This window comes from Polyodon spathula, chromosome 19 (genome assembly GCF_017654505.1).
Source record: "Polyodon spathula isolate WHYD16114869_AA chromosome 19, ASM1765450v1, whole genome shotgun sequence".
NCBI lineage: Eukaryota > Metazoa > Chordata > Actinopteri > Acipenseriformes > Polyodontidae > Polyodon > Polyodon spathula.
The window spans coordinates 12,328,999-12,434,568 of NC_054552.1; the positions used below are offsets into that span (position 1 = coordinate 12,328,999).

The 105,570-nt window shown below is 38.7% G+C and overlaps 1 protein-coding gene across 2 annotated transcripts; it reads right to left on the reverse strand.

The window, feature by feature from the left end:
• Positions 1 to 11,168: 11,168 nt before the first annotated feature.
• On the reverse strand, positions 11,169 to 67,777 carry LOC121294956 (inactive serine protease PAMR1-like). 2 transcript variants are annotated; one of them, XM_041219208.1, is made up of 13 exons: positions 67,494 to 67,777; positions 51,575 to 51,751; positions 50,603 to 50,728; positions 49,305 to 49,419; positions 42,073 to 42,290; positions 38,058 to 38,165; positions 24,350 to 24,520; positions 21,965 to 22,156; positions 19,767 to 19,958; positions 19,487 to 19,553; positions 18,241 to 18,476; positions 17,200 to 17,495; positions 11,169 to 12,959 (listed from the first exon to the last, which is right to left on the reverse strand). In XM_041219208.1, the coding sequence occupies exons 1-13, from the start codon at positions 67,600 to 67,602 to the stop codon at positions 12,429 to 12,431; spliced, it is 2,538 nt and encodes an 845-aa protein (XP_041075142.1). In that variant the 5' UTR covers positions 67,603 to 67,777; the 3' UTR covers positions 11,169 to 12,428. The 2 variants fall into 2 exon arrangements, with proteins under 2 accessions (XP_041075142.1, XP_041075143.1); XM_041219209.1 differs by lacking the exon at positions 38,058 to 38,165 and having other exon boundaries at positions 67,494 to 67,776.
• Positions 67,778 to 105,570: the final 37,793 nt, after the last annotated feature.

The window sequence follows — 105,570 nt, forward strand, 5'->3', positions numbered from 1 at the left end:
ATTTCGCTTGTCTTTAGACCAGCATCAGAAAGTATGTTTAAGTAGCTTTTTATGTTATTAGATTAGTTGTAGATTAGAATGTTAAGGGAAAAAAAAAACAGTATTTATGCGTGGATTGATTTTAAAATATAGTTCACAGTTAAGCACTTTTCCAGCTGAGATCTATGTAAAATAGAAGCCTGCTTGATCTGGAAGCTGATTGGCTGTTCTCACTCAATCGTTTATATATATATATATATATATATATATATATATATATATATATATATATATATTTTCTGTATAGAAAATTAATTGGTTTTCTTTTATTTTGCATAAAGGTAAATTTCTCTGTCATTTTGTTTTCTTTTTATTTCTTTTACTAATAATTTCCCATAATATTGTATGTATATACGTATACTAATTAATACCACAATTATGAGTTAGGTATGTATTGTTAGATTCCACTTGTTATATTTCATTTTTTTTAATCACCTTCGGCCCAGTTTCTGATTTACTTGGTGTAAGTGCGGTATTAGAGGAGGTCAATTTCAGTCATCTTTTTCTTTTCTTTTGCGTGTGATACAGTGTGTGAGGTACTGTACCTGCAATAAAGGAATGTTGGTGAACGATTGGTCCAGGACTGATTCCTTAAGAAAAAAAATTATTACACAATGCAAAATAAGGCTTGCTATACATGCATAAAGCATCATAATCAACACTATATTTTTTACAAAACAAATTTAAAAAAGGCAACATTCCCACTCGCGGATCATTTTAATTAGCAGTTTTTAAATTATAAATAGCCTGGTTAAACGGCAGTCGGGAGTTCAGTTCAAAGCGACAAGCAAACCAAGTGCGAGAAGGAGAGCGGGGTTGGGCAAGGGGAAGAGGAAATGGGCTCGGCACAGGTTCAGCTGCCAGAGCGTGGCTTAAGTGAAGCAAAAGCATCTTGTCTCCCGTAGAAAGCTGCAGCTCCTCTCGCAGCAAAAAACAAAGTACATTAGGAAAGATAACCAAGTAATAGGCTTAATATTTATTTAGTTATAAAACAAATGCTGAATAAGATGTCTGTATTATAAAGTGCCAGTGCAGCTTTTCTTCAGTTCAGATACTGTATCAAAAGGGAGAGGCAGAAACAGAAGTTAGGCTGAGAAGTTGTTTACAGTTTGAACTACACAGGCACTGTATTTACCGTAGAATTATTGCATGAACTACCAGTATAGAATTGGGGTACATGCTGTAGGAGCGCTATATCCGAGGTGCATTATAACCAATAGCCTTATAGCGAGGGAGCACTGTATATATTTTATAAGGACGTAATATAATTTTAGCAAGTTTTAATTGTTTTATGTTATTCTTTCATAAACCCAGCGCACGCGTAGGCTGTCTCCCTGTATTAGAGTCTGCCTCTGTACACACACGGTATACTGCACTAGCTGTATGCTGTAAAGGCTTTTTAGCTACACTGCACTATCGAATTGGTAGGAGTCTTTTTGACCAGAGAATATTCAGTGTCTTTTTGCTGTTGCTGTGACTGCTTTTTGCTTAACTGACAACAAAGGCTACTAGATTTGTTCAAGTTATCAGGCAACTGCAGCCCCTGTCTGTTTAACAGTGTATGCTTGCAGTTGTCAGTGTTTTTTTCAGGTCTTCACCTGCACGCCACTTGTCTTGGTATGAGAGCGGGAACCTGTGATCTGGTCAATCAGAACCAGAGCCAGTAACAGAGCCTGTATCAGTGACCTGGTCGGTACCAAGGTAGGAACCAGTCACTTTATTGGTAAGTTTGGTAACAGTCATCTGGTTCATACCAGAATCTGTACCAATGACTTCATTTTTCAAAATCAGTCAGCTTACTGTCTGTTAGGAGCAGGACTAAAAATCTGCACTCCACTAAATCAGGCAGGCATTCTGGTAATATTGACCGGGTTTCGGGGCAAACGGAGAAGCATTTTGAAGCTATGAACCAGCAGCAGTCCCTTTTGAAGGAGCTGTTGCAAGCACCCCCCCCCCCCCCCCCCCGTTGTCTCAGTTCCTCAAAGGCTTGTCTGTCTCGGAATAAGCCTCAATTCCATAAATACAATCACCACTCTGTTGGACAACAGGATCTACAGGCTAACTGTCTGCTTGGAGCTGTTCAGCCCAATGCAGCAGTGATGGTAATGACTTTCCAGAGATTCTGGTCCTGATGGCAGCAGCATCTCACGTTCTCCTTATAGGGCTCCTACACGTGCGCCTTCTCCAAGCCTGGTTCAACCAGAGGGTCCTTCGGATATTCAGACAGACTCTGCTTGAAAGGCATTCATTTCACAGAATAAAAAATAATAAAAAATACTGTATATATTCATGCAAAGGAAACCAAAGCATGAATGAGGTCTGAAATAATAACACTACTGTGCCATATAGAGGGGTGTTTCTCTCCTTTCTTTAATATTTGCAGGAATTATTTTACTCCTGAGAAATTAGTTTTTACTGCAATACTGTTCAAATAGTTTTCCAACTAATTCAAATTGAAAGAATATTTGAATATTCATTTACATTTTGAAAGAAAATTCCAACATGAAAAACCCATGCTCATCTCAGCTCTAGTATGTTGATTGAAATGAGCAAGCTAATACAGAGTTGGGAATTTAATAGTCCTGATAGGTTCTAAATCTAGCCGAGAACAAAGAAAAATTAGGGGGGACTTGATTGAAGTATTTTAAGTCTTGAAAAGAATTGACATAGGATGGGTTTCCACACAGTTTAGGAACTCCAAGTTCTCTCTCCACTGTCATGAATTATGTGACATAGCACAAACATACCACACACAATTCTCACACTATAGGAAGTGCACGTCTAAAACATTGTATGACTTTAAAGGGGATGTAAATCTTCTTCTCAAGCTAAGAAGCCGTACAATTGACCAAATACTCTTTTTTTTTTTTTTTTTTTGCATGGAAACCGTAACTTATGTTTACGAGACTTCAGAAGTGAAAATCCCGCTTGTGACGTAACCTCATGCAACTTTCTACTAATTGAAGGCCGTAGCAAGCAATCCTTGGCCAGGTTTCCGTAGCCGTACCTTTCTGGTTGTGTGGGTTTCCATGTAATTTTTCTTTTAGAAATTCTCCTTCCAAATCCAAATAACCTAATTAATATTAAAATATGTGAGGTTCTATTTAAATGTGAATGTCTGAGTCCAATTTGGCCTTATGTGAGAAATGATTTCATAGAGCTTTCTTAGAGATTAAGTAGCGATGTTCCGAAAAATATATTGTTACACATCCCCACGTGTTGGTACAACTGTTTAAGTAATGTGTCTGTAATTTCTCTTTTCATCGTTAACATCCTGACAACTTTTTACACCTATAAAGTCTGTTTCAAAACTCTTTTCAAAATGGCCTCTCAAGTTCACTGGGGTTTGATATCTGTCCTGTAAATCAGCAGGACAAGCAATTAAAAAAAAAAAAAAAAAAAAAAAAACATAACAAGTGCTCTGGCTTTTCTGTTACATACCATATTATGGATCATTATTGCTGTTACCTGTTTGACAATGAGGGCAATAATCCTTACACTATCAATGCACTAGAGCAGACATTTTGAAAAGAGCTTTGAAACAGACTTTAAAGTTATAAGTGTAAGAAGTTGTCAGGATGTTAACTATTAAAAGAAAAATTTCAGGTACATTATTTAACAACACGTGGGGATGTCTAAGGCTATATTTAAACAGTTGTATTAACACATGGGGATGTGTAAGGCTATATTTAAACAGTTATAGTAACACATGGGGATGTGTAAGGCTATATTTAAACAGTTGTAGTAATGCATGGGAATGTGTAACTCTATATTTAAACAGTTGTAGTAACGCATGGGGATATGTAACTCTATATTTAACAGTTGTAGCAACACGTGGGGACGTGTAAACCTGATACTTACTCTTTATACTGGGTTTCCACCTAGTGCTTAGGTTGTGTTGAAGCACAACAAGTGCACCTTCCTCATTTGGCCACCCAAAAAGTGTAATAAAAAAAGCATGGGAAAGAAAACAAAAACCCAGACATAGCGTTACACAAAAAACAAAAGCATTCCATAAGAAAGTGCTGTGTACTATCCTTGTATTGTTTGCTAAATATTTATTATAAACCTATTATACACGTACATATATAATATGTACAGGTTTTCCTACAGAATCATAGCTTTAGCAAATCTAATCCCTATAGTCTATGAACAGAGCTAAAATAACAGCACTTTAGGTTAATGGTGTAAAAATGATCTAGTCAAAATGTTTACTGCAGTATATTGTTTTAAATATTGGTAATACATCTACAATAGGCTACCCTACTCACCCACATTTCCCACTACATATTAGAAGAAGAAGAAGAAGAAGAAGAAGAAGAAGAAGAAGAAGAAGAAGAAGAAGAAGAAGAAGAACGGTACTATACCAGTAGTCCTTATCAATTCAACACACATTTCTCAGTAGATGCTAATCCACCCAGGACTTTTTGGAGCTTTGTTCTGTAAGTCTTGCAGCAACCTGATGTTAAACCCATATATGTCTTTTTGAAAAAATTTGTGGGAGCAACAGCTTTTTTTTATGTTTTTGTTCTTTTAATACAAATCTTGTTTAGTGAATTAGGTTTAAGAGACTTTACTTTAACTCCATATTCGCACAAGCCTGGTGCTGTTGATACAGAAACATTTAAATATAACGTCCCATATTTTAATATTCATTACGTTATTTCCCTTTGGAAGGAGAATTTCTCTGGCTAAAAGAAAACTACATGGAAACCCACGCTACCAGAAATTACTACCAAAATAGAGTGAGAAAAAGGTGAGACTTATTTTTCTTTTTCCATGGAAACCTGGCCATAGTTAACCCTAACTTATTAAAAAAGCATATTAAAATAAAGTTGTAATATGGAAATGTCTGGGACATTTCAAGAGACTTTCAACAGATCCTCTCCAACTGTCTTGCAAGCTGTCAATCAAACGTGGCTTGCACATGATTCATTGTGTGAGTGGATGATCCCACCCAAATGTTGCATCACAATGACTATTTTGTTTTGATTGGCTAAAGGCTGCGGCATTTAAAAAAAAAATAGCCTATTTGACCTAAACTTAAACACCTGCCTTTGGATGCACAGTTGACGTTTATTATTATTTTGTTTATAAATGTACTTAAACTTGGCATTAACATAGGCGCAGATTTGGGTGGGTATGTGTGTGAAGTGGGTGGCCCACCCGTGGTTACACCACTGGTTCCAAAACCATGTTTGGTTGTTCACACTTGTGTAGCGTAGGTGGGGCTGGCAGAGTTGAAAGGTCACATTGTCTAATGGATTATGATTCTCCAGACAAGCTAAAAGTAGGTAAAAGCATATTTAGAGAAAAAATAGAATCACTTAATACTGGAGCAACAGTTAAAGTCTCTCGCTATCCTGGCCTGTCCAGTGCTCACCCAGCTATGATGGATGGCTGAGTGCACAGCTTGCTCGAGTTCTATAATAAAAGCAGTAGTGTGTTCCAGTGCACTTTCAGCACAGTAACCACTCAGTGAGCTTCAAGGCTGGGGTAGAAAAAGAGCTCCTGTAAGATGGCATATTGTTCCTCTGAAAAGGAGCCTTTCCAAAAGAAAATCTCAGGTTGGATAGGCACTGCAGAAATCTGCTCATAGCTCACATCAATGACAGAATTTCAATGTGAGGAATGTAGAGGGGAGACAGGACCAGCATTTGTTTAAACTGTTAAGAAAACACCAGATAGAAAATGGCAGAAGAATATAAGAACATTTATAAACAAGAGGTGGCCATTCAGGCCCATCTAAGCTTGTCCGGTTCCGAGTAGGTGATTGCTCTAAAAGAATGTCAAGTGATTCTGTCTCAACATCATCACTAGGTAACCCATTCCATACCATTTTCTATGCAAAGAAGTGTCTCCTTCGCGTCGTCCTATGTCTCCATTTAATTTTCAGTTGTGCCCTCTGGTCCTGCTTTCTGTACTGTACCTAACTATGGTTAGTAGTAGTGCGGTGGCCAACATGGCAAAACAAATATGCACACACTTTTAAAAGCTTAGTTTAGTAGAAAGGCTCGTGAACAAGATTAAGACAGCTGACTGACAGAAATAGCTTAAAGCTGCTGTCGTTTAAAGAGATATGTGTGATTTTTGGGAGTGTCATGACTATATAACTGCAAGCCCTGACGCTTTATTCTGTGTAAGGTGGAACAGAGATGAGAGGATACTAACTAGGCAATGGTAAGTAATTGACTGACTTTCATTGTATTTAATAATTGCTTAAAATGTAATACTACTGTGTTCTCGCCAGTTTGGTGAAGCTTCCTGTTTGACTTTTTAAAGTTCATTCACTGTGAATGTATGCAAGTACATTTATTTATTGTATACTTAAAACATTGTAAATGGTTACATGGGAGATATATTGCTTGGGAGTGTTCCGTCTATAGACAGTTTTCCGTCTTAAAAATATGATTTGAAGGCAACAGGAGCTTAGCCTGATTTTTAATTTTTGCTTGACAGACGCCCTTATGCAGGGTAACCAGTTATTACAATATAACTAAGAGATTACAATACAGGTAAGAAAAAAAAAAATACAGCTTTTTTTGTTTGGGAATTTTTTTTGTTTCTGTTTGTCAAATGAAACGTTTTTTGTGTGCACAGTGTGTTTGTTTCTGTAGGTTGTATGTGTATCTTTGTATTTGTAGTGTATACGTGCAACAACTGTTAAAAACTGAAAAAAATGTTCACCTTGCTTCACTCGGCACCATACATTTTTTCTCTTGGCTACTTTGCCCTGCTCAAACCCTGGGAAGATATTTGATGAATTCAGAGCTTTAATTGATTTAAATCATGTTTGTAATGTAAACTATTTCATGTGATGTCAGACCTTTGGTACTTGCCCGTCCACCCGAAGTTCTGTTCCTAGCTACACCATTTGGAACACTACTGTATTTGTACCAGGAGGATAATATTTTGGTTTCTTTTTTTCTCATCCTCTCTGCTCTGTCAACCCAAAAGAATGCATTGTGATTTCATTTGTAGCTTGTCTGTGAGATATTGGAGTCAAAATGGGCCGATGTGAAGTGGAAAGCAGATTGGGTAACAACCAATAATGACTGTAATCTTTTGCATGTGACCATTTTACCTCTGTGTTGTGAGGTGCCCAGTTGTTTATTTTTTCATGACATGTGCCACTGGCCTAATAGAAAATGAACAAACATTTCCAGCTTTCCACACTCACTAATCTGAGTCAAAACTTCGCAGTTCGCTTGAAAAGCCCTGAAGGGAGACTCTAACAAATGGCATGCTGATAGCCCCTGCTGGGGAGTTCTGTACACATCAGTGTTGGCACTGAGGAAAAAATCTAGACCTTTTATGGATTTATTGAGTTTGAATCATGTGATACATGCTGCACTGTGTTTTCAATTATCTACCACGCTTTTACTGTGACGTTATCTTCACCATGCCATATTCAGCTTGTTAAAATAGAAAGAAGTGCAGTATCACGATATAGTACAAATTACAAAATAACAACACATAATTATAATAATAACAATATCAATAAATAATAATTAAAAAAGGTTACAAAAATAAAAACAGGTGGCGAACACAGTAAATGAATAAGAATGGTAGATAAAACACAAAATTAAAAAAATGAGCAAGTCAAATAGATAAAAACAGTTATATTTGTAAGTCAGGTTAAAATGAACTAATATATTCACGTCACCATTTTCTGTTTCTGTCTTCAACATAGAGTGCAGTCTGTGCCATGATGAGGTAATATGATGTGTACATGACCGAGTGCTCCAATAGACTCAAGAAACTAGCAACCAAACTCCACAACTGAATCCCTCCAGCAAACAGGCTCTCACACATCCCTGCCACCAGCGCTGGATTTTTACTGCCAGGTTCAGTTTGTTAAAAAATTGGACAGTTTATCTTCTGTGGCTCTGCAAAATTACAAAATCAGGAAAAACAATTGTTCTTAATTTTGCTGCAGCAATACAAAGGATGATTAGCTCATAAAACTGTGCTATTTGTTAAATCCACTAGGGGCAGAGTGTTTCAGGGGGCAGGTAGTGGTATTCTCTGATGTACCGTGTATACTTAATGCAAAATAAAATAATGCAAAGTGAATTGAAACAATAAGTAAAGCCTTAGTTAAGATAACTCAGATATTTAATTTCCATTCTCAGATTCTCTTAAGCCAGTACTAAATCTAGAATATATGTGCAGTTTTCTACATCCAAATCTTTAGATTTCAAACTACACCAACCACTTGATATATTGCGGGTGTCGGGGTCCAATATAAATCCGCTATATATTGAGGGCCACGATATAGCGAGAGACCAATAGAAAAACAACAGGCTAACAAATACTGTACAACCACTCCCTCGTTTTATTGGGTGGTCAGGGTCCAGTAAAAATCCTCTACACAACCTGCTTTTTCTCATTTTTCGTATATAAAGCAGCACACCGTTTTAATTTGTATAGCAGAAGGTAATTACTTCTCATTAACTTAAGTCTCCAACTAATTTCGCGAGTCTTCTTTTCTCAAATGCACAAACAAATGCAGTGAAAGAATACATTCCTCAACAACAACATAGGAGGCTTGTTGCTAAGGAGCTGACATCACTGCCTTGTGGCTTTTGCTAGTGCATCGCTGCCACACGTGAACACCTTGTTGGCTAAAATAAAAACCGCTTCAAGCAAGTAGCTATTTAATTTGCTTTGTGTTATTGTGCAATACGTGTGTATATGATAACAGTACGATATAAATGTTATGTTTTTAATTGTTTTGTATATTGTTTGTGATGTGCAGTACGAGATAAAGAGCAGTAATTCTAAGTGCCTATGTATATTGCAGCAAAGGCTTACAGAGTTAACAGTAAAAATGGGGAGCCAACTCCAGGACCGCAATATATATCCGAATCCGAAGTATAGCGAGGGGCGATATGTACATTCAGTGTTCTTGCCTGATTTGCTTTCACTACAGTGTTGGCCTACACAATTATCTGTCTTAGTGTGGAGCAAACTCTAGTGGTACATGACATGCATATCCATTTTATAATACCGTGCTCATAAACCTGTCCTTGAGTGTTACTATAGAAGCAAACAGACATGTACACTTGTACATACATGTGTAAATGTTTTATTAGAGTAACACAATACAATTTATTTACAGGCCCAAAATTCAGTCAATTACAATTAGAAAAACTGAACAGTTTACAAGAAGGTTCACACAGAAAGATCTACATAGTTTGATCTAAAGTTCAGTTACATCAACAACATTTGGTTAAAGTTAGTATAAGCTATTGCACCTAAATACATACCTGATCATTGTTTTGTGAACTGCATAATATAGTAAAATACATCTTCTAAACCTGCTCCTCATAATTGCATATTCTGGTTTATTGTTGGTAGACAAATCCAATTAATAATACAATGAATCTATGGGACTTAGGTCTGGTTGAACCTCCCTCTGTATACTATTTCAGACATTAATTCAGGTCATTAATTCAGGTGAGGTTTTTCCTGTGTGGTGTAGTACTGGAAATCTACAGCAGATGGCAATACCGGGGACTAATGTCCAAACTGATAATCATAAAGACACTATAAAAACTTGAGTTTAAACAGCTGGAACCATGTGGAGGGAGACAGTAGAAGAAGTTGTACACAGTTGGGTTTCTAAATCAAAGAAATACATGGCAGTTCTTCAAAGAGTTTAAGTCCGTGACACTGATTATTGTTGCCTTCAAAGAGTAAGTAGCAGGGTTCGGAAAAAGATACCGTTACACGTCCCCATGTGTTGCTATAACTGTTTAAATAACATACCTGTAACTTGTATTTTCATTGTTAACATCCTTAAACTGTAAAGTCTGCTTCAAAGCTCCTTTCAAAATGTCTGCTCTAGTGCATTGATAGTGTAAGGATTATTACACTTTTTTTTGTTTTCCTGCAGTTATTTAGTCCACTAGAGTGGACATTTTGAAAAGAGCTTTGAAACAGACTTTAAACTTAAAAGTATAAAAAGTTGTCAGGATCTAAACAATAACAAAAAATTACAGGTATGTTATTTAAACAGTTGTAGCAACATGTGGAGATGTATAACACTATATTCTTCAGAACCACATTATATACTCTTTAAGTTAACTTCTCTTTTAAAAAACATCAGTGTGAAGTAATTATTCAGCATGATTTAAAGAGGTGAGAAAATCACAGAAGCCACAGGAGACTTTATTAAAAGTCTCCCGTGTGTATTGTATAACAGGGCTTGAATTTCATTTTTATGTGCTGGGGGGATTTCCCCTTTTGCTTTTGCCATTGCCTGACGTGAAGTTTTAGCATGCAGCAGAAGAAAAAGGTGCTTTTCTTTTAAACCAGCACTCGATTTTTTTTTTTCTGCCTGTTTGTTGCTGTTTTCATGTATGTTTAACTACTGGATAGTTTGTACTGCATGCATGTAACATATCAAATGAAAGGCCACAACATTCCCATTCATATTCTGTAAGTTGTAGCAGGATCAGGCATACTATATGTCGCAGAGATGAGAATATATGTTTAAAAAAAAAAAACTTTTTCCAAAATGATCATGTTTGATCAGTGCTACATATATTGTAAACATAGATGGCTCAGAAAACAAAAAACAAACAAAAAAAAAACAAATAAACACTGGACCATTGAACCTCAATATGAAATGAACGTGGAGGGAGAGCTGAGTTTCTAAGCTTTCCAACGATACTGCCCCTTCAGTCTAGCTGCTACAATGATGGAGCGATAGACTCAAAACGAAACCTAAGCTGTGAACTCTGTCACATGAGAGGCTTAACTTCAAGCGATCTTACTTCTGGCTAGGTGGTCTTTATGGTGCCTGAGTAATATGTGCGTAAGCTGTGGTGCGCTGGTGCCCCAAAATTAAGTTAAAGAGAAAGTCACCACTTGCAAAACAACACCTAGATAGATTTAATATTATCTTTTTTTTTTTCTTCAAAATTGTTTACTTACTACAGTGTACTGAGTTTCTATAATCTTTAAAGACTTACAGATAGCGGCCGAGAATCACGTACGACAGAATAAAGTCTTGCAGCTCTTAAAATATCCAGCACTACTTTTATTTATTTATTTATTTTAACAAGAACTACTCAGAATGCGTCTCATAGTGCTTTCATCACTGAACACCACTTCCTTAGAGATTGTTGTAGTGTTTCAGGCATTCTAAATTGTGTGAAAAATACAGTAGCTTGGTGTCTTAAAATATCAATGCTGGATTTTCCCACACTAAAGATTGTAGATATGCGGGAGCAACTTGGAAAATGCTTGATTCCCGCAATCCCACACTGAAATTGAAGCCCTGGTATAATATAATCAACGTATCTTAAAGTTTCAGGCATACTGTATGACACACACCCTTTAGTAAAGACTATATTGAAAGGCACATTTCACTCATGATGTTTGAACCAGAACGCCACTTCAGTATCAAAAGTGAGGTAGCTTTTTATTTTTTATTTTTTTGCAATAAAATAGCCAGGGCAGGATCATTTTTACCTTTCAGTCTATTAACAAGTTTAACCACCAGAATATGTATTAACTGGTACAGATTTTTTTTTTTACTGTGCTAGATTTAATAAACTAAAGTGAGATGTAACATTTGCATTATAAAGCATTGATTACAAAAATTTGAAAACACCCACAAAATTGTTCCAAACCAGTTCAATGGACAACAGCATTTTTAAACATTGTTACTTATTACCAGCTTAAGCAAGATTATCGCCACCACCACCCTCCTCCTCTCCCAGATCCAGGTGGTTTGACTAAAGAACTAGAAGGGAATAGGAAACTGGAAGCAGCAGAAACTTTAGTTCATCAGAAATTAAATATATGCATATCCTCAATTACAAACGTAAAAACTAAAAATTAATCAAAGGGTCTACAACATAAGAGACAAGTGATACTGTTGCTTGTACTAATGGTATGCTAAAGTCTTCATTAGACTCATTTCAGTACTACTCAATGTTTATTTTATCTGGGACCCACCATGTCACTTGGAAAGTATGTACTGAATGGCCTCCTCTTTGTAACTATCTTGGTATTTTGCACTATTGAATATTCCTAAAACAAAATGCAGGGTCATAATAGCATAGCCCTCAGAATCTGTAGATTATTTGCCCTGTAGCTATACCTTAAATAATGTTTAGGTGATAAAACACCAATTGTAAAAAATGGCTGAATTTAAGGTGGTGCAAAAATCATGGTCACCACTGTGGTCAATGTGCAGGCTTCTAGAACTTATCTCTAAGCATCTTTTTTGTTGTAAACAGAAGCAGGTCTGTTGGTACTAAAGCTAGAGTCATACCTGATCTCCTCTGTGGTTGTATCATGCCTCCTTGTAGTCTGTGGACAGGAATAAACACCAGTCCACGCAGACATATTATAGGAGAAAGAAGGTCTTATTATTTCATGTTCTTCTCTATCCAGTCCTTGAAACTGGCGACTCTTGTGTATGCTGTGTAAAGCCCGGGGGTGCAGGCTTGTTCATATCCCCAGCTCACAAGTCCTAACAGACGCCAGACCACCCCGGATTGCTGCTGCCCGCCTGGAGAGGAGGATGAGGTGGCTCTCACCACAGCAATGCCCCCAGTGTCGGAGGGGCAGATGTTGGAGAAGCCATGAGGGTGTTCCTTGGCGCAGAACATGTTGTCGGAGACACTCACTGAGATTCCATTCTGTGCATACTGACTCTCGCATGCCACGGCGTCACCCAGCTCAATGGCGCCCACACGCACAGTCTCATTCTCGTGACTCAGGATGGACCATCCAGTGACAAAGCCCTGAGGCTCAGTGCCCTCCCCATTGTGGGACCCAGGAAGGCAGGCAGGCTGCACTTTCTCGCTAAGCCGGGCCTTGTCCAGCAGCTTGAGCAACGCCAGGTCCGAGTCCAGTACCAAGGGGTCATAGTTAGGGTGGACCAGGATGGCAGAGATCTACAGGGAAGGAAGTGTGGGAGTTATTGTTTATAATGGACTGGTGGTATTACAGAAAGCAAACTTGACATAAAAGTTACATTTATTAATTTATTTAAGCAGCTGTTGGTGGCAATTTGAAAATAACAGATTTAGCTTTTGAAATAACAACTTAAACAAAATCAGATATTCTTAAAAACAGGAAATGTCCTTCAACTTGTCTTTATAGGTTGCGTACTGGAGACACCACTATCCTTGTGGTGGGAAAATTTCAATGTTGCTACTGCTGTGATTGTTTAAGGTTTCCATGCTCAGGTTTAAATGCTATTACGGGTTATAAGATTTAGATATAATATAATAATAATGTATTATGTACTGGTAGTTGTCTTTGAACATACTTCCTCTTTCTTGCTGCAGGGCAAGCGGCCCCTATAAGGAATGGAAAAATACTGACTACCAGCTAGAAAGTTCTGTTTATTTAGCAACCGCAAGCTGCATCCGTGACAGTTCACAGAAATGTCACCGGCTTAGTCAGAATAGGTATTGTTGCATATGATTGGTCTCATCTTAATCTTCCAAGCTGTTGCTAGCTGCAAATATTGAGTTAAGCTTCTGTGATTGGCTCGCAATAACTGTAGGTTACAAGGTATATATTATGCTTACTGGCTCTGTGTAGTCAGAGTATAGCTTGGTATTCCTAACACCTGCGTATATTAAGTGTGCTCTCGGGTTTGCAAACTATTAAACTTGTTTACTCAATCTTGTTTGTTCTACTGAGTCTCTGTCTTATAAGAGTTTGAGGTGTAAACTTCCACGACATCCTCCAGAGCCTTTTTCTATTTTATTCAGCCTTTTATACCCATTACCCTTGTTAGTTCCACCCTTTGGTTTAACCAAAATAATATTAATATTATTAATAGAAAACATAACTAATTACAAACACATAACTACAGTTTTGCCAAGGAATTTCCTCAATATGCATGCATTGTCCCATGTTTTTTTTTTTCCTTATACTGTTTCACAATTGAAATGCATTATTTAAAGTGTCCATGCAAGTCAATGGAATGTTTTCCGCCCATTATTAAAACATAGCATCATGTGAAAGAAAAAGTGCTCCTTCTAGAGTCCTGCATCGGGTTGGGTACCTGCGAGTCCTGCAGGTAACCCACAAAGCGGGCCGGGTTCGGGTCGGAATGTTAACTTTTTCCCGGTTTATGGTTCGGGTCAAAAAAAAAAAAAAATTCGGGTCAGGCTCAGGTCTAAATTTGAATCCCCAAAAATGTTTTCTGTCCTTTCAGCATACTTGTCTGTAACCCTTCCCCAAATAACATATTAGAAGGTATGTATTTCCTGTAAGAAAGCAATAAGTGATTGAAGAGTAGGTGAATAACAGTTCGAGAAGTAAATTGAAAGTGTGGAATTCATTTAGAATCATAGTGAATGCAAATAATGAACATGTGACTGGATTTGTTGTTTGAAAAACCTGTCATTATGTTTTTGTGTACGACAGCCACAAAACTGGGACATACAGTATCTGTGTGTCAATGTGAGAGCGTGACAGAGTCAGTCGATGTCGGCATTAAGTAAAGCACAAACATGCAGGTTTGGGTCGGGTTGCAGGTCTTATTAAAGCGGGTTGGGTCGTGGTTAAGAAGACAGTGCTGCAGCGGGTTGTGGGTTGGGGTCAGATCCTGTAATAGCGGGTTCGGGTTGGAAGCGGGTCGTAGAAATCAGACTCTGGCTCCTTTCCGCAGAAATGGATCCATTGTATGAATGGATTGCGAGTGATGGACTATTCCTCTATCACGGTGTCACTCAGACATCATATTACATTGTGTTTCATTTTAAGAAACCTTGTAGAAGTTAAACTGCATGTAGAAATGAACTGGAGCATAGCAAATTCTATTCAGTATTAATACATGTGATACAAACAAGTCACAGAAATGTACGATTCAAATACCACACGGGTAGTACTAGAAGATGCCTGCCATGGTAAAGAGCAAGTCATTACAAACGTCTTGCATAGTAAAGTATAATAAAGCATAGTTAAAGCATGCAGTAGGTAAGCACTTAAAGCCCAGAGAACCATGGCAAAGCAAATAAAAAATGATAAAAAATGATTGTCCAGCCCAATCTCCAGACCTGAACCCCATTGAAAACCTCTGGAATGTAATCAAGAGGAAGAAGGATGGTCACAAGCCATCAAACAAAGCCGAGCTGCTTGAATTTTTGCGCCAGGAGTGGCATTAAGTCACCCAACATCAATGTGAAAGACTGGTGGAGAGGATGCCAAGACCCATGAAAGCTGTGCTTGAAAATCAGGGTTATTCCAGCAAATATTGATTTCTGAACTCTTCCTAAGTTAAAACATTAGTATTTTGTTGTTTAAAAATGAATCTGAACTTATTTTCTTTGCATTATTCGAGGTCTGACAACATTGCATCTTTTTTGTTATTTTGACCAGTTGTCATTTTCTGCAAATAAATGCTCTAAATGACAATATTTTTATTTGGAATTTGGGAGAAATGTTGTCAGTAGTTTATAGAATAAAACAAAAATGTTCATTTTACCCAAACACACACCTATAAATAGTAAAACCAGAGAAACTGATAATTTTGCAGTGGTCTCTTAATTTTTTCCAGAGCTGTATATATATATATATATATATATATATATATATATATATATATATATATATATATAATATATATATATATATAGCATGTGTCACAGAGACGGCCGAAGTGGGCGGTGTCTGAACCAGGAAGGAATGAAATACACAAAGACAGAACGGATGATGTGAAATGATGAAGACGCTTGCTTGCGCTGGTTTATTGTAAATAAAAGGTTTAAACAAACAGAAGACAGGACACGGCACTTCACACCAAAATAAATAGACACACAAAATGGACAATACTAGACAAACACGGTGAGCAGATAGATAAACAAGTATCGTGCTGGTCCCACCAGCACACAATAGCAATTGATATTTTAACTCTCCTACTCTCTCTCCCGTTCTCCACTCACCAAACACCCAACCGCGAGTGAATAAAACGTGCATCTATATATACTGTTGTTCTGGGATTCAATTACTAATTAATTATGCACTTGAATCCCAGCACGTGAATTAATTATGTGCAGCCTCGTGCTCACATATTAACTACTTTAAATGTACGTGAAGTGATGTACAATCCCGTGCCTAAATACAAATGTACATTTTAAACACTCGTGTTACAGACCCGTTTATGTCCCGTGTACCAATGACTATACACCAACATTTAACAAACCACACGCAACATAACAGATAATATACACAGGGGCGGGCACTTTGTCACAAGCAGTGACCAAAAACTTTTTCATATATTCTCATTTATATCACATATAGTATGTCTGATCCTGTTGCAACTTACATAATATGAAAGGAGATTTTGTGGCCTTTCGTTTGATATGTTACATGTAGTACAAACATTCCAGCAGTTAAACAAGCATAAATGAAAACAGTGAAAAACAGGCGGGAGATAGTCCTGAGTGTAAAGAATTAAAAAGAAAGAAATGGAGCGCTGGTTAAAAAGAAAAGCACCTTTTTCATCTGCTGCAGCAAAAACTTCATGCCAGGCAATGGCAAAAGCAATGGAGAGTGCTTTGTCTCAGTGATGAACACCTGTTAGGTCTCCTGAAAGCAGCTTTTATATATATATATATATATATATATATATATATATATATATATAGATAGATAGATAGATAGATAGATATAGATAGATAGATTATAGTTTTTTTATATGCAAAACCGCCTTTTCTTTTGCCACCCCTCGCCCGCCTAATATTTTGGAATCACCCCCCCCCCCCCCCCCCACTGGCTGCAGCAGAAATGATTAAACAAAGGGCTACAATCCCAGGGACACAGTGTTAGTTAGATCTTATACAGAAACTTTGTTTTTGTTTCTCAGATCAATTTATATTTCTAGATGACCAACGTTTAATTTTCTGAGGTTGCAAAATCATTGGTGGCACGCATGCTCCTAGAAAAAATGGTTGGTTGTACAAACAACTTTTTTTGTACATATGTGACCAAATTGTTTGCATCATAGAGCCCTGAGACTTAAGCGCATGCACAGTAGAGATAAACATCTTTCAAACAATCAGGGCTTTTACTTTCTTTAAAAAAAATAAGTAGAAACAGCCCTGGGTGTGCAGTTATGTCAGCTATTGTTTATTTTTTTTGTTTATTGCTGTGTTCCCCTCAACCCTGGTCTCTTACCTGCAGTTGCTGCTGGCTCTTGAGCTCCTTGGTGTCACTTTGGTGGTGTTTGCCCACAAGCACACGGATATCAGCTGCCTTGATGACGTTAAGTTTGCCAAGTTCTGTGACACAGTGGGCTGCCACCAGGACACTGCGCTGGTTAATGAGAGCCCCGCTACAGATCAGCTGCCAAGTGTCCTGCTTGATACTCTCGTCCTTGAAGCCCGTGGCGGAGCGCCGATACACGGCTGCCAGCCAGGGCCACTGGGTGTCAGCCAGCTTCTGGAGGTTGAAGTTTGGGAGTTTACCACAAACTAGCGAAGAGGGAAAAAAAAAGAGCTCTCAATTGGAAGACATCAAATACAACTAGCTTGCCAAATACACACAGATCCACAAAATGAAGACATTAACACAAATGCATACTGGCAAACTAATACAGTTTAAACACATGCTGCATACAGAAACATTAAATACAAAAACAAAAACAGAAATTATATATTTCAAGTCCCAAAACTAGACAGAAGTGCATAAACACAAAGATATGCATGCTAACTCTTCAGATTTTAGGTACATTTAGTGTGTCTACACAACTCTCTACAAACTTTCTCAAGGAAGCAGAGTTAGGGAGTTGTATCTTAGTGGTTTAGGGTTTGATTAGGTTAGGATTTACATTAAGATTAGGATAAGAACCAATCCAGACATCCCAGATCAGAGTTTCTGATCACCTGTTTTATTTTTTGCAGCCTCAACAGCCCCCCAGCAGACTTCTTCATGATACTCCCTTCAGCTGTGGGAATAGTATATGTTTTTCTAGTTTCATCATTGCTATGGTCAAGCTTTACTCTTACTGCTTCCCTTTATGTTGCTGTCTATTGGCCTGGTATAATAAAATCTAGAATGGGGCCATCAGTAAGTCTGGCTTGACATTAAACTTGCTGACCACTGCCCTATATCAAAGTTTTAAGAATAGTCATCAAATTGACCAAATCTACCTTTAATCTGTGAGATTTTACACATACAGATTATAGGGTGAGTGCCGGGCCTCATTGCTATCCTCACCTGGAAGGCAGGTGGCATGGCGGCCACTCCACTTGCCCGTTTTGAGGCAGATGCGTCTGGTGCTCCCGGTGTGCTGGTAGAAGGGGGAGGTGCACTCGTACTGCAGCTGGGTGTAGACGTGGTGGAAACCAGGGGCAAGCTCCTCCAGCACAGGCGGGGCCTTGCTTGGGAGGACCTGTTTCTGGTGCTTTGCCAGGGTGGGGGATGAGGAGTAGAGTTTGTGCAAGGGGGTATTCCTACAGGGATCGGAGTGGAGACCATCACAAAAAAACATCTTCAGGTGCAATAAGGGAAAGCCTAAATACTATTATGAACAATAAGATTCAAACACCTATTAGGAGACAGTCAAAAATTCAGTTGGGGGTTCTGTGATCAAATTTCTGTGGAAACTTCATTGTCTCCCTTCTTGTATAAATTGTTTATGCATTTTTCTAAAGATGAACCCATCCCAGCCAGGAAGCAAAGACCTTCAGGAGTGTTGCAACTAATTCCTCATCACAATTGGTTTAGTAGTTTTCCCAACATAACTATTCAAGTGAGGGGAATAAACAAACTCAACAGTAACCCAGAGTCCTATCAGCACCGGAAATATCTAAGCAGTCCCACTGTGGGACTGCATCATCTTAATCTGACAGTTTCTACCTTTTTATTTCATCTTTTGGATCTAAATCCTGTGTTTGATACTACGGATCATTGGTATTCTTTTGATTTGCTTGGAGAGCTACTGCATACATCCCTAACTAGAACTGCTCTTGTCTGGTTTAGCTCCTACATGACCATTGAGAGCAGTCCATTAAGAGCTCAATCCTTGGCCTTTTAGTGTTATCCGCAGATGCCATTGCTATCAGCAGCCACATTTATAGTAGGCTTGGTGCTGATGCCACTGCAGCCACTTTCTGAATACCTCATTTTTGCGAAGACCTGGAATGGATGAATGATAACTGTCTACAACTAAACTGCAGCAACATTTGATGAACTATCAAAATCAAGTGAAAATGACTACAAGTCATTACTCTTGACATACAAGGCCCTGATTTGGCTGAGAAATTGTCAAAGCATGAAATAACAAGGGCGCTCTGTATATCTGAATTACCAAGGACATAATTACGCAAGTCCTCGGATCAATATAATAGTCAAAGAGTACTCTGACATTGGAAATGTCTATTTGTTTACTAAACCAACATTTGTTTGTTTTACATTCAGAAAACAAAAAATACACATGTCGAAAAGTTTTCCAGACAGAAACCTGAAGGGGAGTTGTGGGGCCAAGACCTTCTGTCTCACCAGGTCAGAGACCTTGGGTTCTCGACAAGCTGCAGGAAGAGAACAAACAAAAACAATGAACAAGCCTATATTTTAGTTCATAACAGCCTGCGGTCTGGCCCACTTCTTTCATCACCATTCCTAATTAAACTGAAAAAAACCGTAACCTAACTTGACTTGAACTGAAATATACTATGTCAGGTGGAAATGCAGACAGAAGTTTTTTCGAGCTTAATGTGGAAAAAAGGCACTGGGTGGCGTACCTCTGATACATTGGGGCAGTTTGCCACTCCATGTCCCATCAGGCTGGCAGGTGCGCTGGGCATTTCCACTTAGGCTGTACGAGTTGTTACAGAAGAAGCGGGCGCCGATGGGCTCCCCTCCTGAGCCCAACGCCAGCAGATAAAAGCCATGCAGGGGCCTCCCTGGATCACCACATTGCTTCTTCTCAGGGACTGAAGAAGGAGTCAAGAACACAGGGGGACTTATTTATTATACATTGTGTGCTTAATAAACTGTGCAATACTACACCAAAAAGACCAAAAGTTGTTTCTTAGAGGGGTTGCACCGAATAATTGAGCAGTCGAATAGAAAATCGAGCTGACCTCAGAAACTACTAGATGACTAATCACACCATTTAATTCTTAGCAACAACAGCTAAGAATTACAAGTAAGTTACTCTGTAAATTGCTACAAAAATAACAGCGATATAAGGGTGAAAAAAATGGTTTTCCATCCACTGCAAATTCTAGCGAGTCAAAGGAAATTCCCTGCGACGTAATTTGCATGTGTCGCTATGATTTCAGGTTATTCGCAAGAAATACTCGCGGGATGGTTTTCCATATTATTTTTTTTTAGCAAATATATTCTACCAAGATAAGCTTTCAAAAAAAAAAAAAGAAAATCAATGAACCTTGGCCCTGTTCTGCCTTTGCAGTTCACAAAATGAACAATAAAATGTCATCCTGTATGGGAAAACTGAACCTGCAGTGTGTGTCAAAAATGACGTCAATAAGTGTTGCATGCGTAAAAGGTACTTACACAGGTAAACGTATAAAACCTGCAGCATTGTTTTCACATATTTTCCCATTGGTTTAAAGGTTGCTTATTCTATTTCTGCTCTTTTGTTAGAAGTCTTCCAAGTTTGTGTAGAACAGTGCATGCTATTGGGTGCATACTACTAAACTGCATAAGTAGAAGGAAAAAAAAGTTGTATTATAAAGCCATTTAAAAAGTATGTGTGTGTGTAAAAAGTATGTGTGTATTCTGTGTGTGTTTATATATATATATATATATATATATATATATATATATATATATATATATATATATATATATATATATATATATATATATATATATATATATATAGATAGATAGATAGATAGATAGATAGATATATAGATATATAGATATATAGATATATAATGGACACGCTTAAGAAAAAAGAAGACAATTAAACTTTCAGTGGAGACTTGAGGAGACTAGTAGCGCCAATTCAGCCAATCAAAATAATTACTAAATAAAGAATAAAAAGATAAACAAATTCTGTCATTATTTCTCAGTTTGTGTTATTATTGCATACATCTGAAATTATACAAAATACAAACTTTGAACTTAAAACGTAAACAAATCAAGTGCAGAGACATCATCATATTCGTTCAGTAATTGTAAAAATAACTGTGTTTCTTGTTTGCTCCACGTCTGCCAACTAGTTTTTATCATTAGAGTTGTGCATTATACAGTTTGACGTCACTGGAATTGTGGAGAAGGGCGCTAGGACCGGAAATCCACTCGTTACGGTTTTCCTTGTAAGTGTCTAATAAAATGTCACTACGAGTAAAAAATAAAACCACCTCTAGTGAGCTCGTCATGCGAGAAAAACTTCTTTAAAGTCAACTTAAACCATTTTTTATAGCTTTTGTCATATATTATGTTCTTATTCACATAAGTTTTAACAAGATTAACAGTTGGATGGAAAAAGTCCTATAGTGATGTTTGTGTGAATTCATAATGTAGTAGAAGTGAGCTAGCAATGTCAATATTGTAAATGTATGCAGCTGTTTGAATTAAACGGAAAGTAGTTGTGATGCTAGTGGTTGCAGATGGATAGAAGTGCAGTTGTGGATGTAATTCATTACATATAAATAATATTTTAGAGCAATAATAAATACTTTAAAAAAAATCAAAATAGTTTTAAAATATAGTGTACAAACAACGAAGTGTTACATAACTGTGCTCACACAAATAGAAAACCAGACATGATCAAATACATGATTATTAATATTAATAACTAAAACATTTTTACCTTGACTGTTCGACTGGCAAATAAGTAGTCATTCTACCCCTATTTCTTATATCACTATCAATTTGTATTATTCTTGTCATAGGGCCCTCACAAATTTAGACCACAATCCAATGTAAAGCTCCGTAAATGGCAAATTGGGTATTTAGTGAATACCTTTGACACACTGGGGTTGCGTGCCGCTCCACGTCCCCTCAGGTTGGCAGGTGCGCTGAACATTTCCACTCAGGGTGTAGGAGCTGTTACAGAAGAACTGCACAGCTATGAGGGTGTCTCCTGGGCCAAACACAAGCAGGTGGAAGCCATTCAGAGGCCTCCCGGGGTCAGCACATTGCTTCTTCTCAGGGACTGAACACAGGGAATTAGTGCGGACAGGGCACTTCCGTTTAAACAAACACATAGGATACGATTCAAACTAACACCATAACAACATGTCATCAATATCTAAAGATAAAATAAATCATTAAAATTAATTGAGGCATGGCTTACAGAACATAAAAATTACAAACAAAAAATAAACATACTTAACAGCTGTTAAACAACACATTATACTAATTAAACTACAAAAGGGGGTAACTATCATTGTATCTAGAAAAATAGTTACGTAAATGGTCTGTGCCATGCACATCCATTCATTACATAGGTCTCACATGCAGTTTTGAAAGAAACACATGTTATAGCAATCAAACACCTATAAATACTGTACCTCCAATGTTTTGATTCAAACACAGGCTCCCTTGAGAAAGATATGTACAACATATCGAAACATTGGGCAGCTGGTTCTTTTCTGACATTTCTCGTGTAAATGTCTCGAGTAAAAAAAAAAACTTGCATGGAAATCCCATGATTGAAATTAGAAAGGTAATTTAACGTTATGATGAATAGAAAGACATACTAAATGTTAAGCAGAACAATGCAGTGACTAAGGCAAGATACTTGGAATTTGAAAGGAGTTTTTTTTTTTTTTTTAATTCTGGGCTGCAACTCAATGTAAATTATTTACAGCTGACTTTCTGTAAATGGATAGAGTAACGTCAACATTTGCACTGAACATTAAAAGTAAAACCAGGTATCCTCGTTTTGAATTATTTACAGGTTATTGAATAAACAAAGTAACTTGACATATTCATCTGATGTCAGTACTCGATGGCTAGTTTTAATTAGTAATGTTAAACTATTGTAATGTTGGAATGTATTTTCACTTATTTTGGCCAGGTTATAATATTTACACTGTTAAGATTATTTTATAAATATTATTTGTTAGAATTAAACAGATGTAGGGTATTTAGGGTGCTATATGATAAGTATTATTTTGTTCTGAATACACTACAGCAAAAAAATATTAGTTGGTGGTTTGCGTACTATTATGCTACTGTTGCTTTAATTGGAAGAGATACACGCTGTGACGTTGCTGCTCATTGAATTCTGTATTTAATTCAGTAAACAAACAAAAGGAAAAACTTGTGCCTAAGGAAGAAGGGAATTGAATGAAGAAATCTCATCTTGGACATTGTTTGTACACTTTGTGAACCCAGCTAAACTTTACCAGCTTACACAATATGTTGTCTGCTTGTACACACGCATTTGCCTTTTAGCATAAGGGACCAGAGTTCAGGTAATTGAATACACAAAAATGATGCACCCTGTGTATTCATATAGGAAACTATTCAAAATTTCCATCCCTAATCCTAATAATAAACACCATTAAAGCAATATTCTTAATACAAAATAATAACACTCCTTCTCAGAGTGTTGTCACTTGTGTAGCCTCTCCCAAGTCAGCGCCAATCTTGCTGAGTGCTACTGAACCAACGAGTCCTGAAAAGATTATGAATGGCATTTTTGACCTGAAAACATCCAATCACAAATCAAAAAGCTAGACAATTCGATTGTGTATCTGGGTGTCGATGAGACTGGATATGACGTAAACAAATAAAGCTGCTGTTTTATCTGCAAGTCTGGGAAACTGATGCCAAACAAGGCAGAACATTACCTTCATCTTCATTTTTTTCATAATTACTTTCTTTATGATTTATTGATTTCAGAGCTTTCCTTTTGACTTATTGGTTGCTTAGTTGTAGAAAATCCGATCTGTGAAAGATTTGCCATGTCACAGGAATGAGCACCAACACAGCACTTTGGTACGTAGTCTCACATTCTGACTGTATAACACATATGACGTGCAGAGGGAAAGTTAGGATTAGTTTGTAGTTTTGTTTTCAAAAAATGGTTTGTAAATTCGTTTTCAGCTTTTTGACACACTGGCCATGTGCACTATATATATTATACTAATTAAATGTAACTGGCCCAGTCGGGCCTGTGGTGTTTCATAACTACTGGCCAAACTGCGATCTCTACCAGACCTGGGCCACCGGGCCATGGATAATGTCGAACCCTGCACTGTTTGCATCTGAAATTAAATGTAACAAACAACATTAAACTTAACAAAACTAAACAAACTGAAACTTTTTGTACAGATTTCGGATTGACACGGTGAAGAGTGTGAACCCTTCCACAGACACACATCCAGTACCCCCTTACCGCAGCGTGGTGGCTCAGTGCTCCAGGTACCATCCAGCTGACAAGTGGCCATGGGAGTACCGATGAGGGTGAAGCCGGGGTCACAGCGAAAGGTCACCTGCCCCCCGAATCGGAGGTCATTTCCCTCCCTCATTCCATTGACTGGTACCGGAGGGGTCCTGCACATCACCACTGACAGTTCAGATATTTGAGAAAATCCACTTTATTACAAACACAAGACCATTAGAAACACAGGTTTCAGCAAATAAGACAATGTGCTTTACATGCTACTGTGTATACTCAGGCCAACCAAGAAATGAGACAAGGCCTCCCGATGAGTACATTCCCAGTAGAGTCAGAGATGGATACACTGCGAAGTGGGGTATAAAAGCTACTTATGTGAAGGAAGCACCTCACAATGGGTAAGCAGTAAGTTGCATTAAGACACCTCATTTTTTTGGTGTGGCCTGTAAACTTACGAAGCATGTAAATATTGCCAGAAGTTGGACAGTGTGTCATGACATGCAGAATGCTTGACGCATGGAAAGACTGAATTGTTTCAGACAATAACAGGAAAGCTCTAATCTAGTGGCAGGGCTTGAATTTCATTTTTGTGTGCTGGGGGGATTCCCCTCCTATGCTGCAGCCAATGGGGGGGATTGCAAAAGAAAAGGCTCTGGAAGCAGCCTGTTATGATCAGGAGGAGATAATTGGGCTATGGGCTAGGATAGATAGGGATGCTAATTAAGATGATTAGCTTAGTCATTGCCTCATTTGGCCAGCACCTATAGCCAATGTAATTAACAAGTATCTCTTCCAGCCCAGTCACATAAGAAGGCTGAGCATTCACTAGACAGGGGATCGTTACTGAGGAGAGAAGGAAAAGACTCTAGATCTTTATATATTATATATCTATATATATATATATTATATCTATATATATATATCTAAGCTCAAAGAGCCAGCTGCCAAGGTTCAAGGTTCTCCCCAGGAATTCTATATTAGGGCTGGGACCAATGCATCAAATCGTTGTTTAGCCATCGATTATTGGTAAAAAACAAACAAAAAAAACGCATCTATCGTTCAATAAGTCAATAATAAATATTATAGATATTATATAATATAATATATAATAATTAAAACCCCTCCCCGCGCCCACTACACAGCACTCCCCGCCCACTACACAGCACGTATGGTTGTTTCAGAGTAAAAAAAAAAAAAAAACAAGAGAAGAGACTAGAGGAAGGCTGCATTCAGGATCAGATTTTGCTATTTAAATTTAAATTTAAATTTAAATAATACCGTCAGAAGTTTGGAAGTTTTTTTTTTTTTTTTACAAAATAACAAAATGGAAAGGTAAAATGTGCTGTTTGTGGAGTTTTAATGAGCTTCTGTGGTAATACCACCAACCTGCAGGATCGTTTAGTAAGAAAGCACCCAACAAAATACGACAGTGGGAACACAAGTAAAAAACAAAAGGAAGCAACATCTTTAGTGACAGCTTATTTTAGAAAGAAAGTTGATTCAAAAAGCATCATTGCAAAAGAAATAACAGGCCTGATAGTGAATGTCGTCACACAAGATATCAGACCTGTTAGTATAATAGAGGGCACTGCGATTAAAAAATCTGACTGCGAATCTTGCTCTGGGCTATGAAATGCTCTGTTGAAAAACAATCTCCAAATTCATTACTCTGGATCAAGAACGTGCAAAGGAAAAGGTTTGACAGGATTTAAGCCAGAAGTGTAATTCAGTGTCCATCACTACTGATTTACGGACAAGCATGACACAAGCAGCGTTTTGAACAGTCACCTGCCATTACATAAGCAAAACTGGGAACTCGAGTCAAAAGTATTAGCGACACGAAAATTACACGACATGCACCTGTAAATTTAGGTCAGGACCTTGATGTGGTGAGTGGGCTTTTACCAAAGCTGACCTACAGTATAGGTTTTTGTTTTTTTGTTTTTTCACTAAGTCCTAGATAGCACTCTACAATGGAAATATGTAATCTGATCATGTACTTGTTTTATTGTGAAGAATACAGAAAATAAAGTCTGTTACATTTTTCAACCTGTTGTGTCTTTTTTTGTGAATGTCTTTCTGGTTCTGACTACTACATCTGATACACAACTCACTAAAATGATTGAGTTCAGATTTCTGCTCGCCATGCGGTGCTCTTTAAATGTTCACCAGTAGCAAGGCTGGACAGCTCAGATCTAGATTGACTTCTACTCTAGCACTTACACAAGTCTGACATCCTGTATGCTTAATTAGTCAAGAGCCTGAATTATACACACTAAAGTCAGGGATGATATGTAGTGGTTAACAATCACACTGCTTCTAGTTCCAAATGTGTACTTTTGAGCGTTCAAAGTTATGGAAGAAACATTCGTATTTTACTGCATATAATTTGGCTTCATACATATTTAACAAACGCAAATACAGTATTACTGATAACAAAGGAACTTACTATAGCTAAGTATCAGAAACAACAACCAATCTGCAACTCTGCTTTGAGAAAAGACAAACTCCATTCCAGGATGATGCCAATGATCTGACAAACACTGTAGGAAGTGACAACATATACAATGCGGGTATATTACTTTCTGCAGATTTTAGGACAAGTTAAATGATTAAACTAAGACAGATTTGTTTGCATATTTAGTGCAAGACCATGCATAAGCATTGCGTTGAGATGGGGGAGTGTGATACGAAAATCCACAATAAATCAAGAAGTATTTGAAGACTAATTCAACTGAATGGTTGGAAAGAAGTGGACGTCCCAGGAAGATGACGCCTATAGCATGTAGAATTGTTCGAGCAGCTCACAAAAAAACCATCATTAACAGCAAAGGATTTAAAGAAACATCTGGCATAGCAGTGCATGAAAAAATTGTACAAAGGCATCTAACACAAAGGCTTATACAAGACATAATGTTAACCACATTTGACAACAATTAAATAATAAAAATAAAAACCATCTTGAATGAACTATTTAGTTAAGGGTGTCAATACTTTTATCTGCAACTGCATGTGTAATCATGACAACTCCCCGATTATGATCCATATATAAGCTTAGCAAGACTATATGACTACCCACAAATATTTGTAGAAATTATTACCAGACTATACTTCTAACGTATTGTTATAAGCATTATAAATGAAGCTGTTATACTTTATTTGTCTTACTTTTCAAAAGGTATTTATGACACAACTTAAACCAGCCACATAATATGAAATACAATTCCACTGTTAGATTGCTTGAATCTAATTTTATTAAATATATATATATTATATATATATATATATATCACTTATATATATAATATATATATATATATATAATATATATATAATATATATATATATCATACATATACATATTTTCTATATATATATGTACATGTATAAATACATGTTTTCTATATACAATGTTTATTTGTACTGTAATTAAACAATAATGCATTTTATATTTACTGCAAAGGCTTTTATTTAACCACAGAAGAAGAAGAAGAAGAAGAAGAAGAAGAAGAAGAAGAAGAAGAAGAAGAAGAAGAAGAAGAAGAAGAAGAAATGCCAATAAGAATGCAAAAGTAACTCTGAGTAAGTACAATGCCGAGATATGTTTTACCCTATCCACTCTTGGCATCGCGAAACCTAAACGTCACGTGATTTGTACACTAACATGTCACCTGACTGGGGGGGGGCATGTATGACAGAAGCATGTATGAAGGGAAGCCATAACTAAAAAATTTTACAAAAGAATGGCTGCAGAGAATAAATTATATGTTTTAGAGTGGCCTAGTCAAAGTCTGGACCTAAATGTTGTGGCAGGACCTGAAGCGAGATGTTCATGTAAAGAAGCCCTCAAATGTCACAAGTTGCGTAGTTCTGTAAGAAGGAATGGGCCAAAATTCCTCAAAACCGATGTGAGAGAATGACCAACAGTTACAGGAAATGCTTAGTTGAAGTATTTGCTGCTCAAGGGGGTGCCACCAGTTATTGAATCTAAAGGTTTACATACTTTATCACACATGGATATTGAATGTTGAATCATTTATGGATAAACCAATGTTGAAAAAGTTAGAAAAGCTTTTAAGATCTAAAAACATTTTAGGTTTGAAATATGTGAAATATATGAAAATCCTACAGGGTTTCACAAACTTTCTCGGCACTGTACATAAGTTCAATTAAATAAACTTAAATACATTTTTTAAAACGGTAAAAAACTGAAATCAGAAAATAATAAAACAAATTTCATAGGGCCCTAACTTCTTATGAACCTGTTTTTACTTTAAATTACTGTCAATGTTAATTTGCAATGTTAAAACTGAAAATCATGTTAAAAATCCCAACTCACCAGCTGCCACGCAGCCTGGCAGCCATCAATTCCTTCATTTTGTACAAGGAATGCACCCAGGAAAATATCAATCGGAGAGATTCTTGAAGCTAGCCACAGCGCTTCGGCAGAAACATTGCTGCAAAGCTGTAGGCTGCAGTAGCTCAAGCTGGACCGAATGACAGTTTTGTATGTACATATACCTGTTTACACACTAGTTTCTTTAAAATATATATATATATATATATATATATATATATATATATATATATATATATATATATATATATATATATATTAAAGTAGTGCTTTATATGTGGTAAGTTAGAAAATAAACCCTTTGATGTTAATTGCATTTAACTTGGGCGATGCGGCTGTGAAGATGTTTGATATGATTTACTTGAATAAAACTTTTGAGCTGTATCCGACAGGTGTCTTTCATTTTAATATCGATGTTGTTTAAAATTAAATGTCATAATGACTGCCAGTGGTGGTTTTAAGTATAAGTATAACCACAGTGGTTCTAGTCGTGGTCATTTTTGCGGCATTAGGTTTGAGTACATGAAATTTTTAAAACTAAATTACTCGAAATTTCCACCCCTAATGATTATTTGTAATGTCCCATATAATTTGTGTAACACACGATAATGTGAAAAGCTTTAACAGAAAAAGTAACAAGTACTTATCTGAATAGACTCTCCTTTCAGGTCAGTTTTTACAGGAAAAGTGGCGCAGTCTGTGTGTGTGTAGTCCTTTATACCCTCGGGGGCGGGCGTGACTGCGTCACAGGACCGGCTGAGCAGCTTTGTTATATCTTATTCCGGTTTCAGATCTTAAGTTAAAGAGGTTAATACCCATTCGGTAATGGTTACTTAAAAGGTAACTGTTTTGTTAGATGAAATCGTTTTAAAATACAGCTTTATTGAGTTAATCATTACATTTAATGTTTTTATTAAAGCATGTGACAGGATGGCTTTGCAGGGGTGTAGTCAGACCAGAAATGTAGACTCCAAACAATGAGGCATGGTAGGTGAATCTGTGACGCTACGGTGTCCAGAGTTTTATTATATATTATTTTACCTGAACAGTTTATAGTCCAGGCCCAGGAACAGGGGCAGCAATGGGTCAAAGGTGGCGACCACGGTGGGAGGTCCTCCTCCCACCCCAACAGCTGTAGTGGCCAGGCCGCTCCTCCAGCCAAGGCAATCCTGGCCGCCACCCGGCTGTCTGTGGGGGTGGTCTACTGACCTACTTCCCCTTCTTTGTAGCCAGCAGCTCCCCCTTGTGGGGCTCCCGCCCCCAAATTCCCTGCAGCGAAAGTGCTGCCGGGGTAGGTGGTCTCCCGACTCATCCCCCCTTCTTCATAGCAGCGGACCCTCAGGAGGCAACGGCAGCAGCAGCGGACCCTCGGAAGGCGAACTCGGGAGGGGAGCCCCTGGCCATAGAGACGGCAGCGGGAGCTCCACTTCTCCCTCGTACCCTGTAACCGGTAGATCCCCAGGCGATGCGGAGCAGCAGGCAACCCCAGGCGATGTGGAGCAGCAGGCAACCCCAGGCGATGCAGACATGGCATCCTTGGGCGGTGCGAGGCAGGCATCCTTTTTTTTATCAACAAAAACAAAAACACTCCTGGTCTGACGCTTGCCGGCGCTGTCATCCTGTTTCTGACATCGCTTGTGATCAGGATGGCTTTGCAGGGGTGACGTCAGACCAGAAATAGACTCCACAACCAGGACTGGCAGATGAAAACTGAGACACTTCGGCAGTCAGTATATTTATTAAATAATAATAAACTAAAGACTTAAACAAAAACCGCACACCAAAACAGGACATGGCACTTGAGGCCAAAATGAACAGACAAACAACGAATTAACTCTAAACGAAACAGACACTAACACAGCGGACGGACAGACAAACATGGTGAGTGAAATCAATTATCTTAACTTTAACTATTTTACTTTCTCCTCTCCACACATGTTCTCCACTCACTGAACACACAACCCCAAGTGCGTGAAAACATGCAGTTTTTATGCAGCTGTACCAAGACTAGATTGCTAATCAATCATTCAGTTGGAGTCTCGGTACAACTGCATGTGAAATAATAAAAGTGCAATTCCCTGTGCTCACATATTATTTTACCTGCACATGAAGTGCTGTGCAATCCTCGCGCCTAAATACAAATATACATTTTAAACACTTGTGCTCGTAACCCATATTTATATCCCATTTATTTTATACATAAACACCAACATTAACACACTACAGACAACATAAAACACTAATAAACATAAAGTGGCGGGACACTCCGCTACAAAGCAGAATTTGAACTTGCTTCTTTAGCTATGTTTTTGTCTATCAAAAATTCGACATCAATTCACATACACTTGTATACAGGTCCATATTTTGGGCAGTACAGTTAGAAAAAAAAAAAATGTGTCCACTGAAACCGGACACTCTTTTCCACTTCAGCTGTCTGTTCTATAGGGGAGAGTTTTCCCAAGTGGAAATACAGGGGGACTGCCATGACCCTGGTATATATTTGCAAGCATATTTGCAACAGTCCCTTGGTAGGGGCAGTCCCGATTTCCTAGCGAATGTCCCACGTCCCGATGCATAGGAAGAAAGACACAATGTTTATCCTTTGAACTTCTTTACAGCTCTAGGACATTGTTTGTTTTCTCTGTCTTTCTGCTGCTGACTCTCCTGCACTGCACTGCCTGGCAGGGATTATGTTCACATGTCCAGATCTCAGTTTATTGACATATGTCATATCCAATCACGTTGGAGAAGTGTATTGTTTCCTCGCTGCTGCTGCAATATGATTTGATGTGTCTGATTCTGAGTATAATGTGGGAGCCAATGGAACGCAAAGGACTGGAGTTAGCCACACCCTTAATTTCCATACAGCATTCATCGATGCCGGTTCTGTGATATACCGGTCTATTAAAACAAAAAAGGCCAAAAACACAAAAATAAACATTTTCCTTAACTAAATAGTAATAGAAACTTCCAAGCACATATGTTTCTCCAGTGTTGGGTGTATTTTGTAGTATATTAAATATCCCACGAATGAAATCATGGTTGGAAAAAGCAGAAAATGTCTGTGGTTGAATTCTCAGACAGTGTCTGAGTCTAAAAAGAGTATGCCGGTGTATTGCAAAGCATTTAGCAATACTTTGCCAACCGAATCCCAGGGATATCCAGTGATTTATTTGTTCTCGTGAAATGCTGTTTCGAGGGAGACCCACAGCCCCAGTTCTATGGGTTCACGGAAAGAGGCATTGACAAGACAGAGCGGTCTGGATTCATATTTATTTAGAGAAAGACAAAAGTGTGAAAGAATTGCACACAGAAAGCATTGAATTTACTACTCTTGTATGGTCTATGGTCTTCAAGATCTTTGTGCAGACACTCCAAAATAATGATGTCATTGTTGGACTCGTGCCTTGTTATTTGTTCAGGGCAACGCGGTACCCCATTAAAGTAATTTACTTTCTAATAATCGTCGTTATAATTTTTTGTCATTTTTAACAGGCACTGTATGAGATTTCACTATGTAGTGTATGCGTTTTCAGTACATAGCGTATGTGATTTCACTGTAGCGTATCCGATTTCACTGTGTAGCATATGCGATTTCACCATGTAGTGTATGCGATTTCACCATGTAGTCCATTCCTGTGCATTTGGCCTCTACTGCCCTTAACCTCAAAAGTCCTGTTAGTCATTGCTCTTGCATTTTATTATAGGTAACCCTTCCTTCTCCAGAGCAGCTATCATAGTGTACTGATCTGTGGCAGGGCAGAGGCTCTGCACATGCAATGTTGTATATGTTATGTGTTTATGTGCGGTACAATTGTGTATATATTTGTTATTTTGAATAAGCATTGTAAATATTATGTGTGGTGTTGATAGGTGTGCATTGTATCCTGCAGTGTAAAGCACTATGTACTTCCCCCATCAACTTGGCATGCCTCTGTACACGTGTGAGAATGTGTGTGTTTGAATAGAAGGCCTGATCTAATTGGAGCTGAAAGAAATGTGACTAGATGGTAATTGATTTGCTGGGTGGCAGAGCATTATAGCCGAGAGCACTTTTAACAGAAAAATAAAATTGCCTTACGTTAAATATATAATAAGACAAATAATTTGAATAATAATAAGAAATTCAATAATAAATAATAATCCATCCGAATTTGTACACAGGCTACACAACTCCATGTAACCTCTGATCCTTTGCTTGCACATCATACCACCCAATTCCTTGGTGTAAAAAAGCCATTTCCATTTTTTTCCCCCACACAACCTCATACCCACAATCACGATGTTTCTTTTTCTATGCACTGGCCCCTTCTGCAGTTCTTCCAATTCGTTTTCTACAAGTCACTCTTTGTTGAATATATCAGGCTGCTCTCTTTCATTTTCTACATTTTCTTTTTCTTTTTTTTAATCATCCACTTCGGTTTGGTAATTTCCACATTCGTTGTCACTGTTTTTGCTTGAAAATATTCTGTTATTTTTTTCTAGCAGTCATTTTAACATTTCAGCCTCCCAAAGCGCTTAAAATGGAAAACTCCCCCCCTTCAACTCTTTGATTGGTTAAAAGTAGTGTCAAGACATAACAGCAAAACAGCTGTCATGTGGTTCCAGGATTTTTTTTTCACTCAGCAAGTGATCTAGTCTGCTAACGGTGCAATCAGTCCTTATCATTAAAGGCACAGTAGCATCTGCAGACGGGCGGCTCAGGGTTTTTCAGCTGGACGGCGACAGTCACTTAGCCGGGTGCCCTGTCTGGCTGAAAAGGCTTGGGGAGAACCCTGGTAAGAGAGGGGCTTTGAGACAGCTCCTGGGAGCAGCAGCTTGTGCGCTGGTATTAGTGAGCTGAGATAGGCTTCGCTTAGCTGCTGCTTTATTTTGTATATTGGTTTGTCTAATTAAATAAAAGTGCACAGAAAACACTTCCACTGCAATCTCCTGTCTTCTGCATCTGTAATTCCCACTACTAGCCTTGACTGCAATGATTCCCTTCCACGTTTTCCTAAACTGGAAATGAGGGCCATTGTCATTACAAATAAACAATCCCCTGTAGATCCACTACAAGTTCAATAATTGGTAAGTTACTATAAAACTACCTGAATTTATATAACCTGTATTCCAGTGATTTTCTGAAAACGTACAATGACTTTTCTTGTTCACATCTACCTAACTGTATTCTTTACAGAGTAGGAACCATTATAAAAGTTTCCTGCGGTAACTTTGCATAATTATGTTGCAATTTCCCCATGCATTTCCAATAGTTATTCTATCCTGGTTTTCCATTTTCTTTACTATACTGATCTTTAAAATGCTTACCTATGCTTTACCATGCTTTCACTCTCCATTATTACACTTTGCTGTGCTTTTGCTATTAAAAACTTTAAGGGAACAGCAAGAGACAGCCCTCTGTACAAGTGCCTTCTCTTGTAAATTACTGTGTCAAAAAAACAGAAATTAATAGAAATTCCAGTAATGTGAAATTTAGGAGCACAATCTGGAAGGAACTCAGGTTTTAGATTGAACACATAAGCCCTATTAAAATGATATAATACTAGGACCATTGCAAAAGCACTAGCAGATTGATATGCTTGGGTCATGTGTGAACAGGAGAGAATGAATCCAAGCTGCAAATCTCCCTCCTGACCTAGAAGGGTGCTAGGTAAGGTTGGAGGTACACCTTCTCAGAGATCGGCCGACTCAGTGGTAGGGCAGAACCGAAAGTTGGCAATCTTGGGAAGGCATAGCTCTGAGGCTGCTGAATGGCTCTATTGTGATCAGCTGTGTGGTGTGCGGTGACTGAGTAGAGCGTGGCACTACACTGAACACAGGAAGGAGTTTAGCAGTACAAAGGGGACACAGCTACATGCGTAGGGACTCTGACGTTAAAAATGTTGAACCCAGCCGGAGCACTGTTTGTTGTTTTTGTGCTGTGTGTTGACAGAACTGTACAAAGCCAGGAGCTGAAGCTATGGAGCCAGGATTGTTTGTTTATTGTTTTGGAAAAAAAAAACACCATTTAATTGTTAATTACCAAGCACGTACATCCTGCTGTACATGGCACATCAAGTCTGTGTTGTCAGCCAAGAGTGATACATTCATTTTTGGAAAATCCATTTCAATTTGATCTAATTTTACTGACATAAAAAATTATAGTGACCAATAATATTCACTGTAGGCGACACCAGCGATTCATGCACTATGACCATGGACTTATTATCCAAAGTACAGCATGAAACATTAATATTGGCTGTAGCCAAGCATAAAGAATTATATGATCAACAAAACAATTTTCTGGCTTTGGAGAAACTGACAAAAAAGAAGTGCCGCCTGAAAGGACCTTGAGTCAGCGCACCATTTAAACAATTGCGTAGTGATATTAGTATTCGTTCTGTAACATGGATCTGTATTCGGCTAATAAAATATGAAAGGGACTGTGACTATTCTACCAGACTGAATTTCTTTACAATGCAAGTACTACAGATCGATCAGTCTATACATCTGATACACTAACATGTACATGTTACTACTATTATTGGTTATAACAGAAAGCATATTTGGCTACACAGCTTGAATGAGTAATCACTCAGCTCCCAGTTATAATCACTGATTTAGGAATAAAAACATCGCAACTATGGTATGATGTAATACTATTTTTAATGGCCTGATGTGGATGCAAGAAAATTTGAGAGTAAATGGTAACGCATGCGTTCTCTGCAGCAACCAAATTTTCTTACCTAAATTGTTTACCAGCTTCTGTTCTAACTGACTGCAGAAACCTTGTTGTAATGGATCTCCCCTAGCAGTTAATTAGTTAATAATACTGAAATCAGTATAAAACAAGTACTTTCCTCTTGACTTCAAAGCTTGCTATTTAGATCAATGGTAAGGCATGTCTTTAAACCATGAGCCCTTGCATCTCAATTCAATTTAAAGGGCAAGGATGCCAGGCCAATAAAGTGGTGGCCAACAGGATAAAATCATGACCCCTGTGGTTAAATCCATTATGTTAATTGAATGTCTTTGCATTCTAAGCTGTAGCGAAGTATTCCAGATTCTGTGAAACATGATCCTCTCTAAAATTCTGGGAGAGTGAGCTTGACATTGAAACTCCCTGAGTCTGGGTTAGTAGGTGCTCACGTGTGCTTCCGCTCAAAGACAAACTAAATCAATTTGTGGTGTTTTTGATAAATCAAGGCCAAACTGGTCTAGCAGCATTAGATTTGATAAAGCAGGGGGAGAATGTAACAGATTTCCTCCTAGCAGCTGATGAGTCAATAACTTTACCATGAAACACGTATTTGCCTCTCCACTGTAGAGCTTGCTCTATATAGTTCAGTGATCATTAAACCGTGAGGTTAGCAATTTGCGCCCAGCCCTTGCTTCGCCATTCAATTCAATTGGCTGTGATGCCAAGCCATTACACCATCTCACTACCTGGGATTGTACTTAGATACACTGGATGGTATTTTCTCCTTGCAGTGGATGAAACCACCAAAAGCTTTCCTAAATGAATGCGTTAGTGATGCGTTTGATAAATCAAGACCAGATTTGTCTGGCAGCGTTAGCTGTGACAAACCAACCATTACATTTGCTTTAATGAGGCGATTGTTTTATATTACCCTAGCAGCTGAGCAGGCTATGCACCCTGTTTGGGTATTTCTACTTTATTTCCTTAGTTACGTATCTGTTCATTGAACACAACTGTAACAGAAAACACTTCATTTTCTCAAGTGCCTTGGCAGGACCAATCAGTTACAGTGCTTTTATTAGAACACAGCATGTAGATAAATGAAGCATGGAACCTATTAAAACAGTTCCAACATTTCAGGGAAGGCTGCAGCCCTTTGTGTTTTCTCTCCCTCTTTCTCAAGTCTGAAGGATCTGACTTCTCTCACAGAGGAAAAATCGCAGTTGTGGTCTACAGTAAAACCTCTCCAAGTCATTAAACAAACCCTACTACTGGCAGTTCCATTCCAAGCAGCAGGCCTGACCAATGTGTACATGGTGCTAACAAAATAATTCCAGTAAAGGGCCCTTGTGAAAGAAATACAATGAATCTTGATTGTAAATCTCCCTTCCGACCTGTAAGGGCGCTAAGCAGAGAGTTCTCTGGACAGGATGGCCTGACAGTTCTTTCCCTGGGTCAGGAAGACGGTCTATCTGGAAGAGGGTGACACTCCGTTGTAAGAACGAATTGACCTGGAATGGAAACAATGTAGCAGCCGCAGATTGTAAAGGCAGCTGCAATTGTTTACCAAGGGTTCATGCGTGACACCATATAAGGGAGGTAACAATAGTGGAGGTAACAATAGTCTTCCTGAGGAGCATTTCATTTTCCACTATGGCTAAGTCTGCAGTACATATTTAATATATGAATCAGTCAAGAGAATAAGTGAGGCAAGGCTGGATAGTAAATACAACTTTATACATTTTGTGTAAATGTAACTGATACAGCATAAGTAAATAAATAATAGAAAATGTTTTGAAGTTCATACTGCAGAGTTATCAACATAGTTATCAGCTCTCTGCGGCTTGCTGACTGCTGCATCATTTATATCCAAACCGTCATATTTGTTCACATCGTCGAGTCACAAAACAGTCACAGTAATGTTTTAATCACCATTTTAGTGTTTGAAGTATGTTTTTTAATTCATTTTCTGTTAAGCCACAGAATTGGTGTTCAGCCATTTTCTCTTGTGAGGAGACTATTTCCCAGTGGTGTAAGGATGTTAGGGCAATAGTTCAATCTATTTGTCTTCCTATGATGAGGTTTTAACCAATCATAAGCCAGAATTTCCAATATATATATATATATATATATATATATATATATATATATATATATATATATATATATATATATATATATATATATATAAATTATTTCATTGTGTATACATTTTTTATCAAATGATTTGAGCCTGCTTGCTGTGTGTGTCTCTCACTCACTCTGTCTCCTGCTCCTTCACCAGTTGCTATTGATGTTTCATTTTTGTGAGACTGTGCAAAGCATGTCACCAAAATAACTTTCCAGGCACAGTCAGTTTCCTTGCATTTCCTATTTTTATGTATTTATTTTGTTCATAAAAATCAGGAGCAAGCACATGAAAAACATCTAAGTTGGTATAGCATTTAAAAAATGTCTTAAACTAAGCGTATCCCTTACAAGAAATAGATTACAGTAATTCAAAGGCATTTTGGAGTATATTTGTAGCAGTACTGTTGAGCATCTATAGTACCTTTATGGGCAGTATCACATTACTGCTAAACATTTTATTGTTATCTTGCTGCCCTATATTTTGTGTAAGAAGTGACAGATAAAAGGGAAGGGTGTAATATTGGTGAGTAACTCACTGTTCTCGCACTGTTTGCCTGTATAGCCAGCAAGGCAGGCACACCTAAAGGAGAGAGCGGTGTCCAGGAGACATGTCCCGTCATGGAGGCAGGGCGAGGACAAGCAGGCTGAGGACAAACACAAACCCAACGAGTGAGGCCGGGACAATAACGAAGTCTCACACTTCCACCACAGGGACAGCCGCTAGCACAAACACACTAAGTGTAGAGGATTTTTTACTGCCCTGTAACATACATGTCTTGTAACCCTCACCCACACCTAAAAGCTGTTATATTTAACCAAAAAGTATTTCAATTTGACTCATCTAACAAGTACAGCTAAGGATTATGTGACGTACTAGTGGTAAAAATGTGTAAGATTAGGGTAAGAAACAAGTAATAAAATATATTATATATATATAGATTATAATATCTATATATATTATATATATATATATTATATATATATATAAATAATATTAATTAATTTAAAGAATCAGCGGTACCAACATCCCAAACCGAAAAATATAATTTCCTAATTTTTAAGCTTTTTAGCAAAAGGCCATTATCCCATACTGTTGGAACACCCTGCATCCTAAGATCTATAGCTGTGATAGGAAGCATAAAGGGTAAGTAACTCCTACAAATAGTGAAGTCATTCTAAGCCTTATAAATTAAAGCAAAATCAATTCTAAACTATACAGAAAGACAATGCAAGCTACTACGGGGTTAATGTGTTTTCTAAGTCAGAATGCAAGCTTCTGTGTTCTGAATGAGGTGTAACAAGATATCAATGAAATAGTGATTTATGGATGAAACAAAGGAATGCATTAGTCATTCAGAATCAATTACCATGCGGCCACCCTCTCGTCTTGAGTTCTACTTTAAGATCACAGAATTGTCAAGACAGAAAAGCACCATCCCATACATGGGGAAAGGTCTTTCTTTCTCTTCAAACTAGAATGGTTTACTTGATTCCTTGTAGCCGTCAATGGTTTGAAAAAGAAATCTCTACAAAGTGTTGTGCTTCTGAAATATGAATGATATACTACCCTGTCTTTGCAGTCTATCCATGACCTTCTTGGAAACAATGGTCTTTTTCCTGGTTACATGTTTTTACATAAATAAAATAAACCAAGTTGGGGTGCCTGGTTACCAAGAGAATGTACGAGCACAGAAGCAATGTGAGCCTCAGCTTGAGCGTAAACCGTTGCCGTGGTAACCCAGAACACTCCCCAATTTTCTTTTTCTATATAATAAAACAAGCACAAGCCTAAAAGAGTCACAGTCTTATTTTCTGTTATATGGGAAAGTCTGAGATGTTATTGGCAAGTGTATTTTGGTAGGTTACAAGCTGCAGAATCGTAGATGAGCTGTGGCTTTGCAAGCAATACATTGCAGTAATCACTCAAGGGGTAAAGTAACGAACAAGAAATATTTCTGTTCCACAATATTCCCTGTTCTAATGAGATGTGACAGGATGTCCCTGAGACCAGTTTCTGCCTCTCATATACTTCTGTATGAGTGCTACTGTATTACTTTCATGTCTAAAACAAGGAGACATAGTATGAAGACAGACTGAAAAGCAGCATTTGTTCAGAATAAGAGCAAAAAGAGAAAGCATGGAGAGAGGATACATTTTTCAATTGTAAAAATAAAAACAAATAGGGGTAAAGCTAGATTACTAATATTTTAGGCATGAAAAAAATGATTTGATTCTCTCTCTGAATTCTCAGAGTTCTCTGAGATTAGTCAAATTGAGGATTTTGCATTTTGCATTTGCAACAAAATAGTTGTTACAAAATATTACCTCTTAGTGATTATTGCTCTCACAATTGTCTTTTTAAGTTTTTAATTAATTGTGTGTTGCTTTATGAATATCTGACACATTGCAATATGTACAGTATTTGGAATTTGATTAGTTTTCTCAGTCACTTAGAAGGATGTTTTATCTATGATGCTGACATTTGTACATTTGGTACTACAAATGACTGTTTTGTAAGAACATAGTTTTACATTTAGAGTTTCTTTAAATTAGAAACTCTGTTCTGATTCCATATGGCTGACACCTAAGCTCATTGCTTTTAATAATAATATGTTGCTATAGATGGATGTAATTGCTTATTGTATTTTTGCTGAAGTGTTTAGCATCATGTAGTTTGTGTGTGTGTCTATATATATATATATATGCCTATAGGAAGTATTCACCCGCCTTGGACGTTTTCACAGTTTGTTGTGTTAAAACCTGAAATTTTGATCAATTTAAATGGGATTTTTTTTCCCTTTGATTTATACAACCTACTCAACACTTTCAATGTGTGAAAAAATAGGGGGGGGGGGGGGGAAAAAACAAATCAATTAAAAAAAAAAAAGAAAATTGTTCATTAGATAAGTATTAACCCCCTAAATAAGCTCAGGTACAACCAACTGCCTTCAGAATTCACACAATAAGTTAAACGGAGTCCATCTGTGTGCAATAAAAGTGGTTCACATGACATCAGATTAAATACACCTGTCTCTGTAAGGTCCCACAGTTGGGTAGTGCATTCAAAGAAAAGATACTACAATGAACACCAAGGAGCTTTCAAAACAACTCTGGGATAAAGTTGTGGAAAGGCACAGATCAGGGGAGGGGTATAAAAAGATTTCAAAGGCATTGCATTGAATATCCCTTGCAGCGCAGTCAAGTCGATCATTAAGAAGTGGAATGTATACGGCACCACCCAGAATCTGTTTAGATCAGGCCGTCCTCCCAAACTGAGCAGCCGGGTAAGACAGGCATTGGTCAGAGAAGCCACCAAGAGGCCAATGACAACTCTAGAAGACCTACAGTGTTCTATGGCTGAGAGCAACTGTCCATGTGTCAACAATAACTGAGGTGCTCCACAGATTTGGCCTGTATGGAAGAGTGGCAAGAAGGAAGCCATTTCTGAAAAAAGCCCATGTAAAAAAGATATAAAAAAGTCTGCATCGAGATAAAAACAAAAGCTTGCCAACAGTCTTTGGAAGTAAACAATGAAACGCTCCAACGCATTATGTAAGTACTAGTACAGTTGTATGCAATTTAACTTCTGTGTTCTACTTTTCAGTTTTAGTCTTTAATGTATTAAAGCAAAACAACCTGTATATTTTTTGTTTGGTTTTTTTTGTTGGTTTTATTGTAAACCTGCAATGCCCTTGTAAATTACCAGACAATAATGCAAATCTGTAGTGCTCTAATTGGCCTACTGAGTATCTTTCTAAAGAAAGGGTTTACATTAAAACAGAGATGTTTTCAATGCTGAAATGGGAGTTACTAGGAATAAAATAGCACAAGATTTCGGAATTGCAATGCGCCACTGTGACGGATATAAAAAAAAAAAGTCTGCAAAAGTGAGTACCATACATATACATTTATATACTGTATATAAACAAAGTTTGCATTGGATGCCGACAGTTTCTTTGGATACAAACAGAAAAACGCTCCAACGCATTAATGTAAGTGCACAATGTAGCGTCTGTGTTCTATTTATATTCTATTAATGTCTAGTATATTTTTAATGTATTACTGTGCATGACTCACTTTGACTGCTACCTTTATTTTAGAATGTGCACCGATTAATCTACCGATCAATCAACTAATGCCCATAAATTAACTGATCAAATATTTTAATCGAGTGACAGCACTAAAATAAATATATATATACACACACACACACACACACACACATATTTAGGATATTTGCACATTACAAAGGAATCAAAAAATCGTACACCCTAATAACAAGACAATGATTCTAGTAAAGTGAAAGGCACTGGATTACAGGTTTTAGTAAAAAATGTATAGACTTAGTTCCAGCAAATGCCTTGACTGTGCACCTCTGTGCCTCTGCCACACCAGTTTTAGAGTGAGGTTGGAGATTCAGTCTGTTTTTTGTCATACACAGTTAGACCAGACAGCCTTTGTGTGATGCTAGAGATGTACAGAGGGATGCTAGAATGACAGTCGACTGGCAAAGAACAAAGGTGTACTGTGCTTTTGTAATATTGTAATTACCAGAATTTTCTTCAAAAGTGATGTGAAACCCATCAAAGCTTTTATATCCATCCGACTCGAAGAGGATGTGTAGAGAGCTTCCGGTGCTCCTGATTGTAGCAGGCCTCCCATTTCCACAGAATCTACCAATCACACGAGAGTCAATGCTGTCCCCGTCCCGTATCTCCACATAGTCATAGCGACAGCTGTAATCGAACTCCAGGCTGAGCATTATAAACCTAGAGAAGAAACAGTGGAAAGAGGAATAAGTCACTCAAGGGGCCACTCAAAGACCACTTGACTGGTGAAGGCATGGGTTGTATTTTAATGATCCAAATTCAGATATAAATATCAACTTATAACCCTGGACAAATCCTGCTGGGTTTTTTTTTATCCCCAGGAGGGATTTCTTGACCCACTTGTTAACATTTCTACATGAAAAAGGAGAGGTTCCTGGGTGGTTCAACCGCTGCATGGTGTGCAGGGTGAGTTACACAGTCAAACTTTAATGCTAATTCCAGGGGGAGCGTGGCATTGGCTTTGGTGCTCCTGTGGGTTAGGGAGGTAAAAAACAATATGGACTGATTCTCCTCATCGCGCTACAGCGGACCTTACTGCCCAGACCCCTGGATTGCTCAGGGAGATACCTGCAAGGCTGGCCATTGACTTTCAGAGGCGGTTAGCTGACATCCGCTCTGAAGTTCCTGGGTGTAAGAGACAATTGGCTTAGACATGAAAACGAAGGATGCCCTCTGACCTTCAGTTCTCCTAACCTGTTAGGGGAATTGCTGTTGGGGAGAAAATTTGCAGTAAAATAATTGGCCACACTTCAAATTTTTAAAAAAAGGAAACAAAAATGAAGTTTGTGGGTTTTGGATCTGCCACGGTTTAGATTCTTAAATGCAACTCTTTTATATAAACTGCTAGAATGAAGGTCAAACCATGTTCTCTACCTATTGCCTTATCATTCATTCATTGAATCATCCCACAGATCACAGTAGCTATTCTCTATTGAACAATGTTGTTTCACTTTGAGATGACTCATGTTTAAAGCTCAGCAGCTGTTCTAAATGTTCTACTGATTGATGCTGTTGGACTGAATGAGCCGTGGTAGTGATTTTATTGTGTGCTTCTCTTTTCACCACTTGTGCAGGATCATCATAATCCATGAGCACAGTGACTTGAGAAAGCAAACATACAAAACTGCAACCGTGACGCTACAGAAGTGAACTTTATATACTGTACTCCATCTTAAAGCATTGTGCACCTGAAAGGTACTTCGCTGGCTTCAAGAACCTAATTTATAAAGAAGCTGCTTCGGTTTAAATGTGCGTCTGCCAAGTGTTCAGATTGCTTTTTTTGGCATTGCAGCAAGACACGGTTTATTTCCTCATGACAATCAAAAGAAGGAAACTCCACAACTGGACATGAGTAAAACTAATCAGGGATGTGTGCTACTTGAAGTTCAAGTACTGCCAAATAAACAAATAATAATGTAAATTAATTATCAGGAACATTTTTTGTTTTTGTAAATGTGCTTCCTGCAGCTTGTTAACAACTCATATTTGAAGTGTTATGAAAATTTAACAGCACCCTTCACTTTGACCCGTGACCTAATATGGCTGCCATATGGCATGGGGGAAGGTTTGTAGATGAAATGCCCACAAAATGGCCTCTCCTTGGACCATTCCTATGATTCGTGTAGAAATGAAAAAAAATTGTGATGCCGGGGGATATATTTTTTTTACCATTGTTGAAAACTGTAAAATGTTTTCGCATGCACCGCTTTTTTGTGGCCTTTCAGATTTTTCTTTTTTTTCTCTTGTTGAACTGTAGCTTAATTGAGACAGTAGGTGCCTAACCCATAGAGCACAGGGGAGGCAAACTATATATTTTGCCCCTCTACTTTTTTTGCTTAGTGTATACACACTATTATATAAATCGGACACACAGTAAAATGTAGCCTACACAAGCAATTTGCAGGAGAGAAAGATGCTAGGCAGGTTGTCTATTTTTGGGTGGTTTTAGTAAAACGTTGCTGTTTTTTTTTAACATAAAGAAACAGTGTTTCGTCAAATAGAGAGGATCTCTGCCATGACTGACACAATAAAACATTGAATCAGAATTAGAGTAAGACAAAGAGAGACAAAGCCCGCCCCCCTTCTCTGTCAGGTATTTACCAATAGGACTGTTATTTAGTGGGGGAAATAGACCAACAAAAGATATTTTGATATTTTGAGCAGTGCTGCCGGATCTGAAAAATATCGTATTGCAGCCTCAAAATGATTGTATTTCACCAAAAATGATCGTACATCCCAAAAATGTAAGAACACAGTATGTATGATAAACTAATATTGTACAAACTAATGCATGTATTCAGCATATTCAAATGCCTAAATGTACTTAGCTAGAAGTATTGTGGAGTGGTCGAAACGAAGTATTTTGAGATCTATATGATAGGAAAGAATTATACTAAATGGGTGTCAAAATGTTTGTAGTAATAGCATATACTTGGGAGACAATACAAGAAAGATTTGAGCCATAGAGAATACTGCTCCCCTCTTTCTTGCTCCCAGACAGAATAAAGTACTACCCTATTGTAAGGTGACCCGTTATAGTGTGGAATTGGTTACAACACGGCAAGGTTGTGCCTCCCATGTCCCCATAACGCAATCTGACTCACAAACGTTGGGTTTTATTGTTGTTTTACATTACCATACTTAAACCCATTTAAGTTGAAACTGGGACACATAGAACTTATAAGGCTCCCATGCTTGCATTCTAAAAGTAAAAACAAACTGTCCATTAATGTTACAAAACAAGTATGAAACAATACAAGTGTGTATAAACTTCCTTGGATTCAGTATTTAAGGGCCACACAGAGCTACAGCGTCAGAGGACCACGCAGATCCCGGCAGCTTACAGACAGGCCTGGAGGCGCCTGGCCAGTCTACAGGGGTTGCTGGTGTGCAGTGAGCCGAGGACACCCTCGCCGACCTAAGCTCTCCCCACCCGTGCGGTGCTCAACCATTGTAACAAAGTTAGGCACCTATGATTGAGACACAAAATTCTTGGACTATTGCTTCTGGCATTGATTAAAACACTGAATTGTAGTACTGCTTTTAGAGTGAAACACTATAGGTACCAAAACTGACTCAGTGTTATGATTAAGAAAGTTTATTAATCCAGAGCTTATCTGTACTCAAAAGTAAGTATAATTATTTTTTTGTTTTTATACAGTTAAATAAACTGTTAATGCTAAAGCTTTATTTTTACAGTTGGTTATTAGTTATCAATAGTGAAAATGATGTCAAAGTCCTTAAATTAGGTCTTTGAAAACTGTTAAAATGGTCCTTGAACAGTCCTTGAAATTTGTATCAGAAAAATTGTATGAACCCTGTATTTACGACATCTGATTGAGTTAAGGAGAGATTGTATTTTATTTTTGCAGCTGAGATTTTATAAAATGTATATTATGTGAAATGGGCAGACTTGTAAAAGCTGTGATGAGTAATATTTCAAAAACTATGTTTGTCAACTAGCCTCTTGTGTGATTCATGAGGTTGATCCATCTGGTAAAATGATCCATCTTGTAAGAAGTAATTTCTGAATTTCTTTTTCTACAAAGTCAAGTTCAAAATTGCTTCTTAAAGTGGTCTAAAATGGCTCTGAATGCATCTGAGAGCATGTACAACCCCAGAGCTTCGGGGTCCTAGATGGTGCCACGGCCAAAACACTGATTTTGACTCGGTTTCATTCAAAATGATCACTGGCCACTCTCATCCGTATTGTAATCTGTGAAAGGATGCAGCCTGTCTTGGTGTTTTTGTGGTGTTTAGACTGGATGTGAGTCTGCTGTGTGGATCTGAGTTAATGAGTTTGTAGGAGGAATGTGTGAAAGGTACTGCAGCTGATGAGGTGCAAATTATCCAATTAGCTGCAGCACCTGTATAAAAGGGAGGGGTTGTGAGTGTTAGTTGTGAGTGTTTGTGAGAATGAGAGGACCTGTTTGGCAGAGGAGAGTGAGAGTGAGAGTGAGAGTGAGAGTGAGAGTGAGAGTGAGGGCGAGGGATTGAGGGTGAGGGTGAGAGTGAGAGTGAGGGTGAGAGTGAGGGTGAGGACGAGGGTGAGAGTGAGGGTGAGGGCGAGGGTGAGGGTGAGAGTGAGAGTGAGAAAGCAGTGTTTTTGATAGTTTTTTAGACTGTTTTTTGTCTTTATTTGGCCATCGTGCCCTTTTTGTTTAGTAATTATTATTTAATTAAAAGTATTTCATTTGCTGCACTTTCCCTCTCTGAGTCTCCTCACTCTGGCTACCCTGTCACCATGGTCTTATGACTTTTTGGTTTCCAAACCAATTTAAAAACCAATCGCTTTGAGACATTGACTGTAAACATTTTGTGTAGTATGGAATTTTTTTAAACTTGCAATATGCAGTATGTGCAACAGGACAGAGGCTAGGCGCAAACCAACAATCTTGCACATGGCACTAGAGCATCTTAACCACTATACAAAAGAGCAGGGCTCATCTGCATTGATGGTTTTAGAGCTTTTAACCTCATTTCATCTCACTGACAAGGTCAGAGTTTGTAATGGCACTGTGTCCCACTACACTTCCCATTACATATACATCAGTCAGTTAGGGAGTAGCATTCAGTCAAAGGAAGATTGCGGTCACTTTAGGCATCATGTGTTCAAATGACAGAAATATATATAAAATGATTATTGTTATTAATGTTCTTGTGATTTGGTTGGAGGTATTTCTTTTTTCGATTTAAATTGTAATTGTTATGTGCTTTTCATTGCTGAACCAGGATTCCCAGATCAAAACATCATCACATCCAATATTCAGTCTGTGACAGTATTCAAATGTGCAAGGCGATGGCAGTTTCTATTTGAAGAATTTGAAACATCACAAATATAAATAATCATCTCAGCAAATGGATTTCACTTTATTGTGTTTTATTGTTTCCATGGAAAGAGGCCCACATACGTCAATACTCTTGAGCCAAAACATTTGTTTAAAAATAAAGCAAACTGGAAATTAAACAACAAACTAGGAATAATGCATTGCTACTCATCTTTTAATTGAGGAATGTTCCAGAGGGAAAATAAATCTTATAAACACTTTAATTTATAAATTTTGGTGCTGTTTTCAATTTTTTTATTTGGAAATCCATTAGTATCTTCTATAAGAAAAAATGAGTGTTATAGAGTTCCATATAAACTAACTATCTTCACTGAGATCATACCAAATTTGAAGGAAAAATGAAGTGAAGTAATCTGTGAATTACATATTTGTACCTAAAAATAACACAAGCTCAGTGTAATTATAAAATTACCTCACACAATTTACAGTCTGCACCCATTAGCTAATGAAGACATTTTTTTAAAAAAAAATATATATTTTGAATAAGTAATAGAAACTTGTTAACAGCACCTTACTACATAAAAGCAACTATTTTTATTATATTCTATGTTACCATGGCAACAGACTCCTAAACTGGAAAAAATAAATCCTGATATAAGCTATGTTTATATGTATGAACTTGACTAATATTGTTTTCATATTATAGTCCTACGTCAGCACCTTCTTCAGTGTAGTCACTGCCGCTTAGTCAACAGCCGCCGTATGTAATTACAACAAGCACTGTAACGAGCACAATAATAGGCTGCATTCAAATAAATATATGGACAATTTAAAAAAAAAAAACGAGGTTCACATTAATAGCAGAATAATTTAAACAAACGCTTTTAAAAGAGCAAGAAAATGAAAGTACAAGAAGAAAAACACTTACTGATATAAACCTTGTATTTCACCAGATACCTGAAAAAGACCTGGACAAACACCTTTCCAATTTCATCTCGTCAGTAAAAAAAAAATAGAAATGGGGGCGGCTTTGAGCCCAGTTCTCTCCGAAGCATTCTTAGCAGCATTGCGCTGACATAAATATGAATGCAACATTTCCTACAGCAGCCTGTCGCAATTTACATAAACAAAAGAAACGATCTCCCCCAAACAAAACTAGCTTAATAAAGAAGGTAAGAAACACAGACTATGTAAAATAATAATATGAGTCAGTATATTTTACCCAGAAAAATATGTCTCTCATTGATTCTGGCTAGGTTTACCGCTCAAAACTGACTTGAGACATATTATTGTGTGGTGATATATTCTGACCCATATATTATTCTATTTATATGATATGAAATATACCACAATAAATACCTATATAAATGTAGTATTTTTTAAATTTAGTAAGCCAGTTTCTAGCATCCAAGTCCATCAGTCTGTCAGAGAATTGATAGCCAACTGGTTTCAAGTTTAGATTTCACATGCTGCTGGATTCACAGAGGCAGAGTAGCACTAATCTATCCAGTCTTACTCTGGGTTATCTCTGAGCAAACTATCCTTCAGGTGTCTGGTTGAGCTCACCTCAGTGAAGACAATTGAGCTTGCATAGCCAGGATGCAAAATTGCACTGCACACACGTTGCCATGCCTTTACCAGGTGAGCCACATATCACTATAATATCTTTACATCTTTCTGGATCATTTAAATGTCGCTATCTCAGGATCACAACATATTGAGCATCTGTACTGTTCTATACTTGCTACAACAAGTCCCAGCCTTAACTTACTCCTGTAGCCATTAAAAACATGGTCGCGAGAGTGGCACGACAGAGAGAAAGGTGTCAATATTTTATAACTACTCGAAGAAGAAGAAAAAGCCTTTGTTTGATCATGAGGAGATCTTGTTAGAAACTAACCATATTGCTTTAACAAAAATGTTATCTTACACATGCCAGATGATGTTTTAGGTATGTGAGAAAATTCTCAGAATCACAAGATAATTATCTAAAGATCGTAACATAACAAAGAGTTGAATTCCCAGAATATGAAAACAGAATTCCAAACAGTGTGCAGACAGAGTATTGTTTTTTTTTTTCTTTATTCAAATCAAACAAGTCGAAACAAGTTATGGTAGTGTTTTCTTTTTCTTATTCAGAATGTGTTTGCACGAACCAGTTAGCTTTTCTGGTGCTCCAGCCATTAAACATTACTCAACCTGTTGTGAGGGTCATCAATTATATAAATGTAGTTATTTTATATTCCCCCCCCCCCCCCCCCCCACCTTATGTAAGATACAGAATTAAGTGTAAATATTACTGTACCTTTTAAAATAGGTGTGTTAATTTGATCGTTGAGAAATATGGATAGACTTAGTGGACAGGTTCTTGATATTCAACACTTACCTTAAATGAATGGTGAATTTGGGATCAACATTCACTGTCCATTCACAGTGAGCATTGATGGGATAGCTCTCAAGCACAATTTCACCTCTTGGTGCATTAATAACTCCACCACATTCTAAAAAGAGGAAGAAATGATCAATTTACACTTTACAGTAAAACTAGAATAGTCTCTCAGCTCCTTACAGGATATTCCCTTGCACTATAAAAATAACTGTAAAGAACACACAGGTTTGGAATGAGTGGTGCAGGATCCCCACCCTTAAAACTGCACAGAACAGATTATAGTTATTGAGGTGAATAAAATGTTAAAGATGAAACATATGACCAGTTATCAGTAGAGGCATACAATGCTTAATGCAATTTTATATTTGCAGTGCACCCCTACATTAATCTCAATGGATCTGTGTTCAGAATATAACAAGTATACTACTCCAGAAAGAACACCATAATATGTAACATGCAGTCTGTCTATAAATCTGCAGAAACTATTCTACATGTCTCCTCCTCCAAGAGTGTGTGTTATACTCCAGATATTCCAATGGCATTCTAGTGAAGCTGGTTATGATAATGAAATCAGCTCTCCGTGTGTGTTTCACCCATCATGCAGCCAATGGAATACTTCAAAACGATGCACTCACCACAGGTCCCTGTTTTTCACTTAGTGGCAAAGTGGAAAGAAAATATGGAGGCTATACTATAGTCCTTTTTTCATTTTTAGAACAGACACCAAAGGGCACAGTTGGAAAATAAGTTGAACAGACTCAATAAGTTGAACAGACACTCAAATCAAAAGTAAGAGATGTATTTTACACAGAGTATTGGGTGTACAGAATAGGGTACTAAGCCATCTTGCTGCTGCACTCGAGTCATTGGGATCCTTTAACAACCGACAAGACAAAGTTCTAGGATCAATCAGCAACTCCCAGCATTGATGGGCTGAAGGGCATCCTCTAATTACTAACCTTTTTTTATATTATGCTCTTATACATCCAGAACTACTAAACACTCAATAGTGATGTTGAATTAAAAATACTACAGAATCGGAAACCCAATGACAAAGTCTTTTTCAATCTATGCAATGTGTTTTTCAATGAATACACTGCAAAAGACTTTGTCAAAAGTTTGTTATTGAATTTTAGTTTCTTAAATGATGTCTTATATACAGAAAAAGGCAGACATTTTATACACCTGAACATTTCTGATTTGAATGATGTATTTACAGATGGTTCTATGCAGGTAGATTCATGAGTTGGTGAAGTGAAGTCCAGTGAGACAGACAGCGTTTGAGAGATACTCACTCATGCAGCCTCCTCCTGACCAGCCTCTCCTGCACTCAGAGCAGTACTTCCCCTTGATAAAGAAATCATCCCGGGTAGCCCAGGTTCCGTTGTGGCAGTGCTTACAGTTCTCAAATATACTGCAGCCTGGAGGAGAGAGAGGCAGTCAGCAGGTTAACACAGGCACTGCATCCTGGAGGAGAGAGAGAGGCAGTCAGCAGGGTAACACAGGCATTGCAGCCCGGAGGAGAGAGGCAGTCAGCAGGGTAACACAGGCACTGCAGCCTGGAGGAGAGAGAGAGGCAGTCAGCAGGGTAACACAGGCACTGCAGCCTGGAGGAGAGAGAGAGGCAGTCAGCAGGGTAGCACAGGCACTGCAGGCTGGAGGAGAGAGAGAGGCAGTCAGCAGGGTAACACAGGCACTGCAGCCTGGAAGAGAGAGAGGCAGTCAGCAGGGTAGCACAGGCACTGCAGCCTGGAGGAGAGAGAGAGAGAGGCAGTCAGCAGGGTAACACAGGCACTGCAGCCTGGAGGAGAGAGAGAGGCAGTCAGCAGGGTAACACAGGCACTGCAGCCTGGAGGAGAGAGAGAGGCAGTCTGCAGGGTAACACAGGCACTGCAGCCTGGAGGAGAGAGAGAGAGGCAGTCAGCAGGGCCTCCAAATGACTCCTGGCCACGGAACATCATGTAGGTACTGGTGCTACCAATCAAATCAATCGTTATGGCTATTATGATGATAATAAATTATTTAAGAAGATGATGACTAAAAATCCTAGACATATCAACAATAATTAAAGACAGTCTTAGTAATTAAAACTAAAAGCATTGAGGGAGAGTGGAGCTCTGTTACAGTAAGGTATAGAGAGGTACAGATTGAGTGAGAGTCTGGGGCTCTGTTACAGTATAGAGGGGTACAGATTGAGGGAGTGTTCGAGACTTTGTTACAGTATAGAGGGGTACGGATTGCGTATTGGGTTATTGTTGATCCTTTACCTGGGTGGAAGATGCAGGGATCACACTCGTTTTCTGCATTCCGGCAGCACGGCACGGCGTAGCCAACCACTTCCCCCTGGCTGGGACACTTGCAGCTAATCTGACCATACTCACAGCAACCACGACACATGATGTTCCACTCAGCACCGGGGCAGTTCTCATTGATAACTGTGTACGCTGAAATGAAAATACAGCAAACATTTGTAATATTGGTCTGGGTTTTCCATTTCCCCATACTAAGTTGTAAAAAGTGGCAGCTCCTGTATAGAGAGTGTTGGGGTAGCTCCATCACCAAAATATGCAAGAACAAACACACACATTGGTATATACAGTCGGCGCCGCCTAAACGAGATACTGATAATCAGGATTGTTGCTTAAATGGGATACAACGCTGGTTCTTCCCAAGGCTCTATATGTCGTTTAATTGGGTCTTCACTTTGTTTAATTGGTATACAGTAGTTTCAAATGATGAATGGAGGTCGCTTTTCAGAGCAACACAGGTCGTGTAGCACAGTGCAGTGAGTACATGATTACGCTGTGACTTGTGTAAATTGCGTTAACCACTTTGAACTCCTGAAGAAGGAGGAGTCTCCTGTGGCTTCTCAGGCTGCTGTTGCAAAGAAAGTTGGCATGGGTGTCATTCTTTTTCATTTCATGTAGAAATAAAAAACAGCGATTCATTTTATTTTGTTTTAAATTATGTATTTAGCATTTAATCATAATGTGATGTGATTTCATTCTTTTTCTTTTCATTAAGAAGCAAAAAAGTGTGACTAAGGTCCTCTCAACTGCCTCTCGTTTAAGTGGGACTGACGCTTATTCAGGATATTTTTCCTTCTCCCGAGGCGACCTGATAAATCTGCGCCGACTGTATATATATATATATACATATATATATATGTGTGTGTGTGTGTGTGTGTGTGCGTGTGTGTGTGTCACTAAATATGAATCATGAACACAGCAAACCTATAGCAGGGTGTTTATCTCCACCGCCCGTGTGGCCCATGCGCAATTATGATTTCCAAGGTCTGACAGGATGCAAAGCCGTGGTTATTTAAAGTGGGTTTGGGGCACAACACCAACCTTGTGACTGAATTACAAAGAGACACTTCAGGTGAAAAGACTCGAGCTGTCCTCAAAAGACTGAGGTAAGGAATATATTCTGAAGTATACAACAGCATGGTACGCAAGCCCAGCATTAGGTGTAAGTGACATAGCTGCCAAGGCGCCAACTAATGGTGGCACCAAAAATAAATAAATAAATAAATATAGTGCGATCATTTTGTGGGTATTTTGTGTTACTACAGTTTGGATACAATGCTGATATAATTCAAGTGCTCCTACGTTCCTGTTCACTGTGCAAAGTTTATTACTTTCCTGTTCAGTGTGTGAAGTGTATGGAGTCGTGTCTGTAGAATTCAGGGATGGGCCTGCCAGACCATTTTATTTGGCCCAACAACAGTTAAGATTGATTATTCAGCTGTGATATTTTTTATTTCCAAATTTTATTTGCTATGATAAGCGTGCTCCAAGTCTAAAGTGCCTTTTTTCTAATGTGGAAAGCGAGTGGCTGGGGGGGCTGGGGTGTGTGGTTGTTTGGGTAGCCTGTATGCTGTACAATATTACTAGAACAAAATTGAATGTGTGACATGTCAGGTCTGTGCATTGGCCCTGCGACGTGAAAGAGGTGGGATGCGAAGCAATTACAAATCTGTCTGCGTCTTTTAATCATAAAAGAAAGATTGATAGAGAAAAACAGGTCTTTCTTTACGGGATATAATATGGGTTATATGCACGAGTGTTTAAAATGTATATTTGTATTTAGGCACAAGGATTGCACAGCACTTCACATGCAGGTAAAATGTAATAATATGTGAGCACGGGGAATTGCACTTTATTAATTCACGAGCAGTTGTACCGAGACTCCAATTGAATGATTGATTAGCAATCGAGTCTCTGTACAGTTGTATAAAAGCAGTATGTTTTCACTCACTTGGGGTTGTGTGTTTGGTGAGTGGAGAACGGTTGTGGAGAAGGAGAAAGTAAAAACTAAAGTAAATAATTGATTTAAACTCACCATGTTTGTCTGTTTGTCCAGTCATTTGTTTGTTTAGTGTTAGTATGTTTTGTTTGTCTCTTTATCTTGGCTAAAGTGCCGTGTCCTGTGTTTTGTTCGTCTTTCAACCTTTTATTTTCTGTTTGTTCATTTATTAAATGCTGAGCGCAACCAAGCACTCAGCTTCACCAAACTCCACCTCTCTGTTTATTCTGTGTTGGTTCCTGGTTCTGGTCTGACGTCACCCACTACAGCTGTCTTTGTGACAAGGACTCTGTGTGAAGTCTGGAAGAAACTGTAAAGGTTCTGTTTGAACCTGGGTGTGCAGTATAAAAAATACTGTAAAGGTTCTGTTTGAACCTGGGTGTGCAGTGTAAAATGTACTGTAAAGGTTCTGTATGAACCTGGGTGTGCAGTGTAAAACATACTGTAAAGGTTCTGTATGAACCTGGGTGTGCAGTGTAAAATGTACTGTAAAGGTTCTGTGTGAACCTGGGTGTGCAGTGTAAAATGTACTGTAAAGGTTCTGTGTGAACCTGGGTGTGCAGTGTAAAATGTACTGTAAAGGTTCTGTATGAACCTGGGTGTGCAGTGTAAAATGTACTGTAAAGGTTCTGTATGAACCTGGGTGTGCAGTGTAAAATGTACTGTAAAGGTTCTGTGTGAACCTGGGTGTGCAGTGTAAAATGTACTGTAAAGGTTCTGTGAACCTGGGTGTGCAGTGTAAAATGTACTGTAAAGGTTCTGTGTGAACCTGGGTGTGCAGTGTAAAATGTACTGTAAAGGTTCTGTGTGAACCTGGGTGTGCAGTGTAAAATGTACTGTAAAGGTTCTGTATGAACCTGGGTGTGCAGTGTAAAATGTACTGTAAAGGTTCTGTGTGAACCTGGGTGTGCAGTGTAAAATGTACTGTAAAGGTTCTGTATGAACCTGGGTGTGCAGTGTAAAATGTACTGTAAAGGTTCTGTATGAACCTGGGTGTGCAGTGTAAAATGTACTGTAAAGGTTCTGTGTGAACCTGGGTGTGCAGTGTAAAATGTACTGTAAAGGTTCTGTGTGAACCTGGGTGTGCAGTGTAAAATGTACTGTAAAGGTTCTGTGTGAACCTGGGTGTGCAGTGTAAAATGTACTGTAAAGGTTCTGTATGAACCTGGGTGTGCAGTGTAAAATGTACTGTAAAGGTTCTGTGTGAACCTGGGTGTGCAGTGTAAAATGTACTGTAAAGGTTCTGTATGAACCTGGGTGTGCAGTGTAAAATGTACTGTAAAGGTTCTGTATGAACCTGGGTGTGCAGTGTAAAATGTACTGTAAAGGTTCTGTGTGAACCTGGGTGTGCAGTGTAAAATGTACTGTAAAGGTTCTGTATGAACCTGGGTGTGCAGTGTAAAATGTACTGTAAAGGTTCTGTATGAACCTGGGTGTGCAGTGTAAAATGTAAGTTGTTTTATTGAAACAGGCAAACCGCTTAACGGTCGCGTGCTGGTAGGTAAAAGTTTAGCTAGTGCTCCAAGTGGGAGCTAAGTTTTTGTTGTGTGTTCTGTTTATTTTGTTTATCTGTGTGAATAAAAGTGAATGAAAGTGTGAAACGGGCAGTTCTGTCTCTGGCTCTGCTGTTTGAAGGGTGCAAACCAGCGGGGACGCTTCCTTACAATATATAGAAACATTTTAACAATTATTACATTTTAAATTAATCTCCCAACAAGTAAAACCAATCAGTTAGTTTGTACTATTCCCCCTGTCACTCTAGTGTAGGTATTATAATGGCTAGAGCCAAATGGCGCTCCCTTGTTTTCCCTTTCTGCTCCATAATGGAGATCACCCAGGAACAAACACGAGTTCCAGTTCAGGTAAGGGTTAGGGCATTTTATAGCTCTCTCTCTCTCTCTCTCTCTCTCTCTCTCTCTCTCTCTCTCTCTCTCTCTCTCTCTCTCTCTCTCTCTCATTGGTATATATATATATATATATATATATATATATATATATATATATATATATATATATATATATATATATATATATATAAGCGAACAGTACTTCCTCTAAAGTTCTTTTTTATACTCTATTATTTTTTCTGTAATTTTAGGTTTTAGTCTCGTTGTGTTTTGTTTGTACCAAGCTGTACTCATCTGTGCATCACCCCCGAAATGTGTAACTTTCTGTGAGGAGAGCACGTCTGAATGAACAGTTTGTAGGGCAATAACTTAACCAGTACGTTTATATCACAAGGTTACAGTGCTTACATTTAAAAAGCACAGTCAGTTCAAAAGTCCTTGTGCAAACTCTATAAGTTTGTAATATGAGGGACGCTGCTCCGTCACATGGCCATTGAAAGAAAGGTGGGAGCCGGGTATCCTGGGTATGATGACCTGATGTACCCACAATGTCGCTCAAAGTTTGTATTTTAACAGTTGGAAATAATACAAAGGTAATTTTTAAAAAAGGTTTTGTTTTAAAGAAAGGTACATTTCATTGAGGGCGTGTAAATACACAAAGAAATGATGATGAAAGAAACACATTAGAAACAAGTACCACAAAGAACAAAGGTGGTATTCCTTACTGTACGTCCGCCAGAGGGAAACGGCTATGCAAAGCACACTTATCAGTTACAAACTGCATGAAAATTGCATCAAAACTGGCTGAGGAGATACATGTGCAAGTACATTTGTTGTCTAGAGAACACGCTATAACAAAACTTAATGTTTTTTTGGGTTTGAATGATGACTTTGAAAACATTTGCATAAAGCCATTTGTGGTGTCAAACTGATTACAGTGCAGGTATTGTCTAGTAGACCATGTCTTGTCAAAACAAGTCTAGCATATCATAAGCAAAATGTTTTAACTCACAGGCAGGCAACACTGTGTATGCCAGGGCATGCAAACATTACACATTTATTTTAACTAAAATTTGTAATTATGATCCCTCATTGCAGTAATTACCCACAGCTCAGGAAAGGCTAAGCCAATTGCCTCTTTACACTCAAAGGTTTAAGAGCGGATGTTGGTGAGCTACTATAGGCCAGCCCTGCAGGTGTCCACTGGAGCTCATTAGGCTCCTGTTTGGTAGGGCCCGCTCTATCGCAGCATGGAGAAACAGTTCAAGTCTATTTTGCCTCCCTAACTTCAATGAGTGCCAGAGTTGATGCAACACTTCCTGCGGAATCTCTAGAGAAGACCATCAACTTGGCAGAACCAGGACACAATCAGGACAAAGAAGAATAAGTGGGGACGTGTCTTTAAAATATTAAAAGGAATTGATATAGTTAACCCAAACCAATACCTTAAATACAGTGTAAGGGATAAAAAAAAAATTCAGTGTGCTTGCTTTAAGAACTAACATTAACAAAAAAGAGAAATCTATTCCAACTATGTAATCTCTGGCTGATTGATAGTTCCACTGACCAATTAATTTACTGAAAGCTGCAGCCTCTAGTCAATCTAAATGTCTGTCTTTTTGATTTGGAGAGCAGAGAACAGAGAGACAAAATGGTGGAGTGATTGAGCGTTGTTGAAAGTGTGCTACTTTTTAAATTACAAGTTCAGTTTCTTTAAAAAAAAAAATGTAAAAAAAACCTAAGTTTTAAAACTCGCTGCCATTTCAGAAACTTGTTTAAAGTGTTTTGTACGCTAAACTGGAGAATGTATTGTTGTTTTGTATACTTCGCTTTTAAGAAAAGGTTGCTGCAAGTCAAGCCATGGAGCAAGCGTGAGCCAGAGTTGAGTAAACACAATGCCATGGTGTGGGCCTGTGATGAGTCAAAGGGGTTTCGGTCTGCATTTCAGCCTCCCAACAGTAGAAGGCATCAAACCAACTCGGGACTTCCCTTACCAAGGTCTTGTGACCATGACAAAAGTCATCTTTTTGAGGAGCGGCACCTTGGTGAGGGGCGGAAGTACGAGAATGTAAATTCCAGCCACTGGAGTCAAGTGAAGTTAAGGATACCTGTCAGTCTGGGATTGGTGATCCACTGACTACCGGGGCGGGGTTTGCATACTAAAGGGAACGTGCTACTGTGTTCGGGGTTGGTCCTGAGGAATAGAGGCGGGGAAAAAAAAGGCTGGAGGGAAGTACGTGCGGGGTGGACTGTGCTATTTACTTTTAATTATGGACGGAGGCCTTACTAACTTTGCTCTTTTCTATTTTTATTCCTTTTTGTTTCATTTTTGGATTGAGCAGATCACAAAGAGGATTAAGAGGCTTCCGTTCCTTTATTTTTGATTACTCCAGCACTCCCTCCCTCACATCCTTCTTTATTGTTTTTTTTTTTCTTTTCCGTGTAATATTAAATAAAATAATTATTTATTTTACACGTAAATCGCTGTCTGGAAAATCCATTTTTACTCACACGCCTCACAGGGCCCAATTGGAAATAAAGGACTGCAGATACACTTTTTAAGAGAAGACATCGTTTCCCAGGACTGGGAAAGCTGAAGAGAAAGCATATGTCTCGGCAGTACAGTGTCAGTGAAAGTTGCTTCACAAAGAAAAGTGTAGTTAAACGAACTAATGACCATTGCGTAGTATACAAGAGAGTAATTTGTTAATGTAGTACATCAAATTAAAAAAGGGAAAGCGTTATATTAAGTGAAATGCCTTCTGCCATTACCCTGCCAGTCCAATGACATCCTCCCAGACTTGTCATTACCCTGACATCCTTCCAGACTTGTCATTACCCTGCCAGCTCACTGACATCCTCCCTGACTTGTCATTACCCTGCCAGCTCACTGACATCCTCCCAGACTTGAAACGTTGATATTGAAGAAGACAGGATCGTAACTATACAGAACTTTTTTTTTTTTTTTTTTATGTTTATATGTAGAAATACCAGTTTAACAATTTAGAATTGTTAATTAAATTAAACTCATCCTTCAATTTGTTAATACAGTGAAATACCACAAAAGTGAATAAGGGTTGTTATATATTGTCACAAATGTACCTAAAACTTGTCTTCACTTGTGCAAGGTGCAATCACCTTTTTTGAGTGAAAGGTATATGCTGCAGAGATAGATGGCTCTTTGATAGAAACAATTGACTTTATTTGACGTCTTTCTACTGATGACGGGAATGGAAATGTAGAGATAGAAGCCCTGCTAACAAGATATACGTTTTTGCAGGTATCAGACTTTTAAAGACACACCTGTGGTGGCATTCACATACTCACGGAGAGCAGAAACTGACCCAAGACTGTGACAGCTACTGGAAGCAGACTGATCTTTGGGATACAAATGGAACATTTGTGAAACTGCAGTTGTGTTAAAGCCAGCAGAAATACTAAACAAATTGTTAAAACACACAGGTCATACAAAAAGTTATAATATGCTCTGTATTAACCTATAGGTATGTTAGCTCATTCTATATTTCTGTTCATTCTGTTATAACAGTAAATATATTATTGCATCTGTGTAAGTCTGAGTAAAAAGGGAGCTAGGTTGGGGTCACGCAGACCAAGAAACACCTGTGAAGTGAGCAAAGCTTATCTTGTCTTAGGTCGGCCAGGGTGTCCTCGGCTCACCGCGCACCAGCGACCCCTGTAGCCTGGCTGGGCGCCTGTGGGCTTGTCTGTTAGCTGCCCGGGAGCTGCCTTGTCCTCCGACACTGTAGCTCCTGGGTAGCTGTATGGTGAATCCGCAGTGTGTAAATAAGCGGTCGGCTGACAGCACACGTTTCGGAGGACAGCGTGTGTTCATCTTCGCCGCTCCCGAGTCAGCACAGGGGTGGTAACGGTGAATTGAGCCTAAATAATAATTGGGAATTTCAAATTGGGAGAAAAATAACTTGCCTGAACATTCATCTGAATCAGAGAGAGGTCAAGTTTAATTAAAAGCATTGAATAGCTAAAATGGGACTGTTATATTTTGACTATGTTCTTGATAAACTGGATTTATGCGAAAATAATTGGATATATCATGCAGGCTTCAAGTTTGATATGAGCCTTCTACCAGCCCCTATCCAATGTGTTTTAGTTAATTGTTAGTAGGATGTCTTTTGATGTTAAAAGGGAAATATATTTTTAATCCAGGATTGGAATAATTAAACCAAAGTAGATGTTATATATTAAAAACATCTTTCTAGATGTATTCTTCATATACCTGCACTGTATTCATGTATATACTGTGTTCAGGAACTCTCTGGTACCAAAAAAGAATAACATCAGTAAAAAATTCACCTTACACGTTTTGGAGATGTAGGAGAGGTATATGGGATGATGGCTAATAAATCTTATAGCAGGAGTTACCGGGTGTTTTGAAAATGTTATTAACTTGAAGGACAAGAGCTGTTAACGTGGATTAATGCTTGAGATTTATTAAAGCTTCTGATGTAAAAAGCTGTAGCGTGGGGGGTGGGGGTGGGGGGTCATCATTCTTTGCATGAAAGTAACATAACTGGAATATACTTGTACATTGTTTGAAATTTGCAACTCAAAAGGAGTTGCCTCGTAAATGCAGAGAATTTCATCATTGCCTCATTTCTGAATTAATTTGAATATATAATCAGGTTGATAACATTTTATCAGTTTGTTACATCACGTCTAAACTAAGTTAACACGATAAAATGAATTTCCTGAATTAAGTACCAGAATGTTGGATTCCTTTCTGAATGGGAAGTTTAATTAATTCTCTCGCATATTGACATGATAGATTACAACGAGAAACTGGTATTGAAAATATTAATGCAAAGTAAACACTTTGTGTGATAAAACATATTCAATATTAGTATATTAACCATGTATTCTAATGATGTAATGGTTTGACTATGAATTCCATATTACTATTCAAGCATATCTCTAATCAATAGCCTTTCCTTTCTGTAATATTAGATTAGTTGTGCACCCATTTTTTCCTTAAATAAATTATTTATATTTCTGATTCATTGTGTGGATGTCAATTGTTGTCAAGGGAATCCAAGTTCTGCGTGATATTATCAATTACTATTACTATAGATATTTTGGAAGGTAAGAACTATTTTATATTGATGCATCGCTATAAGGATTTATGTTTAAGTTGTGGAGAGTTATATATATATATATATAGGATGTTCCTGGATTTAGTGGTGAGCTTTTTAGCTTTATGCATGCATAGCTTATGGGCAAAACATGCTGTAACCATAAACGTATTGAAGTGTTAATGCTATTATACCTGTTAAGGCACTGGGCCTCCCAGATTGCCTGTCAGTTGGGATTTGAAGTAGTCTGTAACTACTCAATCCATTTTTAGGCATTTAATAAACCGAAGTACTGATACTACTCTGAAGAGTTCGTTAAAACTTCAAATCGAATGAGTCTGTGTGAGCTTCTTGATTATTAAAAGTCATCTGGATACATTGCAAGCCTAGTGCATGAATGATCCACGTACAGGAGTCTGAAACATCTTTATGTCCTCCTGAATGTCTCCCCTGAGTTTAAGAGTGTGCTTATTTCACTGCAGGAGTCCTGGGGGGCTGGAGTCCCCCCAAAGGGAGCTGCCTGCTATGAAGAAGGGGGGAGAGGACAGGAGACCACCTCCCCCACAGCAGTTTCGCTGCCGGAGATCTTGGAGGTCTGGAGACACGTCAACACGTTTGCTGATAGCCTCACCATTGGTAGCATTTCCGTGGCCCCACTGTCAGCAGTGGCCACTGGTAACATTACCGACCATGAGCCCCTTAAAGTCCCTGTTCTTGGCTTGTGACTTTGAGCGAGACTTTTAGGATTTTAAGGGGGGAGGTGGCCATTGAGGCCATGTGTGCTACGCACAAGGGGGGGGGGTATGTGGCAATGTTGCCCCGCCACTGTGTATTTCTGTGTTGTATGTTGCGTGTTATGTGTTAATTTTCATGTATAGTCATTGGTACACAGGATGTAATATGAAGTATGTGCACAAGTGTTTAAAATGTATATTTGTATTTGGGCACGAGGATTGCACAGCACTTCACGCGCAGGTAAAATGTAATAATATGCAAATTATGGAAATTGCACTTTATTAATTCATGTGCAGTTGTACTGAAACTCCAATTGAATGATTGATTAGCAATCGAGTCTCGGTACAGCTGCATAAAATCAATATGTGTTCACTCACTCGGGGTTGTGTGTTTGGTTAGTGGAGAACAGGTGTGGAGAGAAGAAAGTAAAAAAAGTAACGTATATAATAGCAGCTCACCGTGTTTGTCTGTGTAATTCATTTTTGTTTGTCTCTTTGTTTTGTCTGCCAGTGCCATGTCCTGTGTTTTGTTTGTCTTTACAACCTTTTATTTTCTGTCTGTTTCATTATTAAATGCTGAGTACAAGCAATTGCTCAGCTTCACCAAACTCCACCTCTCTGTTGTTTATTTGTTGGTTCTTGGTTCTGGTCTGACATCACCCACTACAGCTGTCTTTGTGACAGGCACTTGTCATGATAGAAAGAAAAATGAATGGAGCAAAGTACAGAGAAGTCCTTGAGGAAGACCTGCTGTCCTCTGCAAGAAAGCTGAAACTGGGACAGAAGTTCACCTTTCAGCATGACAACAACCCAAAGCACACAGCCAAAGATACCAGGAGTGGCTAAGGAACAAAGAGGTAAATGTCCTTGAGTGGCCCAGTCAGAGCCCCGACCTAAATCTAATTAAAAAATTGTGGCATGACTTGAAGATTGCTGTCCATCAACGCTCCCCAAGGAACTTGACAGAGCTTGAACAGTTTTGTAAAGAAGAATGGTCAAATATTGTCAAATCTAGGTGTGCAAAGTTGGTAGAGACCTATCCCAACAGTTGCTCAATAAAAACTTTTTCCCCTTAACAGTGTGGAGTATGGTGTGTAGATAAGTGGAAAAACATCCCAATTTAAATGCTTGAAACTTTGAGGCACTGACACAACAAAATGTGAAAAAAGTTCAAGTGGGTGTAGACTTTCTATAGGCACTGTGTGTGTATATATACGTGTAAATCTGACAATATATCCAAAAGTTAAACTGTGGTTCTGAAAATCAATCATAATGACTTGATGAGTTAAAGTAATGATATACTGAACAGTGCAAGAATTTCTCACTGCTTTTTTGAGTTATCAAATATTGATTGACAGTTTTACAGAAACATATGAGTGTTGGGGTTAAGTAAATAATCCCTGCCCAAATAAGGTGAAGTTGTATTGACATGTTTAGAAGTATGCACAGAACAGGCACATACCCATAGGTCTATAGTGAAGCAACTGATAGGGTAAAGATGGACAAATAGTGTTGGGGGTGGGGACCAAGATCCTTTCGCCACTCATCCTTCTGAGATAACAAGTTCATTAAGGAACCCCTACTAACAGAGGAACAATATCTGGCCCTGTCAGAACAGTACAAAACCAGGACCAGAGGACACAGTTGGAAATGACGACACTTCTTCACACAGAGAGTGGAGAGGGTGTGGAATGGGCTACTTAGTCATGTTGTTGAAGCAGAATCACTTGGATCCTTAAAGACCCAACTTGACAAAGTTCTGAGATCAATTAGCTACTAGGAACCGGACAAGTTTAGATGGACCGAATGGTTTTGTACATTCGTCATTTTTTTATGTTCTTATATATGACTCATGTGCCTTTATCAGGTGAGCCATACAGGGACCAAAATGATTACTAATTTCCATGGTAAGAATCTTTACCTGATACAGATTCAGACAAGTTTCTAATTGCAGAGCTGGTCTCTTACTTTAAAACAGCATTTGTTAGCAGCACCTCATGTAGAGCTTGGGTCAGCCTACAATGTCCCCATTTGTGAGTCAGGGGTTAATGAGTCAATTATCCCTGATTGACATACTGTATGACCAAGGATGTCTTTCTTTCCAACATACAGGCTGCTCTACATACTCACATGACTGGGGGCTTCTATGCACACAGCGCTGTGGAAATACACATATTTACACCGTGGAGCTGGCTTTTTACTTGCCAGGGAAATGAAGTGGCCTTCTACCAAGCCCATGATTAACCATCAACTTGCCACACACAGAGAAAAGCTTTCTGTTTATATCCAGAGGAAATTCCTGGTTCAGGATTTGATAGTTAAGTATTTCAAGGATTTACAGTTAGTATTAATGCAGATGTCAGATAGTGTTTAGAAGTGGTTTTGCTAGCATTTTAGGTCTGGATTCGGTTAATGGCTAGTGCGCTGTGATTTATGGTTATGGTAGGTGTCTGTTTTTCCATCCCAGATGTTCAAAGATGAGCTCAGACATGACTCAAAGCACAATTTTCCAAAACAGCCACCCCCAGAACTCCTCACGTGAAGATGCACATACAGGACGTGAGAAATGTTCTAAAAAAGAGACTGTTTGGTACATAAAGACATGGTTATTTCTAGCACACCATTATTCTGTGATACTCTTCCTGCTTACTGTATCTGAAACTGATATAGTAGTAGAAGTATAGAGAAGTGTAATAAAGCATAGTGAATTCATGGTAAAGCATAGACAAGTATGAAAGAATGCAGCATTATTTCGTTTGATGGAGATCTTAGCACAGAAGTCTATTCATTTGTATAATTATGGAAACAAAGTTATTTACATTCTGTATGGATACCAAACAGTCCTGCTACAGTTGAAATAATAAAAGGGGACCATGACTTTCCTGAGATCAAGTTTTTCTTCTGCTTAGCAGTGTTCAGTATTTTGGGCCAATATGATTCACCCAGTCATTCTGTCTTTCGATTTGAATGAATTTGTGATTCCAAAATCAGATGGTGAAACTCTGTAGTGTTGAATCCATATAGTTATTTTAGATACTCAGTACTATATAATAAAACTAGCAGTAAATAACTGAACAAATATGTCATGGCCACATGATCCATCTATTTTTATTATTTTGGTACATTGGGTCAAATGCAGAATACCAGTGGTTTAGTCCTCTTCAAGTGGACTAACTTCAGGGCTAAAAAATCCACAGGAACTGAACACAATCCGTCCCAATGACAGCATACTAATCAGAACATTCAGTTAATTAGTTTAGCTGATCTGATCAAGTGGACCAAGTTAGATTATTTTAGGGCTGCAAATCCCTTTTACTGTTCTTCGTGTTTTACGCAACGCTGTGTGTAACCGGAGTTTATTATTTGGTTGCCAGACCGCGATTACAATCAATAAAATACACTTTTTCATACCAGATTACAAATCTCTGTCTGTTTTATTCCTGCACTAAATCACCTCTACACCTGTTAATAATCAGCAGCCACTTTGCCACAATGCTTTAGTGCAAATATAATTAGACCACATTATTTCCTCCCTATAGATTATTTACATTATCTCATCACTTTTCCCCTATATTCATCTTTAACATCGACAGGACTTTAACAGTATTTGTCATATAAAAGATACATGGAATTCATCAATCTATACAATGCTTGTGCTGTAAAATAGTGTACATTTTCAGGGCAAACTACACACCTCAACATTGTGCTCTGCATACATGTAATGATGTATGCTAGCCTGCTTGATAAAGGCTGTTTGGTATTCATGCTTTCAATATTTGTAATGCGTTTGTGTTGTATTTGTAAATCACCCTCCCATTGTGTGAGGACCTTCTAAATAACGAAAGGGGAAGTCTTTGGACAGGCTGGTCTGACAGTTCATTTCTTGGGTCGGGAAGTCGGTTAGCCTGGAAGAAGCACTAGAAACATGGCGGTCATTTTGACCGTTTTTGGAATTTAAATTTAAATTGCAGTGCGTGTATTTTTTTTATACTTATTTACATTGTTTCAGTTGTACAGTTTTGTATGTACATGATATACACATTTATTTTCAAATATTTGTTTTCATTTTTTAGCGTTTTTTGTGTTTGTGCTATATGTAATATGTCTATATATAAACACATTTCTGTTTAAATATCAGTTTATTTACAACGTTTCGTTGTGTAGTTGCTTTATATGACATTCCTGAATAAACTATGACTTATATTCAATTGTTTGTCCTTTCATTACAATACTTATGTTATTTTTAATATGCTGGTCAAATTGACCGGTCATGGTTGTTCTAGATATATCTATAAACTGATGGTGGAGGAAGAGGAAGATGGGCCCCACTGCAGGACCTTATTGTGGGCCCCCCTCCCCAAACGTTAATTTAACCCTTATTTATAAACATCAAACATACCAGATCAAGTGTTCAAGAATGTTAGCATGTATGAAACAGTACATAATAAGAACATTTTCTACTCACCTACTTTATTTTGTGTACATCTTTACATCCACCACTACACTATTTTTTAATCATAAACAAACAGGTTTAATCACTAACCTTACCAGGATTCCCCAATTCTGTGATCACTGAAATTATTACAGAATTCACAATTCTGCACTGACATTTGCAGAAATTGGTGCACATAGGAAACCATGTATTATTATTATTATTATTATTATTATTATTATTATTATTATTATTATTATTATTATTATTATTTTTAAATCAGAAATGCAGGCATGTTGATTAGCTGTAGTTTATTTTGGTGCCCGTAGCAGCACCCAACAGCTTCCATCTAAACTACAAGGTGGAATCGTGCACACAGAATATAACTGCAAATGTCTGTGCTGAATAGAACCCCAAAACCTTCCATGAAGACATGCCTCGTACCAGCCTCCAAGGGAAAAAAGTTAGGATAATTAAGACAATATTGATACCTGTTGAAATGAGGGAGGGTACAAGCTGAATTACTGGCACCGCACACCGGCAGCTGCAGTGATACAAATGTGTAACATCTGCAAACATAAATGCGAAGGATATTATCACTGTTCAAAAACAAATAGGTAAAACCTTTCGAAACCCCTCCGGGGCCCTCTGACTGCGCGGGCCTGTGTGCAGTTGCACCTGCTGCACCTGCTGTTGTTCCACCACGGCTATTAACGCGGCCGTTCTTGTGCTAATTTGCATAGAGAATTTTGAGAATATACTAAGAAATCAAAGATACATTTTAGTGAAAATTCACCATTTATTTTGTTCTTAATATCTATAGACTTAACATGGTTTATTGTTATAGATTAACTGTATTATAAAGGTACAAATCTTAAACAATATTAATATTCTTTCAAATAAACTATCATCACAGTCTACAAAGAGAAACACAGGGATGAAGATAATCTAACAAAGGGATTGGGGTTTAACTGATTACAGGGACAGAGTTCTGGCTACTAAAGGAAGTGTGTTGTCTCACACAAGTGTTGCTGAGAAATTGGAGACACAGAGAGATAAAAGGTGGAAGATTACAAAGGCTGCTGTGAGGATCCTGTACTGTGTGTGCAACCAAGACTTGTGTTTTTCAGACTAACAATTGCTAAGACAAACTACATACTTGTTGAGAGTGATCTTTTGCATGAAAGCACCAGCACCAGCCTTCACCATGTTTCTCACCTCTTTGTCCTAAAAGCTACCTTTGAGGGAGTGGGCAAATGGGAACTATCAACAAGGAAAAATATAGCAATCAGTTACTAAAGTAATTTTAATAAAACATTAAACCAGATAACGACATCATCTTTAAACAGTATTTTAATCATATGGCTACAATACAGGTGAAAATAAACTGATAAGAATATTTTTTTTAGTTTTGGATAATAAAAGTTATTTAAAAAGTCTAGACATAAACAAAGAGTTGGACACTAGCACTCTTATACTTTAAATTCAGAGATGTTCACTTCAGTTTAATTTAGTTTGACCCCATCAGGAAAAAAAATACAAATGAGCTGAACATACAATTTTACCGTGAAATAATTGACCTTAATTCGTTCTTGAACCATCATTAAAATCTCTTCAACTATTCACAACAGTTGAACACACACACACTAGCTCTGACCAACTAGAAAAGAGCTATGCTCTGAAACATGCCATTTGACAACAGACAAAAGACTACAGGATTTATTCTAAAGGAAGGATAGAGAGTAAGATAAACTTACCGTGTTGTAAAGCTGACCCCTGGATAACCATTAGCAGCAGTACGGTCCTGTGTATCACTCCTAGTGCAAGTCTCCAGCTCAGTGCCGATTCCTGTGCAGGCGACAGCATGGTGTAGCCTCAATCTCTATTGTAAGAGCAGGCAGTTTATTTTCTGTTTATGTGACATGACCTGAAGAGTGGCTTCATATTACAGCCAACCTCAAGTATTTCTCAGTGGCGGATATATTTCCAAAACTCCTTGAAACATCATCAAGGGAGAGGTCACTCAGCCTGCTCGGAGCCAGACTCCGGTACGCTCCAGACACTTAACCCTTCCCTCATCCACACATTTACTGGAAAAACAAACCATCTCCCCTGCCAGACTCCAGCTCACTCCTGACACTTAACTCTTCCCTCCCCCACAAACTTACTGGAAAAGCAAACCCTCTCCCCTCTGCTGCAGTAGGCAGGTCTGGAATCCCTGTGAGATTCAAGGATTATGAGAAAAGCTTCAGCACTTAATATTGAGAACAAAACAGATCAAGACAGGTACTTGGGTCAGTAGTGTGACTGGTTTGATCCAGCACTATTGGGGGGAATAGGGCACAAGCTTTCTAGAATATGCAAAGCCAAGCTATCTGTCAAATGGTGGCCAGTTACACCAAACAAAACTATACCTCTCTGTACAAGGTGATGGAGTCAGGAGTGGAGAATGGAATATTCTTTCGCTTACTGATAATAAACAATACAAATGGATGCAGCTTTTATTTCCTGGTCTCACAGAATGAGCACATGTATTTACAGTTACCTGTGATTGGCTAACCTCTGAAAATGATGTTCTGCACAGTAAACTGGAAGGGACACACAAAGAACAATGAGGAAAGACAACTCATCAGAAGAATACAAACCCTAAAATTGAAAAAGACTTCTAGTCAAAAGGTTTGCCATTGAATTCCATTTTCTTTTGTTATTTCTAAATTCAGCACTATTGAATGCTTAATAGTTTTGGATGAAAGCGAAACTGTGAAAAGAAAACAATAAAGAATGATCAAAGAATAAGGTAGTTTGGTAAATTGTTTGACAATCTCTGGTAATTCCCTCATACATCTCCTTTAAAAACAAATGTTCACGCATCATCTCCAACATTTAGAATTAAAACCTTTGTCAAAAGTACTTTAAATAAGGTAAACATTACACAATACACTTTACAGTAATAAGTAACGTAACATAAAACATTGTTTGTAGGTGTGTTTTTGGCTGAATACTCCATTGAGAAGTAAATGGATAATTTGAATACAACAATATACCAAACTCTTCAAACAGCACAATTATAAGAATCATATCTGACATTTTGTGCAGGCAACTTATAAAAAAGTTAAATAACAAAAAAAACCTAACTGTCAAATAATGTTTTGGCACAGAAACACATACTATCAATGGACGCTGACAATAATAAAATACTTGCAGTCACACTAGTTTCATGCTTTCATGCTCATATTCACAAAATTCTGTTTTCTAAAGCATAAACATCCTTCTCTTTCCAACAAAATAAAGGAAACCTGAAGAAGGTCTCATGACAAATATGTACTGTAAACAATCCCTAGAGTGAAAAATTTACTTGTAAATTCTGGAATGCGCTGCCTTTTTCCGTCAGGGAAGCTGGGACTCTTACTGTTTTTAAATCAAGATTAAAAACATATTTTTACAAAATAGCTTTTTTTTAATCTTAGGAAAAAAGTGCTTCCTACCCTCCGTTCTAAACCTACTTTTACTCCGTTTCTACTTCTACCCTCTCGTTCTACTCGTTCTGCTGCATTTGAAGTAGTGTCTTGGGTTAACTTTGTCTGTACTATTTATTATTTTAAAGACTAATCATAACATATTTCCCTTCTTTTTTCTATGCTGAAGAGATGTAATTATTTTAGCCTGTCCTTGTAGCTCATGCCTTTAAGTTCTAGGATCAGCTTAGTTGCCCTTTTATGTACCTTTGAGAGCAGTGATGTCTTTTTTGTAGTGAGGTGACCAGAATTGCATACAGTGTTCTAGGTGGGGTCCAACTAGAGCATTGTGTAATCTTAGTATAACCTCTCTAGACTTCTATTCCAAGCTTGTTGCAATATAGCCTAACATTCTATTAACCTTTTTAATTTCCTCACCGCACTGGCGAGATACTAATGACTCTACTATAACCAGAGATCTTTTCAAAGTCTTCGTCCCCTATTTCTATCCTGTTAATTTTATACTTAAAATGTGGATTTTACACCCAATATGCAATACAGTTCTTTACATTTCTTAACATTAAAATTAATTTGCCACTAGCTTGCCTTACAGAAGAGGTCAAAATCCTTTTGAATTAGTTGGGCTGCAGATTCAGTCCACTGCTCCCCGAAGTTTGGTATCATCTGCAGGTCTGACAATGTGTATCTTGGTCAAAGTCATTTAAGGGCCCACGTTTTATAATCAAAACTGCATTTTCTTTTTGTCTTTTTTTCAAGTTTTTTTATTGGACTGTTTTTATTGTTCTGTTTTTACAAACTGACCTTTTATCTTACATCTTCTAATTTTACAATCCAATTGCATTTTTTATTCCAATTGTATTACATTTTTTAGACTTTTAATTGTTCTATTTTTTCAAACTAGCTTTTTATCTTACTTTTTCTAACTGTTTACACATATAACTTTACAAAATGGCCACTCTAGTGCACTGGGGTTTGAAATCTGTCCTCTAAATCACCGTAGGAAGAGCGATTTAAAAAAACAAAAAAACAAAACACATAGCAAGTGCTGTGGCTTTTCTGTTCCGTACCACATCCGTCTTTATTGCTGTTACCTGTTTGACAATGTGGGCAATAATCCTTACACTATCAGTGCACTAGAGCAGCCATTTGAAAAAAGCTTTAAAACAGACTTTAAAGTTATAACTGTAAAAAATTGTCAGGATGTTAACAATGAAAAGAAAAATGATAGGGTTGTTATTTAAACAGTTGTAGTAACACGTGGGGACGTGTAACGCTATATTTATCATAACTCCGCTGCTTACTCTTTAAAGGGCATTAAAACCTGTAAGAGCATATGTACAGTATGCAAATAGATTTGTAAAGATAAAAGTAAAATTGCAAATAGAGGAACTAGCAATCTTGTTTATGGTATATTTTTGCCAAAAATGTAATTACACGAAATATATAGGAGAGATAGGTACAACATTATAAAAAAGAATACTGACTCACCACTTCACAAAAAATGAACATAACATGAATGACCTACAATTCATAGTTTTAGTAGAAATAAAATTCAGTGATGTACAATTCAGAAGGATAAAGGAAAATAAATAGACTCAATACCATGATGCCTGAAGGTTTACCGTAAAAAACAGTGTATAGGTCGCATCGGTGTAGAAGTAGACTGCCATTTTATTAGTTACAAATCCACAGCCACAAATGAGTGGCATTTGACCTATTTCCTTTAATATATTTGGGGATGAAACTCCACATAACTGGTACAACACCAACTTTCTGAGTGAAGACAGCACTCCATCTGAAAAAAAAGAAAGAAATAAAATAAGTGCACCAGCAAGAGTAGACAAATAACAGCAGATGAGGAACAGCTAAATGAAATAGAAGAAAACAAAGATTGAAAAACACACACACACACACACACACACACACACACACAAAAATCTACAGCATGAGATGGTTAATGTACTTAACACTAGAACCACTGAGTGGGTCAGTCTGACCCATTAACACTACAACCACTGTGCGGGTCAGTTTGACCCATCTTGAATTTAAAGTGTTAATTATTCTTCTGTTGTAAGTCATATGTGTATGTCCATTTTTGACTTTTCCTAAATATATGAATTAGGACCAGAATCGCAAAAATTATAAAGTTATAAACAGTTCTACCTAAACCGTCACATGGGTCAATGTGACCCATGCATTACAATACATGTCTTTCTTATATAACGTAAGATATATATATTTTTTGTAAATGCTTCAAACAAGACACCCCTCCTCCTCCCAGCACACATTTGTTTTTTGTTTTTTTTAATTTCAAACCTTTCTTTGTTTGTAGACTGACTACAAGACAGAGATTGCTATGATTGTGGATTTGTCAAGATGCAAACTCAGTGAAAGCCTAGTTGCTTATTTTTCAATGTACCTGGGAGACAGCAATCCTTTGTTTTGTTCCAGAAATGGAACTGGGAATATATCAGAAGCAAACATTTAATCTTGACAGTAGTCATTTTGGAATACAACAAGCTGCACTCAAACTGAAATGACAAGTAGGATAACAGCTTTTGTGCCTAATATGAAATGTATGTTATATATTATTTTTTTATATTATTTTTAGAAAAACATTTCGGTTTTACAGGTTTGTATGTCCCAGTTTACATGTGTTTACACCAGCGGCGTAGCTAGGAATGGAAATTTGGGTGGGCCACAACTTCGGGTGGATGGACAAGTACCTAAGGTCTGACGTCACAGGAAATAGTTTACATCACAAACATGATTTAAATCAATTAAAACTCTGAATAATTCAAATAACTTCCCTTATTTTGAGCAGAGAAAAGTAGACAAGACTGAGAATGTATGGTGCAGAGTGAAGCAAGGCAAACATTTTTTGCAGTTTATAACAGTAGTTGCACGTATTCACTACGAATACAAAGCACATATGCATACAACCTACCGAAACAAACACACTGTCCACAATAACTGCAAACACATTCCATTTTACAAAAAAAGCACAAATAGAAACTAAAAAAAATCCCCAAATAAAAAGTTAGATTGCTTTTTACTTCACTGTATTGTAAATCTCTTAGCTATATTGTAATAACTTGTTACCTCTGTAAGACAAGCAAAAATTAAAAATCAGGCTAAGCTCCTGCTGCCTTCAAACCAAAACTAAAATCTTAGTTGCACTGAGAATACCTCGTTTCCAGCTAAATATGGCTGCTTTCGTTTTCACTGCATTTTCTCAGGTACAGCTAAACAAAAATATTGCGTTGGCTGCAAAAAATGTAACAAGCAGACAAAATAACATTTTTTAAAACAGCCTTGAGTGACACATTCAGCAAGGCAAACATTGGACATGAGGGTGTCCGACAACTAACATAAACATATTTTGAAATCCAAAAGGATGAAAACGTACTATAATATGTGTGCCTCGCATACAGTGGCTCTCAAAAGTATTCACCCCCCCTTGGACTTTTCCACATTTTATTGTGTTACAACATGGAATCAAAATGGATATAATTAGGAGTTTTTGCCACTGATCAACACAAAAAAAGTCCATAATGTCAAAGTGAAAAATAAAATCTACAAATTGTTCTAAATTAATTACAAATCGCTCTCTTGTTCTCTTGCTCTCTCGCTCTCTCGTTCTGTCGTTCTCTTGCTCTCATTCTCTTGCTCCAAACATTCCCCAAACAAGCATTTCAAATTCAAATTCAAATTCAAATTTATTGGCATGACATGACAATATGTATAGTGTTGCGAAAGCTTTTACATATAAACAAAACAGACAAACACTAATAATACAATTAGACATATTATTTTCTTTATATAGTTACAGTACATTTTTTGTATCTCTCATGTTGTGGCATGTGTAAATGTACTGCTCTCAGTCTGGACTGTCTGTCTAGCTGTAGGAAGTCGGGGGCCTGGCTTGTGAATCGAGGGAAGAAATCATCTCTGACTTGACTGTATTTTGTACAGTCCAGAGCAAAGTGCTGTTCTGTTTCAGTCAGCTGCTCTGCTCTGGGTTTCCACATTTTTCTGCAGTGACCTATTTCCACCTCTAGATTGTGTTCACTAAGCCTGTACATTGTCAATGTCCTCCTCAGTTTTGGGTCTTATTTCATCCAGGCATTGTGCGATGGAATATTCTCTGTTCACTGCAGTGTAGCACTCCAGCTTGTTCTGGGTGTTGATTTGCTATCTCCAGGCATTGTGTGATGGAATATTCTATGTTCAGTGCAGTGTAGTACTCTAGATTGTTCTGGGTGTTGATTTGCTCTCTCCAGGTGTTTATATAATTTGTGAAGCAGCTCAGTGCTGTCTGTAAGGCTCAGCTCCCTGAGTTCCGGAGTTAGCTGGAGGAGTGGGGCTGTGTCAGGGCTCAGTTCCAGGCTCTACTCACTTTTAAACTGAAAGGAGTCTGGATCACTTTGTTTTAAGTGAATCCAAAATTTAAGGGCTCTTTTTTTAAATTGCAAGTATCCGAGGGAAACGTCCAAGTTTGGCTCTACAGCTGTTGTTGGGAGATTTTCTGTGGCTGTTTAAGATGTTTTTACAGAATTGCAGGTGAAACTGTTCTGTTGGACATTTTTTCCCCATTTCTCAAGATGAGCCATACAGAAGAATGGACAGGATCACACTGCCAAACAGTTTTGTCCACATTTCTATTGATGGATTTAAGTGATAGATTTTTTTTTTATTTCATAATATGGTCTGTGTGCTTTCTCTGTGAGGTTTTTTATTGCCAGATTTAGACGCCTTGAAGAGCTAATTTTTAGACCAAGGTAGTTATATTTTGTTTTGTGTTCTATTAAATTTTTTATTAACAGTGAACTGGAATTTATTTCTCTGCAGTTTGGCTTATTTCTGGAAAATCATTATTTTAGTTTTTTCAGGGTTAATATCTAGGGCCCAGGTTTTACAGTATCGCTCCTGTGTTGTGAGTTTCTGCTGGAGGTCTGTTGCTGTGGATGACAGTAGCACCAGATCATCAGTGCATTGGAGGCACTTGATCTGTGTGTCGTCTATGACAAGTCCAAGGTCAGGGGACTGGTCCAGATCTGTGGTCAGCTGGTTTATATATAAATTAAAAAGTGCTGGGCTGAGACTGCACTCCTCTGCCCTGTGGAAAGTTGATTTTCATGCTGCATTGGTTGCTTGTGTACATGGATTTAATGATGTCTGTGGCAAAGCGTAAGCCCTGCACATGCTGTGATCAGGGCTGCTGCAAGGCCTGCCGTTTTCATGGCACTTTTGATTTATAGTTTGTTGTATTGTGTTTTACACTTTTTGTACAGCTTGCTGTAATAGTTCTCTGTACGTTATCATCGCTGGTAATGTCATATGACCAATTATTTGCTTTGGTTTTCTGTTTGTTAATAAATCCTGCGTGCCTGTGCCGGCGTTTCTACATCACCCCCAGTTGTCTCTCTGTGTGCTTGAACAGCGGCTACCCACACATGTGACACGAGCAAGACCCTGTCACAATGTCAGATAATTTTCCTCCAATTCCACTTTTGAGTAATTTCAGGAAGAGTCCTGGATGCCAGATGGAATCAAAGACTCGCTTAAAACCAACAAAACATGCAGATATTTTCTCTTTGTTTTTGTGGTGTGCGCGTTTGGTGATCAGGGTGTGCAGGGTGTGTATGCGGTGATGGGGGATGAACCCCACTTGACTTCTGCTCAGAATCTTGTGTTCCTGCATGAACGTCAGGAGTTGGCTATTTAGGATTCAAACAGAACAGCTTCCCCACGCTGCTGCTTACAAAGATACCTCTGTAATTATTGGGGTCTAGTTTGTTTACTTTTTTGTGTATTGGGGTTATAAGGCATATGTTCCAGTTTTGAGGGAAATATCTGGACTGTAGCATTGAGTTGAATTTTACCAAGGTGGTTTGGATTGCAAGGTTACTGTATTTTAGCATTTTGTTAAGGATCCTATCCTGACCACAGGTTTCTTTTTCAATTTAAGATTCTTCAGTTTGTCAGGGTCTGCATAGTCTAGAGGGGATTGACTCTGTTTTATAGCTATTTCTAGGTGTTTAATTCTTCTATAATTCCTCTTAGTTCAGGTGTTATTTCTGTCAGTGGGATCGGCTGATATAAATTTTTTAATGTTTTTTCCAGATGTTGCCGTTTTGTATTCCTAATTCCCTATCATTTCTGCTGGAGTGTAAATGTTTCCAGGTTGTCCAGGTTGTTAGTGTCAATAGTCTTCTATTTCTTGTAATTTCCTTGCCTGAAATGCATATCTTTTCTTTAGGAGGGTGGATTTGAATTGTTTGAGATTGTGGAAGTATTTTAAACACAGTTCATTGTTTTCTGGTTGATGGGGTTTTTGGTTTGATAGAGATCATAGGTTTTTCCTCATCGCTTTACATTCTATATCAAACCATTTGTCTGTGGAGCTGTTTTTTTTTTTTTTTTTTTTTTTTTTTTAGCTTTTCTTGATTTTTTAAGTTTCAGATTAGATATGTGTGCCAATTTGGTGAATATTTCATTTATGTCAGACACTGCCTCAATTACTCCATCAGAGTGTTGGTTATAGTATTGTGTTTGAAAATGATTTATAATTTTTGTAATTACCCAGTGGTTTGTTGATGTTTTGTATCTTCAGGGTGGGGGTTAAGTAGAGGACTATTTGACAGTGGTCAGATAAAACAGATTGTGGTCTGACTGTAAAGGCCTTGATATTCTGGGGTTGTAAGTTGTAATTGTATAGTCCACCACACTGTTTCCTAATATAGAATTGCATGCAAATTTACCAAGTGAGTCTCCTTTAGTTCTCCCATTGACAATGTACAGGGCTAGGCTCTTACACAGGTCTAAAAGCTCTTTACCGTTTTTATTGATAACTCTGTCAAAGCTGTTTCTCTCTGTGGAGACTGTGTTCTGATACAGAGGGGATGTGAAGATATGTTGATTTCCATCATTTTTAATGAAATCTGTTTCTTTTCCAGTTTTTACTTTTAAATCAGCACTTATTATAATGTTACCTTTAGTTTGAAAAAGTTCAATTTCAGATAATACATTTTGAAAACAGTTTTCATCAAAGTAAGGGGATTGAGCTGGTGGTGTGTATTTAGCACACAGGTGAAGGTCAGATTTGGATTGGAGGATATTTCCAGTGATTTTAAACCATAGGTGTGAAATCCCTCTTTTTACTGGAGTGATGGAACCACTGAGCTCTCCTCTGTGCCAGAACACCATTCCTTCTCTGCCCCTTCTGACACGAGCATTTTTTGGAGAAGGAAGTGAAAATTCTTTATATCCTATAGGACAATGAGCAGACACATCTGTTAACCATGTTTCATGTAAAATTTAAATATCAACATTCTTTAAACTATTTACAAAGTCAGGGTTTCTACTCTTTAAACCAAAAGCTGAACTCTGTAGGCCCTGTATGTTCCAACTACTAATTTTGAAGGATTTCATTTTTCTATTTATTACTCTCAACTGTGTAAGTTGCAGAATTTACTGATTTCTATTTATTCTTCTTATTTCTTTCTTTCTTTCAGAAATCTTACTGTTATGATTTCTTACCCCTAGGATATGATTCATATTGTTATCATGTTCATTAGTTCTGAGTCTATCATGAGCAGATTGTTCTCAGCAGTTGTTTGATGTCAATCACTTTGCTGGATGTTGCCATGGTTGCAGGGAGGCAGTGTTTTGGGTGCTGTGGCTGTGGTAAAGGCTCTGTAGGCATGCTGGTGTTCTGTGTAGCTGGTGTTCGTTGCTCTGAAGCCGCGGTGTTGAGACTCGTGTGTCTCCACTCTGTGGGTTGTCGGCTGAAAGCTGCATCTTAGATGTTCTTGGCGAACTGACTCATCTCCTGGTGGTTGAGGTGCACATCCTCGTATAGGTGCTTGGTGCTGATGGTGGGGTGGTGAGCCATGTGAACATTGGGAATGCTGGCACAGCTGCCGCTGATCTTCTTGCTGATGTCCTGGATCACTCTTAGTGGAACGTCTCTTCTAGGGAGGAGGGTTGAGATAATTATCTTCGCCACTGGGAATCTCTAAGTTGCTATCTCTGCTGTTTTCTTCATGTTTTTGTGTATTTCTCCACTGTGTGAGTCCATGTCATTCTTCATGTGCTTTGGGTTATTAAATCTGGATGCAGACATTATTGTTACACTGGTTTCTGTTATGGGGCATCTGATTTTTGTGGCCTGTTTACCTGGGAACAATCGTTTTTCATCCAGGTATTTTCCATTGGAATCGATAATGATCACAATGCCTGTGCTGTGCCTCCTGTCTGTGTGTGTGCTGGGTGTGAGAGTCGCAGTGTTTCTGCTTTGATCTTCTTCAGGTTTTTTTGTATCTCTGCTGTCTCCTCTCCTCCGGTGGAAGGGCTTTGCAGCGAGTCTCTCTCTTTCTCTCTTCGGTGGAGGATCCTCTCCCTCTCTGGGGGTGTTTAGCTGGCAAGATTCTTGTAAAATTGCTGAAGCCCGGCTCGTTCTCTCATGTTTCTCTTGTTCAGGTTGGTTTCCTGTCCCATATATTTGTCTTTTTTCAATTTTTTGGTTTAAGAGAAGACAATTTATTTTTAATTGGTTATTTTGTAATTCATTTAGTTGGGTTTTTAAATTGTTAATTACTACTACTACTTTTTAATCTTGATAAGTTTGTCTCTGATTGATGAAGCACAGTCATTTTCAACTAGTTTTGCCAAGAACTTTTTCTTTAAACTCTGTGAATTTCACCTCCAGATATAAAAGGCATTCTTTAATGGGTTTAATTTTGGGTGATTCTAGTGAGAGCGATCTGACTGTGTGTCTCTGGGGGGGGGCGTTGTCCGATACTTGATCAGGATGAGATTCTAGCTGTAGTTTTGGCTTTGCCATTTGTTTTCGTACACTTCTTTTAAATTTTGGAAAAATTTTTCAAACACTTTGAGACTGCTTTCAATACCCTGAATCCCTATTGTACCGCTATGATATAAGTTTGCTGTGAACATGATGCTGTCAGCACTGTTTCTTCATATATTCTGAGTTGTCTCCTGTTACAAATTCCACTTTTTATTAAATGATTAAAGTTGTTGCAAAGAGTATAGTGCCAGATGTTAAGGTTCTTGGAAAGGAAAATCAGGCTAGTTTTTGTTTTCAAATGTCCCTTTTGTATGTCTGCAATGAGTGATTCTGGATTTTCTTTCAGTATCTTTGTTTTAAGGCTTTCTTCTCTTGAGCATTTTTTAAATCCTCTGGGTAAACAATCTTACGACTGTGTTTCGTATTCCATCTCAAAAGTAAATAATTAGATCTATTGTGTTCGGTTGTCTTAATATGTTTATATTAAAGCTTCTGTATTATGTTTACTCAGTTTACTGTGTTTATTGAGTCTTTTCAAAGTTTATGATGTTTTCGACTTTAAGGCCGTTATTGTTATTGTTTGTATTTCCTACCTGTGGCAGTTGATTCACTTCGCTTTTCTTCGTCGTTGTTTTTTTTTTTTTTTTTTTTTTGAGGGTGGATTTTTGTTTATAAACCCTATTCTTATTCTTTGAGTTAAGATTTATAAGTATGTATTATAAGGAATCTATTAATTTCCCAACTTACACAGTTTAAAGCAAAACATATACATTTTTAGTGAAGAGCGAATTTTTTGCTGCTTCTCTCTCAAAACAGAACACTCTCTTTGTCTCGTTTTGTCTCCTTTTTAGAGGGTGTGGCCAGGAGTAATTGACCGTCAATCACTGATTTACCAGCTGGCCACATTCCACACTTTTAAATAACACCATGAAACAATTAAACAATTACATTATGTGGCTGTGCAAAGGCAGTCACAAACATGTCCGCCTCAGTTGTGGACTGACCTGACGCCCCCAATATGACTGACGGCTCTCGACAGAGGGAGAGAGTAGATACAGTAGATATATATATTAATATATAAATATATAAATTAATCTACATATCAAATCATTTAGCTAATATACTGGCCATGGTGACTGGTTAAAGCATTGGCCTATGATGTATATAATTGGTTTCTCAATGTATTCAGCAACACGTCTCTCAATGGAAAGGGAGTGCATATCAACCTATTTTCTTTAAAACAAGAGTTGCTTTATATTTATAGTACAGTGCAATGCAGTTTCTAACATCTGGATGAAATCAGACTCCCTGAGGGGGTAATTACTCCCACTGCAGACTGACTTGATCTTAATCTGGATTCTGTTAAATGCACACCTCATAAAATAGTTTATTATTATTATTATTATAATATATAATAATAATAATAATAATAATAATAATAATAATAATAATAATAATAATAATTTATTTACAGCATAACTTCAGTTAACTTTTTTTTTTAATGTGTTTGATGTACTAAGTCACTTCAGCCTATCCCTGCATATTTACTGAGCAATCCGTGTTACAACTACAGCAGCACCAAAATATGCTGTAATAGGATCGGAAAGTGCTTTCAGTTGTATATATGATATATTGTTTGGCTCAGTTTGAACAATGTGTCATCCACCAAAACCAAAACACTCTTGTTCCTTGGGCAGGGTTCATGACAAGCTAGGCTTTTTTACAATAGAATGTGTTTCTTTCTTGACATTACCAAACTGTCATTTTCCTAAACATTTGCTTAATTACTGTGATGACTGTCCTTTTATATGCAGGGTGATTATAAAATCTCTTAGGGATTAAACAGCAGTGGTTGACAAATAAAGTTGCAGAGCATTGACATGAAGGATGTGTGCTTCACATTGTCACAATGTCCATATTAAGTGTACTTTGCTTCCCTAATTTTTATAAAATACATTAACCTTATTCCAGACTCGCATCTGCCCAGCATTAAATAATTTCAATTAAAAAGATGCATCCTTTCCTTTCTAGTATAGGAAACTAATCATTTTAAAAGATTCAGGCTAAACGTAACGTCTAATAATTCACAGTCAGGTGTGAGAAAGACCCAGCATAGGTGTTCCTGGAACCCTTATAAAAGTTTACCAACGTATACTTGCATGGTCATTTTACCATGCTTTTGCCATGATTATACCATACAATTGCCATAGGTTTACCATGGTTTGCCAGGTTTTTAAAAAAATGCTTTACCATGCTTTTCCATGCTTTGATTGCTTTTACTATGAGAAACTGTTACAAGGGAACTGGGGGCAACCTTGGCTTTTTTGGTCCAATCCATTATAAGACATTGTTCCGAAATCCTTTGACTAAAATCCTCAAGTATTTCATTTATCTTCAGTATGGTCTAATTAATACAAGTCGTGTCACCATTAGCAACTATCCTTAACATGTGTAGATCTAGAACTCAATGACAAAACATGTGAAACGTTCAAACCACAGCACGTTCCATGTAAACAGATTTAATAAGGCAATCAGTATAAAGACCAGTCATTCTTCTTTGTTTTTACTGGGCAATACCACTGGGCGGTAGCCTAATACCTAGATTTGCCTGCCCTGAGAAAATACCTATTGACCTCCTTGATTAGATTTCCTGTCTGGTAGTCCATGTCTATTTGCATTAATCACTGTCCTTGAGCTGAAGGTGCATCTCTGCTAACTCAGGTCAGCAGATTTGTTTACCTGTTCTCAGACACAAAGTTCTGTCATAAATCTTGACATGATCCCTGATCAGCTGTGGGGAGTGGAGTAACTGACCTCAATGATTTATTATACGTTGGCACCCAACTCAGGTTCAACACACAGTGAGCAGTCAACTGTCTCCTTACTGAGTACTAAGATCTTGAGGAGGCTAGGTAGCCTCCTACACTGCTCACCTCAGTCAACTGTCTCCATACTGAGTCTTGTGTCCTGAGCCAAACCAGTGGCATAGTCAGTTAACAAATTCTGTAATCCAATTTCCACTTGATCTTGTGAAATTAGGTTTTTAAAAAATGTCAGCATGGATTCAGGATCACTGTGATCCGGATTTTGCTTTGGTAATCCGATCACACTTTTATTCGTGATTAAATGTTATAATTTGGTTTTTAAGAATTTAAATAGGAGATCAAAATAACTTTTATACAAAATATTAGGATCATTTTGATCCTACTGCAAAGGTGGATTTCACTTTTAATTAATCATAGAACACAGATATTCTGTTTAAATTTCAATAAAAAACACGCAATATGGGTTTTATTTTCACACGTGACTAAGGGATTTTAAAGTGCATAAGCTGTCTTTTTTGTTGTATAGACGGGTGACTTGTGTGCAATTTTCAAACATGTAAGTTTAGGTGCTTTGTGGGATTTAGTTGTCCATCCATTTAAAATTATTTAAGGTTAGTTAAATTAGCTTACATACGGCTATGTGAGATTTCTGAAGACTTTACACGTCTATTATTAGGCTTTTACGACTTTCCGAGTTACATCTGCTTCTAGGTGGTGTAAGTTCAGCCGATATTGTATAAAGGATAGGCAATTCACTATCCTTTTGAAAGAGAGAATGGCTGAATTTTTTGGTTTGCCCAGAAAGAAGGAGAATAATGAAGATATTCTTTTGCTAGATTATATAGGCCCCATATTAGTTTATTAGTCGTTTTCGACTAAATACACAAGCATATTGGATTTATGTGAGGAGTCTGGAGAACTCCACAATGTGCATCTTTGCCGTTCCTGTTGCAGTGGAGATAACCACTGGCACTGCCCCAAGATTCTATAGGGATGTGGCAAAGTGGTTGATTGTGTACAGGTGCAGGAGTGATGCAGTGCGCAATGAACAGACAGAGATTTGTAATCCAGTTGGAAAAGGGGTTTTATTTTTTATAATCCTGGTCTGGTGATCAAACAATAATTCCAGGCAATATACAACAATGTGTAATGCACTGGAAACAAACAAACGGGTTGCAGTCCTAAATAATAAACACATGTATCTTTCCCACAATGTACAAACATGGTCACCAGTCCTGGGTGCGTGCTGCAGTTCTTGTGGTGGGTGATACAAGTTTATTTGTGACAAAAGTGAAGTGCTGTTCCAGGTTTTGTGGTGGCCCTTGGCGACAGCTCCGGGACGTGTTAGCTGTCTAATAATTACAAACAAACAATTATAGACAAACAAAACAAAACACTCACGGTGCTCTTTACCACTGGGTCTCTCACGGGTCCTTACAAGTTTAAATGCTCAAACCAAAACGAAGGAACAGATACAATTCTCCATCCCCTTTTATGCTGTCACACATGACCCCTTGGTAAATGAGTGCAACCGCCTCTCCAATCTGCGGCTGCCATGTTGTTTCCCTTCCGAGTCAATGCGTTAATTCAACAAAGTCTTGCCCCCTTCCAGGCTGGCCGACTTCCCTTGAACACTGGGAAAGAACTGTCAGACCAGCCGATCCACGGATCTCTGTTCTCGCTGCTTAGCACCCTCACAAAACTGGAATGACTTGTAATTCTGTCACAAGGGGCTTTCAAAGTATGAAAGTTATTTTATGGAGAAATGAAAAATAAATAAATAAATAAATAAATACATATTTAATTATTTTAACATGTATTTATATAATAAGCCAGTCTACTATGTTCAAAATAGTGACTGAAGTAACTGTGCATTTATATATATATATATATACACACACACACACACACACACACACACACACACACACACACACACACACACACAATGCCTGTAGAAAGTCTACATCCCCTTTTCAAAATGTTCACCTTTTGTTGCCTTATGGCCTGGAATTAAAATGCATTAAAATACTTGTTTTCATTTATCTACACATCCTACAACTTCCAAGTGAAAAAAATATTCTAGAAATTTGTAGAAAATTAATTAAAAATAAAACTGAAATAGCTTGGTTGGATAAGTGTCCACTCACCTTGTAATAGCAATTCTAAATTGTAATGATTCACATGACTTCAGGATAAATTCAGCAGTTCCTCTAGGTTCCCTCTGCTGGGTAGTGCATTTCAAAGCAAAAACTCAACCATGAGCACCAAGGCGCTTTCAGAAGAACTCCGGGACAAAGTTGTTGAAAGGCACAGATCAGGGGATGGGTATAAAAAAAAAAATCAAAGGCCCTGAATATCCCTTGGAGCACGGTGAAGATGATTATTAAGAAGTGGAAGGTGTATGGCACCACCAAGACCCTGCTTAGATCAGGCCGTCCCTCCAAACTGGACGACCAAGCAAGAAGGAGACTGATCAGAGAAGCTACCAAGAGGCCACTTTACAAGAGCTACGGGCTTTTTATAGACTGGTCAAAGTGTGCATGTGACAACAATATCCCAAGCACTCCACAAATCTGGCCTGTATAGTAGGGTGGCAAGAAGGAAGCCACTACTCAAGAAAGCGCACCTTGAATCCCGTTTGCAGTATGCAAAAAAACACTCAGGAGATTCTGTAGCCATGTGGCAAAACGTTTTGTGGTCTGACGAAAATAATATGGAACTGTGTTATGTGTTATGTTTGGCACAAACCCAACACAGCATATCACCTAAAGAACACCATCCCTACTGTGAAGCATGGTGGGGGCAGCACCGTGTTATGGGGATGTTTCTCATCGGCAGGGACTGGAGCACTTGTCAGGATAGAAGGGAAAATGAATTCAGCAAAGTACAGAGAAGTTCTTGAGGAAAACCTGCTACCCTCTCCTATCCGAACAGGCCAAAGCCCTCGTGTCTGAAGCACTTCTTCTAAAGTGTCTTCCAAATTAGTGAGGCTGGTGGTGGACAACCTCGAAAATGATGGAAATCGTGCTGTACAAGTGAATGCAGCACTGAGGACTTACCTGTTAAAAAGAAAACAAAGACCGAATAAGCAATGGAATTGTTACTTCGTGGACAGCAACAAACACACACTACTTCCAAGGAAACTTTAATCCAACAAGAGATGACGATTTATGCTTCTGAAACTCCATTAACCATCAGCAAAGATCACCTTATTTGCAGGGAAAATAACCAGACACGCTTTCCCAACCTAGCAACCTTGACAAGGAGCATGTTAAGTATCCCTGCAACTTTGGTCCTGATCGAGTGTGTGTTCAGCAAAGGAGGGATGCTTGTGAACAAACTCTGTTCTTCCTTGAAACCGAAGAATGTGGATGCCATGCAATATTTCTGAATAAAAACAGAAAATAAGCTCTGGGGAGAGCACAGACTTTGTTACGTTGGACCTGTAAAGAGTTATCCTTGTGTTCCCCATTGGAGTTTTTTTCCTCTAATCCGGTCAAGACATCTTAAGGTAAGACAGTAATATTTTTTATGTTTTATTAACTTTTTGCGAGGAACCTTGCCGAAGTGTGACTAGACATAAATAATTAGACATGTGTAGTTTTAAGTTCAACTGGAGAAACATTTAATTTTCGTGATTAGATTTGATGAAAATATATGTACTTATTATTTACACATTTCTTTTGCGTTATGAAAAAATGATGCATCGGGTCTTCATGAAAACGATGTATTGATAGTAAATAATCACTATTGTCCAGCCCTACTAGCACATCTTTTTGAGATACGAGCAAGGGGGCTTTGTTTAGGTTAGGCTGCTTTTTCTGATAAGATATTTGGCTACAAGTACATTCCAAGGGGCATTCTCACAGTTCTTAAATTAGGTCATACATTTTTACAGTACAGATTTTTACAATATTATATTATTATTTCCCTTAAAAGTTACTTGTAACAGTGGTCTTTTAGTGTCAGTGTCCAGTTTGCATCCAGGATATCAGACTGCTCCCAGCAGGATTGAAAAGCTTTGCCCGGTTCTGCTCCCAGTGGTTCTGTAAAAGCCACCATCAGGTCTGGTATCCAGCGCTGTACATTGCAAGTGTGGGTAACAGATCCGCCATGTGGTTCACTTTGACCCATACATTTTTAGACTGCTTCATTATGAAAATGAAAGACATACTGTCAGACACAACTGAAAAATGTTATTCATGAACATCATGCCTAAAATTTGCTTTGCAGAAACACTGTATTTAAATGGAAAATTAAACATGAGGCTTTATTTTCTAAATGAGCGCATATACAGCATGACTACAAACAATGAAAAAATATAATAAAATATACATTTCAAAAGAAAGGATATGTCCATATACCCGTTTACAGGTGTAAACTCAATATTTTTTAATGGGGAATGGAAGGGTAAGACCTGTGGTCACCAAAATCCAGGCTTTGGTCGATGCAGCGATCCCCAAAACCAAGACACATATGAGGTCATTACTGGGATTAGCCGGTTATTACCTCCGCTTTATCTCCAAGTATGCCACCGTGGTTAACCCTTTAGTCGACCTCACCAAAAAGAGTGATCCAAATTTAATTAAGTGGTCAGCTGAGTGTCAGGATTGCGTTTGATACTATTAAGCGCAAACTTTGCCAGGTCCCCACCCTTATCACACCTGATTTGACCAAGAGATTCATCCTCCTCACTGATGCGTTGGATATAGATTTGGGTGCAGTCTTGTCCCAAAAGATAGATGGATTAGAACACCCGATACTGTATCTCAGTAAAAAGATGCCACCTCGGGAATGCAACTACTCCGTAGTCGAAAAGGAGTGTTTGGCCATCAAATGGGCTACTCACTCCTTGCGATACTACCCGCTGGAGAATTCATTTGATCTTGTCACAGACTACACCTCACTCAAGTGGTCAGCACAATGAAAAACAGCAATGCCCGGATAACTTGTGATATCTGGCGTTACACCCTTCATGTACCACATGGTACACTGTGCAGGGAAGGACCATCAAAATACAGATTGTTTTTCCCGGGAAGGGGAAGTAATAGGAAAGATAGATTCAGCTGAGTGTTCCTTCAGCTCCACTCTGAGCAGTGGGATATGTGACAGAAATACAATAATTCTTGTATTTGTCCTGACCTGCGAGGGCGCTAAGCAGCGAGAACAGAGTTCCGTGGACAAGCTGGTCTGACAGATCTTCCCCAGGGTTCAAGGGAAGTCAGCCAGTCTGGAAGGAAGCGAGACTCCTTTGCACTAACGCATTGACCCGGAAGGGAAACAACGTGAGAGCCACAAATTGAAGACGCGTTTGCACTCGTTTACCAAGGGGTCATGCGTGACAGCATAAAAGGGGATGGAGAATCGAAGGCTGTTCCTTCACTTTTGTTTTGAATGAATAAACTGAGAAGGACTGTGAGAGACCCCGTAACCACTGTTTCAGTATTGTGAGTGTTTTGTTTGTTTGTCTTTGTGTAATTCGTCTTGTTTGTAAATCACTAGATGGCTAATACGATTCTGGAGCTGTCGCCGAGGGTCAGAACTAAGCTCGAACCGCACAGCACTACTGTCACAAAATAAACTGTATCACCCACTACTAGCACTACTGCACACACCCAGGACTGGTAACCGTGTTGATATTCTTGTGGGACAGAAAAGTATTATTTATTGTTTGAGTCTATAAAGCCTATTATTGTCTACCCTGTGCAGTACACATTGTTGTATATTGCCGGGGGATTATTATTACTGGTCACCAGACCTGGATAGAATAAAGATTGACTTTTCATACCGGATTACAAGGCTCTGTTTAATTACCGTACTGCATCACTCCTGCACCTGTTTCCACTCAGCTACTTTGCTACAAGAACCCACAAAGAAATTAAGTTGGTTCTATCGAAGGACCATACATTATAAGCATTCCATTCAAAAGGAGCTAGCACCTTGTACAAGAGAGAACAATGTTCTCTTTTTCCTAAACTCACTTGTGACATGTTTTTTTTTTTTTTTTTCTCCAAAACCAGGGCAGACTCTCCAGTTTGATAGGTCAACATAACCCCAAAACGTCGATATTAATTATTCGTTCTGGCATGTTTTTTTTTTATGTTTTTTTTTTTAGCTTTTTTCAGAAATGCAAATAACTATTACAAACGCCTAAATAACTGCTCATTACCATCCTAATTGATATTCTGCCTAGTCAATCAGCACGTTGACAACAGGTTTTGAAAATCACACCTACTTTGACATGTCTAAATTCAGCGCTACCTGGAAGTGATTTTGATGCTTAACCCCGGCGCACCAGACCATTCTAATTTCGGTATCTAGGCACCAATGATGCAATCTCTCTTCCGGAAAGTCTCACGACAATAATAAGCTGTAAAAAGGCAACTATACGCTGACTGCAATTTTTTTACATTGAAGCGTAGCGTTTTCTTGACATTATAAGTGCACCTTTGTAAAATTATTTCGCAAAGGTATTATTATTAGTATTATTATTAGGCTTACAAGCTGGCTTGGGAAGCCTATTGTTATTGTAAGGATTTATTTATTTATTTATTTATTTATTTATTCATTATTATTATTAATTGATATAAAAAAAGAACTGGTACATAAACTGGTACATGCATTATAAACGGGTATATACCAGACACAGGTCACGTTTTGGTACACATACCTCATTCTGGCGATGTACCACTTTCTGGCCCTACCCTGGCGTAGTCCCGGTACAGAGTACTGGTGAGTACCAGCAGAATTTTACTCCTGGAAGGCTATAACTTTTGTATAGAAATATGATTTTCTCTTCATAGAGCGAAATTATTGAATATTTAATTAAAACAGCTGCATTTGTGAATTTTCTGACAGACATTTCAAGGTTAAAAAAGGTTTTAGTAAGATTTGGCAATGAACTTTGTGATATTTTGCTCAGTCTGGACTACTTTCTTAAGATAAGTGACAAACAGGGCCATTTGCAAGGCATTTTGACAGGTTGACAGGTTTTTAAAAATATTATTTATCATTCTAACATGTTTTTATGATTTTTTGGGTACAGCTTTTATCAAGAACAACAGCCTTGTTTTCCATTATTTACATGATGTTCAACTCAAATGTTTTTAGTTTTTTTTTTTTAAACGTTTGTGTGTGTGCTGTGTAGAAATAAAGATGTGTGGAAAATGACATATCTGTAATGTGAAGTCATTCTTTACAGTGGCACCCCTCACTGCACATCCAGCAGGTCAATCCTGTTGTGGTCCTGTAAAGGGGCATCATGGTATCTGAGGCTCCAGCAGGTCGGCGCTCAAATCCTCGTCTTCAATAGCTGGTACATTGCGATTGATAATGAAATTGTGCAAAACAGTGCAGGCAAGAATGATGTGCTCGTAGCGGCTCCAGGCAATTCAGACAAGCGAATTTCAAACATTAACATTAAAAGTGAGTTTTTTTTTTTAAATATAAAACATAAGAAATAAACTAACATGTGTATTAATACTTATAATTATCACTGTTCTTATTTCTGTTTTAAATTAAGCTATATATGCAAAAAAAAAAATAAAATAGTCTATAAACTCTTAAGAACTACTTCAAAAACCACATTTCGTAATCATGATTATTTGTAATCTGGATAAATGTAATCCAGCAGTGGCATTTCTGAAAAAACTGATCAAAACTATCCAGATAAAAGTAATCTAGAGCACAACATCCAGATTAGAAGTTTTTAAAAACCGGACCCAGGTGATCAAGGAATGTATTCCCTTAGAGTTTAATTTTAAGATGTCAAAATCACAATTCAAATATCACTTAACACAAAAATATGACTGTTTACTGTGGCATGAGGATTGCTCTTTTTTTTTCAACTATTCATGTTCCACATTTGTCTATTTTATGAAGTTATGCATTTTTTAATTCTGGGCCTAATGGGACCAGTTATTTGAATCCCTGTCTATTTAGTATAAACATGTTTTCTAGCCTACTTCACTAAAAGCAGAATGCTTACAGCCACTCAACAATTACCATATGACTTTAGTAGCATAAAATAACAAAAAAAGAATCATTTGATGTCCCAGTCTGGTGAACAGCTTTGGCTTCTTCTCTTTAAGAGTTGTTTTGTTATGTAATCTGTTGTCAAGGCTACCACATTTCTGTGTTATATGTATTTTCCAGATATTACACTGTGTACAAAGAGAGAACTGGGAATTCGCACTTGGACCCGTGTGGGTTGCTGCCAGGACTAGCGTGACCCTGGAACCCAGACTCCTAACCAACCGCCAGTGTTTATAAATAGACATAAAAGTTTAAAACTTGACTTTGAAACACAGGAGGATAGCCCTTGTAATCAAACAGGGGCTTGCAAAGCAAACACATGCAAAACAAGAAAAAAATGACTGCTTAGCTACTGTTTAGTAAGTACAGTGACATCTACTGGCCAATGATGGTTTTGATGATATACTGTCTGAATGAGTTTTCAGTATGTTTACATGGAAAAGGCCAGGAACACCAAAACACTTTTTTTGGAACTGTGGTTTAAAACTTGGTTCCAGGAAAATGTTTGTGTGGACTGCAACAGGCCGGATAGCAGGAGGGATTTTTTTTTTTTTTAATTCCATCAACCCTTTTCATTCCTTTCCTTTCTTATATTCAAATGGACTTTTAATTGTTAACAATTTAGTATACTATATAAACAAGCCATTTCAATCAAACTGCATTGAACACCACCTGAAAACAAGATGCTGTTGTGGGTTGTTCCGTAAATAAAAGAAATCAACTTCCTGTCTGCAAGGCTGTGTAGCGCACTGTCGACATATCTGTTCTGTGTGCCGGAGCGAGCACCAATCGCTGTTTTCACAATAGATGAACTTATGTTTTCACTATTCTGAGTTGACATCACTAGTGTTTTCACTTAAGTTTTATATATATATATATATATATATATATATATATATATATATATATATATATATATATTATATAGATAGATAGATATAGATAGATAGATAGATACATACATACATAGATAGTAACACGGCAGGGAGGGGGTTAATATCCTCCCCGCTAAAAACATAATTGTTTAATTGTTTTATTAGTTAATTATGACCTGCACATGGCTATTATTATAAATTTAGAGCCAGGTGCAGGTATTTAAAGACAGCAGCTAGTCCCTTCAGGGCTGCTGCTGTGAGGAGGGCCCGGTTGAGGGTGTTTTCACCCGTTCTGTAAAAAAGAAAAGGTACTGTGTAAAAGCCTTTTTTTTGTGTTCTCCCTTGTGTTTTTGTTTCAGCCGGTAAACAGCTTAGCTGTCTGGTTTCGTTAAAGTAAGTTTCTGACGAATGTTTAGTCAGTGCTCCAAAGGAGCTAGGTGTTTGTTTTTGTTTATTTTCGGTGACTTAAAGTGTGCGTTAGCGATCTTCCTTTCAATCCTTTGTGTTAGGTCGTGATTTTGAAGGGAAAAGAACCCGTGCAAGCCTGTGTGGCGAGTCTCCAGTTCACTATACATATATATAAAAAATACATGGCGTTTAAGTGTTTTTAGTATCGGGGTTAAGGACTATTTTTATGCTGCTTTACTACACGACTGGTATGTGTTAAACTATCTATATTAAGCTACACAAATCATAATCCTTGAGATTCCTTTGTATTAATTGGGTGTAGCTGAATATTTCCTGAGTGCCAATAGTGCTACGCACTTACTGCACTTTTCTATCATATTTAAATAAGAGTATTGTATATATAATTCTTGCACTTGGCACTTTTGCTACATAGTTCTTGTCTGTGCTGTAAAGAAATAATTATTAAACACTACATGATCTTGGATATTTTGCATACTATCAGAACAACCTAGTGTCTTGTGTATAAATTGTATACAACTACTGTCTCAAGTTGCCTTATTATCTAAATTGCCGTTGACCTTGCTTGAATTGCACAATTTACATTCTGAACTTTCTTATTATTTATTGTATTTTAATAAACAGCTCCATTGGAACATTTTGAACTGCATCATTTAATTGAAGGGGATCTGTGTGGGGGTTTGATCTTTGATCGGGTTTAATGTTCAATTTCCCTTGTATAATTATAACATCTATTAAGGGTAGCGTAGTCAACTATGTTATCGTATACGACCCATAGTTAAATCAAACATGTGGGTGGGCGCTACATTTGTTTTAGTATCAACTAGAGAATGAAGCTAATCGTTAAGTGTTTTGGAAGACAATGATGCAGGTGGAGGGCTATTTCTAAAAAACCTTACAGTGAATCATATTAGTGTGCAATTACAAAAAAATACTTTTCAGCCTTTCAAGGGGGCTCTGGTAGACATTAATGATCACCATGAATTCTGAGTTCCAGGAGGTATCTGTTCAGTTCCTGTGGGATTTAACCCAGACACTAGTGGAGCAGTGAGAGATTGCAAGCATCCAAATCCACCAGGTTAAACTACATCAAAACATCAATGAATAGAGCAATCCTGATGCAGTGAGTAAAGAAAGAAAGAAAAATGCCTAAATGTATTTATTATTATTATAAATGACTCCCAAATCGATCACACTCCTAACAGACCCGACTGTCTCTACTCTGACTTTCCAAGTCTCCTGAACCCTACAACCTGGCAAAGTGATTGCACTTGTGTTCCACCAGGCACACTAGAAAATCCATCACACAAATAATTCAACTTACAAAATAGACCCCTTTGAAAGCAAGTCAGTTTCTCCCCCATTGGAATTTCAGTTAACACTGAGGGCTGAACATTAGGTCAGAAGTCTGTTTCCAGAAATGCTGGAGCAATTGAAATGTTCCCTCTCTTTGTAAAGCTTTAAGTGATTTACATAATACATATGATACATTTTTCAACACCCAGTCTGACTTCCCAATGAGTGGAGGAGTAATAATATTCTATCTACAGTTTGGAAGGCTCCCACGTCGAGCATGTTGTATTGTTATTAATGGTCTGCTATTGAATGCTCTGTGCTATTTGCAGATTTTCTTTGGCCAACCTGCCCAACAATTCTAAATGTTAGAAATATCGAACTAAACCTTTGGTGTCTTCTTTTCAGACCACTCTGGGGGAACATTATAAAAGCCATCAAAAAAACTTATCTGAACACTTCTCTTTGAAAACAGTAAGTGGAATTCATAAAAATAAATAACATTATTATGAATTTCACTTACTGTTTAAGAGAAGTGTTCAGGACACTAGAGAATATTATACAATTCTTCAGGAACTATAAAAAAAAATACTTTTACTGATATTCCATTCCAGTCTCTAAAGAAATTCCTCTTTTTTTTTTTTTTTTTTCTGTGTGCTGCTGAAACTTTCTCTGCCCTTTAAAAATCATAGCTGTCACAGGAAAAAGAAAACTATCAGGGAGTGAGATTCAATCCCTCCCCTATGCAATTTTATGCATTTCCAATGTGCATGGAAAAGTATGGTGGCCCATTGAAGTGCATTTTTGATCATGTTTACCCGATCACGGGCCCAGGATAGTGTTTACACCGTAAGTTCTTAAAGGGTTAACTCAAACAATACAGCTGGCAATGACTGCCAGATGACTCACCCTTTTGGTTCTTGCAAAATAATCTTGTCTTTGGTGAATTTTCGTGATCAATGGTGTGCGATTTTAAATAAATGCTTCATTGATCTGATGACTTTGATCACTGAACAACTAAAAAAGACACAATTGAAATTCAAACGACACTAGGTGCAACTCGCCTCTCATTACAAGAAGAGGTAAAGGAAACTGATAAGCTCAATTAAGTATTGTTTACAAACAATGAGCTACTTGATACATTTGTTGTTGACCTAAAGGAGAAGAAAATTAGAAAATTCAAATGTGATCAAAATATTACAAAAATAATATATATTTCTGTTGAAAGAGTGGTTCTAATAGAGCTAATTTCCAAGACTCCTATCATATGAAGAAGAGACCACATTAATTTACATGAGCTCACATTCATTCCTGCTCGTCAGACCTCCTTTCCACAGACAGTGGATCTTCTGCAGCAACTGCTCTTTATTTAAAAAAAAAGGAATAGACCACAGTGAATGTCGAGGTCGATTTTGGGGAGAAAACACAGCTGATGGGGCAAAAAGAAGAATTATTCCAGGAACGAGACCCATTCACGAGCCTATACCAATGAACTGAATGTGTTTAACCTGTCATGTAAGATTCTCCTTTGCATTGAAGCATTTTAGATAAGGGGTTAACATGTGTCCCTACTTCCATAATGAATGACTTTGTGACTAAAGTTGATATGTTTAAATTTCTCAGGGTTACAGGTTATATCTACAATGACATATTGATAGTGCAAGGATAGTGCATTAGCTGAGGTTCCACAATGTGGTGCTTAGGTCAGGCAAATCCAATGCATAGTAGGAGGGGTAGATCAAGAGAACTGCAAGTGCAGTATAAACAAGTCGATATTGAGGAGGCGGAGAAAAGCAGTGACAGACGGAGTAGTCCTGAAGTTCTCTGGCAGCTGGTTCCACCACAGAGGGGCTAGGGAAGACAGAGGGGCTGTACACCAACTCCTCCCACAGCAAGGCAATGGAAACACTTGTTTAGCAGCCCAATGGTGAACTTCACAACAGACCTGGTTTGCAGGTGTGCCTTACTGAATGGGTGAAAGTGGCCAATAATCATTATGACAAACTCCTGGGGCAAAACCAATCTTTTGGCCTAGGCCTAGGCCCCCCGAAGCTCTGGTTCGTGCTCTCAGGTGCATTCAGAACTATTTTGGACCACTTTCAGAAGCAAATTTGAACTTGACTTTGTAGAAAAAGAAATTCAGAATAACAAACATAGTTTTTAAAATGCAGTGTTAGCTCCAGGACTTACTGATTGAGGGCCAGTTTGGCTCCCTGAAGAACAACAACAAATTAAAATTTTAAAACAAAGTTTTCTTTGAGTATTCAGTCAGTAAGAATGATGTCTTTTGCAATTACCGTGAGAAAAAAACTGGTAAAAACAAGGTGTCCCTACATTAAATAAGTCACTTTTTGCAGCTGTTGTGCAGAAGATCCTTCTTTTATTTTCATGTCTGAACTTTGCCAGGGCCTTCCCATAATCAAACCCCTTCCTATGACAAGGAGGTTATTCAGTCTGTCACGTGCCAGTCTGTTCCTGAGGGCTGTCTCAATACATATTGAGCCCTGAGCCCCTCTACAACAAGACTTAGAGACACATATATATTTCCAAATGACATGATAAACCCCACTGTAAAAATGAAGTACAATAGATAAAAACAAAGATATAAAATTGACCACGCAATCTGTATTGTTAATATGTGAGGTAATGTTATTAGAAAAAGCATTAGAGTTAGCTAAAATAAATACATAAACAAAATATAATGCATCATAGCCCCACAAATTACATATTAACGTACATTATTTATATAATTTATAATCAAGAATGTTTTTGTAGAACTTTTGAAACATATAAAAGTAAACATGTAGTTTGTTTTATAAATGATGGCTGTGGAGCTGTGGTTTTCATCAAACTAAACAACAAATATTATGCATTTCTCACATTCTCTCACTCTGTCAGCCCATTGCTACTCTTCTGTTCTCTTTCGCTCCCTCCAGTTCAGAACTAATCAATCAGAAATCAACTGATCAGACACGCATGACTATGTTTGAGTCTGGCAAACTGTGTTTCATTACCTGCTAGAGCATTTTCGTCATTGTGGTATCGCTATCACCGTCATTCTCAAGAACAGCATTTTGGTCCAAGGTAGATTAACTTTGACACCTGACTGTAAATGTTTTTTTTTTTTTGTAGAAAAATTATTTCCGTTACATGAGAGTAGGTGTTAAAGCTTCATGCTGATTTAAACTCGGCTCTCGCTAAGATAAACACCAACTAAGACGTAGCTTTATTAAACTAATTTAGTTTAGTAAACTCATGTGAGCCATCTGCATCTCCATCCATTTGCGTTTCTTTCCATCTGATGATGTAGATATCCTTTTGCCTGGTGTTGATGGCTGAAGTGTAATGCTGGCTCCAGGGATCAGCTTATTTTGCCTCCCCAGCACAGACAACAGCTGTGATGCTGGCTCCGGGGATCAACCCAGTGCGGTCTCCACAGCTCATTAGCATGACAACCGTCTGGATTGAGCTAAGTAGGGTACATCTCTGGGGTCTTCAAGTGGGCACCTTCCATCCTTGGTGTTTCGTTGACTAGCCCACGACACCTCAAGAGGGCTCGACAGTGATTCTGGTGACCTATCATCACCCCCCTCCATCCCCCACTCAACTCAGCCCAGCTTACTTACCAATACATAGCGTTGCTTTCTTTCTATTGTGTTTGAGATCCCCAGCCAGAAACTTTTCGTCTTAACCACAGCCAGTTGCTGCTCCTTTGTGCTGCTTCAGATAAGTTCTTCACTGTGTGACGCCAACTCTTGGACAATGAACCAGACATCTCTTTGAAACCGGGTTGTCGAATGTGCCACAAATCCTCGACAAGCCACCTCCACTGGGTAAACAAAGACTCGCCATCCTCGCTGTTCCACTTCAGCAGCTAGTTGAGCATAGCGAAGTTTTTTCCTCTCATACGTCTCATCCACAGCATGACCCCCCCACGGCACTGTTAACTCTACCAGATGAACAAGGCGTGCTGATCCAGACTACAAGACAATGCCTGGTTAAAGGTTAGTGGTGGCAATCTCAGGTGGAAAAATAAGCTGTTGACCAACATCTGCCAGCATTTTCCCGTCTCTAACAGCTTCCAGTTGTCCTGTGTGAGGCTTGGTTTTATCACCTTTTCTTGGTGGTTGCTCTCCTGGATGGAGGAATACTGTCTTTTGTGTGTAATGCTTTAATGGAACTGGTGGCAACTTATTGGTCAGGATATGCTTGTCTCCAATGCTAAGGCCAAACATCACAGCACCTGGTTGTGACGCCAAGTAAACCATCCTTGGCTAAGACCCACCTCATATCCTGTTAAAATGTGCCTTAATGTTGTAGGCGATGAACACAAAGGACATGAGTGATCCTCACCTACCCAGAGGGTTAGGTTCTGTGGTAATGGGAGAAAATCATATATTGATCTCATGAGGAAAGTGATCCTGCTCTATTCCATTGTCCATAGGCCTTGCCAGCCGATCTTGCGTTGCTCCACACTCTCCCATCTCATCCATTCTCCTTGCTTCACCTAAGAAACAGCCTTTACACACCTCCTGCTTTGCACCTCATTGACTACCAGCTTCCTCCGTTGAGCTGGGGTTGCCTTGTGCCATGTAGGAGGAGCTGAACTGAGACCCCCCCCCTCCATTCTGAACTTGCCCCATAATATTACCAATTCGAAGGCCAGCCTTAGCATCTTCCACAGCTTTCTTTGCCATCCACTTTCTTCAGTTTTCAACACAGGTGCTGCCTCCCTTACACATTTGTTGCATGAATCTACTGATGTCATTTCCAGTCGGACCTTGGTGCACCTAAACTCCTCGGTTAGACCAGAGACTGGTAGCTGCAGTATTCCTTTACCATAAAGTCCCACTCTGCTGAAGCAGAGTGGAACTCCCAACCATTTCCTGATGTACAAACTGATTAAAGCGTCCAGCTTCTCAATTGTTGTCAAGGAAACCTTGTACAGTCAGTGGCCACACAAACACAAACTTGGTAAAAACATTGTGTTGCTGTCCTCATCAAAAGTCAGGTTTCTGCAACCATTTGTGTTGAAAATGGTGCTTGCTTTTATCACAGTATAAGCTATTTCTACATGAATCATATGAATGGATCTAGGAGAGGCCATTTTGATGGAATTCTGTCAAGAGACAGAACACTTACGCCCATGTTACTGTACCACTCCTGAGATTGGGTCATTTGGTGCTGTTAGGGGTCAGCAGCCAGGTCTGTAAAAGACAACCACAAGGGAAAAAAGGATATTAAGCATAAATAAGACACAAAAAGCACACAACTAAACAATATTTAATTATTTAACACTCACCAAGAACCCAGTTCATTAGCTGCACTCTTGTATCCACGGTTGCACTGGGACAGCAAGAGGCTATCATGCGTTGACCCTGGGAACCTGGGTGAGACAATGTGCTGTGTGTCCTTGACAGTCCACGACCACCTACACATTCAAGAAGTGAAACCACTGCCTTTTCATTTAGATATAGTGATCGCTGGAGGTTCAATTTTGTTCCATGGGGAATGTTTACCTTTTGTATCATATTTGCTAATATCTGTACCACTTGCGTATTTACAAGCGTTTTCTCCCTTTAATAATGAGACTGTACTCTTCCTTGAGACTGTGGAGTGTTTTTCCTTTTGGGGCTACCCTTTGTTGTAGCCTGTTTCTTTTCTCTCTTGAAGTCTTGCTGTCTGTTTAAAATGTATCTCCATAAATATTTACTTTTATAGAAACTTTATATATCCCCTCAAGCCCAAGTCTACACAAATAACATTTCAGAAATATCCCCTTTGCCAAGACAATCTCTGATGCATATTTAAAATGTTAAATTACATCACATGATACATTCTTTTTGTCGTTGCTGGAAAACAAATAACATATGGACTGAATCTTAAAGCTGGCTGTCCTCCATATTCCAGACTCTTTCGGAAAATTTCTATTCCCTCTACTGCCTTTGTGATACAGTTCTAATGTGATACCCCCTGGGCTTGTTGGCAATGTTCTCCTCACTTATTCTAGAGAAGCTAATCCTGCACAACTGGAAATCAAGCCCAACTCCTAAAATCAACAGTGGGAAAACGTAATGCTTTACTATTTCAATATTCAAGTGTTTGGCAGAAGATGAAAACTAAATTCCTGTTTGATAAGGTTTGGGACAAGAGACTGTGGGCCCAATTTAATTAAAACTTTCACCATGCAATACTCGACCTACGGTTGAAATGGAAACCCCAGTCCCACTTGCAGCCAGTTCACTTTAAATATCTTTGGCAGTCAATCTCAAATTGATATTAACCTTCCTCACAATTCTTCTACATATTCTTGGTGAAAGAACCTTCTTTCTTCCAGACCGAGGGAGAGTTGTGACAGTACCATGAGTCTTGTACTTCTTGATAATAGAAAGAATAGTTGAAATTGGGATACTCAAATGTTTGGGAATCTTCTTGTATCATTCTCCAGCTTTATGGCAGTAAATAATGTTTTGCCTAAGGTCTTCAGATAGCTCTTTACTTTTTCCCATATTGACTTATTAGTAATGACAGCAATCATCCTATGCCTAACCCTTTTATACTCTCTAAGAATGTTCACCTACAATCCAGCATTTTCCAGACTTTTCTGGAATTAGGTTCTGCATTATCACATTGAAATGTCTAGCACCTTATAGACAATATTATCATATCATCAAAGGGTATGAAAACTTTTGAATTGGCATATATTTTTGGGGAGTTTTGCAAAAAACTTGCTGAAATAAATAATTGTAGACATCTATTCCTTGTAACTTAGTTTCCTCATCCACAAAAGCAAAACTTTTGCTACAAAAGATTTTTTTTTCTAAAATTCTTTGTTTTCGAGAAATTTGTAGAAATTTGAAATTTTCGTTGGGGTATGTTAACTATTGATTACAGCTGGATATTTTCGGGCTGTGTACATACTTAAATTTCCCAAGTCATTCCTTTTGTTTACGCTGTCAGGTATTGTTTGAAACTGAATCAATGACTTTTCTAAGTTGATGTCCCTCCTTAGTAGAGAGGTCAATTTAACCCACAGGTACACAAATCATTCTGCACAACCAACACCCTGTCGTGTCTTAGTGCTTACATAATTAAAGGGCCGGTAGCCCATGTTCTATTGTCTTCAACAGACCTTTGAAAGAAAATAAAACAATGCCAATGGTTTCAGTCCCTTCTCCAGAGTCCCAATGCCCCTGAGCAATCCCTTATATACAGCCAGCCAAAGGTTTTGCTTCCCCCTATAGAATTAATTGATTTACTTCAAGTCGAATGAAACTTGGTGAATAATGTCACGTTAACATATTGAATTACATATCGGTTTGTAGTTTTCTATATACTAAACAAAAACAAATTGAAAAATGTGACACTTCAAAATCCTAAAATGAAATACTGTGCTACAGTAATCTTCTCCTAAGAGAACACCCCTTGGGTTGCAAGCGAGTGTTCTCTTAGCCGAAGTGACCACCAGACACAATATGAATCAATAATAAATAAATACACATGAATTACTTGTCATGATGCATGTGCATCAACATATGAAATGAACAGAATAAGAGAAAAACAATAGCAAGTGTTTGTTAATAAACTATAATAATAAAGTAACAAACAAACTGATGGTAATAAACTAACTGTTAAACTAAATTTAACACAGCACCCCTACACACATGAAAAAATACAGCAGCACCTCTAGATTAATTATGAATACCTGTACAGGCACAATATTGAAGACATGCACAACATTAAACAGAATGGTGAAGCAACTACCAGAACAGAAAACACCAAATTGCTCGGCGACTTGTGTTTGATTCAGGTTTTTTTCAAGAGCACTAACAATTTCCAACTTCTTGTAGTAAGCTGTGCGTTTCGGCGTCTGTTTACATGCCATTTTTCTGCAATGAAGTGCACTCATGGAAATCAGAATAAAAACCGAGGCAATATTAAATTGAATAAAATATTTGAATTTAAGTTTGATGATGACGAGTTAACAGGTTACAAAACAGTACTGCATCAGTTGCGAAAGAATCGCTAGTGGTGCCGAAAAGGTGCTCTTTTAAGCGACCTTCTGTTCCTTTAGGCAGAGCATTTACAGTGGGAAAAAATTAGTAAAAGCAAAAACTTAGCCGAAGTGTTCTCTTAGGAGGTGTTCCTATAAGCAGAGACTACTGTACTATTATGGCTTCTGCTAGACTCATTCTGGAGTTTCTTTGACTACATGAATGTTGTGGCCAGTTCATTTACATACCTTGCTCACAGGTGGAACTGCAGACTACACATATTTCTAGGATACTGAAAAGAAAACAGTTATGATGCTGTAAGATTATTTTGTTATTGTTACCAAGAAATGCAGGATCAATAAGTATTTCAAAGTTAGGTTGACATTTATATTTACAAAATTAATAAGTAATATAAAATATGTTAATATAACATCAGTATTGCACTTAATAAAATAATAATAAAACATGAAAATACTTACTGTTAAAGGCTAATAAGTCAATTAAATCTCCTGTTAGCTTTAAGCTTGCTTTGCAGTATTGCTTTGCATTGTAACTGTTTATATAAAGTAATTGAAGGGTTTTGAATTCAATAAGACAATAATTATAATAGTTATAAAATGGACTGTTACAATGCTGCATGATGATTGGCCCATCAGTGTTCCAAGCCGTTACAATATCCAGCACAATGTCACAATTAGGAACTACTTAGGATCAAAGGCAAATCACTGCAACTCTGCTAACGACGTATTACTGCGTCACCAAAATGAAAGAGAACACCTGTCAAAATACCAGCTGTCATGGAAGACACTGAAGACATCAAGATGTCTTTTCATATCTTCCAGGTTTTATACATTAACACTACGAATCAGTTTGCTATTTTAAACAAGACGTTGTTTTGGTATTTGTAGTACACAGGGCTGGTGCTAGGATTCACTGGGCCCTGGTGCAGTGTGAAGTAGAACCCCCCCCCCCCCCCCCCCCCCCCCCCCAAAAAAAAAAAACACAAAAAAAAACACTCAACCTAAAATAAATCTAATTGAAGTTTTGTTCCAAAAATTAATACAAATCATGTGTGATTTTGGGGGGATTCAACGTCAGTTTATTTAGCTGCACAGGTTTATGTTTCATGATTTCAACTCTTAGCTCTTTGGTACAAAAGTCAGGCCAAGTAGCTGGATCATACAAATCATATAAAGGTGACTGACTGGGTACTGGGTTTACAATACATGATTCAGTAGCTTGTATTTGCTGTTGTTGTACATTTCCAAAATCTGATGTCTCTGATTGTGACAGGCTGGCGAGTGGATAGAGGCCCAGAGACAGACTGCAGTTCAAAAAAATAACTATTTTATTATAAATAAACAAAAATAAAGTGCACAAGGGCAAAATAACAGGTACTCAAACACAAATAAAGCAAAAACAAAACTCACAAAAATAAAGTTTCCAGGCTGGGCAATGCCTTCACTGGATTTAGAAAATTCAAAAAACCACAAAACAAACACCAACCTGCTTCCTCAGCTCCCTTCTCCCAAATGAGAAGCTGAGGCCTCCTTTTATATCAGGTGGCTGGGCGCTGATTGATCGTTAATCAACCTAATCAACTAATCAACCCCAGCCACCTGAACATAATAAACCCAGGCAGGCAGGGGAAGTTAACCCCATCCCTGCCAATTTAAAAGGGCAGAGCTTTGCTCTGCCACACACCTCCCCCCATGTACAACGTACACCGGCCGCAATCGGCCAACTCCCCCCTTCCCCCCCCCCCCCCCCCCCCCCCCCCCACCCTCCTCCCCCCAAGAGTCCAATTATGTCCCTTGGGTGGGCTGTTATGGTGGGTGGTGGTGGGCGGGGTTGATGTCGGAGCCCCCAAGCCTTCTTTGGTTGAGGGGGCCCCGAATGTCCAAGGTAGCATGGCGACGGCGGCCCGGCTCCCTCTGGTGGCGGAGGCGGCGACGGCGGCCCGGCTCCCTCTGGTGGCGGAGGCGGCGACGGCGGCCCGGCTCCCTCTGGTGGCGGAGGCGGCGACGGCGGACCGGCTCCCTCTGGTGGCGGAGGCGGCGACGGCGGACCGGCTCCCTCTGGTGGCGGAGGCGGCGACGGCGGCCCGGCTCCCTCTGGTGGCGGAGGCGGCGACGGCGGCCCGGCTCCCTCTGGTGGCGGAGGCGGCGGCGGCGGCCCGGCTCCCTCTGGTGGCGGAGGCGGCGGCGGCGGCCCGGCTCCCTCTGGTGGCGGAGGCGGGGCGGCGGCCCGGCTCCCTCTGGTGGCGGAGGCGGCGGCGGCGGCCCGGCTCCCTCTCTGGCTCTGAGAGCGGCGGCGGCTCCTCCTCCCTCTCGGGCTCTGAGAGCGACGGCAGATCCTCCTCCCTCTCTGGCTCTGGGAGCGACGGAGGCTCCTCACCCCTCTCTGGCTCTGGGAGCGACGGCGGCTCCTCACCCCTCTCTGGCTCTGGGAGCGACGGAGGCTCCTCCTCCCTCTCTGGCTCTGGGAGCGACGGCAGATCCTCCTCCCTCTCTGGCTCTGGGAGCGACAGCAGATCCTCCTCCCTCTCTGGCTCTGGGAGCGACGGCAGATCCTCCTCCCTCTCTCTGGCTCTGGGAGCGACAGCAGATCCTCCTCCCTCTCTGGCTCTGGGAGCGACAGCAGATCCTCCTCCCTCTCTGGCTCTGGGAGCGACGGCAGATCCTCCTCCCTCTCTGGCTCTGGGAGCGACAGCAGATCCTCCTCCCTCTCTGGCTCTGGGAGCGACGGCAGATCCTCCTCCCTCTCTGGCTCTGGGAGCGACAGCAGATCCTCCTCCCTCTCTGGCTCTGGGAGCGACAGCAGATCCTCCTCCCTCTCTGGCTCTGGGAGCGACAGCAGATCCTCCTCCCTCTCTGGCTCTGGGAGCGACGGCAGATCCTCCTCCCTCTCTGGCTCTGGGAGCGACGGCAGATCCTCCTCCCTCTCTGGCTCTGGGAGCGACGGCAGATCCTCCTCACCCCTCTCTGGCTCTGGGAACGACGGCAGCTCCTCACCCCTCTCTGGCTCTGGGAGCGACGGCAGCTCCTCACCCCTCTCTGGCTCTGGGAGCGACGGCTCTGCCCGAGCCCCTCCGACGGCAGCTCCCTCCCCCTCTCTGGCTCTGGGAGCGACGGCAGCTCCTCACCCCTCTCTGGCTCTGGGACGACGGCAGCTCCTCACCCCTCTCTGGCTCTGGGGACGACGGCAGCTCCTCACCCCTCTCTGGCTCTGGGGACGACGGCAGCTCCTCACCCCTCTCTGGCTCTGGGAGCGACGGCAGCTCCTCACCCCTCTCTGGCTCTGGGGACGACGGCAGCTCCTCACCCCCCTCTCTGGCTCTGGGAGCGACGGCAGCTCCTCGCCCCTCTCTGGCTCTGGGAGCGACGGCAGCTCCTCGCCCCTCTCTGGCTCTGGGAGCGACGGCAGCTCCTCGCCCCTCTCTGGCTCCCGGGAAGGCGGCTCACCCCTCTCTGGCTCTCGGGAAGGCGGCTCACCTCTCTTTATTGGAGTGACCGGTGGATCTCCCATGTCTACCGCCAGGTAATTAACCACCATGAGGGCAACCTCTGGGAAGGACGCCGGGTGGTGTTGTTCCTCCCACTGTTCCCACCTCTCCCCATCTCGACGCCACAGCGTGTTGATAACTATGGGGAGATCGTGGACGAGGTCTGCCTCAGGGTGCATCAACCAGTCCCAGATCTCCTGGGACGGTGGTGAAGGTGGTGGTGCTGGAGGTAGTGGGGTGGCCCCTGATGCCCGGGGTGAACACGGCACCTCTTCCTGGGCCTGGTTGTAGGGGCATCCTGCCCAGTTGTGGCCGTCCTCCTCACACCGGCCACACCAGTTTGCCGGTGGCACGTCTGGGCAGGACCGCCAACGATGGTCCTCCTTCCCACACCAGGAACACCAGGGGAAGAGGCTGGCCGGGTCCTCCAGCGGTGGCTGCAGCAGCTTACATTTCTTCAGCTGCTGCTTGTCCTGCCTTTTCCACTGTCTGCTCTTCTTTCCCATTTTTTTTTTTTTCAAAAAAAAAAAATAAATACTGCTCTGAGCCTCTAGGTGGCGCTATCCCACTTCTGACACCAAATGTGACAGGCTGGCGAGTGGATAGAGGCCCAGAGACAGACTGCAGTTCAAAAAAATAACTATTTTATTATAAATAAACAAAAATAAAGTGCACAAGGGCAAAATAACAGGTACTCAAACACAAATAAAGCAAAAACAAAACTCACAAAAATAAAGTTTCCAGGCTGGGCAATGCCTTCACTGGATTTAGAAAATTCAAAAAACCACAAAACAAACACCAACCTGCTTCCTCAGCTCCCTTCTCCCAAATGAGAAGCTGAGGCCTCCTTTTATATCAGGTGGCTGGGCGCTGATTGATCGTTAATCAACCTAATCAACTAATCAACCCCAGCCACCTGAACATAATAAACCCAGGCAGGCAGGGGAAGTTAACCCCATCCCTGCCAATTTAAAAGGGCAGAGCTTTGCTCTGCCACACTGATTCACATCATTCCTCCAGGCAAGTCTATTATGGAAAATTGGGGTCTGATGTAGGAGTTCACACATAGAATTAAAGTTAGCTAATAGGGCTAATAGTGTTTATTTTTTTTCAGAAGTATTTGTGATTATATACCTTGTTAGTAAACATTTTGTTATAACCTTTATAAACAGCAGCTGTGAAAGAAATGCCCCCCTATTACACTGACCTATTATAAAGTTTCACACTGAGTCCCGCCTACGTAGCTCTGATTTGATCACACTATGTAACAAAATTTTTTTTCCTGGGTAGTAAGTGTTATTTCCTAATTGCTTATGCTTCAAAAGTATAGAAAATGGCTACTATTCCCCACAAACTTTGCTTTTGTTACCAGGACAGTGATATTTTGAAGTGTACCTATTTCCAATGAGAAAACAGGCAAATTTGTGTCTTTTCGTTCACATAAAGTCAGAAAAAAACAACATATGAATCCAAATTAACATGTATTTATACTAAAGTAATACAAAAATGACTACAAAAGATTTAGAAGTGAGTAGTTTTTCGAGATTTACGATTATACTGTAAATCACTTTCACGAATCAGCCCCCAAATGTAGTCTCACATCATTTACTCGTTATACTGTCCTTGGTAGCGGCGTTCAAAGTCCAGTATATCCTGGTGGAAGCGCTTGCCTTGCTCCTCCAAGTACGCTCCCATGTTCTCCTTGAATTTATCAAGATGAGCATCAAGGATATGGACTTTGAGGGACATCCTACAGCCCACTGTGCCGTAGTTCTTCACCAGAGTCTCAAACAGCTCCACATAGTTTTCGGCCTTGTGATTGCCCAGGAAGCCCCAAACCACTGCGACAAAGCTGTTCCAAGCCGCTTTCTCCTTACTAGTGAGCTTCTTGGGAATTCATTGCACTCCAGGATCTTCTTTATCTGTGGTCCGACAAAGACACCGGCTTTGACCTTTGTCTCAGACAACTTAGGGAAGAAGTCTTGAAGGTACTTGAAGGCTGCCGACTCCTTATCTAGAGCTCTGACAAATTGTTTCATAAGGCCCAATTTGATGTGCAGTGGTGGCATCAGCACCTTCCGGGGGTCCACCAGTGGCTCCCACTTGACGTTGGTCCTTCCCACAGAGAACTCGGTCCGCTGTGGCCAGTCCCACCTGTGGTAGTGCGCCTTGGTGTCCCTGCTGTCCCAAAGGCAAAGATAGCAGGGAAACTTGATAAAACCGCCTTGGAGACCCATCAGGAATTCTACCATTTTGAAGTCTCCCAGTCGTACTCATTATACTTCAAGGCGGCAGCTGGAACTAAACTGAACTGGTGGGCTTAAGGCCCCTGTATTTATACTACTATTTATATTACTGGAAAGTTCTAGAAAGTTCTAGAAGTTACTCCAAGTTTACTCAGCACTGAATCTATCTGGAATGTTCTGGAAAATAGGTAAATTTCAAAATATCACTGTCCTGGTCACAAAAGCAAAGTTTGTGGGGAATAATAGCCATTTTCTATACTTGTGAGGCATAAGAAATTAGGAAATAATACTTACTACTCAGGAACCAAAAAAAAAAATAATAATTTGTTACACGGTGTAATGTGT

Excerpts from the sequence above, each read along its gene's own strand:
- LOC121294956 (XM_041219208.1), bottom strand. The coding sequence starts at position 67,602 with ATGCTGTCGCCTGCACAGGAATCGGCACTGAGCTGGAGACTTGCACTA. Across the intron at positions 38,166-42,072 it reads CACTTTTGAAGAAAATTCTG|CCTGCTTGTCCTCGCCCTGC; the intron begins GTAATTACAATA and ends GTTTGTCCTCAG. Across the intron at positions 19,554-19,766 it reads ACTGCCCCAATGTATCAGAG|CTTGTCGAGAACCCAAGGTC; the intron begins GTACGCCACCCA and ends CTCTTCCTGCAG.